The sequence below is a fragment of the Strix aluco genome, chromosome 10 (genome assembly GCF_031877795.1).
Source record: "Strix aluco isolate bStrAlu1 chromosome 10, bStrAlu1.hap1, whole genome shotgun sequence".
NCBI classification, from domain to species: Eukaryota; Metazoa; Chordata; class Aves; order Strigiformes; family Strigidae; genus Strix; species Strix aluco.
This window is the reverse complement of record NC_133940.1, coordinates 4,853,593-4,992,469: the sequence shown is the minus strand read 5'-3', so window position 1 is coordinate 4,992,469 and position 138,877 is coordinate 4,853,593. Positions and strand designations below refer to the sequence as shown.

The window sequence follows — 138,877 nt, the reverse complement described above, 5'->3', positions numbered from 1 at the left end:
AGAGCCTACGCACAAGTTGCAGTTGACATAACCTGACCCTTGCTGGATGTGCAAAATGTTGAAGCGTGTGATTCATCCCCCCTCACTCAGCTCAGTGCTGGGTGAAGCACTTTGCTCTCCTTGCTATGAATCCGGGCTGCGTGTATGGGAAAGGGACACGAGGAGGAGCTCTGCAGGCAGGACCTGGGTTGTGTTAAGGCAGTTGTACCGAAGGACAACGGCACAAAAGCAGCAGGTGCTGCAGGTCGAGGCAGAGCTGTGTGAGGTGTGTTGACAGAACTGAGGAGCGGTTCTTGGCTTGGGCACAACCTGCTGGAGTCAAATGTAGCCAGCCCCACAGCTCCCTGCTGCAAACAGGGCTGGTTATGAAGGAATGAGCCAATTCAGAAAAAGTCAGAATCAGTCAGAATTTCAGCCTTTCCCAAGGCCTGAAATGTCTCTTTCTGCTTCCTGATGTGTGTCTCTGTGTCCCAGATGAGCACTAAAGAAGTTTTTGAGATCCAGTCCAGGGCAACAGTGACACAGACAACACAGGAACGCCCTTAGCTTTGCAGTATTTCTCTCAATCCATTGGGCTCTTTGACCACTTCAAGCTTACTCATCTCAAGGTCTCCTTTTCATCTCTTTTCTCTGTCTTCACACACTCATTTCTGAAGAGAAGATCATAGGAAGTTGCCAGCATGGCAACGGACACTGTACACTGACAATCCTTAGAGACCATCTCTCTTTAATTGTGAGCCTCCTTTGGGTATCCCAGCAGCCTGGCAGCTGACTTCTGATGCTGATTAACATTTTTTTCATCCACACTATTTTAACTTGGTGGTATCACAACCCAGCAAAAACTGCCAAGGCAGCTAGGTTGTATTTACCTAAACAATTCTATGATTCTGTTTGGCAGCCTGTCTCCTGCAGCTGCTCAGCAGAGAAGAAAAGAGCTATAGACCCTTTCTGGAAAATTCTTTTCCTGTTGGAAAGCTGCACAAAAAAGAAGATAGGGATGAGATGGACAAAGCTGATTTTGTTAACTCATAAGGAGATGATGTGGGCAAGCCAGACATTTGCCAGACAGCAGCAGACTAGGAACTGTAGCAGATGTAAGCATCAATGCTTGAACTTAAGGATGCTGTGAGCTTTGGGTGAGTTCCACCCCTCATATATGCTTAAGTAATGAGCATCTACCACCCCCAGGGTTTTCTCTGGCTGGGGACCCAGGTGATGGGACCTCCTGACCAATAATTTTCTGTCTGGAGGACTCAAATTCCTGTAGCTATATCCCTGAACAGAGCCTTGGCTGGCACTGTGGCAAGATGGCAAGTATATAGAGGGGAACAAGGGGTTGACTTCACCTGAGATAGTCAGCTCTACCTTGTCTTACCTGAGCCAGTCCCAGCCACCTGGGAGCCAGAGGGCTCCACCCAGGAGGAGTTAAATGCTTGCAGAGCAGCACTGAGAGAAGCTAAGCAAGCTGGGGAGCTAGCAGGGATGGTATATGCTATGTTCATAGTATTTCTGGGGTGGGGAGGGAGAGGAGGGAAAGTTGCATGACCACTGTACAAGAAAACAGTAAGGTAGCTGGAAGATGCATTACTTGTTTTGGCTTTGGGACTATCTGTGCAGTGCATGGGACATTCAAGAGGCAATTGATGGATGTGGAAATCTCCCACAAGGTGAGAAATGTTTCAGATTTTGTTCTGGGTTACAGGCACTGTGTGAAGGCTGGAGTGTCAGTGTGGCTTCAGCTAAGCTCTTGGCCAGCAGCAGCTCTTAGAACTGTAACAAGCTTTGGGGGGAATCTGAGGTGCTGAGAGGAGCTACAGGAGGTCACAGGAAAGCACTGAAAATGCCACCCTGGCCCCAAGTACAACTTGCATCATGATTTGCCTTTGGTAACTTGCTGCCTGGGTGATGGTATATCTATGGGGCTGCTTGGAGGCCAATGACTAATGTGGGTGAAGGTGTTGTTGGCTCTTGCTGATGTGTGTGGTGGAGAGCTGAGCCCTGAGCCTTTGTACGGAGAGCACGAGTGGCGCGGGAGGGCACAGGCAGAGCTATATGGGAATTCAGGGGTGTAGGGGGTCACAGAGGACTGGAGCTGTGTTGTAAGGCAGCAAGCACCAGGCTAAATGGTGTGTGTGGTGATGGAGTGAGACGGTGAAAGTGGGGGAGTGATGTGCATTGGGCAAACGCACAACTGGGAGGAGAAAGACCTTATCAAATTTTCTTTAAAACCACTGTGCTGAAGGGAAAGGTCAGAGCAGATGGTTGATCACCCTGAGCTCAGGAAGATGATACCTTTGTTAGAACATGACCAGCACTGGAAATGCTGTGCCAAAAGAAGCTGTGGGAAGGGGACTGTGCCTGGAATAGCTATGAGGCCTCCAAGAGGACCTGAGTGCTAAGGTCATGTAGATCTATAGAGCTGGGAACCCTGTCTCACTTCCAGGGGTCAGCCCAAGGGGGTGCGTGGCAATTACTTCTATCAACAGTGGATGAAAGGGGCATGGGTGTGGGAGGAGTGGGAAATGTGACTGCAGTTCACGAGCCCTCTCAAACGCTTACAACAGCCTGACTCTGCGTTGTCCTGGCTGCACCCGTTTCTGGGTAAACAGTGTGTGAAGTGCCTGGGTGACAGATTGTTGTGCCCTGGCCTGGAACAGTGGATGTCACATCTAGTTTTAGGCCCACACACATATGCCTTCTTGCCTCTATCCTTTTTGCTATTTAGAGCAGACTTTTTTTATTTAAAAAAAAAAAAGGAAAACAAGCCTTTGCTCTGAGAACAGTAGGTAAATGAAGGGAATAGAGTTGTTTTTATTCTGCAGCAAGGTGCTACCTTCAGATCAGGGGCAGGGCATCTGTCGGATGAAGAGAACAGTTTCATCATCTAGAAAGATCCCACAAGGTTGTCCTGAACCAGTGCTCAGATAAGAGAGATGAAGGTGATCAACTGTTTGCTGTGATACAGGTTTGAATGAAGAGAATAGCTGAAGTAATACAAAACACCGTTTCTGTTGTTCTCTTTAACCATGAATTCCCCAGTTTATGCTCTGTGACTTTATTTAAATTGGACCTCTGCTTCTATTTGGAAGTAATTTTTTTGTTTTTCTTGAATAAAACTTCTTTTCCAATGCTGTTGTCCCTCCCCAAGTCACAATCAAGCAGCATCTCAGCCTAGTTCCTTAAATCAAGAGAATTGTTTATGTCCTTGGAGGCTGGAAAAATAACATCTGAGGAAAACCATGAGACACAGCAGGAATTCATTTGTAAGTTAATGAAGGCTGTGTAGTGCAGCGTAAGGATGATCGGGGCTGTTCCTGGGCAGCAGTTACCAAGCTAGATTTCCTTCTGTTGGAATTGTTCTCCCTGGAAGCATCATGCACCGGCTTAAACACCACTTACATTGAGTTTATTATGGTATTTCTTGGTACAAAGACATCCACTGTGTTACAGAGCAGTGTACATGACAAAAATAAGAGAAAGTGTGATATGGATCAAAAGAGAGAATCTACTTGCTTATATGCCCTACCAAAGGAGGGGGGGCAGGGGGGACACAAAACAGAAAAAAAACCCAACACATCTGAATCTGGGTAGTGGGGGTTTTTATGTAATAATTTGTTCCCTGGAAGCAAACTAATGCTTTGGTATTCACTGGAGGGGCTAAGACAGAAGTGGAGATGGGGCTGACCCGTGCACTGTGTTTTAGGCATTAGCCTGCTCTGTGAAGTCCAGAACGACTTGGAGGAAAATGTGTGTGATCTGCATGGGACTGAAATCGCAGCACCTCTGGGGTGAACTGCTGAGCAGGACGGGGTGGTGGGCTGCAGGAAGCAAACTGCTGAGCAGCTCTTCCCACTTGGAGCTTGGTTTGGAGGAGTGGAGCACAGGTCTTACAAGGAGCAGCTGAGGGAACTGGGGGGGGTTTAGTCTGGTGAAGAGGAGGCTGAGAGGAGACCTCCTGGCCCTCTACAACTCCCTGAAAGGAGGGTGCAGAGAGGGGGGATGAGTCTCTTGAACCAAGGAACCAGCGCCAGGACAAGAGGGAATGGCCTCAAGCTGCGCCAGGGCAGGGTCAGACTGGCTCTTAGGAAGGATTTCTTTGCAGAAGGGGCTGTTGGGCGTTGGAATGGGCTGCCCAGGGCAGGGGGGGAGTCCCCATCCCTGGAGGGGTTGAAGAGTCGGGTTGACCCAGCGCTGAGGGATCTGGTGGAGTTGGGAACGGTCAGTGTGAGGTTCATGGCTGAACTGGAGGAGTTTCAAGGGCTTTTCCAACCTAGGGGATTCTGGGATTCTGTGAGTGCTGGTGGGCTCTGGCCTTGTTCCTCAACTGAAGGGCGTGCAGGTCCCTGGGGTGGAGGGTGGCAGTTTAAAGCCCTGACCCTGCATTCACTCCCTTGCTGGTTGCCACAGCCTTGGCAGTGCTCTCTCTGTGCCACGTCTGCATTTGCTATTGGAGGTGCTCTAACTTGCAGGACTCTGCTGCCCAGTTACTTCTTGTATGTTGTACCTCAGGCACAGAAGTGGTAAGGGCCATGTCTTCCCTCAGAGGGATGCTGCCAAGAGATTGATGGAGAAAGCTGCTTCTGTGTTAGGCATTACATGCTGTGGGCACTTGAGCCGGTGGAACTTAAGGCCTCTAAGTACAGAGAATAATGTTGAGAATGAGTTAACTCGGAGGCCTACTGTGCACCGTGCCATTCAGCCCCCACCAACCAACAGCCCTGCAGTGCTGTTTTGAACTTTATGAAATAAATGTTGTCAAACTGGAGAGGACAAAAGGGTGTACTCTCAACCTTTAACACAGTACGACACTGGGACGTACGGCACGGAAATCGTTGTCCCCTGCTTTGACGCAGCCCGTGTGATCGGCTTGCTTAGTGCCAGGAGTTGGAGAAACTTAATTCCAGATTTGTGGCCACAGAGGCAGGAGATACCACTGCAGAGGACAGGAGAGCAAGTTCCCTGCCTTAGAGGTGGCAGAGCGTCCAAGGGCTGCTGGGTGACAGCTTCTCCCTCTCCAGGCAGAGCGTGCGATGCTCGGTGAAATGAAAGTTGGCGTACTGCATCACACCACCAGAGAGAGCCACGTTGCTCGGTCTCTCCCAAACCTTTCCTGCTAGACACGCAGGCATCGCTTTCTTCTGTGTAGTGGAGATTTTACTATTGGAAGGTGCAGAACAGTGGAAGTTCTGTCTTTGGGCTGGGGAGAACAACTTCCCCAAGACTCTAGAACGGGTCTGCACCAAAGCCAAAAGCAGCAGCCCACTGATCTGGAGGGGTTCTCAGAGGGATGGTGAGCAGCTTATTCCTCAGCACACAGCTGGCTTCTGGCACTTGCTGTTGATGCTGACAGGTGACAACGGTTGTGGCTTTCGGGTTCTGGATACCTTCACAAGTGCAAACGGGCTGTTCACTGGCTGATACAAAACAAGTCATCAGATAGTAAATTGGGCTTTGCAAATAATTATTTCCTACCCCCCACCCTTCAAGAGTAGTGGCACAACTGGAAAACTCGACTTAGATCAAAGTGTGTGTGTGGGAAGATTATGACTTCCTCTTTCCTTGCCAAAATAAACTTTCTGTTGTTGTTTCCCAGAACTTGAAATCCTTCTTTTCATCTGAAGGAAAATCGGCTGGTTTGGGGTTTTCTCAAGGAAAGCAAGGGAATTTGGAGGCTGGGCTCCTGAGACTGGTAGCGACTACTTTTCCACCAGCTAATGTGCAACAGGGTCGTCAGAGGGATGGGCGATGTATGCGCACTGTCACCCACTAATGTAGAGCTGCATGTTTCACATGTACCTGTACACACAGACAACAGCACTCTCTTTGCTCATTCTTTTATTTAAAAAAAAAAAAAAAGTTCCTGTGTCTATCTACCCACTTTCTGAGCAAGCATATTAACTACGGACTACTGGCAGAAACAGGGGGTAATGGCAACTGCATTCCCACCTACAGGAGCCAGAATGCAGCTTTCAAACCCCAGAACACACTTTTCCAGCAAACATGCAGTATGCTGAGACAGTGCAGCTCTTGTTTGCATTCAGTGAGTTTAGGAATCAGCCACTGCAGTACACGGCTCTCAGTGAGGATCAGCTCGGGACCTTCCTTGCTGCCCCCCAAGTCTAGGGCAGGGTTCATCAAACCTACAGAGATTTTTTCCAATGTTCATTGGCAGTATCAGTCAGCTCAGGTGACCTGCCTCTGTGTAAAACAGTGCCACCGCAGGGATTTTGCTGCTTTTGTTGTTAATGCAGTTCCTGCTTTTAAAGGAGCGTGCAGAGAGCGCTTCTTGGGTTTCTCTTACGATGATTGCACTGTGCATGTTTCTGGGCTTATTGGAGTTGCACATCAGGATTTTCTGGAGCACACTAATGCTAGTTGTTCTTGCTCAAACACCTGATAAAACCAAAGCACACAGAAAGCCAAGCACAGCTGAGGAAACACTGGTAATATTTTCCTGAGAGAACTGGGAATGAGTTTGTGTGCAAGATCTTAATTGGAAGACAAGCTGCCACAGTGAGCAAGGATAACTCTCCCCCTAGATTTGGGATTGGTCTTGTGGTGGGAAAATGGGATCCTAGAGTAAATATGGACATGAATGCTAAAGCTCTACCTTAGTGCTCGAATGGACAGAGCAGGCCAGTGGTGGTGTATTACAGCATCACCTGGGCTATGAGTCAGATCCCGACTCGTCACCATCATGCGGCTTTCCAGTCACAAGGACGTGTTTGTCCCCTCTCATACTTGCGTTGCTGCGTGCCTTGAAGGAAAAGGAGCCAGAACTCGGTTCTGTGGCTTACTCTGCCAATGGTCTGCATGCCCAAAGGAACAGACCTGCTTCTGTTTTCGCTTTCCGCAAACCCAAGTGGCAGTGTGGAGACTGAGATGCAGGCAGCCCGTGGCCAGCTGCCCTCTGAGTCAGAGGCTGGAAGAGGCCCTGGCGTTGTTAGCAGTGCTCTCCCACCCAGAGAGGGTCCCGTGCTGCTTCCTGGCTATGGGTGCCTGGGAAAAGGCCTTCAAAATGTACTTTAGGTACGGTTGAACTGAGTCAACTTGGCATGTTTGGACAACTTGCCTCAAATGAGAACAATAAGCTGAGCTAACAAAGCCTGATTTCTATGGATTTGTCTTGCAGTGGACATGGGAGAACCTAATACAGACCTTGGTGATCACAGCTCTCTTGCAGAGCAGAATGTGCCTGTCATCCACATGGATTCAGTTGCCTGACAGAGCTTGAATCAGCACACTGGTTTCCCAACAGTGGGAGCATCAGTAGGTTTGTTTTCCATCTAGTTGCTTGTTGATATGCAGGGTGTAAAAAACATCATTCCGGCTAACACTGATAGAGGCGTAGAGGTCTCATAGTAATTAACCAGCAAGCTCAGAAGTTGCTGAGAGTGGGAGGGGAGAGGAGCTGCGAACAGCACAATAGTATCAGCTGCCTCTTTCTTAAAAAAATAAAATAAAAAATTTAAATCTGCCAAACAAATTTACATTGCTTAGAGAGCTCTGAGAGTGGGGAAGCAAAACTGAAATTGCTTGGGAGAGGAAGAGAAGCAGAGCTGTGGTACTGTAACGGAGCTGCGGAGAACCCGGGTCAGAGTAGCTGGAGGTGACGTACATCGTGCCTGCGGTGACTTCACAGACTTTGTCCTGGGTTTGGCTGGGACACGGTTAATTTTCACCAGAAGATGGGAGGGGGCACAGCCGGGACAGGTGACCCGAACCAGCCCAGGGGACATTCGCCACCATGCTGACGTCATGCCCAGTATATAACTGGGGGAGCTGGCTGGGGCTGGGGGGTGACTGAAGGGGCTGAGCCTGGGGTACTGTGGGGGGGTGAGCAATTGCCTTGCGTGTCACTCGCTTTATATATTCGTTCTAATGGTAGTATTGTCATTATTGTTTTATTCTCCTCTTGTGTTGTTTTATTAAACTGTCATTAGCTCAGCCCACAAGGTTTTACTTTCGTTTTCCTCCCGATTCTCCTCCCCATCCCACCACGGGGAGGAGTGAGCGATCAGTCGCCTGGTGCTTTTGTTGCCGTCTGGGCCTAAACCACGACAGTGCTGGAGGTGTTAACCGTGCTGGTAACCTTTCCATTCCCAGCACCTTAGTCTACACGATAAAGTTGGATTCCCAGGAAACACCCACATCTCCAAATACAAGCAAGGAAGCCCTAAACTGCAGCTCCTCTTTGGTTAGAAGCAGCTAATCCTTGAAAACCCAAACTGCCAAGGCTGGAGCCTCAAGGGAAAGGCAACCCCCCAGCACCTGAAGCCCCTGTACTAACAGGTAAATAGGAGATACCAGCTTTTACATTCACTGCAATACCACTTTTTTTTTGAGGGGGGAAAAAGAGTTAGTGAATTTGCTTGGGTCAAACTTGACAGATAGTGGGGCAGCCAGTTTGGACACCTCCCCAGAACTGGGCTGTGAGGCAAGTGGTGGTAGCATGGGTGGTAATTTAACTGCCATCTTCACTGACCCAGAGCATCCTCAGTGATCTCTGTCCTGCAGACTCTCACGATGCAGCTACACCTAGCACAACAAGTGAGGCATCCTAACGGAATGGTTTCTTTTTCTGTTTTACCTTACTGAGCTCTGGTCTCCTGACTTCTGGCCTGACACTTGCTGCAGGCTCATTCAGGTTGCTAAGGGAGGCAGAAATTCCTCCCAAAGTCTTAGCTCCCCGTTTGCTGCTGCTGTCTGAACTCTGAAGCAGCATTCGATTAAGATAACTGACTAGCTGGGCAGGGACCACGGCTGCCCTCTTGTTGATGCAAAGCCAAGCGGGCTGTGAGCTTTCAATAAAAAGTAATTAATGGTAAAGCAGACTCCTGCAGTCCTGCAGAGTCTCTTCTATTTCTGTTACTTAGGCTTTTAAAGGCAACAGGATTACAGCGGCTTGACTTTCTTCTCTAGCCAAAAAAGGAAGAGCACTTAATCTAGTGACCTCGCATTTATCTTCTGCCCTTCATTAGCACCATCTGTCTCCCTCTGCCCATTGAAAAGCGACTGTGCCTCTCCTCATTGCTGGGACAATACAAATATTGCTCAATTACAGCAATGCTCTGAATGCAATTACTCAATTGCAATGTTAATTTAATTATTTGAGTTTAATTATTGCCTTAGGAATTCTGTCAGTACAGCCCAAGTTGCTTGCTTTCTCTCTGGGCTAGTGGCACAATGCAGCATCTGGCCACACAGGGAAGGGCTGGTTTGACTCAGACTCAGCCAGCCCTAATTAGGCTGGGGAAAGTCTGGCACTGTTCAGAAAAGGTGCTCTGGAGTTCAGGAACAGGTGTCGAGGCTGCAGGGACCTTTCCTTCAGTCAACAAGTTTCCAGGCACAAAAATACTTGTAAGCAGAGGACCGTGACTATTTACGCAGAAATAATTTTGCAGGAGAGCTAGTGTCAAAAATATTTGTGAGGGTTTTGTGAGTGAAGGAATCCATCCTAAAAGATAGTTGGCAGAAACCAAAAGGACCAGTTGCCTGACATGAGGCTGTAGTTAAGACAACATACAGTCAGTGAGACAGTTGCTAAGGGCTGCTCACAGGCTACGTAGGGGCTGAGGCAGGACTGCAGAGCAAAGCTGAGTAGCTCTTGTGGTAAATGCACCTGGGTAAACAGAAGAGCTGTTTGGGGTTTTTTTTTCCTGATTAATTCCTAGTAGAAGCAGGATGAAAAGAGTTAGGATCGGGGAGACATGGACCTGTATGCCCCTAACCCCCTTTGAAATTCCCAAGCGTTATGCATGCAAGGAAAGGACAGCTGCTGCCTCTGTCCAGGGAAGCCTGGACCTCCTATCCCAGTATCCTGCCACTATCACTGTTTTTTTCTCACTCTCAACACCACCAGGAGCCCTTGTCTCTTGGCTCATGGGGCACACTGATTAAGAAGGGTACTTAAATCTTCCCCTCCCTTCAACCATATGAACTCCCTCGGTTGATGTAAGACCTCCTCGTGCTTTGAGCCCAGAGGGCAACTGAGCACCACTCAGCTGTTCACTTGCCCCTTTCCCCCCAGTGCTGGGAAGGAGAAAGATGAATCAAAAGGCTCAGGAATGGAGATAAGAACTGAGAGGAATGGCTCACCCATTAGCAGTCACAGGCAAAACACAAGGCTCGTTAGGGGAAGAAATCACATCACCTTATTTCAAAACGCCAACACTTAACAGAGTGGGACAGTGGGAAGCCTTGTTACCGTATCTTAAACCTACCTCCCCTGACTCCTCCCTTCCTCCCAGGCTCAGTCTTGCTCCCAATTATCTCTACCTCCTCTCCCAGCAGCACAGGGGATGGGGGGTGCAGTCAGTTCATGCTTCCTCCAAGGTGGGGGAAGCACTCCTCTGCATCCTTCCCCTGCTCCCCGGGGCGTCCCTCTCACGGCAGACGGTCCTCCACCAACTCTCTCCGCGGTGCATCCTCCCCACGGGATGCAGCTTCTCCAGATGCTCTGGCGTGGGTCACCCCCACGTGTGGCACCTCCCAGTGTGGAGCTACAACAGCGGGGGTTCTTCTTCCCACAGAGTCCTGGGGGTCCTCCCCAGGCTGCAGGTGAATCTCTGCTCCTCTGTGACCTCCATGGGTGCAGGGGGTGGCCCTGCCGTCTGACCATGGGATACAGGGGGGCTCTGCTCCGGCACACCTCCCCCCTTCCTCCTCCTTCCTCCCACTGACCTTGGTGTTTGCAGAGGTGTCCTCCTCACAACTCCTCTTCACAACCCCAACTCCTCCTCCCAGCTTCCTCTTCTCAAATACATTATCACAGAGGTGCAGCCACCATCACTAATTGCCCCGGCCTTGGTGCAAAGGCAGGTCTGACTTGGGGCCGGGGGAGCTTTGAGAAGCTTCTCAGAGGGGCCATCCCTGTAGCCCCCTCCCCTGCTATCAAAAACCTCATCACTCAAACCCAGCACAAACGTGCAGCACCAGTTTAGAGCTGTGACAGGCGGACTGGAAATAGCCCTGCCTGTCCTATCCCAGTAGGAGCTCTTCACCCACAGCCTCTTCTCCTGTTAGCAGACCCCAGGCCATAATGTCTCTGTTCTGCAGTACCCCAGGACTCTACCACAGACAGCCTTGGGCTTTGTACTTAACATCTACGCTGCACTTTGTAAATGTCTTAACATCTGCGCTGTGTTAAAGCCCCTGCCTGTGCTGCTCAGAGCAGTAGCTCCTGAGGTTTGCAGGTTGGGATACCGCCCTTCCAAGGGACAGTGGCATGCAAGGCAGAGATCTCCAAGGGGGGGAGGTGGGTTTCTTGGTGTCATGCATCAGATGGACCTTTCCTGCTGGGATAGCACCCCTGGCACTGTGGAACCCTGTAGAGTCCAAGTTGCTGAGACAGTAGTTGCTCAGTCTTTGGTGGCTGGTGATCCTAGGGACTCCTTTCGTCCGCTTGGCCCCCTGCATCCCTCCCTGTGCCTGCCCTCTCTCACTCAACTCTCTGCTACAGTGCTAGTGCTGCATGGTAGGTTTTATGGACTGATCGGGCCTGGGAGAGGAAGTAGAGGTCAGGGTTTGGGTGTGAAATGGAAATTTCATGATGACTTCAGGTAAAGTGCTCTGACCTAAGAGACTAGGAGAATCAAGGGATCTTAGCTCAACACAGATGTAGGAGGATTAAGCGGTGAAATAGCTGTGCTTTAAATAATTTTTGCAAACATGGCCTTCATCTGCCATGTTCCTCGCTAACAGAATAGAGATGTTGGCACTTTCATCCTGGCTGGTGTGTTGGGAGCAGCTGGAGTTTGAAGGTGGCTGGACCTCCTGTGGTTGTCCCTTCTTGGTCCCCCTTTGCAAACATCCCTCCCTCCCCTTCTGAAGGAGAGGCGTTTCCTTTACAGCACACCAGATCTCACCCAGCTTTGAGCACTGGCTCCACAGACCCTCCCGGTGAGGTTCAAGCCCTTTGAGGTTGGGGTGTTCGGCTGCAGGCACAGATGTGCCTTTGTGTGGCTCAGCTCAGGACTTCCCCGGCCCCACGAGAGCACTGAGGGAGCTGGGGCCAAGCAGCCATGCTGGCCTGGGAGGCTGCAGTGCCAGGGGAGGCAGCTTCACGTGGCGCTCAGGGGCACGCCGAGCGCTGTACCCAGCCAAAACACCCAGGAGGCTTCACAGAGCAGGCTGCAATGACAGCTCCTGCCTCTCTGCCAGGATGCTGATGGATAACGGCTCCATGCTCCCGCTGTAACAGCATGACAGGGGGGTTATTGTGAATAACAGCACTGCAGGATGGGACTGGTGGGACAGTGCTGGAGCAGCTGCTGCAGGGCTGGTGCAGCTGGTGTACGGAGGAGCGCAGCTCGCTCCCGCCCTCACCCACTGGGATGAGATGGGAGACCTGCCTCTTGGTCTCCTTGGACTCTGCTGCTGCGAGGAGCTGGCTGAAGATCTGAGGCCAGGAAACCTCCTGACGGCTGTGTGATCCAGGCCTCTGTCCTCCACCTCAAACAAATGGAGAGGTTATGCCAAGAGAAGAGGATGAGCCTCTCTGGGGAAGGGCAGGGTCTGAACATCCTGCAAAATAACTGCATAGAATTGCAAAATAGCTCCTAAAAAGCCTCACAAGCTGAGCGATCCTAACGGCTGCTCCTGATGTCTTGGGTGTCACATCTCCCTGGCATAGCTGCAGAGCACTCAGGAGCTTCCTGCTCAAGATACATTTAGCCCATTGCGTGGCACTGGTTATTTGAATTTCCCAGGCTGTTTTCTGTGTTAATTTCCATATTTTCCAGTATTACACTTATGGCCTCTCTCAATCATCTTCCTCTACATGCCCATGTGTACACACACGAATGCCTTTCTGCATCTCCAACCTGCAGCCTCATCTCCATTTGAGAGATGTTGTCCTATAAGCATTATCTCAAAGCCCTGCCTTTTTCCAATTTACAAGGAATTAGATTTCCATGCCTGCAGTATCTCAGCATCTCCCCACTCTGTACCTGTTCTGTTTTCCTGCATTCTCTCCAGGATGTCTCTGCCGTTCTGGCAGAGGCCCCTTACTTCATTTCTGGCAGATCAGGTCTGTGAAGCTCAATCTTGCAAACCTGCTTTGGTGCCAACGGATGTACCAAGGCACTGAGAGGGGCTTTTCACAAGCACCTACAGCAGCCTCCTGCTGAGGCTTGCTGGCTATTCCTGTGGAAAATGGGGTGGACTCATGGGAAAAAAGATAGCCTGGAACTGGGGAGCCTTCATTCATCACCCTCCTCTGCCTCAGGCCCTGTGGGGAATTCTGAGCCCTGAAAGCCAAGTCCTACCTCCTGTTTGAAATGGGAGGGAGCTGGGGGGGCTCTGAGCATCCCTGGGGACCTGACGTTAGCAAGGGGCGGTGCAGCAGCACATGGTGCAGGGGCTGGAGTTTGTGGAGACGCACCCTCCTCCGGCAGGCATGAGATGCGGGCTCTCAGGGACCGAGCAGGAGCCACCTCCCATTCCCTGCCAGCGCTGGCGCCTGTGCTGGGGCAGGTTTGCTATAAATCCATACCCGTTTACGTCACAGGCAGCCAGAGCCAAACCCTGAGGGTATTGGAAAGCGGCCTTCAGATGTGTAATTTTGTTCTTTTGACTCTAACGCCTCATTTAATATTTCACAATCTTGGCAATGCATTACTGTGCTAGAGACACCCACAAAGGCCGGCTGGAGGTTCAGCAGCTGACATTTACATTATTAGGCTGGGGCTCCGGAGCTCACGCTCAGCCAGGTGAACAGGGCTCTTCCTTAGCTCTTAGCTGGCAATACGGGGTTTGCAAAAGCTTTCGGCACTGACTTTTAGCGCTGATCCAGCTGATGGTTATGGATGACGGACAGGAGTCAGGACAATGCTGCTTTTGGAAAACTTGTCCAAGCTTTTCTTTAGACAGAAAGACTGGACTAGGGTGAAACCATCAAGAATTGTGTTGGGCCCTTGATAAACACGATTCTGAGTCAGAAGCTGTTCCCCAGTGCTCCTGTTCTGAACTGCTTCCAGATCCTCTAAAGACACAGGTTTAAATAATTGCCCTTCAGTATGGAAATACTTGATCTTCTCTTGTATCAAATAACACCTAATGTCACTGTTGCTGAAAGCAAGCAGGGTAAAATTGCCTGCCTTATTTTTCCCAGCGTATTGGCTTTATGCATTTGGCAGCATTCGGAGTCAAATCAATCTTACTTTCTTCTCCTGGACAAGTACTTAGTTTTGTTGGTGTCAGGGTACAGCTTTCATTCAGGGAGAGGAGGCAAACCATGTGTCATGGTGTGAGCCCAGAGGGCAACTGAGCACCAGGTAGCCATTCACTCACCCCTTCCCCCTCAGGGATGGGAAGAAAAAATAAAGTAAAAGGCTCAGGAATTGAGATAAGGACAGGGAGAGATGACTCACTCATTACGGTCACAGGCAAAACACAGACTCCTAAGGGGAAGAAAAAGAACATCAGTTTAATTCAAACACCCCCACCACCACCACTTAACAGACAGAGTAGGACAGTGAGAAGTATAATCACATCTTAAAAACACCTTCTCCTCACTCCTCCCTTCTTTCCAGGCTCAGCTTTGCTCCCGATTTCTCTCCCTCCTTCCCCACAGTGGTACAGGGCGGCAGGGATGGGAGTTGTGGTCAGTTCACCACCCGTTATTTCTGCTGCTCCTTCCTCCTCAGGGGAGGACTCCTCAAACTCTTGCCCTGCTCCAGGATGGGCTCCCTTCCATGGGAGACAGTCCTTCATGAACTTCTCCCATGTGAGTCCTTCCCACAGGCTGCAGTTCTTCCCAAACTGCTCCAGCGTGGGTCCCCACTGTGTGTTGCAGTCCTCCCAGCACCAAACCACAACAGCGGGGGCTTTCCACAGAGTCCTGCCCTTTGGGCATAGCCCCCTGCTCTGCTGTGGGGTCCCCCACAGGCTGCAGGTCAGCATCTGCTCCCCTAGTGAACCCCATGGGTGCAGGGCACAGCCTGCCCTCTCCCCACGGGCCAAGGGGAGTCTCTGCTTCGGTGCATCAACCCCCCCACCCCACCCTTCTCCTCCTTTCTGACCTCGGTGTCTGCAGAGGTGTCCTCCTTGCAACTCCTCCTCCTTCTCCCAGCTTCCCCATCTTAAATACGTTATCACAGAGGCACAGCCACCATCACTAATTGGCTCAGCCTTGGCCAGAGGTGGGTCCGACTTGGAGCCAGAGGAGCTTCTAGAAGCTTCTCAGAGGGGCCACTGCTGTAGCCCCCTCCCCTGCTACCAAAACCCCCCCACACAAACCCAACACATGGCTGTGTACACGGGGAAGGGGGTTGCAAAGCCCCACGGGCTGGGAGGGAAGCTCGAGGCATGCATCTGGGATTTGTTATATCTGTCTCCAGCTCCTGCCTTGGCTGCGAGCTTCCCCTGAGCAAGCTGCTCTGTTCAAGCTGCTCATACGCTCTAAGACCCCAATCCAGTTCAGATTCTCAAGGGGGCTTTCAGCAAGCCAGTTTCAAATTTTCAAGGGGATGTAGATGCCTAGAGAAGTACCTACCTGCTATCCAGGCTCTGTGGTATCTGCTCTGGCTTTCAAATTCTTTCAGCCTCTTTGTGTATCTTGGGATGGGAGGGACTGAGGTGATGTTTGTGTTTGAAAATCCCTGTGGGCCAGGGGTCTTTCCTGTTCTCCAAGGCAGCAACTTAACACCCTGTATGGCCAGAGCACCAAGGCAATGCCCCCTCCCCTGGAGAGCCCAGCGAGGGGAGTAGGGCTGAGGTGAGAAAATGCTGGTGGCTGGAGGTTGCTGCTTCCCTGTGGTGGGTGGGTGGGAGCTAGGCATGCTGCAGCAGCCCCAGCCGTGCTCACACTGGCTCCTCTCCCCCAGGCTCTGCTTGGCAGCAGGTCACGGCCACTGCTGGAAGCATAACGCAGCCCCCCAGCAGCACGCTCAGAGCCCGCGCACGCCACAGCCACACCGGAGCTGCGGGCTGTGGGTGCCCGCTGGGAGCACCCCTGCTGCTGTAACTGCCTTCGTGTGTTTTGTCCCTTTGCTGCTCTGGGCTCCTTTGATCTCACTTTTGAGGTTTTCTTTTGTTTTGTGTTTTTTTTTTTTTTTTTTAAACCCTGGTGCTGTTCTGTGCCTCAGTTTCCCCAGCTGTGAAGCAGGGACAACACTGCTACCTTCTGCAGAAGAGGGCTAGCAGTTTTGTGAGTACTGAGGTCCTGTCACGCTTGGGGACGTGTACCCACTGCAACCGATGAGGCGTTTCTCACCCCGTGCGAAGAAGCAATCCCTATGTCAAAGCTGACTGGCTTGCAAGTAAAGGCCACCAGAAGTCCTGAAGAGGAGTTGCAAGGGACAAGTCTCCTCACTCAAGTACCTTAGGACCTGTGTGGACTCCGGACCTGCGGATGGGGTGGAAGATCATCTCTGAAGGAGGCTAACATCGCAGGTGGATGCGCTGCGCTTGCGTCAAGCTGCGGGAGAAGCACTGCTGCCGGCACAACTCTGGCATGTGAGACACGTGCACAGCATCTCCTGTGCTGCGAGTGTCTGGCTAGCACTGCTGCTCACTGCTGTCAGAGCTCCCCTTCCCTTACCCGTCCAGGAGCTGGCTCTGCTCTCCATCGCTGTAGATGATGCCTTTCATTCTCTTAAAGAGGCCTCCTGCTGCCTCTTAAATCATTTCAGTTCGCCTCATTTAAATACTGCAGCCCACTCCAAAACCTGATAAGGCTGAGTGAGCGCAGTGAAGATTACGTCTTCAAGAAACCATTTTCATCTCGGCCAAGAAGCTGGGGATCGCTCTCCGTGGAGGGGCTGGGACTGGTGAAGGGCAGGTGGGTGGCAGCTGGATGGTGCTGCTGCCCATCGACTGGGATCCTGCCACGGCACTTGGGATGGCCAGGGAATGACCTCCCAGCACACACAGATCCCCAGGAGGCCTCCGTGTTGTTCAGTGGGTGCTGATGTGAGGTTTTTTCATCCTTTGGGGCAAAAATGGTTTTCTCTGGGTGGCACACTGCAGGTGTGGGTGAGGCTACCAGCACTGGATTTCTGGTGGTCTTCCAGCTGCAGCATCTGTGTTTCTTCCCTCCTCCTGCGTGGCTGCTCCGCAGGCTGCTCACTGTCCTGTAAACAATGATGGAGAGAAATCTTCCTCTCCAATTAGTGCTTCCAGTGCAACTGCAGACAGGTACTCTCTCAGATGCCCAGCTGCCAAAGAGTGCTGGTTTTACAGTTGTACTGGGGGGAGCTGTACTGGGTCTGGCTGAGATGGAGCTGATTTTCCCCACGGGACCCTCACAGCGCTGTGCTTTGTGCTGTCACTAGAAAGGTGCTGATAACACCCTCGTGTTGTGACTGCTGCTGAGCAGTGCCCCCAGCACCAAGGCTGTCCCGCCAACATCCCCCCTCACCAGTAGGCTGGGGGTGGGCAAGATCTGGGGAGGGGACACAGCCAGGACAGCTGACCCAAACTGACCTAAGGGGTATTCCAGACCGTATGAGGTGTGCTCAGCGATAAAAGCTAAGGGAAAGGAGCGGGGGAGGCATTCGTTATTACGACATTTGTGTTCCGGAGCAACCGCTGCACCTACTGAAGCTCTGCTTCCCGGGAAGTGGCTGGGCATCACCTGCTGATGGGAAGTAGAGAATAAATCTTCTGTTTTCCTTTGCTTCCACACGTAGCCTTGCTTTTGCTTTATTAAACTGCCTTTATCTTGACCCACAAGTTTTTTTTTTTTCCATCTTATTTTCTCCCCATCCTGCCAAGGGCAGTGATAGAGCGGCTTGGTGAGCACATGGCATCCAGCCAAGGCCAACCCACCACAGGAGTGTAACCTCCATTCATTGCTTTATTAGTGCTGTAACTGCTTTGGGCTACAGTTACCATTAATTACTGGCTCTGCTGGGGCTGGTTGTGCCTCTTCCAGAGAACACTCTGGAGGTCCTTGATCCCAAACAATGAAGCCACTTGTCACCACTTACCTTTTAAATCAGAGTTTATATTAAGCTGGTACCTTCCGTTCAGTCTGCTTCCCAACACCTGCATGGAGAAAAGCCGTACAATCATGCTGTTCACAGAAGGATTTGAAAGCCATCCTGCAGTCCTGCTGCTGCAGCTGAGCTGGGACACCATGTCAAGGAGAACGTCATATTCCATAGCATGTGCCTTGCTGTTCTGCTCGGTTATGACACTTCCTTCACTTTGTGCATCATTATAGAGTGAAAAAGTCTTCCAAGCACATACAAAGTCATTAAGATGCACATAACCACTGAGCAGAGGAGGGACCAGCCGAGGGTCCCCCGTACTCTGTGAGTGTGAGATGAGCTCTGCATCTCTCTTTCATGAGGGGTGAAAGGCAGAGCTCAGTGAGGGGAGAAAGTGTCTGCTCAGGATCCCAAAGAGCTGGAGTCTGCTTCTGAAAATGAGTGCTGTAAACCAGGAAATGGGATTGTTTGCTCTGAAAGCATTATTCCTTGGATTTAACACCAGCTAAAAGGAACTGGGAGCAACCCCAGCATGTCCCAGCCTGTCGTTTCTCTTTCCATGCAGTCTCAGGAACAGAAACCGCTGCAACAAGTTGTCTTCAGCGAACACTGGCTCTGCCACCAAGAGCTGTGCTCTCACCAGCACCAGAGAAATGAGACAGCGGGTAGGGAAGTTGTCCTTCCCGCTCATCCCCTCCCAGTGACCGTGGCTTTGGGACAGCCATCCGAAGGGGTAGTGTTTGGAGGACACAATGCCTTAAAACAAGACACAGCACCATCACCCCCAGTCGCTGTTTTGACCCTGAGGGACCTGCATCCCCCGTGGCAAGCCTAGCCATGCTGCATCATGTTGGAGCTGGCGGGTGACTGAAGCCATTTCACACCATTTCCCACGCAGGAGGAGCGTTTTGGGCAGCAGAAGGAGAGCATGTGTCCAGAAGATGCTCTGCAGCCGACTGCCCGGCGTGACCAGCTGGGTCAGCAGAGGACCACATGCTGTGCCGTCTGCCTGAGCATTCTCTGTGTAGAATGAGATGCTGGTGAGAGGGCAAAGTGCCCTCGTCTAATTATTGCTGCTATATTTATACATGAGATAGGGGAAGTGAGCAAGAGACACTGGTGCTGGGAACTCGACGGCCTTAGGTGGGCGAACTGAGAGACAGGACACTCCAGTTGAGTTCTTTCCTTTTGCACATAATTACTATCCTTTCCCTGGCCTGCCTGCGGGGGCTGGACCGCCTGCAGGGCTCCCGGTGGCTGGAGGCGGCTGTGGGGGAGCAGGGGCATTCGCCCCTGGGCAGGGAGCAGGAGGGACCCACTGTGATACAGGAGGGGTGCAGGGACGGGCAAGCAGGGGCAGGCAGCAGTGGGGACAGCCCATCCCACCACGGGGTTTTATAATAACGCCCTTCTGACGCTTGCCGTGCACGGAATGAAATGAAATGCACCGTTCTCTTGACCGGGGTTTCAAAATGCCGTTGAGGGATCAGAGTGTGCTCCAGCCCTGTGTGCTGGCAGCAGGCAGGAGAATGAAATAATTGATTGCTTTCTCCCTGCGATCCAAAATGGTTTCGATGTCAGGCCATTCATTGCGGTAGCTGGAATACTAACACAATTCATTTGAGCTGCAGCCCTGCAAATGGGTGGCTTTACTAATGGCTAATCCGGGATGATGGATGAGCTGGGGAGGGGATGCTGCTGCTGAGTAAGGAGAAGACAGTGAGAGGGAGGCAGCAACAGGCTGGGACCCAGCAGGCACCGTCCCAGCTGTCTCCCAGCCAGCGTGGGAGCTGGAGGGTGAGGCAGTGGGCAGGCAGGTTGGGCAAATATCTGTGTCCCTGTCCCCTCTGCTTGAGGTGGTCACACGAGAGGTGACATCAGAATTTAGCCACCTGGTTTTTGCCAGGTCTGGACTACAGATTAACAAAGAGATGAAAAAGTTTTCTCTCCATCCCTCCTGCAGCTCTTTTTAAAAATTAGATATATTTATTTATTTTAGATTAAAAGTTCCCTGGGTTTGCCAGCAAAGCTGAGAGGACAGCAAGAAATAATAAGATTAGCAATCCCAGGGGAAAGCAGTCGTGCTAATTAGCAGCAGGCAGGGGCTGGAGTGTTCACCAGCATGCCAGCCCAAGCTTCCCATGGATCCAGCGACTGGTCCCACCTCCCCAGGCAGAAGGACATCACTGCATTTTGGGAGCCTTGCTCCTGATTTACACTGGGCTGAGTGGGAAGAGAGGTGGTGACCATAGTCCCCCCCACCATGTTTCAAGGCAGGGGAAGGGGATGTGTACCAGGGAAGGTTTGACTGTATCTCACTCCCAAATCATGGCTCAGCTGAGGATTCAGCTCATGGCAAGGCTGGTGGCTCAGGGACAAGGGCTCCTGGGAAGAGGCCTGGGGCTTGTGAGACCCCTGGTTCTAGCTGCATGGAAGGGCCTGTGCTGGGCTCTCCCAACAGCATCTTTCCAACCAAAAATCAGCTTCCATGCCTGCATGCACGTGAACAGATTGACTTTAAATGATTGCAGATCAAGAAGGAGCCTGTCTTAGTTACTGATCACCTACTTCAACACTTGGTATTCGGCTTGTAAATAAGATTACAGGGTAAATCTAAAAAGGAAGCAGAGAGATGATAAGATTCTACTCATTTACAATAAGCTCAAAGAACTTTTCCCTCTCTGCTCCCCCTCCAGCTTAATTATGAAGTCCAATAAAATACCCTGGGGACAAGAAGGAAGAGAGAGGAGCGATTCAAAGGGAACATCAAAAGGCACCTCTAGCCATTTTAGCGTGTCAAGTAACAGGCACGGAGAGATGCTCCCAGCCAAACACGGTGGCTGCTCTGAGCACACCAGCCTGGTGACCTCCCTGCCACCCCCGGGTTGGCTCTGCTTGACCCAGGGCTTCACCTCCTCTGTGCTGGAAAGACAGACCCAACCCCATGAGTTTTTGTAAGATCTCAGATAAGTTTCTATTTTGATGGCAAGCATTTGAAGTGTTAGATGGGGAGTTCAAGGCAATAGGCTGTTCTCACTGTTTTCAGCCCATCTCTGCAAAAGAGCTAAAAACCAAATGCTATGCAGCTAAAAATAATGTATTCCTCTTCTTTCTCTGTGCTGCTGCAGTGCTCTGCTTTGGGCTCCAAGCAGTGCCAGGTGCCCTGGATCTACCAAGACAAGCTGAAGGAGACTGTGATTTAATGGCAGGACACTTAAGAACTATGCACACTTTTGCCAGCCCTGGAAGCATCAGTCTTGTGATATCAAGTGGCTGAAGTAAGCCCCAGCTCCTGGAGTCATGGGAATTATTGAGAATGTTTAAATCTGGAAGAAACATAGTCTCTTCCACTGGACAGCCATGGGACGTTTCTCCCAGCTCCATCCTCTGAGGGCAGGGAAAGCATCTCCCTCCTCTGAGAGCAGAAGCCAGGACATTGCCACAGGGAGCTGTGCAGGCACTGTCCAAAAAGTGAGGATCCTCTGGACCTTCCTTATGGCTGCCACTGTTTTAAGGAAGGGAACAATCTCCTTGTTTTGAGTTAATTTGGGACCTGGCACCATTCAGCTCCAGGTGCTCCAGCAACACGGGTCAGGAGTGGACTTCCCCCTTTGCAAAAGGATGGTTTGCTCCAGTTTTCCCGTGTGGGGTCTCAAGGAGACTTGAGAACATTTGGTCTAAATTTTGCTTTTCCCCACAAACGTTTGCAGCGATCCACCCTCGGCAGGAATTGTGCCAAGTTATTATCCTTCAGTGCCGTGTCAGGGAAAGCTGTAATCTCCACGCCAGCCCTCCCCTGGAAAGATTTGGGCCCCCCCGAGCTTACAGCAGCTCATGCCCTTGCTGCTGGCAGTGGGGCATCTGCACTGCACCCCTGCCGGGGTTTCACACCGTGTTCCAGCACCAACACCAAGTACAGAATGCTTTTGCGGCGAGCGGTGGTCCTTCAAGAATCAGGATCTTAAATATAGCAGGATTGACTTGAAAACCCTGATTCATTAATTTTTAAATACCAGCTCTTGGATTCTTATCCTCTGCTTATAGGTGTGTATCCCCAAGACTCCCTGCGTGTTCATGAGATCTTGCAATTTAATCCTTAAAGAACACATTAAAAATTCAGTTCCTCATGCAGTCCTGTGAATTTGGAGGCTGAGGTCTGAAGGAAAAATCAAACATCATGAGACGCATGGTGAGACAGTGAGAACCGGCAGCGTTTTGTGCCAGTGGGATTGGGACATCAGGAGCCTCATGCTGATCCATCTGGGGCAGTGACAGCCTGCGCCAGCCTGGGGCATTTATAATGTTGATTGAAGAGCACGATGCTGAGTGGTTTTGCTGCAGGAGGAGGCAAGGCTGCAGCTCTGGGGTGGGCACAGGGTCACTGCTGGGTGGGAGCGGGGCTGGGGCTCAGGGTTGGCACCCTACTGCCTGCCCTGGCAGGGCAAAGCCAGCCTCGGCGGCAGCCACTGTGCTCTAGCAACCCTGCTCAAGCTCTGGTCTCAGCCTCTAGGCATTACAGACTGCCACAAGCCCTGAAGCACAGGGTGTGGGGTCCCCTTGGCTTTCAGGACCTGTTATCAGTGACATTAGTGCACACGTATGTCCTTGCTTGGGACCTACAGTAGTGCCAGCCAGGTGCTTCCCGCAAACCCCACCCTTTCCACTGCATGAACTGATGTACCTTGTGCTTTCATGGCCTTTGAGTGGCTACTGACATTTCCCTTTTTCCCATGTTAAGAGGAGGCGTCCACTTTCTTCAGGGCAAGGACTTCTGCTTGTGATCCACAGATCTGGGACATCCACGGATTACTGCTTAGGGTAAGGAAAAGGATAAATTTTCTGAAGTCTGTACAAGGGTAGGGTGAATTTCTGGAGGGGATTGTGCCTCCTGGGGAAAATTCAAAGGCATCTACAAAGCCTCTGATGCATGGTTTCCGGCTGCCAAGGGATGGGGCAGCCCCTGAGCCATGGAATCATTGGCATGAAGCTTCCAGATATTTGCAAGCCCAGCTGAAGCTCCCTTCTGCCTTCGTACATTTTCATGGCCTCATCCAGCTGCTGGGGAATCTGCGGGTTTTCAGCAGACCACCCAAAAGCCCACCCGCAGAATACTCATCACACCTCACAGCCCCGCTGCCTGCTGCTGCTGGGCTGGAGTGATTGGGGAGGAGAGCCTGAAGTTGCATGTTCCCAGCGAGAAAAGTCACAGAATCATTCAGGTTGGAAAAGACCCTCGGGATCATCAAGTCCAACCATCAGCCCTACAAAGTTCTCCCCTACACCACATCCCCCAACAGCTCATCCAAACGACCCTTAAACACACCCAGGGATGGGGACTCCACCCCCTCCCTGGGCAGCCTATTCCACTCTCTGACCACTCTTTCTGTGAAACATTTGTTCCTCATGTCCAGTCTGAACCTCCCCTGTTGCAGTTTAAAGCCGTTCCCTCTTGTTCTGTCACTAATCACCTGTGAGAAGAGACCAGCACCAGCCTCTCTACAATGTCCTTTCAGGGAGCTGTAGAGAGTGATGAGGTCTCCCCTCACCTTCTCCTCCTCACACTGAACAGTCCCAGCTCCTTCAATCTCTCCTCACAGGATTTATTCTCCAGGCCCTTCCCCAGCCTCGTTGCCCTCCTCTGCACTCGCTCCAGCCCCTCGAGATCTCTCTCGTATTGAGGTGCCCAAAACTGGACACAACACTCAAGGTCCTCTCCAGCCTTCAAAAAAAGGCATGAACTGCCCACAAGAATCCATACCCATGCTGAGAAAAAAATGCCACCTCCTATCCAAAAAGGTGAAAAGACGGGAAAAAGTTACAAACAACTTTGAAAATGAATGCTGAGTATAGAAATACGTGTGTAACCATGGCTTCCTCTCAGCAGTGCACGCCTGAAATGCAGATGCCTGCTGCTGGCCCTGCTGTACTGGAGCTGGAGCCTGGGAAATGTCCCAGGAAAATGCTCCTGGGGCTGGGGATGGTGCTGGGGCTGGTGCTGGGGATGGCAGCATCCTCAGCCCAGGGTGGGAGTGCCTGTGCCAAAAGCGGGGAGTGCTTGAGCGAGGGGCAGAGAGGCAAAAATCCCAGGAACACTAAAACACCCCCATCCCAGAAATGCTGGCATGAGCTCAAGCCTCTCCTGGGGTCTGCCAGAGCCAGCCCCCTCCCCTGTCCTCAGTGAAGGGGCCTTCCTGGGTGATGTTACTCCCTCCAGGCCCCTGGAAACACAGCTGTAGTCCCCTTGGGACAGGCAAAGGCCACTTCTGACCCCGGATACATCCCTCCTTCCAGCCTGCTGCCTGTCAGGTGCCCTTTGATGGCAGAGAGTGCCCGGGACTAGAGGCTCATTGCACATACCAGACCCACGCGTCCTGCTGCCCCCAGCGCTCCCACCCCTGCAGGGTCCCCACCACGGAGGGATTTGTGATGTAGGCAGGAAACTGGGGCACGAACGCACGCCAAGACTGAGCATGCCAGTATCTGAATGCCTTCAGTTCCTTCCTCCAAATAAATCACCACATGACTCTAATTATTGCGCTTGCCCTGGGTACACACCGGCTTAATACTGAAAATGAGTGCGGAGGATTTATTACTGCTGATCCTTGATCTTTCATTTCTGATATTAAAACATGTTTAATTCATTGCAACATAGATTAAAATAAGGAAGGCCACAGGCAGCCTCTGGTTTCACTTGCGGAGAATTTGGTTGCCAGGGCTCCGGCGGTGCTGCCTGCGTGGGACCCGGACTGTGCTGGCTCCTGTGCCCGTCCACGCCACTGCAAGTCCAGGTCTGGCTGAATTGTGTTTGATTTCACCACCACGCTTTTTCTGGCTGTGGATTTGTGGTGGTTTGGACACCGACGCTAGAGAGACAGTGTTATAAATGTGTTATTTTCCCTGGACAGGCAGGTTACAGCAGAGTTTATAATCCCATTAGATGCAACAGGAGTGAGAGGTTTCTGAGGTTTTCAGCTTTCCTAAACAAACGGCCTCTCTGCCGGTATGAGTCAGCTTTTGCTTTCAGAAAATGTCTTTTTTATGCTACAAGAGCCTTTGGCCTTCAGTGCCCAGTTTGCATTGAATCTTCAACTATCGTGAAAGCATTTCTCGCACAGCCTGGGAGCATGTTGCAGAGCCAAAACCTTTTTTGCCCATTTTGCTTTTAGAACAGCAGCACGGTACGGCTTCTGCAGGGCGATGGCAGCCTGGCCGTTTACGCAAGTCCTCGGCAGCTGCTCTGGTGTGAGCGGGATGCTCGGCGGGCGCAGGAGCCAAGCGTCTACGTCAGAGACACGCAGGTGCATCCGCATTCACCGTGAGGGCAAAGACACATCCAAAGTGGGGGAGCACACACACCTGAACACCTGGACTGTCAGTGCACATGTATCCCGGCAGAACATCTCCCAGGAGCGCTGCAGCCCTCGGCCGTGGGGTCCCAAAGGGATGCATGGGGCAGGGGAGGGAGCAGAGAGCATCCAGGGATGAGAAGACACGGAGCAGGCGCATGTCCACTGCACTTATGGTGCCCCCAGCAAGGGTAGCACAGGCCAGATGGGGAAAAGGCTGAGGATAGAGGAAGGCAAAACTGAGGCAAGGAAGCCCCAGGCAAGAGGGCTCCCTGGCTGCACTGGTCTGTCCCACGCAGCACTGCCCTGGGCCAGGCAGCCTGGCTTCTCGCACACACACCTTCCATGACCACACCACATCGGGCACGGGGGGTGAACGAGGCGTACACTGGCAGCATCTGCTCCTCCGGTGTTACAGGAGTGATCCACATCAGCTCCTTCCATCCATCAAAGTGCTTTTCCCATTTCCCGTGATGTGAAGGTGCAGATTACATCCCTGGCTGCTGCTCAGGTATACATGAAGCGCAGCTCATGGGGAGCGAGGCAACCGGGAGGCATCAGCTACGCTGAATAAATCATCACCCCCGGGAGCCCAGTGTCCCCCTCCCCTGAGCGAGCGGTGCACCATGTCACTATAGCCCAGGGCTATAGATGTCACCTCAGGTTGTATGTTGCCCCTGCCTCTGGCTGGGGGAGGAAGGAGGGTCTGTCTGCACTGCCTGCTTCACCAGGGCGTCTCCAGCCCTGTGGCATCGGGTCACCCCTCCCTGGGCAGCTGCGTGCAGCTCCGAGGTCGGACACCTGTGAAACACAGAGGATGGGATCCATTCCTCTGCATCTGGCCAGGACACGTCTGGATTTTGGGGCACGTGAGGAGGAGGGACTCCTGGAAGAAACCCTCTTTGTTAACTGGCTGGAGGGAGAAAGCCCAGGCAGGCCAGCAGTAGCCCAGCTGCTCTCTCTTCCATCCGATGGATCGCCTCTCACTTCCTCCCCTCTCAGCTCAAACAGAAACTGCGCTGGTGCACGAGAGCTTTTTGTCTTCCTGGGCCCCAACCGCAGCTCTGCAAATCCTGCTCTCCTCCTGGTGATGCTGATGCACATCTGATGGGAGCGGAGCTGGTCCAGCCACAGGGCTGGGAAGGGAAAGAAAAGGGAAGAAAAAAACACAGAAAAGAAAGGAAGGGAAAGGGAGAGAAATCATTTGGCTCACCCCAGCACCTCCTTCAGCCCCTCTCCAGCTCCAGCAGCTCCCTGACCCAGGAGCGAGGCCAGCCAGTGCTGAGCCCTCACGTGCAGCTGTGCTGGCAGGATGGAGGACGCAGGATGAGCCCCAGGGGTATGTGACGGGAGGCACGCCAAGCCCCAAACCTGCCCCAGGGGAAACCTGCTGCCCGGGCACCGTGCTGTCCCACAGCGGGGACAGGGATGGGGAGGTGGCAGTGCATCACCATGGCAACCAGTGGAGGACGGAGGACGGCTCCACCACGCGCATCCTGTATCTCAAGGATGAGCCTTGGCAAATCAATAATCCCAGCAGGGCCGGTGATGAGCTGAGACAGTGTTGGGCTGGGGGTCCCATCCTGCAGGGTTGGGGACAGCGTTGTCTCTGCCCTCTGAGCACCAATTTGCTGATCCGTTTGGGAGCAGTTTTCCCCGTACTGAAGAGCTGAGCCAGAGGTGCTGTTTCTGTGCCACAGTGGCCCAGCCCCGATGGGGGCACCAGTGTTTCTCTGCAGCTGTATTTCTTCCCTGACTCTACTGGGAAGTTTCTCTCCTGATGAAGCTCTCGGTGGAGCCTTGGTTAGCGCACAGTAATTGAGAGACTGCATCGTACCGACCTGATGGGGAGCTGGCATCCCCCACGCTGACGGAGCTGGCTGATTAGGAAAATGCTCTCGCATGTCTAACACTGCAGAAGTTTGGGCCAAGAAGCTTCTCGGAGGAAATCAGCAGCCTCGAGATGTTCTTGCAAAACACAGCATTTCTGCCCCGGTGGGCAGCTCCGCCGGGACGTGCTCCCATCCTCACACAGTGGTGTGACACTGCCTGTGGTGCCTGGCAGTGACTCAGTGTCGCTGTGCACGTCTGCTCTCCCCTCTCATCGGCGTGGCCCTGTGTGGAACCAGAGCGTGGTGGGAGCGTGGGGCTGCCCGGCTTTGCCCCGGCCTTTTCTGAAGCCACAGATCTGTTTGCACCTCCCGGAAAAGAAGGCTTCGATGAGGCCCATTCTGGGAGAAAGCCCTGGGGCTGGGTACAGGCAGTGCTGGCTGTTGGGCTTCCCACCCTCCTGGCACTTGCCCAGGGTGAGGTCCTGGTGGCCAGCCCTGCCCAGCCCCAGGGAGCCACTCTGCCCCAACACGTCCCTGGGACATGCTGCACATCCCAGGGCGTCCCAGCTGCCTGATGTGGACACAGTGCTGGGCCTGAGGCTTCCCCAAAGTATGGCCAGTGGTGAGCCCATGTGTGATGAGTCTGTGTGTGCTCAGCATAGGGCAGTGCCCCCCATCCCTGCTGGTGTCTGCCAATGGGTGTCCTTCAGTCATGGCTGAACCATGGGACCATTTAAAATATGGATGAACGTGACGCCATTCCCCAGCAGCAGCTGAAGCGTGTGGCCACCCTGCTGAGCTCGCTGTTCCTTGCTCAGGGCCAGACCTTCACCCGCGGCTGCCGGCCACCCCTGCCCTCCCCTTCCCCAGCTCTGCCCCAGCCACCACTTACAGCCTTGCCCCGACACCCACGTTTATTTGGGGTTGATTTGTGCTGTGGCAGAAAAAACATTAAGGTGCTCTTGCTAGTACAGAAGGAAAGAGATCTGCTGTGTGCCCATGGCCACTTTAGAAAGCCAGGATGAGGGCAGTAAATAAGGTTTCACTCTATTAGGACGATTGGAAAGTCTTGAACGAGAGCAGCGGGCTGGCAGAGCCACAGAGAAGGTGTCCTCCACGGGGCAGCTGCCGAGCAGCAGCCTGCCAGCATGGCACTTTGCTCTCCGTTTATCTTTCTGCTGAGCCAGAGATGGTTTCAAGCTCCCTGTGCTGCCCAGGGTGTCTGAAGCAGCCACAGATGCCCCTGGAGTCCTCCTGTGGGACAGGGTGGGGTGGAGGTCTCCTCCAGCAGCAGAAGTCTGGCATTTGGCTGGGTTATGGGCAGCAAATCTGCTTCCCAGGGATCACGAAGCAAACATGGGAAGGGTCTGTCCTGCCCTGGGACGTGGCGCCAGAGCAGCAGCTGTACCCCAGCTGGTATCCAGAGGGTGGTGGAGGTCTCCACTCCCTCCCTGACCTCAGCACCTCTGCGTGCCAGCTTCATCTCCAGTGCAACAGCAGCTCAGCTTCCCTCTCCTTGCTGGGTGTTGGGACACTTAATTCATTAGCGGTAATGAAGCATGCCTGGCTCTGCTGCAGGGGCGCAGTGGTACGGCTCAGCTGAAGGTGTCTCCAGCCCCAGGGAGCTCCTTGACAGAAGGGATGTGTTATCAGCACTGGGTGGCTATAGCCCTCGATTTTCCCTGCTGCTGAGTCACAGCCAGGCTCAGACACAAAACAGGCTGTAAAGTCACTGTTTAGGGTTTATGGGGTCCCCGGTCTGTTACAGCATGTCTGAGCAGCTCCAGTGCCCCTGCCACAGGCCAGGCAGGTAGCCAGGGCTGATCTCAGCAGGGTGCTGCCTCAGCCCCAGAGACACAGGCTCTCCTAGAGCATTAGGAAAGGAGCACTGCGCACCAAAGCCCTTGCAGTTCTTAATTCATCACCCTGAAGGGCAATGCCAGGTGCCTAAAATTAGACTCCCACCTCCTAATTTAGGTACTTCAATAAACAGACTGATTGGCCTCTTCCTTTCTCCTCCCTGGCCTATACAGCATCCAGAGGCTTTCAGGGAGGTGCTCTGTTCTTGGGCATGTTGGAGCAATCCAGCAGCACTAGGTTTAAGAAGCTCAACTCCTCCTATATCCCTGACTTACCCCGGGTTGAAGTCAGGGCCTGGAAAAAGAGGAGCTGCAGCTGCTCCCCCATCTCTGGAGGGGAGAGCCCTCCTGGTGCTGCAGGGGTCTGCTGGCACCAGCAACTATTAATTAGCATTATCAACAAGCAACCTGGTACCTGCCCTCAGCATCCCCAGGGTGGGTTGGGGGACGCACCTCAGCCTGGTTATGCCCCAGGGGGTTTCTGATACCCCAGAGTAGTGCCCCTGTCGCACATCCCTGCTGCGTGTGGTCTCCCCTGCCACCAGGAGGGACCAAAGTGGTTTGAGCCCTCTCAGTCCCATGACAGGTAACTGATGCAGTAGGAGCAGGCTGGACGCAGCCAGCAGCATGGACACCTAGCTGGGGCTACAGCCCTGCAGAAAGGGAGCCACGGGGGCAAAGCGATGCCATCCTGGTCCATGCCCAGGGGTGCTCACTGCAACGGGACCCGCTGCTCCCTCCCCGTGCCTGGAGAGACGGGCAGCTCCCCGCGTGAGCCTGCGGCTGGAGCCATCTGCCTACGCACGTTTCATAGTACACGTGTCCCATTAAGAAAAAGATCAGAGCTCCTGGGAGCTAAAAATAACACCAGGCAGCGGAGTTTGGCCAGGAGACGGTAAGGGAATGCGGGGGTGTGGAGCAGAAGGTGTAATTTCACTGCCGGCTCCTCCAGTAACAGGGCACGGGGAGAAGGGTAATGAATCGAGCCTGCCACCGGGGAGGTAAAGCGCTGCTGAATGAACAGCGTGCTTGCCGTGGTAATTCAGCCCCACGCTGCGTCGCCCCTTGTCTGACCCATGGAGGGTGCTGGGGGGGAGCACAGCCGGGTCCCAGGGGTGCCCTGGGGCCGTGCCGGGGTGCAGCAGGGAAGGGGCAGAGCTGCCTGGCCGCGGGAGGCTGTGTGCTGCCAGGATGCCTCCCAGCAGCCAGTGGTGTTGAGATGCTGGGGCAGCCGTGTCTCAGCGAGATGGGGTGTGAGCTGTAGGGCCCTGTAATCTAGTAGTGACAGGGCTGCTTTCGAGTATGGCAACCTCTGGTGCTAAATGAAAGAGTGAGTGCAAACACAGACTCTAATTACCACAGCTCCTCCAGAGCCAGCTCTGCCTGCTCTCCCCAAGCTGTCAGATGCTCTCTAGCAAATGCCTCCATCTCCTCTCCGGGGCCAAATCAAAGCTATTTATTCTCTCCTCAAGATCCAGCCGCTTCTGTTTTCTCACTAGTTGAAGAGCAGGGAGAAAGAGCAGGAGGAGCAAGGAGGGGAGAAGCCCCTCTAGCTCCTTGTAGCAGGATCAGGAGTGCTGTGAGGTCCAAGCCTCGTGTGATATGGAGGGGAGAGAGGCTGCTAACCCTCCCTGCCAAGGGAGCACTTGGCCCACAGCGAGCCTTGCTGGGGGAATGACCTTCATTCCCTGTCAGTGGCATAGGGAGAGGGATGGGCAAAGGAATTTGCCCATCAGGTCTTGCCCTCCAGGTCTTGCATCCCAGCATGGGTGAGAGCACCTGGCAGGTCCCTGATAACCCCAGCAGGTTCCTACCACAGCCTGGAAGGAAAACAACAACAAGCCATGGTAACAGGTCCAATTAGCAAAGGCATTTAGCTTCCCAGCACTGCTGCCCATTGCTGCTGGCTTTTGGAAGGGGCTGGGCGAGATGACTGGCAGCCCCAGCAGCTTTGTGCAGGTGGACCAGTCTAGTCAGGTGAGGAGCTGGAGAGCTGCCTCCTCCCCGGCCAGCTCTGCTTTTTCTCGGCTCTTTAATTGCTGCTGCAGGTGGGAGCGGAGGGCTCATGTCCATCTCCTCTCCTGCACCCAGCCTGATCCTGCCAGGCCCTCCCAGTGGGGCAGCACCCATGGCAGCACCATGGAGGTGCTGTTCCCTGGGTGCTGGGCGCTTGCTGGGGCTGGGCCTGGAGCCCTGCCCCAGGGCTTTGGGCTGTGAGTGCTCCTGGCTTTGGTAGTCCCTGGCTTTGGTAGTTCCTGCTCTCTCAGCCTGGCTTCCCTGGGTGGCTGTGCTGCCTGTGCATGCTTGGCCCCCTGGCCTGCCCTCAGCTTTGGGGTGAAACCACGTTAAATCTGAGATCCCAAAGATGATATCTGACAGATTTCTTGAAAATCAGCAACTGAGTGGAAGACAGAAATCCCTTTTCCTGCCTTCCATGGTGGGGAAAAAAATCTGCTGTGTAAGATAATGACTCCTTAATAACACCAGACAGGAGACTTTGAGTGTCCCCTTCTAAATAAGCTTCACTTCAGGCTGACATCTTCAAGGGAGGCTGATTGCAGGTCCGAGAGACAAACCTGCAGGGGAATGGCCTTCCTCAGTACCTGTCAAAGCCCTGTCTTTCTACTCTGTTCATTTGGTCCAGACATAAGTCACTGCAGCACCCCTGCCCGTCCTGCCACCCCTGCCAGAGCATCCCTGTCCTGGGAGGACAGGGCTGTCCCAGACTGTCCGGAGCAGAAAGGCTCCCTAGCACACCTATAGCAATAGCACCGAGCTGACAACTGCTGTGTAGACCCAGCCAAAGAATTCCACCTTGCTGTGATGTCCAGAAGTGAGCGCCCATTGCCTTGCACCCAAAGCTGTGCCACAGTCCCATGCAAAGGCAGCCTTGTGGCACCTGTGTGGCAGTGCCTGGGCTGTTCTAGGTGCTCCAGCTCCTGGGGCAGGAGTCAGCCCCCGGCTGGACTGCAGCCTTGCCAAACAGGAAAACATCTCTTTACAGACAAAATCACCCATCTTCTGCCAAAAACATGGGGCTTTGCCTCCAGTGAGCTCCGTGGACATGTAAACTTGCACTCATCTAGCTATATTGCAGTGTGAACAACACTCTTTTTTTCCAGTTTGAGAGGTTGTTTTGATATAATTGGAATGCATTTCTAATTGTGTGTTTAATTGAGGCCTTCGGGGACTGAAGAGGAAGAGGCTGGGCTGAGGAATGTGTTGTGGAAGATGGGCTTTGGGCAGGCAGAGAGACAAATCCGGGAGAGGCAGGAAAACAATGACCCGGAGGCTGGTGGTCCCTATGCCATGGCTGCTGTTGGACTTTCCTCCCCAGCGCGGGGCACCTCACTCCTGTGAGCGGCACAGATGCTGCTACCGCACATCCCCGTGACTCTTCAGGAGTCACTGTGTCACCCTGGGGACTCCTGGTCGCCAGCTGGTGCAGGATGCCTGTGCCTGCCTTGCTGGTGCCTTCAGCCTGGCTGTGTGCGTGCCCCAGGTTCCCTGGCTGTGAAAGCTGAGGACTGTGTGGATGGAAAGCTTCACACCCTCACTGCCTGCCAGTGACCCTGGGCAGAGGGAAGGAGAAGGGAGAAGCCTCCTCAGAGCTGCAGCTTTGAAATTGCCAGTTCTGGGTTGCCTGGGGCTTGCTGCTCTCCTCTGCATCCCATGCAAAGGAGCATCTCCATAGTCCCCTGAAATAATTGCAGGTGCTAGTGTGCCCTGCCTGCTGGTGACAAACCCTTTGGAAAAGGCAATGGTCTCCCCCCGCTCCTAGCTCTGCTCCCTTGTGCTGCTGCTCTTCTCTCAGCTGCTAAGCCTGTTGCTTATATAAACTGCTCTCTCTCAAGCACTGATAGAGCTGTTTGCTTCCCACCCCACTGGGCTCTGCAAGCTCACTTTATTTTTTCTTGGCTTAAGGGGATGTTTACTCCACAGCAGCCTTCCCTCAACACCCAGCAGGAGGGGCGCTGAACCATCACCCCAACTTTCCCATTGAGGTGGGAGCAGACGTGAAATCCCTCCCTGCCACAGCTCCCAGTGCTGCTGGTGTTGAATGCTGGTCCCCGAATCACCTCGAGAGGGCTTGTGCCCGGCTGAGCTCATTTCTGCCCAGAAGCTTGGTTTGGAGTCTGAGGGCTCTTCAGCCTTTTCCAGGTAGGGCTGAGCCTGGGACGTGCACCAAGTCCTGCCATGTCGTGACAGTGCAGCTAGAACCAGGCGACAAGGATCTGGCTTGACAACTGCCAGGCTTGTTTCACGACAACTGCCAAACAGCCATCAGGTAGTCGTGATTTCTCCTACTCGCTCTGGCTTGGAGAGAGGGACAGAGTAGGAGGGGGCTGCTCTGCTTTTCTTGTAGGAGAGAGAAAATCCAGGTATGCACAGATCCCTTCTTCATCTGTCCCCCTTACACGAGTGTGACACTTGCTGTGCTCCCCACCTTCCATCCTCATCTGATCCCCGCTGTGTGCTGCTCCCGGGGCAGGGAGGGTTGTACCAGGGCAAGTGTTCTTGCAAGAGCAATCACACCACCAGCGTCACTGGTGTGATCAGTGGCTGCGCACACTGCCTCCACAATACCTCTGCCACATGCTGGTGTCCTCCTGCTCTACCCAAGCCTCCACCGCTGGGGTAGCTGTGCCAGCCAGTATGCAGAACAAGAGTCCCCTTGAAGTCTGCTTCTTGCTTTCCATGAGCTCTCCAGTGTACATTTGTTGTCTTGGTCTCACCTCCATTCTGCTGTTCTTTCTGACCATCAAAAGCTCCAGCAGTACCATCTGAGGTTCCTCCAGTATTATGCCGGGCAGTGAAACCCCTTGTCTTGTCATCACAGGCAGCAAGAGTCCCTTGGGGGGAGGGCAATAAAGCAGCTAATTAACGAGAGGCTAATCCAGCACCAAGCAGAAGCATGGAAGAGCGGCGTTGCAGGGTGAACCCAGCAGTCTTTGTCTCATCCTGCAGCACAGAGCTGGGGCTGTGCAGCGTGGGGTGCTGTACCGGCACTGCCGGTGAGCCCACAGCATGCGTGGGAAGCACGGGGTAAGAAATGGATAACGGGGTGGTGCCCGTGTGTGAGATGAGGAAGTGCCAGAGGAGGGTCTCTGAATTAACTGTACCTGGCAATGAGCCTCAGAATGTTTCAAGAGGGCAGAGAGTACCCCTGGAGCAATTATTGAGGCACCCAAGGGAGAGAAAAAACTTTGTGTGTCACTCCCGGGCAGTGCAGGGCAGGGAGCGAGTTGCACGTGCTGTAGTTTCCTGCTGCTTGCCAACTCTCAGCAGCACCAATGGCAGAACAGCCTGCTGGAAAACAAGCTGTGCAAAAACAAGGAAACTTGGCCAAAGAAGCAGCTGAAAGAGTAAAATTCTCACAGATGAAACTGCTGCTCTGAGGCACTCAGCTCCTGCTTTTAAGCAGGCTCTATAGCAGCATCCAAACTGGAAGAAGAAGTGACAGGTGTATATAACCGGTGGGTGCAAACAAACCAATCCTACTACTCTGCGATGAACAGCTTGTATTTTTTGAAGGATGTCTTCACTACAGTCAGCCAGAGACAGGGGCATGGTTTTTAATTCTGATATTAAAATGTAGAAAACCATTTGAGCTTTGTCATATCTTCTTCTCAATCTTCATTCTGGAAATATTTTTTAAAGTATATAGCCATGTGTTGTGGTTTGAGCCCAGAGGGCAACTGAGCACCATTCACTCGCCCCTTTCCCCCCAGTGCTGGGAAGGAGAAAAATGAATCAAAAGGCTCAGGAATGGAGATGAGGACAGAGAGGGGTGCCTCACCCATTAACGGTCACAGGCAAAACACAAGGCTCGTTAGGGGAAGAAAAAAAAGGTTGTCACTTTAATTCAAAAACACTGACGATAACAACACTTAACAGAGTGGGACAGTGGGAAGCCTTGTTACCGTATCTTAAACCTACCTCCCCTGACTCCTCCCTTCCTCCCAGGCTCGGTTTTGTTCCCGATTTTCTCTACCTCCTCTCCCAGCAGCACAGGGGATGGGGGGTGCAGTCAGTTCACGCTTCCTCCAAGGTGGGGGAAGCACTCCTCTGCATCCTTCCCCTGCTCCCCGGGGCGTCCCTCTCACGGCAGACGGTCCTCCACCAACTCTCTCCGCGGTGCATCCTCCCCACGGGATGCAGCTTCTCCAGATGCTCTGGCGTGGGTCACCCCCACGTGTGGCACCTCCCAGTGTGGAGCTACAACAGCGGGGGTTCTTCTTCCCACAGAGTCCTGGGGGTCCTCCCCAGGCTGCAGGTGAATCTCTGCTCCTCTGTGACCTCCATGGGTGCAGGGGGTGGCCCTGCCGTCTGACCATGGGATACAGGGGGGCTCTGCTCCGGCACATCTCCCCCCTTCCTCCTCCTTCCTCCCACTGACCTCGGTGTTTGCAGAGGTGTCCTCCTCACAACTCCTCCTTAAAGTCCCCCCTCGGCCCCAGCCTCCCCTTCTTAAATATGTTATCACAGCGGTGCAGCCACCGTCGCTAATTGTCTTGGCCTTGGCCAGAGGCGGGTCCGACTTGGGGCCAGGGGAGCTTTGAGAAGCTTCTCAGAGGGGCCATCCCTGTAGCCCCCTCCCCTGCTACCAAAACCCTGCCACACAAACCAAACACCATGTAAATAAAAATACACGTAAAGGAGACAATTAGATGTCAACAGACGGCCTTCAGAAAGTGCATGTTGTGTTCAAACAAGGAAAACAGGACATAAGGTTGGGTGAGGTAAATGTAAACCTCCAGGATGAGACAAGTTTTAAGGTGGGACATGCTGAAGGCATAAAAACATGTAATGAAGACTGTGCCAACATCATTAGAAGGAAGGCAGTTGGTGATGCGCTGGCTTGTTCCGTTTCTGTGGCGGCAAAAAGCTCTGAGATAAGGGCATCACATAAAAGAAAAATTGATTTCTTTACATCGGTATCTGCCACGGAGGATGTTGGAAAATTCACATACTGTGCCCTTTCCTGTGGCAGAAAAATCTGAAGAACTTTCTCAATCGGAAATGTCAAAAGAGGTTTCGGAAAATATTGATGAAATGGAGAGCAAGGGATTGCCAGGATCAGTCAGGATTTCCCTGAGGGCTCTGGAGGAAGAGCAGCATGGAGGTACTGAGCCACCAAGGGGGCCGGGTACCCTGCGGTGAGGTGAGCGCGGGCCCCGTGCAGAGGAGAGGCTGCGAGGGCGATTGCAAGTTCTGTAAAAGCTTAGAGCCGGGAAACTATAGAGAAGTCCAACTTCTGTACAGAGCAAGTGAGTTGCTTGAAGCTCTGATAGAGAACAGAGCAGGGAGATTTGGAAAATGGTATAATGGAAGTCGGTCCCATTTTCAAAGGAGGAATTAATGCCTTGCAAATCTATTAACATTCTTTCTTGAGGATGTTAGCCAGCTAATAGTGTACTTCCCCAACTCCATGGTAACCTCCCTCCCAGCCCTCTTTTCCCAATGTTTTCATGAGAAATGCACACAAACATCCTTTTATGCACTGATAACGTAGTTTCCTCAAGAGCTTTTGTTTTTTGGATGGTTTTTTGTCGTTTTTTGGTTTTTCTCAGATCGGGGGGGAGGTTGCCATGGAGTTACCTATGGATGGGCGAACAGACAATCCCACGCGTTTGGAAAAGGGGGTGAAAGCACGGTGTCAATGTTGGCACGTCAGACACAATGTCTGAAGGTAGTACTACTACTAATAATAAAAACATAAAAAGCTGATGGAGCACTGCAGAAGGGTTTCATGATGCTGGGGGAGCAGATGCCAAGATGGCAAGCGGCGTTCAAGGAGAAGTGCCCCCGGCAGAGGGTCTTGCCGGTGGAGCCGGGCAGGCCCCGCGCTGGCCCCCGGGGGCTCGGGGCGGGCCGGCAGCGGGGGGACCGGCTCCCGGGCGGTTTGCGGGGGCCGCCGGCGCCCTGCCCGGGCTGGCTGCGGCGGTGCGGGGCCGGCGGCACCGGGGGGAGGCCGCGGCCGGAGCTGGCGGCGGGCAGGAGCGCGGGGGGGGGGGCTCCTCCGGTGGCGGCTGATGGAGCCCCAGCCCTCCGGTGCCCACCGCAGGTGACCGTCCAGGCGCGTCCGGGAGGGAAAGGGGTGGGGTGGGGACGGGGCGGGGGGGGGACACGCCGAACGCCCGCCGGCTGCCCGGCCGGGGAGGGCGCACCCCGCAGCCCCCCTTCGGGGGGTCCGCCCGCCTCCGCCCGCCCCCCGCCCCGCCCCGCGCCGCCGCCGCCCGCCCCCGCCCCGCAGAGCCGCGCACAGCGCCCGCCGCCGCCGGCCGGCCGGGGAGGGGGACGGGGAGCACCGGGCCGGGCCGGCATGGCGGGGGCGGGCGCTGCAGGGCGGCGGCGGCGGCGGCAGGCCCCGGCTGAGCGCTGAGCGCGGCGGCGGGCCATGGGGGCGGCGGCGGCGGGGGGCTGCCGGTGCCCTGCCCTGCCCGCCCGCCGCGCCGCGCCGCCCGCCGCGCCGCCCGCCTGAGCCTCCGGGGGGCTGCGGAGGGAGCGGCGGAACCCAGGTGAGCCCTTGGCCCCGGGGGGGGGGGGGGGGGGGTGCGGCGGCGGGGAGAGCCGTCGGTCTGGCGCTCCGTCCGGGGTGCTGCCGCTTCCCGGGAGCCAGGCGGCTTCCCCCGGGGGTGCGCGGGCTGGAGCGAGGGGATCGCGGGGCGGGGGGGGCGGCCGGCCTGCCGTGTCCTCCCCGGCGCCTGCGGACGCCCGGGCGGCACCGTGTTTCGCACGGCGGGGCGGGAGGGATGCCCGGCTCCCCCGGCTCTGGGTGCCCCGAAGCCGCCGGTGGCGCGGAGGTGCTGGAGCGGGGCTCTGCCTCGTCCTGCTGCTTGAGCCAGGGCCGCAGGGCCAGCTGGAGCCGTGCTGGCCTTCTGCAGGGGCCAGGGGGCGAGGGGTTATCCCCTCCCCGGCCATCCCGTCGCCCTGTCGCAGCCCCGGTGGCCCCGGACGGTGGATCTGCGGGAGGTGCTCACCACGGTGCGTGGGGAGGAGGAGGAGGAACAACCCGGGCCGAGGGGCTCGCGTGCTCTGAATCGGATCAGTGCTGCTGAGCACCGCTCTCACCGCACCGCTCTCCCCATCCCACAGCCCCTGGGCAGGGCAAGGCTGGACGGAGAAGGGGGGGCGCAGGGCAGGGAGCGCTGCCACCGCCCCCCAGGTCACCTTGGCATGCTCCCGGGCGGCGACGTTCTCGGTGTTAGTCCGGTATCGTGGCAGTTGCTGTCACGGATCGTGACTGATTGAGCTGGAAGAACAGAGATGAATGCACTTGGCTCCTGGCTTGGGGCTCGTTTGGGGGTTTTTTTCCCTCATTTCCCTGTTCTAGAGCAGTTTGGATGGGATGAGTTTTCCTCCTTGTCAGCAGGAGGACCGGTAGAGAGACGTGCCTTGCTTTTGAGTAACAGCGATGTGAAAATGTTCGCGTCTTCCTCTTCTCTCATGACAACCAGTGCGCCGCCTTCCACTTTCCCGTGCCTCAGTTTCCCCACGCCTACAAGGGAGGGGTGGAGGAGAGGAAGGCTGGTTCGCACCAGGACGGGCCAGGATGCTGCTGTCCTGCGCGGGAGCCTCACCTGGCACGAGACTGCCTCGAGGGCAAGAGCAGCTCTGGGCCAGGCCCAAGGGAGGCTGAGCCTGTGCCGGGGCTCTGGGTGCTGAGGGCAGGCGCTGAGGGCAGGGGAGGGCTGGCGCTGCCTCCCTGCTGGGCAGAGCCCTGGGCAGGGTGCTTCCCCCTCATACTCATCCATGCCCCTGCGTGAGCTGCTTGCATCCATGTTGTCCTGCAGCGAGGACATGCCGCACCTGAGCAGCAAACAGAAAAAACATGTTTTCTTTTTGTTATAATCTTCTTTTTCTTTTTTTTTTTTTTTAAAGAAGGGAGTGCTCTGACCTCCCCTCTGCTCATCTCCTGCCCCCATGGTGCCCACCCTCTCCCTGTGCCTTTGAGTAGCAGCGTGGGGCTGAGCCTGCAGCCTCCTGCTCTGGCTGCTCGCTGAGGACCTGCTGCCGTGCTCACCCCCCCGCGATGCTGAACTTTCCCTTGCGTTTACTGACGTGCTCTCTGCCTCCTGCCCAAGTGGCCATCGCCAAGCAGCCGCCCGAGCAGTGGGGATGTGCCAGCGATCCTGTCTGTAAACACCTGCTGGCTGGAGCTGGGGTGCAACGGTGCAGGGCTGTGGTGGGGTGGGGAGCGGGCTCCGGGGGTGCCGTGGGGTGGGGAGCAGGCTCCGGGGGTACATGCACCGAGGAGTGCCCAGTGCTTGGTGAGGGCATCAGCTGGGAGCAGTGGAGCTCCTCGGGTTGTGCGATGCTGCTGCAGGAGCCCATGGGGGAGAGCAGCCCCCCACCCCGGGGGCACCCTGGCGTGGCTGCTGTCCTGCTTTGGCAGTTCAATGTGCTGCAGCACCGCTTCAAAGCCCCAGCTTGTGCATCGTTGCAGGCAGTTTCTGCGGGACCCGTGCATGAAGGGGGCACAGGGTGCTGCTGGCTGGGTGCTCCAGCATGGGTAGCACCTAACTGCTGGCACCCCGCGGTCAGAGGGTGTCTGCCTCTTCCCAGGGCTTCGGCACCGCTGGCACCAAGGGCTGTCCCTGCAGCAGTCCTGCTGTGAAGTCCCTGATCCTGTCCCAGGGGCCAATGCTGCTGGCTGCCAGCAGCTGACTCGGCTTCCTGGGAGGATTTCCCAGTGCGGGGGAATTGGGATCACTTGTTAGGGAAGGGCATGTGCAGCAGATGCAAAACCACATCCTCTTTGTACAGCGATGCGTAGGGGAGCACACTGGGGATGCAACTGAAACGGACTCGGGCTTGGTCCCTCTCTGTAAGCCAAGGAGCAGAGTGCTGGAGATAAGGCTGGCGAAGGGAGGAGGTGCCACCTGACGAGTTAGGGTGAACAGGGACCCGCTGGCCTCAAGCTTGCTGAGGCAGGAGGGCAGCCTCACGCTTGCAGTGAACAACGGCGTGCTTGCAGCGAGCTCTGGAGCTTATTTCTGTCTTGAAGTGAGCTAGTTCGAGCTTTGAACTGAAGCCTAAAAGCATAAAGCCCGGTCTAGCACAGGAGAAGTCATCAAGCGGGAGCAGTCGGGAGATAAGGCGTTGTTTGCACCAGCCGCCTTCATGTTTTGCTTCACCGCCTGAGCTCGTGGGAGCTGACCTGCGCGCTGGGGGCGAGCAGGAAGCAGGGTCTGCAGAACCCGGGTTTTGCCTCCAATTGCAGCCCCATGATACAAGGAAGATGCTTTTATGGTTTGCTTGGCAGCTGCTCCCTGGCACTGAAGGACAAAGCCTCAAGTCCTCAGCACTGGTCCTTCCCCTCCCTCTCTCCTGATTCGTACCCATGAGTGAGGTGTCATTCGCCAGGGCAGCTCCAGCCCATGGGCACCACATTTCTGTAGTGAAGAAAGTGTTTATATAATGATCGAGTTGGCTGCTGCCTTGAGGAGCCTCCAGCCTGGATCTGAACAAAGCTCAGATCATCTGGGGGTCTTCCACCAAATAAGCCCCCCACCATTGCCAGGGCCTGGGGCAGCAGGACTGCTCCCATTTCTCCTGCTGTGGGGCAGAAAGCAGCCCGAATCTCCAGGGGCTGAGATGCTTTTCGATGCCACCTTCCCCTCCCAGGGCTCAGCTCTGGCATCGCTGGGTGATGCCTCAGAGCCTGCGACAGGACGGGGGGAGATGAACTGATATAGTGGGGCCTTTTGCTCCCTGGCAGAGCTGGTCTTGTTTTGACACGCTCTCTCCCACCCAGCACCCATCTGCAGCACCTGTGCTGTTGGGTTGCTCTGGCTTTGAAATTAGAGGACAGAGCCAGGGATCCACATCAGCTGGGGAGAAACGCTTGGGAACGTGAAAGGAAATGTGGTACCATCCATCCTCAAGCCGTGCAGCTCAGGGAAGTGGTGGCCTTGGACACTGTGGGCTGGAAGATGCCTCTGAGTTGTTGAATTGTTTTCCAATTGATCCAGCCTACCTAAACTAGAGTCTTTTCTCCTTCTGTGGCTCCTGCTGGGAATGTTTAGATCCTTGCTGCTTGGAGGGCTGGTAATCTCTGATCTGGCTGAATATTATCTCTGTGGCAGTCTGTTGGCGTGGCAGTACTGTCCTTTGGGTTCAGCAGTGCTTTCCCTTCTGTCGTTCACCCTCAGATGGTTGTGAGGGATGGCTCTCCTCCTTAGGGTGGAGAAGGATGGCTCCTTCACAGCCTTCCGGGGTGAGCTCTGCTCATCCTCTGCTCTGACCTGTTCTGGTGGGAGTTGTCCTTTCCCAAAAATATTGGGGGAGGCCCTACATGCACCACAGCAGAGACTTCTGCAGCCAGGACAGACATGGTGGCCAGGAGCTGCCCTTGAGGGCTTGGCAGCCAACAAGCCCCTTTGACCCACTCAAAGTGATGATCAAAGCACCAGGGCTGGGTGTGGGATGGTAGAGGTGCCACAGCTGGACTCAGGGAGCACAATGTCCGGTTTTAATTTGTCCGTGGCACAGCAAGTGCTCTCACGCGTTCACAGATGGACCTTTTCTTCCACAAGGGTGCACGGATCCTCAGCTGTGTAAACATCAGCATGTCTCTGCGTAGCCATACCTTGTGGTCCCTGCTGGCTTTAAAGAGACTCAGGGCTCTGGTCCCGGGTCACAGAGTTGTTTGGTGGTGGAGCTGCATCCCCCTTAGAAGCTGGGTTCCTGCACAGCCCTGTCCCGTTGTAACTCGGAGACAGATGGCCCACTCCATCCCCGACCCAATCCATCCCCACGTGCACAGCCTGAGCACGCAGGACTGATGCCCAGTGACGTTGGCAACACTTCCGAGCTCCTTTGCTGTTCTCTCTCTCTCTTTTAAATTAATCGGGAACTGGCCTCAGCAGCCAATCAATAGTGAGATTTATCTCTTAAATAGCATTATTGATTGCCTAGGAAGCCTGGTTTTGTATTGATAGATACATACACATGCAGACAAGCCCCGTGCCAGGTCCCGGTGGTGAAAGGCACAGTGTAACGTGTGGAGGTGGCTTGTCACCGGTGGGGGCACACGTGTGTGTGTCCACATGAGGGACATGCAGCTCCCTATCAGAGATCAAGGTGATGCACCCCAGGGTCTTTGGGTACAAACCCTTTTGCGACTGTCCAGCGTTATTGTGCTGCCTTGACCACTCTTGAGTTTCTAGTCCTTTCTTCCTAATACGTGACGTTGCGATGCAAACACCACTGCCAGCTTGCACTGCCTCTTCGTTCGCGGGTAGGGTGCTGTATCCTTCCGTAGGAGAAGACGTGCAGATGTCTGCCCACAAATTGTGTGGTCTCCTCAAAGGTCACTGACCACGCAGGGATTCCTCATGTGGAAGACTTGGGCTAGATGTGCAAAACAACGTCTGCTTAGCATTGCTCGGAGGGGCAGGTTGGAGAGCGGGATGGACGAGATGGGCTGGACCTGTCCTACCAGGGAGGGTTTTTCTTTGTGCCGCTCCCCGGGCTGGCAGTGTGGGCTGTGAGCCGACGCATGCGGGAAGCGCGGTGGGACCTGGCTCAGCTCCGAGCAGGTGGAGCCGTGGGAGTGTGACGGGAGACGGCTCGCTGCCGTGTCTGCTTGGGGAAAGGCAAAGTGTGCTGCCACTCTCGAGCCGTCTCCCTCCAGGTAACGGGGAGCGGGGTGGAGGAGGGCTCCCGTGGGCTGTGGGGGCTTCACCGGCTCTGTGTCCTCGGGGCTCGGAGTGGCTCCTGTCCCTCGGAGGTGGCAGAGGGCTTGCAGCAGCTGGAGTCGTGGCACTCTGCTCAAGGTCCCCGTTGCCTAGCTGCCTGCACTGCGCGCGCCTTCGTAGCGCAGGATGCACAGTGTGGAGGCAGCCCCTGGTGCGGGGGGGAGCCGCTGTTGGTAGCACTGTAAGAGAGGGGCTGGGGGCTGGAGCTGAGCGTGAACCAAGCTGTTGTCCTTTTAGTTTTGGGCAGTGCCACTAACCTCCCCCTGAAGCAGCACCGTGTGCTGGGAGCCTGGCTGCTCTGTCCTCCAGGGTCGTGGAGCACAGCCAAGGTGCAGTGATGCTCGTGAGAGGAATTGCAAAACCTCTTGCCAGGTTTGCCATAGCAAAGTTCAGGCTGTGGCCATTTTGCGTTGGTGCTGCAGAGCCACGCTGCCCAGCCTTGCCCAGGGCTGGGAGCCTCACGGCCGCCGCCGCAGCAAGCCTTGCTCGCCTCACCACGTGTGCGAACTCACGCTCGCTCCGCGCGGCACGACAGAGCGTGGCCCCGTGTCCCGTACCTTGCGTCCTGCCTTGCTTTGGACTGTGCTGTCTGGTGCTCTGCTCTCTCCGGGGATTAGCTACGGCTGAGAAAAGTGTCAGCGGCGCTGGCACAGGCAGCTCAAGTGGCACAGATGATCCGTAGAGTCGGATCGCTGAAGCCCAGCAGGTCGGGGCTTGGAAGACCCGTGTGTGAGTGTGTGTCACTGTTTAGCTAATCAACAGGCATGGGAAGTTCTTGGGCGCTGCCGTGCCTGTGTGTACGTGCATATGTATATGTGTCTGTGTGTGTATATGTATAGCTGTGTAGTACTATAGCATCTTGCTACTGTTTGGACCCCGTTTTTCTAGACAACGCCTGCCCGCAGCGAGCACCCGGTCGCCTGATCTTAGCAAGCCAATCTGTGCAGGGATCTCTGGAAAGAACAGTTGGGGTTTTATGAAGCTGGCATAATTTACAGCTAAAATAGCACACCAGAAATATGTCCAATCCAATCTCCTTTGTAATCTTGTTTTCATTTAAGCCTCCAGGGTGGTGATGGGGGAAGTAAGGAAAGCAAACTGCGAAGGGAGTTTATTACCCGTGCCGGGGAGATTTGCGTGGTGCTCTGTGCTGAATGACCTCAGTGTACAGAGGTTAAAGCCGGCTGTGGTGCTCCCCAGCTTACAGGGGTGTCTCCTGCCTATACTGGGGGCCTTGGCTGCAAATCCTTTTGCAGATGGCTGCATGGTGTGCTCAGGACCATCCACGCCCCGGAGCCATCCCAATGCCTGCTCCCACGATGGGGCAGAAAGAGCGATGGTGATGCATCAGTGACCATCGTGTTTGTGTCGGCCTGGCTTGCTCACCAGGAAAAGGAATGAAATTATCTCGCTGCCGCTGCCTTTGCGGGTTGCGTTTCTCTTTAGTTTTCAAACCACATATTGTCCCAGATCTCCTGCCAATAGCAGGGAGCGAACTGATAATGCAGCTGCTATTAATAAAGCAGCGTTGTTACATATTCATATCAATCAGACTTCTAATTCCACAATATTTAAAAAAAAAAAAAAAAGGCAGTGCTTCACCAGGGTGATGGCGGGAGGTGTCAGGTGGGATGGCGTTGAAGATGTATTTCACTAGAGTTGGCAGAACCTGCTCCCCTCACATTTCTTCTCTTGGGGATTCCTGTGCTGATCTGGGCCTGGGGTCCTCACCCACCTTCCCCTTGGCCTTCCTTTGCCCCAGCAGCACTGAGCTAAAAGGTGGGATCCCAAAGGCAGTTGTGGGATCCCCTGAGCACCGGCACTGTGGGGAAACAGGACCGGTGCGAGACGAGGGAGCGCTGAATTCAGGCGGGTGGGTTGGCAGGAATGGCTCAGTGCTCTTCTCCATTTTATATAGAAATTTTCACATATTATGTAAATTAAAAAGCAAAGTATGGAAAATCTGGGTATAAATCTGGGATGTATATATGTTTGTACAGCCATTAGGGAGGAAAGTATACCACAGAATCCTGGCCAATGGATAAATATACTTACACTGCCATTCCTGCAATAAAATACGCTTTTTGTCATTGCTACAGTATAAAAAAAAGTACTGTCTCCAAAACTATAGCAGCATTTTATGGTAAGCCATAAATTGGAAGAGATACCTAATTATTCATAGAGTATTACGGAGGTGTTGGTAAATGACTTCACCATTAAAGCCGCACCGAGACTTGTCCATAAAGCAAAACCCTCTCTCTTCTTAATGATTGAATTCACTGTCCAGATTTGGCCAAATAAATCTTGCGAAGACGAGCACGTTTTCCGTGAACGCGGGTCTGGAAACTCGCCCTTACCCTCTGGCCAGGAACATTTTCAAACACAGCCGTGGGATCTCCGAGTCCTCCGCCAGGCCCCGCAGTCCCCGAGCCCTGTCCCCGGTGCGTGTCGGAGCTGCTCCCAGCTCATCTCTGCTTCCTCCGGCTCCCAGCGCCCGGAGAGCGGTGGTTCTGCTGGGCTCCCAGCGCTGGCAGCCCCGGGAAGCGGGGTTGGCGTCGAGCCCTCCCGACAGCGGCTTTCGGTTGCTGCAGCAAACAGTTTCCAAGCAACTCGGAGGCTGCTGGTCTAAAAGGACTCTCGATAGAGGCATGTAATATTAACTGGAGTTATTAAAAGGAGCAACGCTAAAAAGGATGCGGGAAGGGCAGCCGATGTGGTGTAGCCAATATCCTTCTGCCATCACTCATATCGTAAGTGCTTTGACAAATCTGGACTCGTGTCTCCGCTGAAATGCCTGTAGAGGCCTGGCAGGGCTGCAGGCAGCTCTGGTTCCCAGCCTGCTCCTACGAGTGCTGTGGGCAGGCTAGGTACAGGGCATTGCTGTCCTGCCAGCTGGGCACGGGGACGCATGCAGGGGATGCAAAAGATGCGGTTCCTGCCCCAGAGAACTTGTGTCTTAGGCCTCCACCCAGGGTTGAGACCTTTTTTGAGCAGGTCTGTTCCCTGGTGTTGCTCATACAGTGAGTTCCCTGCTCGTCTGGGAACAGGCAGGAGAAAGCCGCGGGGTGGATCAGGCGTGTCCGTCTCCCTGTGCGGGTATCCAGCCTCCGGCCCTGCCCTGCATTTCCTCTCTGGAGCTTTCACGGCTTCTTTCAGGTCATATTTCCTTGCTCTGCTTCTCTTTATTTCCACTGTTCCGATGCTCCCTTGCATCCACTGTCCGCAGCTACCGTTGAGCATCCATCCCCCTCTTCTCCTCTTTGTTGTTCCTTGCTGTCATCAGCTTTGGGCTGCCGTGGGGGGCCTTGCCCGTGCGAAGACCGTGGACTGCTCAGTACTGAGAATGACCACGCAGTGCTGCGTTCAGGTGGAGAGAGCAGCAGGGAGGCACTGTCCGCGGGCACTGGAAGCAATCTGTCCCTCCACGGGGAGCAGTCTGGAGGTTGCTCCCTCCATTCCTTTACAAGCACGAGCTGGAAATGCTCCTCCTGCTGCTGCCCACAGTCCCGGGAGGCTGACGCGGTGCTGGTGGGAGGTGGGCAAGGAGGTCGGCAGGAACATGCTGCCATCAGCGTGTACAGCCAGCTTGCCTTGGCTGTCACATCCCTTCTCCCAGCTGCTGGGGTTGGACCAGGTCTCTCTGGGGAAGACTTGAGATGGTGTCTGGGTGGTATCTATCAGGGCTGGCTGCTCTCCAGCCTTGTTGCAATCTCCAGTCCCATCCCAGGGGCAAACAGAGATCCCAGTGTTGTGCTCCGGCCAAGGACTGGGAGTGATCTAGTGGCTCTTTGTCATATGAGGCTGGATATCTGCACAGGGAGAGGGACACACCTGATCCACCCAGTGGCCTTCTCCCGCCTGTTCCCAGATGAGCAGATGGGTGTCTGTCAGTGGGCTGGCCGCAAACATCCCCAAACATCTCCAGAGGACCACGATGGTGTCTGGAAAAGTTCAGATACAACCAAGGGGGACCTTACTGCCTGGGTGCCTGAACTTTTTTCCTGAGGGCAGTGAAAACACAGGCTGCAGCTTGCTGGCCTGGGGAGATGGGTGGTATGTGGGCAGCTGAGGGGTTTCTGTGTCTACAGAAAGCCCCTGTAGCATTACTGTGTGTTCACAGGAGGAGGCACAGCAGGATCCCTGCCTTCATCCCCTTCAGCATGGGGAGGAGTGCTGGGATGCTTCCCTGTGGCCAGCTGGTGGCAGTGGGAGAGGCCAGCGGCATCAGCAGGGCTCCTTCCAGGTCTTCGGAGCTTCCAGGAGCCTGAGCCCAAAGGAGAGAGACCCCATGGCAGGGCTTACCGAGATACGAGCTCTGATCCCACAGCTAAGCCCTTTCTTTGTCAGAATGAGTGAATGTGGCTGAGAGGCAGCCGGGAACACGTCCACCGTGTCCATGCCAGAGGCTGGAGCTCCGATCGCACCAGGCAGACCTCCACGCTCCTCCAGAAGCCATCTCTGGTGTGAAGCCATGCCGTGCCAGTGTGCTGGAACAGCGTCCTGCTCTCACAGCACCAGCAGCGCTGCGAGGGGGTCTGCTGCCCTCCCTGCCTCCAGCTGCCCACAGTTGGGGTGTTAAGACTCTGCTCCTCAGCTCCTCAAACCCATCCCTTGGGTTGGATGCAGGGCTGAGGGGGTGGCCTAGTGGGGTTGCTGGGGGGAAGGAGGGTGGTGGAGCAGCTTGTGGGATGCTGAAGCAAGCAGGAGTGGGGTGCTGGATGGGAGGGAGGAGGGACCAGGTGCTGCCACCCAATCACTTGGTGTCCACCATCATGTAGCAGTTGAGGCCAGGCTTGTTCCACCTCAAGTGGGGAGAAACTGAGGTTAGTCCTGCTGGGTGGACTGGCACCTCCAGCAAGTCCCTTGCTCCCCCAGCAGAGCACAGGATGATTGATTTTGGGAAAGAGTAAGAGAGTTAGAGCTAATTGAGAGAAGTCAGGAGCTGTATCAGAAGCAGGTAGGATTACTGGTGTCACAGGTGATCTGCAAAGTGCCTGCACTGTTTGCTGTGGCTGTGCATAGCAGGAGGCATCTGGCTTTTCTCACCTTGTCCACTTTCTGTCTCTCCTGAGGTAATGTGAGCTCAGGAAGGGGGGTAGATATGGAGGAGGTGTGTTTTTGCTGATCAAAAGCAAATCCAACACATATGTTGTTGTGAGCAAACACTGGCATTGCAGGAGTGCCAAGGGCCAAACAGGGCTTTCTGTGGTGGAGGGACCTGCCTGAGGGCAAGGCAGAGTTGGGAAGGGGCTGGGCAGCTGGGCAGGGGCTTGTGGAGCAGCTGGGGGTGAGATCCATCTCTCCCTGGGTGTGGGAAGAAACTCCTGGATTCTGGAAATACCACTAGGGCACTCAAATCCAGAGATGGATTTGAAGAGGCAGCTGCTGTCATGGTCTGAGCGGGCAAAGTCCTGGTCCTCAAGCAGGCATTTCACCCTGGAAATGGAAAAGGCTCAGCTGACTTTGCAGCTCTTCCCAATGCTGGTTTGGGCTGGGCTCTGTCCTGCTGCCCCCACGGTGGCCACCTGCACCAGGGTGGCAGCCGGAGGAGCCACCACGTACCTCCTGGGCAAGCGATGCCGCCGCTCTACACGTGGCACTGCCTACGTGTGCGATAGCTGCACCGGGCGGTTCGCAAACAGGCTGCGCTGGAAAGGTGCCCAAGGAGGGGCTGTGACAAGAGGAGGGAGGGCAGGCTCTCCCCGCAGGACCAGAAGCATGCAGGGCTGCCATGCAGCACGGGGTCCCACTGCCAGCACAGCCGGGCCATCGGGAGCAGGCGAGCAGTGGGGCTGGCTGGCTGCTGCTGTCCAGCATCTCCTCCGGTGTTCCAGGACAGGTGAGCACCTAGATTTTGCAAAGTCCACTTTGTGGCAGTGGGAGGGTGTCACCAGTGGTGCCCACAGAGACACTTGCACTGGGGACTTGCTCCTGCCGCTGGCTGCAGGAGAGGATGCTGGGCTGCTGGGCCTGCACGTTAGTGCTGTGCTGCTACCGTAAATCTGCCCGGCATCGGTGCATGAGGACAATGCATAGAGCATTCCAGCTGATTTATGGCTTCTCTGCTCCACGGGGATAGGAGACAGCATTGCACGGCTAGCTCTGCTGGCATTTACTGCGTCATGAGTTGTCCTTCCTCCTCATGCGACGTCAGTGGGACTCAGTGAGTGACTGCTGCCAGGCAGGCGAGTGTGCGCAGGGCAGGAACTGGTGTGCCGGGAGCTCAGACCCGTGTGAGGGTCTGGTGGCTCCAGTGATGTTGTGAGAAGTGGTTGTTCCCGCTCAGGGATGCTGCGTGGTTATGGCACGGCGGTATCGTATCAGCTGGCCCTGTCAGACCCACCTTGCACTGGGGGAAGTGTGGTGGCCAGGTGTGAAATGGTGCCACCACTGCTGCCTGATGGCCCTTGTCTCATGCGTGTCACCCTCCATCCTTCCAAATCAGCACCTGATCTTCCCGAAGCTGCCTTGCTTGCAAGGCTGAAACAACTGTCAGGGTCCTCCACTGCCACCGAGGATGGTACCACGCTTGTGGCCCCCTCTGCTCTCAGCAGCAGGGTAGCCATGCTCACCCCTGTGGCTCTGGCACCAGCTGTGCAGCCCGCCCGAGGTCTTGGGCTTGCAAAGCTGATGCACCGTGGCAGCAGATGAGGCTGGAAAAACCCCAGAGCAGAGGAGCACGGCCAGGCCTGCGCAGCGGTGGGTGGCGTGCTGAGCCCCGCTCTCTCGAGCCTTGGGAACGCCATTGCCTCCATGCCAGGGGCCCGCACCGAGGCGGGGCAGTCCCTGCCTGTTGAATCAAGACTCACACGTCTCTCCTTCGCCCTCCCCTAACCAGCCTCCTGCCTGCCGCGGTGGCTGCTGCCATCCCAACCCATCCCGAGTAGCCCACATAGTTTTCTTCCCCAACCCCACGCTCTCGTTGCCTCTCTCCACACCTCTGCTCCACACGAAGCCGACTCCACCAAGTCTGACCCATCAGGCCGGCGCAGCAAACACCAGCTGCCCGGCAGCGCCACGGGGGAATGGGAAGCAGTGCCGTGCCCCGCTCTGTGCCCCTCTTGGGGCATCCCAGCAGCAGCACCTCAACCTCTTCTCTGTCTCCACACGCTGGGTCGCGGTGGCCAAGTGCCTCCTCCTTCAGTGCCTCAGTCTCCTCATTCTGCCAAGGGGAGCGATAACAGCCCTGAAGGGCTTTGGGAGGAAAGGGAAACGCCGAGCGCCGGCTCTGGCCCTGGTGTGACGGGCTGTGGTGGCCTCCTAAAGCCCCCCTGCCCGAGGACGCCCCTCTCCACCTCTGGTGCTTTGAATGAAGAGATGTGATGCAGCTCTTGGCTAAACGAATCTTTTCTTTCCTACTCAGCATTCAGGGAGCATCGTTTTGGTAACCAAGGTATTTGCATAATCTCTATTTTGTGGTAATTGCTCCCTTTCAGAAGAGGTGCTTATCATCCCATTGGTTTTTGGGGGGGTGTGCTATCTTTGAGGCCAGGTGAAGAGGTGATCCCTAAAGGGGGGTGGCTGGGCTGCTGCTCTGTGGCTCCAGGGATGCCTGCCCCGGGGCAAAGAGGCCCAGGGGAGCCTTTTTGTTCATGAGCTTCTGCACCATCAGTGATCTCCTGCTGCAAGTCCCTTCCTTGCCCCGTGCCTCAGTTTCCCCTTGGCTCCAGAGTCTCCGAGCTGGGGACAGGAGGATTTTCTCATGCCATGTGCCTCCGTGCGGCAGGACATGGGGTCTCCGTCTCTGCAGGAGCTGCCTTCCCAGGGTTGCTCCCTCTCTCCCTGATGTCGTGGCGTAGAAAAGCAGCCGCTGGGAAGCGTTCTGTGGCGCTTTAGCAGCTACCAGAGCAGCAGAGCGGGGCGGGAGGCGTGGGGCTGTCACCCAGCCACAGGAGATGCTGCTCCATGGGGACACCCCAGCTTTCTGCCCCGGGCCACTGTGGCATGGCACCCGGGGGAGCGGGGGGTCTCGGGGGGCGAGCGGTGGCCAGTGCCTGGCATGCCCACGTTGCCGCCCTCACCCGCCTGGCAGTGTGACTCACTCCCCGAGCAGCAGCTCCCACGCGGCAGCGTTTCCAAGAGACTGAGGAGATGTCTCTAAATGGCAATGGCTGAAAGGGGAGCCCAGACCCTTGTCCGCAGGGCCTGGGTAGGGCGCGTGTGCTCCCCCCGGCCCGCCGAGGAGAGCTGGGAAGTGGCCAGCTGGGGGGCAGGACCCCCGCGCCTGGGGCAGCCTGCATTGGGGTGGAAAGCAGCAAAGCCTGGTCTTGCCCAGCGTTGGCAAAGGTTAGAAAAGCCATGAGGAGGCAGCTGGGATGTGGCGGCGAGCAAGGGAAATGCCCAGCTCCGAGGGCTCAGCCTTCCACGGCCCCGGAGAAGGAGAGGCAGGCAGCCAGCTCTCCACAGGCTTGCAGACTGGCTCTTGGGTTTGCTGCCCATTAAGCATGGGGAAGCAGAGCCTGTTCTGGTCTTGAATTATTTTGGTGTCTTGCTCTCGCGAAGCTCACATGTGCTGTCTGCAGGTCCTGGGGTGCCTCTGGGTCTGGGACAGGCAGCAATGCAGAAACCAGCCTGGCCCGGTGCAGAGGTTAAACCATCCCTGTGCTCTCTGACTGCAAGAGAAAAAAACAGCGCGTCCTTTTCCAGGCACCCGGGTGGCGTTGGTGCTGCCTGACCTGACTGCTAAGTAGGGGCTGAGGTTTCTCACAGCACAGATCTCCGTGCGTGCCAAGCCGCACTGTTCCCCCATCCTTCTCTGGGCGGGAGCGGGGTGCTGCGTCTCTCCCTGCTCTCCTGCACCGGCGTGGCTCCCGGTGTGCCTCTGCCATGCAAACTTGGCTCCTCTTTATTGCCTGTTCTACCCTCCAGGCCTTGCTTCTGTGCTGCCGTCAGCCAGATAGCAGAGGCTGCTCCTGCTCCAGCACCGATCGTCTCCCCGGCTGCATTAAGTCTCAGTTTATCTGTATAAAATCTCATGTCATTTATCTTCCTAAAGGCTGGCAGGTAATTCTGTAATCGCCGTCCCTCCTACAGTGCTGGCCTCTTCTCTCTCCTTGCTAGTTTAATTCCCCAGGAGTTTACATTGTCTTTGCAATCCCCAAGGAACGATGCTGCTAAATCCAGATCCCAGTGCCAGTCTCTCTGGGAAGCCCTTAATTCCCTTCGCCATTAGCGGGATGCCTGGTTAACAACCCCTCGTGGCTCCTCTCCAGGTCCTTCTCTCCGTGGAAGTGCTCTGGCCGCAGGGGTGCAGGGGCTTGGCTGCAGTGGGGTCCATGCCCTCTCCTCCCAGCAGCTCTCACTTGGCCCCAGTGCCCAGCTCTGGCGGAGGGTGCCCCCCATTGCCAGGCAGCCAAACCGGGGCTGGTCGAGCCTGGGGCACTGGGATGCTGTGACAGTGTTTGCCCCACACCCTGCAGACCCCCCAGCTTGGATTCCTTCCAGGGGGAGGCAGGTGGTACCTCCCACACGAGGTAGGGCACCCAACACCTTGCCTCAGAGACCCCATGGAAGTTTCTCTCTGCACCCCCCCAGGAGGCAGCTCGTTACCATCTCCCAAGCAGGGTAGGTGGTGGGACACGGGGTGGGGGAGCATCTCCCAGGCTGCGGGCTCTCGCTGGCAGAGGAAATTTTCTTCAGGTTAGACAGAGGATGCTTTGAAGTGGTTCAGTTCTCTGTTGGTTTTTGTGCTTTGCTTTTTTTTTTCCCCTCCCTTTAATGCGAATTGTATTCTGTGCGTGGAGCAGCTGGCAATTCTCCTCCTGGCTGCTGCCGCGTCACCTCCGAGCAGCTCTTTTAAGACTTCTCTTTTCACTGGCTGTACAGAGAACTCGCGCAGGAGAGCCTTGGGTCTGCTTCTGCTGTAACCCTGCTAATTAGAGAGACATTTCTGAGAAGGTGTTAGATACCTGGTCCTGCCTGGGGTGGGGACATAGAGAAGAGACCTTGGGAGCAGCATCCCCAGCCCATTAGCTGTGGTCATCAGCCTGAAGGTCTGTACAGCCACAGCCAGCATAACCCAGTGTGTGCCTCAGTGATGCTTAACAGCAATAAAATGCTGATTTAAAAAAAAAAAATTCCTTTCCTCAGCCAAAATCCTCTAGTCCCTGAGGGAGCCCAGGCCTGAGCCGGGCGAAGGAAGGGAGTGTTCCCTGGAGAGCTGGGGCCCTCCTTGAAGCTGTGGGTTCCTGCCCAGAGAGAGAAGGACCTTGTGACTGTGGGAGAGAAGCTGGATGCTCCAGTCTCAGCTCCCATCCCTTGGCTCTGTAAGAGGAGGATGCCAGGGTTTGCTTTGTCTCAGCTCTTCTGAGGAGATCTTTTTATGGCAATGCCTTCCTTTGCTACCTGTTCATGCAGGATGAGATCCAAGTTAGATAGTCTCCGTGAATGCTGATACTAATAACTTGCCTGTGTTTACCTGCCCCCGGCACTATTCTTTGCAAATGAGGTGTCAGCAGGGATGCTGGCGCATGCGAGCCGCTGCGTGTGGGTTTTACAGGACCAATAAAGCAAGGCTGAGGCACGTGGTCAGGAGGAATCACGCTGGCATCCAGCCGGAGAGCCAGTGGCATGTGGGGAAGGTCCGTCTCCCAGGCTGGTTTGAGATGACAGCATCTCATCGCCTGCTCCTTCACCTGGCACTTGTTCAACAGAGGGTCCTCGTGGAAACAGCTTGATTTAATGTGTGCTCCTCTGCTGAGAAGGTGGCAGTTTGTTACCCAAGCTTCAGTGCAGGCTGATTCCACAGGCATCGCTCTGCTGGGCCCGAAGAGCAAAGGCCAGGTGTAACACCTGTGGGTCTCCCCGGTCCCTGTGTGATTTGGCTGCAGAGCCCTGCTCCTGCCTGGCTGTGAAGGAGCTAGGCCAGGTAAGTCTGTGATCTCTGAGTCCTGCAGCGGCTGTAAGCGGTGTCCCCAGCCACAGCTCCGAGCAGACTGGGAAGCACGTCTCAGTTAATAACACCGCATCTCTGCCTCGCCAGCCCTAGACATGATTTGGAAACTGCCCCTAAACCCTGAGCCTCTTATTGCCTGTAACCTCTGATACTCCTCGACCTCTGCGTGTACAGCCGCAGGACTGGTGGGGCTGTGAGAAGGTGCCCAGGGACTTGGGAGCATCTCCTCTGTCCTGCAAATCTGGGTACCACCTGTGGTTACGGTGAGCGCCGCCGTGTAACCCATCCCCAGCGTGTGAACGGGCCGGGGGGGAGCTGTGCCTCTGGGAGATCTGCCCCTCCTTCCTCTGCCCCGGCCGCTGGTTCCAGGATTTGCAGATGCTCTGGGTCAGAGGGTTTTGTCTCTCTTCCTTTCTAATTGCAACGAGGATAATTGGTATTGTGGTTGAGCACAAGCGCGGGAAGCCTGTGAGCTCTCCTTCCTCCCCAGCCCCCGTGCAGCTCCCTGCCAGCGGCCAGGCGTGACTGGAGGCTCCTCTTGGAGGAGCTGACTGGCTGAGTGCCGAGAGGGTGCCAGAGCATCCCAGCATGTTCAGCGCAGAGGGGTCTGTGCTAGCCACCTTCCCCGGGAGCCAGGCAGGCTGCCTGCTCTCCTCCAACCTCATTGCGACCCCTTCCCACGCAGGGAGCCCGTTATCATGCCCGGTTAACAGGGAAGGGGGAGGCTGCTTTGTATGGGTTTAGCACTGAGACAGCGGGCCTGGAGCCCAGCTCCTCTTTCCTGAAGTCTTTCACACCTCCCTCCAAGGGTGCCTCTGCCCACTGGGTGCCTTTCTGAGTCAGAAGAGTCTGGGGGGCTGTGACTGACCTCCTCCCAGGGTGCCCTTTGGGTTGGTGGCCTTCCACTCATCCTGGTGGCCTTCCATCCTTCATGCTTCACTGCGTAGGGCTGTTAGGAAAAACATTCCCCTCCCGTGAGGGGTTGGCCACTGCTGCAGTCATCACTGAACCCCAGTGCTGGAGGGGAACCCCCAACCTGTCTTTTCCCACTCCTTGCCCCAGGAGCCCCCCAGTTTTCCCAGATGGATGTCTATCCTAGCCCCAGGACAGAGCTTGTAGCTCCCATCTCTCCGTGACAACGAGCTGCTGGCAGCCAGGAGGTATTAAGAACCAACTGGCTCATCTGCTGAAAGCGTTTGATTGTTGTTGTTATCATTTTGATTACCTTTTTTATAGGCTAGCAGAAGGATTTTAATCTGGACAGTGAAGTAGGAAATGGGAGAAGCTGTGCCCAGAGCTTGCCAGCGAGGCGGTGAGGGCTGCTGGATCTCTGTCCACATCTCTGGGAGGTGATTTGGATGCTCTTGGCCAAACTAGGAGTGTCAGGGAGAGGTGTTCCTGGCCCAGTCTCACGGGACTGCAGCTGCCCCTTGTGTTATCCACGGCTCAGCTGGTGCCCAAACAGCCAGTGATGCTTAACCCCAGCCTCACAGCTGCCCGGAGCTGCTCACTGCCTCAAAGCATCAATCTGAGCAGGCAGAGGAAGGGGTGGCGAGCTCCCAAGGCCAAGCTTCAGCTCTCCCTCTGGCTTCTTGTGACTCAGGACAAAGTCATCTGATGCGTTCCCGCCAGCGGCTATGACTTGTCATTCACCAAAAGTGCCAAGGTGACAGCTGTGGCGACCACGGGCAGTGGTTTCACTTGCAGATGAGGAGCAGCGTAGATCCTGGCTCTGCGATGCTCTCCGCATGGTAACATGGCCGGTGTGAAGGGGCATGGCAGTTTAGGGAGCCACTGCTGCCGTGCTGGGCTGTGCCACCTCTCCCCCAAGGCTCAGCCACTGCCCACCAGCGGTTTCAACCTGCTGCCAGATGGGTTTGTTTCAGTGCCCTTGGCGAAAGCAAAGTAGCGGTGCTGCAGTGTCTCAGGAACACAGACAGGGGCAGATAGCATGTGGCAGGGGAGGGGATGGCGATGGGGAGGGGGGCTGCGTCCTAGGGGACTGGTGTGGGGAGGTGTCTTGCACCATCCCAAGCTCTCAGTGCCACCACCAGCTTCCTCACTGGGGACGTGTTTCTGGAGGGCTGTTGCAGTGTGGGTGTGAGGTGGCCCAGGGCTGTCACACGGGACCTCCATCACTCCCCCCGCCATACCCATAACCCCAGCCCCCTGCCCGCTGTGCCAGCCCCAGTTCCAGGTGCTCAAACAGCAGCCAGTTGGTTGTTTCAGCCCGATCCCATTGGTCCATCGTGGCCTGCGAAGCCTGTGGGCAGCACACAGTGGGTGTCCTGCTGCAGAAGAGATGCAAGGACCCAGGTGACAAAGGCGGTGGCCAGCACCCCTTGGCGAGGGGGCTGCCCAGAGGGGTAGTGGAGGGGAGGCAGCGCTCCCACACACTGGGGCTCGGGGTGCTGCAGCCCCGTGGCGGTGCGGGTTGCAGGGCGCCGTGCGGTAATGTGTCGCAGCTAATGCTGCGTGACAGTTTGACAGGTCCTCCCGGGACAGCCGGAGCTGACATGCCATCTTCAGAGCTGTCACTCCTTGGCTTCTGCACTACGGTGTTTATCATAAACAGGCAGCATGGGTAACTCTTTTCCCCAGTGTCTAAGGAGTGAGAAGGGCTGTGGTTTTATTTGCATGTCCTCCAGGAGATAATCAGCACTGGGCTGTGTTCTCCAGACCGATGGAGCTGGCTGGCGGGAGGGCAGGGAGAAGGGGGGTCTAACACGCCCCTGGTCGGAGGAGGTGATGCTGACCACCTCCCTTAGAAGATTGAGGGCTCTGGCAGGAGCATTGCCGTGCCCTGCTCCAGGGCTCGCCCCCATCCAGCCCCAGTGAGGAGTTTTGCACCCACTTGGGCGAGCTGCGGCTGCCGCAGCATACAGTACTCACAGTGCCCTGGCTGGGGCGTGGCTGGGGGTGGCATCGGCTCCTTGGGGCTGGGGTAGCCACTGACCTCTGCCAGGCTCAAGGAGCCATTTTAAGGAAGGAAGGGGCTAGAGATGCTCATGTGGGGCTCATCCAGAGAAGGCACTTGAGGCAGTTCCTGCCCAGCCCCATGGTTAACCCTAGAGCTGGATGTGAAGTTGGAAAACACAGGAGCAGAAGCTGCCCTCCCCAGCCCCCTGAACTTGACCCAGGATATGAGGTCCTGTATGGACCACCGTCCCCTTGGCAGGAGCTCTGGGGTGTGAGGTGCCGTGATGGACCACCGCAGGGGGATGCTTGCAGTCCCATTTCTCTGTGTCGCTGGGTGCTCTTGATGCTCTTCAAGAGCAGTGAGGCTCCCAGTGCTCAAACCCTTTCACTCTCACAGAGAAACAAACCAGGAACACGCACGGTGAAGCAGAATTACCAGCGTGTCTGGAGAGGCAGGGAGCTGGAACAAGACAGGCTCTGACAGCTGCTTTCAGGAGGTCTGTGACAGACCGAGCAACATGTCAGCCACGCACAGCTCGACCTGCAGAGCATCAACCCCTGTTTTGCCTGGCTGCCTTTCGGCACCCACAGCCTGTTCACATCTCAGGAGCTGCCTGGCTCTACCTGTCCTGGCCATGAAATGCATTTGGGGTGGGCGCTGGGGCGGCAGCCATGGGCTGCTCACTTGTGGGACAGCTGAGTGAGTGATGGGGACACGCCGGTGCTGGCGGTGGGGCTGGGAAGCAGCATGTGTTTCCAGGCTGAGTCATGCTGAGGATTGTGTCTTGTTCCTTGTTAAAGAGTCCAGATACAATATTCGCTTGGCAGAAATCAGCTCATCATCCACCTCTCCTCACCTGTCTCTCTGTCCATCCATCCCTCCCAGCTCCTTCACATACCATTAGAGTTGCATCTGTAGGGGAAAAAAGAATCTCTGCTGGAAGATTTGGGTTGCTCTGCTGGGCTGTAAGGTCAGGAAAGCAAAAGCTGGTGCTTGGTATGCAGCGCACGGAACCGACGTGCTGGGCAAGCAGGTACTTACTCAGCTGCAGCAGCGAGGGTCAGCTTTGCACTGGGTTCGGGGCTTGCGTCCATGGGAGGGGGGAAATGATGCCACCAGGACCAGAAGGGGATGGTAGGTGAGCAGGGGAGAATGAGACACACTGAGCTCCTGGGTGAGGTCTTTGTCCCCCACGCCAGCCAGCCAGGCAATTGTTTCTACAGAGGGGGACAGGGCACCCATGCTGCTGTCCGTCCTCACCGAGGTGTCTTTGCTCAGCTGCTCTGTGCCTAGGTTATTTTAGCTTTGATTCAGCTCCGAAATTGCCTTGGCTGAAACTCTGTCTCTATTGTTCTCAGTCTGCAGGAGCATCATTGAATGTGTCAAAAAGATAAATTGGAGAAAAGGAGAGGGAAAAAAAAAGAAAAGAGGAGAGCAGTGCGGTTGGTGGGGGGAGCTGTGCCGGTTGTGGTCTCCCAGGGCTGCTTCAAGCACACATTCCCTTCCAGCTCCCTCCTCACTGCCCTGTCCCCTTCTCTGCAGCGCTGAGACACCCTTCCAGACATCCCCCTTCCCTTCTCCCCTCGGCAAAGCTCATTTAGGCTTAGCACCTGCCCTGCATGAGCCTGGTCTGGGAGCACTGGGAGCACAGACTCCAAGACCTGCTCTCTGTACCTGTCCTGGCTGGGGCTGAGATCACAGAATCACAGAATCATTCAGGTTTGAAAAAGACCCTCGGGATCATCGAGTCCAACCATCAGCCCTACGCTACAAAGTTCTCCCCTACCCCACATCCCCCAACAGCTCATCCAAACGACCCTTAAACACACCCAGGGATGGGGACTCCACCCCCTCCCTGGGCAGCCTATTCCACTCTCTGACCACTCTTTCTGTGAAACATTTGTTCCTCATGTCCAGTCTGAACCTCCCCTGTTGCAGTTTCAAGCCGTTCCCTCTTGTTCTGTCACTAATCCCCTGTGAGAAGAGACCAGCACCAACCTCTCTACAATGTCCTTTCAGGGAGCTGTAGAGAGTGATGAGGTCTCCCCTCACCTTCTCCTCCTCACACTGAACAGTCCCAGCTCCTTCAATCTCTCCTCACAGGATTTATTCTCCAGGCCCTTCCCCAGCCTCGTTGCCCTCCTCTGCCCTCGCTCCAGCCCCTCGAGATCTCTCTCGTATTGAGGTGCCCAAAACTGGACACATGCTGAGTCCAGCCTGGTGGATGGTGAGCTAAAGCTCCTGCAGATCAGCCAGGAGCACTGTAGCAGGGCTCTGGAGGCAAACAGAAAAGAGATAGGAGGGAGCAAGACAAACCCAAGCAGGACAGACAGCGAGAGAGGTCCTGGACAGGGGCTTGGAGCAGATCCATGTGCATCCCCAGGGCTCTCACTCGCTGGTGGGCTTGTGCACATCTTGGGGTACAGCACGCCGAAATGCCTGGTCCAGAGTCCATGGAGCTGGGGAAGGTTTGTGCAGTGCAGACCCAGTCTGCATCAGCTGTCTTGGGCTCCAGCCCAGCCTCTCTAGGAAGTCCAGGGGGCCTCTGTCCCAGTGGTTCGAGGAGGGTTCAGGCTTCTGCATCCCTGGAAGGATCAGGCCTGTGGGATGAGGTTTGGGGGTTACCTGTCCATTTGGGGTTATCAGTTGGTGCTGGAAGACATGGCACCGTCCAAGGGCTCCTGGAGGCAGTGCTGGGGATGCAGCATTGACTGCAGCAGGGCAGGTTCCTGTTGTAACACCTTCACCACTGCTAACTCGATCAGCCCCCTCCAGGACACAGCTATCAGGGTGTCGTGGTTTAACCCCAGCCAGCGACTAAGCACCACAGAGCCGCTCACTCACTCCCCCCACCCGGTGGGATGGTGGAGAGAATTGAAAAAAAGGAAAACTTGTGGGTTCAGATAAAGACAGTTTAATAGGTAAAGCAAAAGCTGCATATGCGAGCAAAGCAAAACAAGGAATGCATTGGCCACTTCCCATCTGCAGGCAGGTGCTCAGCCATCCCCAGGAGAGCAGGGCTCCATCACGCGTAACGGTGACTTGGGAAGACAAACGCCATCACTCTGAACACCCCCCCCTCCCTTTTAACAGCAGAGTGTGATGTCATATGACATGGAATATCCCTTGGGTCAGTTGGTCAGCTGTCCCAGCTCTGTCCCCTCTCAGTTTCTTGTGCACCCCCAGCCACTCACTGGTGGGGTGGGGTGAGGAGCAGAAGAGGCCTTGACTGTGTAAGTGCTGCTCAGCAATAACAGAAACATCCCTGTGCTGTCAGTGCTGTTTTCAGCACAAATCCAAGACACAGTCCCATGCTAGCTACTATGAAGAAAATTAACCCTACCCCAGCCAAACCAGCACATTCTCTACCCCTTATTCCATACCATTTATGTCATGCTCAGGTACCACGCTACCAAATACAACCTCATTAACCACCACTCCTCTTCCATCCTTTGATACAATACACAGATGTATTTTCCTTAGTCTAGGGACCACCCCTGTAAAATGTCTTTAAAATGTCCACAAATATCCACTGAGACCTCATCACCCTCTACAACTCCCTGAAAGGAAGCTGCAGAGAGGTGGGGATGAGTCTCTTTAACGAAGTAACAAAAGACAGGACAAGAGGGAATGGCCCCAAGCTGCACCAGGGCAGGGTCAGACTGGCTCTTAGGAAGGATTTCTTTGCAGAAGGGGTTGTTGGGCGTTGGAATGGGCTGCCCAGGGCAGGGGGGGAGTCCCCATCCCTGGAGGGGTTGAAGAGTCGGGTTGACCCAGCGCTGAGGGATCTGGTGGAGTTGGGAACAGTCAGGGTGAGGTTCATGGCTGGACTGGAGGAGCTTCAAGGGCTTTTCCAACTGAGATGATTCTGGGATTCTGTGAGTTCATTTAGTCCATAACTTCAGGCTCCATCTGTTATGGTGGTCACTCAGGACAGCAGAGCTCGTGTGTTGTGTGGTTACTGGGCACCAAAGCCAGCTCAGGTTGGGTCACTGCTGCACTTGCACTGCTTCTTGCAAGGCTCGTCCTCCACTGGTTCAGGCAGTTCCTGCTATAGAGATTCCTGTAACATGCTACTCAAATCATGGGTGACAACAACTTAAAGCTCTTTCCATTACAGTCTCCACCCCTGGTCCCTTTGGACCAGACCATCGGGTTTAACATTGCCGTGAACTCCTGCCCTTGCCCCTGCTCTGGCTCAGACTTTTCCATGGATCGCAGTCCCTCGGGGTTGTACCTGCTCCAGGTGGAGCCTTATCTACGCACCACAGTCTCTCCAGGGCTGTACCTGCTGCGGCACAGACTCATCCACAGCCACAGTCGCTTTGAGGTGCGCCTGTCCCAGCGTGGCCTTACCCATGGCCACAGTCCCTTCAGGAGTGAACCTGCTCCAGCGTGGCCTTACCCACGGCCACAGTCCCTTCAGGAGTGAACCTGCTCCAGCGTGGCCTTACCCATGGCCACAGACCCTTCGGGGTGTGCTGCTCCCGCGTGGACTCACCCACAGGTCACAGCCCCTTCGCTCGAGTTCCCGTGGAGCTCCAGCCTGTCCGGCGCAGCAGCACAGGAACAGCAGTGGTGCCCTGGCCACCGGCCAGCCCAGGCGCATCGCCATGGCTGGTATCAGAATGTTCCCAGGCACAGCAGAGTAAGATGATAAGCAGTACAGCCAGCAACAAAAGCAAAAAGCAGCCACTAACGAGCACTAGACTAATATACAGTGAGGCGAGCAAGACCCGTGGCAAGCACAGGAGCCTCTCGGTTAATAGCTAAACAGCAATTACAGCTGTAAATTCCATCAAGCACATTCCAGTTGAATCTGTCATTATTGTGAACCCTCCAAGCCCCACGTTGGGTGCCAAAAAGAACTGTCATGGTTTAACTCCAGCCAGCAACTAAGCACCAAGCCGCAGTGGGATGGGGGAGCGAATTGAAAAAAAAGGTAAAACTCATGGGTTGAGATAAAGACAGTTCAATAGGTAAAGCAAAGGCTGCACATGCAAGCAAAGCAAAACAAGGAATTCATTCACCACTTCCCATCTGCAGGCAGGTGCTCAGCCATCCCCAGGAGAGCAGGGCTCCATCACGTGTAACGGTGATGGGAAGACAAACACCATCATTCCGAACATCCCTCCCTTCCTCCTTCTCCCCCCAGCTCTATACACTGACCATGATGCCATATGGTCTGGGAAATCCCTTGGGTCAGTTGGGGTCAGCTGTCCCAGCTCTGTCCCCTCTCAGTTTCTTGTGCACCCCCAGCCTGCTCACTGGTGGGGTGGGGTGAGGAGCAGAAGAGGCCCTGGCTGTGTAAGTGCTGCTCAGCAATAACAGAAACATCCCTGTACGCTATTTTCAGCACAAATCCAAAACACAGTCCCACGCTAGCTACTATGAAGAAGATTAACTCTACCCCAGCCAAAGCCAGCACACAGGGGAACCCCTTCCCCTTCTGCCAGGCAGAGAATGGGCATTCTCCAAGGGGAACCAGAGGGTTAAATCCCACTGAGGTGCTGGGACCCCTGCTTTGACTCCCAGCATACGAGTTACAGGAGGCTGAAGAGATGGTTGTTGCTGCTGCTGGGGATGCTGGGGCAAATGAGTAGCCTATTAAATAAAATGTCATCCGGAAACGGATGAGAACTGGCATGGCTTTTTCAGCTTGCACTTTACAAAATGAACCTCCTTGTATGTGGTTGATTTGCATATTCACAATAGGCCACTGTGGAGGGGCTCTCCTTCTGTACCCCCTGCACAAGGGCTAGAGGGTATCAATTCAGTTATCCGAATGCTCCTCTAAATGACTGCAACGATCTCATGACATAATCCATTGCCAGAGGAGGTGGGTTTTCAGAGCCTAAGCCCCTTTGTTTCTGTAAATGACATCAACTTGGGTGTGATAAATGAAGCTGAGAAATTGCTGGTGAGTGCCAAGTGCCAGGCTGGGTCCCATGCTGGAGCAGGTGAAACCATTCCCTGCCCCAGTTGCTTTTCACACCTGAAATGGGGAGGACTGATCTGCGTGAAAACTTCAGGGGGCAAATACTGAGCGGATCCCATTAAATAAGGCTGGTTTCAAATAGAAACTGATTTGCATGGGCTGATCAGGCTAATTACTACAGCAGGAACTTGGAAAATCATCAGATTCTTATGCAGCAGGAGTGCTGAGGTCTGCTGCTATGAAGCTGCATCTCCACGGGGAGCCGTGCGCAGGACGTGGCCGGCATGCCGGCTCTCTTTGAGGTGGTCGTTGCTCGCCTGCCAGCAGCAGCCTGAGATGTCGCCCCCCCTCATCTGACAGGAGAGGCAAACTCATGACACTGATAATGTATAAATCATTTAGTCTGGTTTAGAAACCCATCAGGGTGATTCTCTGCATTCCCGACGCTTTCCAAACCCCGTTCGGAGCGCGACGGCCTGGCAGCACGGCGCCTGCCGGCACGGGAACAGCCAAGCTGCCAGCAGAGGAGGGCACCCACACAGCATGTGGGGGATGAGCATCTCACTCTTGCTGGTAATCTGGTCCCATCTGGTACGCCAGGGACCGAGAGGCTGCACCGGTATCTGTGCTCTTTCTTCTGCCACAAGGGCAAGTGCGACCTTGGGTGCTGCCTGGGAGCCCTGGCACGTGCCAGCAGGCAGGCAGCCTCGTGGGTCACTGGCAGGGATTTGTGCCACGGGCAGGCAGTAGCTCTTGGGTGGCATTTGGCCTTGTGGTCCCTTGGGTGTTCCCAGCACCCCTGCCTGTGTCTCACAGGGGACCACATGTGCCTGCATCCCACAGGGAAGCGTGCTTGCATGCATCCCACGGGGACCCCGAGACACACGTGTCAGGTCGTGCCACCGCAGGAGCAGCTCTGTGTCCCCATGCCCGTGCCATTTCCTTCAGGCGAGTTCCTTCAGGTGGCTGGTGGGCAAGGAGGCACGCGGCTGGTGAGAGGCATGAGTCTCCTGTCAACAAACAGAGAGACGCCGTCTCCCGAGGCTGCTGGTTCAATGCAACGTTTGTACACACACACACACACACGTAGGAAACAGAGTACGCGTGGGCAGGTGTGCCTCTAAATATAGGCCTGGCTACCTGGGAAGCATGCTGCACTCACAAGCCCACTCACTGCAGCTTGCAGAGTCCCCCTCCTCGCCCTGCGCCCCCGGGAGCACGCTGGCACAGGCAGCAGAGCTCAGAGCAGGTTATAAAGAGATTATAAAGAAGTATAAATTAAGCCTCTCCGCTAGAAATGCCAGCAGCCCCAGGCTCCCCCTGCTCCTTTGCTTTTTTCTTTTTTAATGGTTTTGCCTTTATCTGGTATCAGCTCAAAAGCTTCACTGAGCCTCGGAGCCTGGAAAGGGGTCCCAGAAAAGGCCAGGGGTGGAGCGGGAGCCAGAGATGCCTGTGTAGCCCTGTTCGAGGCTGGTGACAGTACCAGGGGTTTGGTGGGACAGTCCCCACTGTCACGCAGGCAAGCTCATCACCAGCTCTGTCATGGCTTGGGGGACCCTCTCGCCAATGTTGCGCTCCCAGAAATGCTCCAGGGTTTGCCACCTCTATGTCAAGGGGAGCTCTCACCCTGGATGGAGTGGTAGGGCTGAGCCATGGGTCACCAGACCACACTGGGAGGTGCTGGGTGAGTTCACTGGGTCCAACTCATGCTCCCTCTGCACCCGGGGGCTGTCACAGAGACGTCTGTGCTGGGGATGCTGCTGTCGCTTCTGTGGTCCTGCCTCTGTTGGCATCCCTTCCCCCAGGCCCCTTCCCTGCTCCGCGCTGAGTGGAGATAGCAGTCCCAAAAACCTCCAGCAAGTCATCAGCTGAGCAAATTGCTCTCTGTAAATCCAGAGTGAAAGTCTGGGGATTCGTGAGAGCCCAAAGGGAAAGTGCTTGATTGGATTTTCAAGCCTCTTTCTGCGGCGCTGGGAGAGAGGGGCTGACAGCCTCCCTGAATCTTCCTCACTAGCACCAGGGAGGGGATGCAGGCTGTGCCCTCTTGGTAATGGGAAGTAAAGGATCCTTAACTCTCCCCCCTTTCTTTAACTCCTCTCTGGACTTTGTACGCAGCAATAAATTTCTCCTCTTGCAAATCCTTTGGAGCAAGGCAGGCCGCTACGGTGTCCCTCCCCTGGTACCTGGGCAGGCGTGGAGGGAGCTGTGCTCCTGCTGCCTCGCTGCCAGAGAGGAGCCGCCGCGGTGAGCAGCAGCCAGAGCCTGTCCCTGAGGAGTGCGAGGCTCTGGGGACACACGGTGTGCGTTTGGGGTCTCTTGCAGGACCGGCTCAGTTGGGGTTCAAGCTGCCTGTGTCAGCATGAGAGGGGCAGGAGAGCCTGGGGCTGGCACCCATCGCTCGGTGTAAGCCCCCTCCTCCCCATGGGGCTGAGAGTGTTTGTCTCCAGTACTGCCAGAAAGCAAAGTTAATAACAACGTGAAGGTCTCCTGGGTTAAATTCGGGAAACAGAGGAGCTGAGCAGTTCAATCAGCAGCAGTAACTGAATGGCAGAGCGGCCAGGCTGAGGTGGGGAATTGGTGTCGCTCCAAGCCCCCATCACACAACTGAAGTGTCATGCAAATAAGGGAGAAAAGTGCTGCAAATTTTATTCCACTCCTTATCTCTGATTAATCCTCTTATGTGTTCATTTCATTTTAGCCCAGTGTTGACTGTCTGTTTACTGTATTCCTATAGTCCCCGCAGAGATAAAAATCCCTCCGAGTCTGTAACATCTTCCCCAACCCTGCCCTGGCTGGGCAAGGGGGGCTCCTGCCCACTGACACCGGTGGAGCACCGCGGAGGAGGGGACCAAGGTAACGTGCCTGTTGTCACCACGGCAGATGACAGCAGAGGAGGTGCTGGAAACCAGTTTCTCCCAGGCCCTAGATTAGTGCCCAAATGCTTGGGCATCCCTGAAAGGGAAGAAAAATACCCTAAAGAAACTGTCGCACGGTGTGGCTTTGCAGCCCACGCTCAGGGGAGGTGCTCAGTGCACTAGAGAGGAGACAGGCTTTCCTCTCACCAGCCCTTGCTCGTTGCAGCCCTGCGAGGGAAGCCCTGCCTGTCCCCAGGCCCTCTCCTCCAGCCCAGGCTCTCCAGCTCAGCTCAGTTTTGCCAGCAGCCCCGGGGTGGTGGCTCCCCTGCCTGCAGGGTGAGGCAGGAACACGAGCCTTCTGGGCCTGACCTTGTTGCTAAAGGATTTTGCTTTGATCCTGTTCTCAGCAAGGTGCTTCTCCAGCTGGGGAGAAGAAAAGTCCCTTAAACACCCAAAAATTGTAGGGAAAATTGCAGGAAAAAATGGTGGGACCCCCCAGGTAAAAATAATTCACATTTATAGGAGAATGGTGCCTGTAACAGTGTGGAAACCCGCACAAATGAGGCAACCCGCTGCCTTTGGGGGCATTCAGACAGGTTGCACAGAACCCCAGCCTGTCCCCAGTTCGTGCAGGCACGGCCAGGCTGCGTGTGCGAACACCCTGGAGGTCTTCATCATCTCACACTCAGCATCCTTCGCTCCGCAGGTACCTGATGTCCCACAGCGCGGCTGCTGAGCGCCTGCCCCGGAGCCCTGCTGCCTCCTGAAGGCACCTGGCAGCACACTCAGGCGTGTGCAAGCGGGGTCCCAGCTCTGCCACGCTCACGCATGCCTCAGGGAGCCCGTGCCAGTGACCTGATGCACACAGGTGGGTACACACCCCATCCGTGTGCCGGAGAGGTGGGCTCGGGTCCTCTCTCCTGCTGTGTATTGAGGGAGAGGACTCATCCCAGTCAGACTCTTCTCGGTGTAAATTCTCTCAGGATTTGGCAAGCGATAACATGGGAATTTTGGAGGCCTCTGGCTTCAGGAGCTGGAAATTGCTTTTCAAAGCCAGTTGAATTTACAGCCTCCCCAGCATTCTGTGGCAGCAAGCTCCAGGGATTGATTGGCTCTTGGGTGGCAAAGTTCTGCCTTTTCCACGTGTTAAACCTCCTCCCACAGGTGCCCTCCAGTTCTCATGAGGTGCTGGCTCCCCGCCCCATGTCAGGCTGGTTTTGAAGGCCCCATCATGGTACTTCTTCCTCCTCTCCTTTCCAGGCTGGAGAGCCCGAGTCTTAGATGGGGAAGACGGTGTTTGTAAGTGTTTGTCTGTGGAAGGTGCAATCCAGGCTGTGCTTCAGATTCTCAGTGGTGCTTCTGGCCATGTCTCACAGGGCTTGTTTCAGGACAGTCTCTCCCGGCGCAGAAGCTGTTTGTTCTGTAGACCTGAGGGTGTCTGGAGGTTGGGGGGCAGGGTCTTTGTTAGCCATGCTCACACTGTATTTCCTGATCATAAGCAGCATTACTTCGGGAATGGCCCCACTTGCCCTCCACAATGCAGCTCTGAGCGCCAGGTCGGTCCAGTCCCACACCCTGCCGGGGGAGGGACTGAGCCCCTCTCCATCCCTCCCTGCCACCCCCAGGGTATCACAGGTCCTGGAATTTCCACCTGGCCCCCATCCCTCCCTGCCCCTCTGCCTGTGTTTATCTCTAGCTGAGATGCCAGGACTGTTTAAAAAGCTGCAGGCTGAGCAGCAGAGCTGCGGCTGCTGCCTGGAGCCAGGCTGCGGCTGCTGCTTCATTATTTACAGCTGCCTTTGGCCGCTTGCTGGCTTCTCCAGCAGCTCAGCTCCGGCTGTGCTGGGGGACGCTGCTCGCCGTCTGCTTGTTCCTGCGCTGAAAGCCCGAGTATTTTTGCCCTTGAACAGTTGCCATCTGGCACCCGACCTCTGTACCAGCAGCGTACCTGGCGTACCTGCCAGCTCAGGACAGATCCAGCACCAAAGGTAAAGCTAACCCTTGCTAACACTTTTCAAGAGCTCTACTGATTTTAAATTGCTTCCTAATATTGACAGCAAATCCATGCTGGAGCACAGGGGGTAAAATCCTGGGCTGTATGGCAGAGCCATACACAGGCTGCAGTTCTCCAGGCTGGGTCCATGAAGGACTTCAGCTGTGAAGGCCTGGGTCATTCTGCTGCCTTTAACGCTGGTCTCAGCCAGGCTGGCACCCCTCGGTCCCACCTGCCTCGCTTCAGCCAGCTGCCAAAGCAAGGGCAGCCATTACCGGGCCATCAAATGCCACCTCCGTGTGCACTGCGTGTCTGAGTGGCCTCACGATGGTCTGGAAGTAGAGCATCTGTCTGCCCTCGCTGGGAACAGCTGACGTATTTATGTGGTCCAAATGGCATCTTCCAAGGTGACCAGATGCTTGCTGGGTGCAGATGTGCAGGGATGATGGAGCACAGACGCGTGTCGCGGTGTCAGCCAGCTCTGTCCGCTCTGCTCTTGTCCCCATAGTCGGTCCCCGTGTGCCCTGGCAGCCCTGTGGGCTGCGCCTGCGATGGAGACCAGCGCGCGAGGCTGGAGGTGCCATATGCTCCCCATAAAAACACTTCTTGGCCCGTTCCCCAGCATTTCCTGCCGCTGCCACACGTGCTCAGGATCCCACATGCCTCGCAAGCCGTTCACCAACTGCAGCCCAGCAGATGGAGGAGCTGGGCATGGTTTTGCAGCAGGAGAGGCAGGAATCCATAGGCTCTGTTTGTTCTCAGGGTGTTCACGGCAGCAGAGAAAGGGGGAGGAGAGCTGGCACCCACCCCTGCAGCACCGTCTGTGCAAAGTGCCCCTCTGCAAAAGGCTCGAGACCTTTCCATACCCACTCCCCGGCCTGGGGCTCAGCCGTAAGCCCTTCTTCAGCTGCAGAAAGTGTTTACATCTGTCCTGTTTAAAGGTGCTTAGAGATGGTGCGAGTGTCCTGGGTAGATGGAGACCATCGCTCCTCCCAGGCAGGTGATACTGGTTTGTTCTGGTGGCTCTTCCCGCTAGCAGAGATGGTCAGTCAGCACTATGAGCAAAGGGAGAAAACCAGTCCTCAGAGGGAGCGGAGATTTATTGCAGTAGGAAATTAAAAATGTACACGTCAGCTTTTGGAGTAACTCTTGCTCTGCCTTTATCTGTCTGGAGGGGAATGAGGGCTCTGGAGTCAGCCCTGCTCTGTAGCACGGAGGTCTGAAGGTGCTCAGGAGGCTGAAGGCACATCCTTGGCGGCATATCGTGGTGGGGAGTGACCGGACGGAGCTGATGTCTCTCTTACCTTGGGCAGCAGAGCGTGACCGGATCGGTGTCTGAGCTCTAAGCACAGAAGATAAGTGTCCAAGCCCCAGGAGAGGGGATAGCTTCATGCCGTGTCAGTCGAGACACCGTGAAGAGCCGGGTGAGGGGCAGACATCCTCCCACAGGGACACGTCCGTGGGGGGCTCCTGCTGCTGATGGGCACAGGGGGGGTTTCCCCTGGTGAGTCCTTTTACCTTGTGCTGAGCTGTTTTCCAACGACCTTGTGTCTCAGTGGCATTGTGGTGGTCCCCTGGAATGCGAGGGGATGCAGAGCAGCCTCTCAGGCTGGGGACAGGCAGCAGGCAGGCAGGGACGTGGGCAGGGTGGGGACACGGACGTGAACAGCCATCTTCTCCCTGTGGTGGGATGGGGTCAGCGCTGGTCTGTGCCCACCAAGGAGGGCGGTGGGTGTTTCCAAGCAGTGTGGCCCAGGTCACCGGCCGCTGAGCCTGGGATAGGACTGGGTTTGGGTGCTGCTGACGGGGCAGAGCTGCTGAGCTCCAGGGGTTGTTTTATAGCCCCAGCTTCCTGCTGTGTGAGTGAGGCTGAGAGATTTGCAGCCCAGCACACTTCTTTGCTTGGGAATTAGAAGAAGAAACAAAAAATAGACTTCAGGAAAACGATGGCTCCTGTGGTCCTGGGGTGGAGCCAAGCTGTAATTACCAGTGTTACCCACTGCTGCTGCTGCTTTTCTCCAACCTCTTGCCCTGGTCCAGGGCAAGCACATGTTGTGCCCCAAGCCCAGCGTGGAGACCTGCCCCGAGAAGGATGTTCAGAGCCGCAGCCCGGGGAAGGCATGTCGTACCTGCTGCTGAGCACATTAGTGCTTCTCCAGGAGTGGATAAGTCCTGCTTACGAGGACACTGGCCCTCTTTTATTTAATTTCCTGGTAATGCTTCTGCAGCGTCAAAGTCTTATCAGGAGAGGAGCAGCTTAAGAGCCTGGTAAGGGAGTTTTATTGTCAGTATCCAGGTCTTTATTACCATCTTCCCTTTAATGCTGGATGGCAGACTGGTTGTGGCTGAAATGAGGTGTGCTTTCTTTTCCTTTTGTCCATTTAAGCTGCAAAGATTTCCCCACTAACCTTTTCTGATGGTAATTCAGCTGCGTGAGAGGCTGCTGTTCCTGGGTGGTCATCAGAGGGCTGTGGCTCGGCCACAGGCTCCATGGGGAGGAGCGGGGTAAGACCCACTCCCAAATTGCACACAGAAGGACAGATCTGGGGACGTAACAGCTTTAAGTGGGCAGCTGTAGTCTGGGACTTGTCATCCACTTGGCTGTGGCTTGGTGAGCAAACCCCTGCCTCGGTTTCCCCAGAGCAGTCACACCAAGCTCAGCCACATCTCTGAGGCATCCCAATCCCTGCACTGGATCCTCACACTCAGGGGCTGCAGGGGCTTGCTGGATGGGGGTGCCAGAGTTGCTGTGGGCAGTTTAGGTGGGATGAGAGGGGGGGTATCTCCCCTGGGAAGCCAACAGCTCGGCGGCTCTGCATCTCTTGGGAGCCAGCTCCATCCCACAAGCAGCAGGCGTTCACCCCCGCCATGCCAGGCGTGCGGACACGCGGTGCTACATTCAGTCCCCTTTTCAGCCGCAGACAATGGCTTTGGATAATGTTCGTTTGAGAAAATTGGTTGAATTGTGTTGGTTTTTTGTTGTCGTCGTTGCTGTTGTTCTTTTAAATGCTCATGGGAGTAGCAGAGCAGCTAATGAGGCGGCGTGTAGCCAGTCGCAGGGGAGACGGTCTCGCCTGCGCCTCCCCGCAGCTGCGCTCTCCTGGCGATGGAGCTGGCCCTGCACCCCGTGCCGGCGGGTGCTGCAGCCCCGCTGGGACTGATGATGGGTGCGAGACTCCCCCTTGCCCCGGGAGATGCCTGCACCCTTCTGTTCCTCAGCAGTTCCCTTCCCCAAGTCTTACTGTTTTGCTTCTCCAGCCATGTGCTGCCGCGTGAGGGAGGGGAAATCCATGGGTACCCGTCCAGCTGGGCACTGGGGATGGCTCAGGGTGGAGCTGGCAGTGGTGGCATCCCAGCACCATGGAGCGTGGCTCATCCACAGCCTGTGTCCCACTGCTCAGAGCCCTCCTGGCTCCCATGGGAGACACGGCAGCAGGGACAGGCCCAGACCCCGCTCCCTTAAAGGACGTCGGGACAGGTCACCTGGGGATCAGGGCTGGCACAGGGCTGGCTTTCCTGGCAGCGATATGGTCAAGCCCGAAGCTGTGTGAGTGCTGTTGCAGAGCTGCAAGAAGCTGCCGTCCTCTTTCGGCCTGGCGTGCCGTTCCGCTTCACTCTGCAGCAGGTGCCAACATGCGGCGTGGGGAGCGGGCAGGGGGTGTCGGAAATGCAGACAGATTGCATTAGATGGAGGATGCGTCAAATCCTAAACTGATAAGAGACAGAACAATTGATGTGTTGCCAAAAGGCCAGGAAGGATCTCTTTTAAGCAGGCTAAATAGTCTGGACAGGAACAAGCAATGAGCAGCACAGAAACAATGACGCGTTCCTCACTTTATTTTTCTGGTCGCAGCCGTGCCTGTTGCCATCTGTCTGTGCTGCGCTCCACCGCCATCCGGACACTGCTAGGATTGCTCCCTGATAGCAGGCTACAGCCCTGCCGAGCAGCCTGGAGCCAAGCCTGGCATCGCTCTGGGATGCCAAGGGCAAGTTTGGCGTGACCTTGCCCTGCGCTGGGTCTTCCTGTCTTCTGGCCCTCAGTGCTTTGAGGAGTCCCGAGGCTGGCAGCGGAGTCTTGATTGTAGTGCCAGTGGCCATGGCTGAGCCTGCCTTAATCCCAGTTTTTAGACTGGCTGAACTTGTTTCCACTTATCTCTGATATTGTACAGCCATGTTACACGGTGTGAAAAAGCCAGCCCTTGAGTTTACTCTTGAACCTCTGCAGAACGGGCAGAGAGACAGCCCTCCAGCCGTGCCAGGGCTGCCTTCTCCTCTGAACCTCGTGGCAGTGGCACCCCTCAGGTAATGGCCAGAGTCACACCACCGGGAGTTTTCCCCGCACAGGCCTCCCATCTAATGAAGTGAGATGCTGGGACAGGGATGGGACAGAGATGCTGGGAGAGGATGGTGTGATTTACCCTTGGGTAAATGAGCGTCCCCCTGCCCGAGCTGCTGGTGCTGTGGCAAGGACGGGCACTGAGCAGCGCTGCTCTGCGAGGGAGGCTGGGGAGGGCTGTGGATGCCCTGGCAAGCTGCTGGGACCCGCAGTGCCGGCAGCGATGCAGGAGGCAGGTGGAGCGTGGCTGCCCTCCAGGTCACAGAGGGCTTGGGGTGAGCGGGGAGGGCTGCCGTGATGGGGGGGGTGCCTTACAGCCTGCCCCTCCGCTCCGCAGCGCAGCCATGTGATGCCGGAGGAGCGCGGTGGCGATGATATGGAATGTGGGCAGCTGCCTTCGGACACGCTCCGACAGGTGACGGTCCAGCGCCACCCCCACTACGGATTCGGCTTCGTGGCCGGCAGTGAGAGGCCAGTGGTGGTGCGCTCGGTGGCAGCAGGTAGGGTGTGTGGTGGGGGGGTCCCTGGACACGGCCGCAGGGTGCCAGGAAGCACAGCGGCACCTTCACCTGGTGGGACCCCCTCGCTGGGCTCCTGTCCTCTCCTGTCCCCTCCAGTGGGCCTGCGGGGTGCTCTGCACAGCCACATACACAGGCAAACGCTTTGGGGGTGCTTGGGACCCTCCTGCTTCCCCCCCACCCCACAGCCCTGGGATGCCTGGGCTGGCCTTGACCCTCTGTCCCTACAGGCGGCCCCTCTGAGGATAAACTCCTGCCAGGAGACCAGATCTTGGCCATCAATGATGAGGATGTGAGTGAAGCCCCCAGAGAGAGATTCATTGAGCTTGTCAGGTGAGGACAACACTTGTCCCTCGTCACCTTTGGGGAGGAGCTCATGCCAGGCTGCTGTGCCCTGACCAGAGCCTTGGGGTGTTGATGCACACCCTCAGGCTCTGCTGTCACCAGTGGTCACTGCTGGTGTGGGGAGGCCTCAACCTGAGCAGGAGGAGTGCCTTGGAACAAGTGCCGTACCCATTCCTTGCTGGCCAAGGGGTGGGCAGCACTGGGAGGGCACCCACAGCCGTATTACCAAGCACCCCAAGATGCCCATGAAGGTCCCGGCCACCATCGGGCTGGGGAAGGTGGGATGTGCTCTCTCAATAGCCAAATGCACGTGCTGAGGTCCACCCCCATGAGGTCCCATCCACCTTCATTTCTCCTTTCTGTCACAGGAAGGCCAAGGACTTCATCATCCTCACGGTCCTGCACACCCACCAGGTGAGACCAGCGGGGCCATGGCCAGCCCTGGGGGAGCCAGGACAGGGGTTAGGAGCCCTTTGGGAGACTGAGGTGGGGTCCCTGGAGGCCCCAGGAGACCACTTGGGCAGCTCTGCTGAGGCGTTGGACTGGTGTCCCACCACCCTGAGACTCTTCCAAGCTGTCGGGTCTGAGAGCTGCCACAGCCCGGCAGGGTCAGTGTGGGCACACAGCCACCTCCCTGTCCTTGTCACTACCTGGTGACAAGGGAGGAAGGAAAAATATCCCCAAACCCCTATGGTTTGCTGAGGGCATCGGGCGTGTCTGATGAAGTGACCAGAGACGCGGGGAGGGATGTACCATCGTGTTCCTGGCAGGCCCAGGCAGGGCGTCCCGGGGTGACGGGAGTGCCAGCTGCGGGGCCCAGGCAGTGCCGCTGGCAGGGGTCCTGGCACCGGGTGGCCCGTGGTGCCAGAGCAGATTGAACTGTCATGCTGGTGGTGACAAGGCATAATTTCTGCTTTACTGAGCCCTTTGATGTCGGTAAAGGAGATAAATGTGAGAGCTCCCCTGCACTCCCCTCCTCTCTGGGAAGGAGATGCCACTGCTCAGCGCTGCTCCATCAGGAGCGGGGCATGTGCCAGGCTCCAAAAAAGTTTTTTTATTCCCGTCCCTGGATGGCCGCCAGCCAGGACAGGCTGCTCGTCTGACACCGGCGCCCTCAGCCACACACAGCTCTGCAGCATCGCCGCCTCCGTGCCAGCGTGTGTGCAGGCAGAGCCTCCTCGGCACCCGGCACCCGGCACCCACCCGCAGGGCTTCCCCGGGGTCTCGCCATCCCCTGGCTCCCAGCCACCTGGCTCCTCCTCACAGCTGCAGACCCACATCCGAGGGGCTTGTCTCTGCCATGGGACCAGTGGCCGTGGCTCCGAGCAAGCCCTGGCTCATGTCTGCGGGAGCTCATCTTGAACAGAGGGTGCCGGGCACGTGTGTGCCGGCTGGGGGTGCAGCCTCCCCCGAAACGCTGAGGGTGCTGGTGTGACTTCAGGGGCTGCTGCTCATCATTCTGGCCCTGCCTACAGCACTGTATAACCGCAGAGAAGGGGACTTGCTTTCCACCCACTCCCTTTTCATGGTTCACTGCCCACTCCCCATCGTCATGCTGGCTTTGGAGAGGCTTTCCCAGGGCCCCGTGTCTGGCTTTCCCCACACCACGGCTCCAAGGGCAGGCAGGTGATTTACCCGGTGCTCTCTTTCCAGTCTCCCAAATCTGCTTTCATCAGTGCAGCCAAGAAGGCGAAGCTAAGGTCCAACCCGGCGAAGGTCCGATTTTCAGAGCAGGTGACAGTCGGCGAGACGGACCCAGTAAGTCCTGCCCCGCCTTCCTCTGTGATTCACACCCCTGAAGCATCCCTGGGGCCATGGGGTGTGAGGTGGCCAGGGGCCACAGGGCTCCTCTCTGCTGATTTGGGTGAGAGCAGCCCTCTGGCTTGGGGAGCCCCGCAGGGCAGATGTCCTTGGGCACACTCAAGGTGTTGGGTCAGTGCTGGGGGGACACGCCATGGTCCTCCCCTGTCCCACCGTCAGGATGGAGCCCCAGAAACTGTCCTTGGAAACCTGGTCCCACCTGAGTTCTCCTGGGCACCTAAGGGTGACATCTGGGCCAGTGCCTGCCCCAGAGAAGGTCTGTGGCTTCCAACCCGGTGCCAAAGGCTTCGCAGGAGCGCCCAGGCTTAGGGCAGGGTGACCAGGGCACTGCTGCCTGGCACTGGAAGCTGTTATGCTGCAGTAGCGTTCCAGCCCAGTGCCATTAGCGCTTAATTACAGAAAGGTTTTATTAAGCAGCATATAAAAAAAAATCCAAAACAAAACCGAAAAAAAACCCCTGTAAAGCGCTTCTAGCAAATTCTATTTTTAAGCAAAATCAATTAAGTAATTATCTGATCGAAACACTTCTTGCTAAGTAAAATCAGCCTTCACCCAACTTCCTGCACGGGGCATAGGCAAGGTGGAGGTGGGCTAGGCTTGGGTTAAGGGTCAGGACTGGGGGATCGGCTCTGAGCCACCCCGGCCGTTGTCACCCCGCTGGGACACCAGCTGGGGAGGGGGACAGGCTGCCAGGCATGGGCACGGCTCGGGGACGTGCTGGGCAGAGTGGGATGCTCCGTTCCCGCTGCAGCTGCTGGGAGCCGGGGAGGTGAATCTGTCAGGCAGCTCTGAATTGCTCCAGCTCTGCGCTTCTCGATGGCTCAGCAGAGACGCTGGATTTTCAAGGGAAATGTGCCTCTTAGTGCCTAAGCCCAGAGAAGCTGAGGATGCCGTAACCACTTCATCACTGACACTCATTCTCTCTCCCCACCCTCCCTCTGTCTCTCCGTGCCCCCCACCCTCCTCGCCTCCCCCGTTGCCGGCCCCGTGTGCCAGGACATGTTCAAGAAAGAAGCTCTCCTCCTCATTCCCAACGTGCTGAAGGTTTTCCTGGAGAACGGGCAGATCAAATCCTTCACGTTTGATGGCCGAACCACCGTGAAGGTGGGCCCCTCCGCTCCCCCCATGGCACCGTGACACTCCTCCCGCCCGCCTGATCCATTTTTCCTTGTCTCCTGCTTCCGTGCACAAACACCGCAGCGGCGCTTGGCTGGCTGCGAACTGCCACTGCATGATAGATAGCCCCTCCGCCTCCCCAGGCGACACGCTTTGCAGCTGCCAGGGATGGGGTTTTGCTGTCTTTCTCCCACTCCTAACTTTTCTCCTTGCTGTGAGCCTGCCCTCCAGCCAGGATGGGTGCTCCTGCGAGTCCCCCTGCCAGGGGCCAAGCTCCCTGCAGCCCCCTCCGGAACGCCGCAGTGTTACCCGAGGTGCTGGGGTCCTGGCTGCTGCAAGGTCACTTTGCCCAGCAGTGGCTGGGTACCATCCCACTCTCAGCAGTGCAGGGCCTCATCCTGCACTGGCACGGCCTCAGTTCGAGGGAGGAGGGGGCTCTCAGCGGGGTGCCAGCTCCCACCCTGGGAGGGAGCCGGTGCCTTGCACCCAAGCCTGTCCGTGGTGTTTGCAGGACGTGATGGTGACGTTGCAGGACCGCCTGTCCCTGAGGCACATCGAGCACTTTGCCCTGGTCCTGGAGTATTCCAGCCCAGAGCAGAGCCACCGGTTCCTGCTGCTCCAGGACAAGCAGCCACTGGCCCATGTAAGCCACTGGGTGTGGGAGGGCAGGGGGACAGCCGTGGCTGGGCACAGGGAGGCTCTTCTCCCACCAGCATGGGGCTTGGCCAGGGTTGTGTCCTGGGTGGTGTAAGCTCTCCTTGCCTCCGGCAAGGTCCTGTGGGCTCAGGGGTGAAAAGGGTGGCCAACGAGGGAGATGATCAGGGTTCTACCCATCCCACCCTGGCAGCACCGTGAAGATGCTCTGTGCTCCAGCCCGCGCAGCTGCAGACAGCATTCATGAACATCCTTGGCCTACCCAGGAGAGCCAGGAAGCTGGTGCTGCACGGGACCAGGGATAAAATGGGGATCGTGGAGGAAGCGGTAGCCTTGGTTGCATAAACCCCAGCAGCACCAGGCAAAGCTGTCACACCAAGGAAGGCTGGGCTGTTCCCGGGATGAAAGGATCAGGTGGTGCATGGAGGAGAGAAATCAGCCCCTCACAGGGGAGAGGAGAGGGGGTCTCCTGCTCTGCAGGCAAATATATGTGTCTCCTGGGCTCATCACTTTCCTCTGCTCCTGCAACAGGTTGTGCAGAGGACACACTACCATGGCATGAGATGCCTCTTCCGTGTGAGCTTCTTCCCCAAGGACCCGGTGGAGCTGCTGCGCCGTGATCCTGCAGCATTTGAGTACCTGTACATCCAGGTAAGGGGACTCGCCCCGAGGAGCTGGGCGCTGATGGTGCTCGTGGCCCACACAGCTGCCCCGGCTGGGCCCTGTGGAGGCATCGCTCAGGTGCCCCGTCCCCATGGCTGTCTGCAGACACCTCTCCTTCCTCCTGCAGAGCCGCAACGATGTCATCAGAGAGCGCTTCGGCACAGACCCGAAGCCAGAGATGCTGCTGGGGCTGGCTGCCCTCCACATCTACATCACTGTCTCAGCCACCCGCCCCAGCCAGAAGGTCTCCCTCAAGAATGTGGAGTGAGTCTTCCTCCCTCTGCGCACACTGCTGCACAGCCCTCCCCTGTGTCCCCTCCCTGCAATCCTGCTCACAGCCCCTGAGTAACTGGGGTGCTCTGAGCAACCTTTTGGGGTGCTGAGTGTGAGATGCCCTGGGAGCCCCCCCTGGAGCTTGGCATGCAGCCCCTGGTGCCACCATGGGGCCATGTAAGACCCCCACACGCTGACATCCAGCCACCTACAGCAGCCTCGCCAGGGCTCGCGGGGATATTTGCTGCGAGCCAGGGATCATTTCCATGGGAACCCAGGCTGATTTTCCACCTGGCATCCAAGGCAAGGAGAAGGCACTGTGGCTGCATAATCTCAGCCCGTCACCAAGCCGCGCAGCCCTGGCTCAACCCTCCTGTGGCTCCCGGTGGTCTTAAATCCATACAGAGTCCATCTGTGCAGGCTGGCCTTGCCCAGCGTGCATGAGGAGGAAAGGGGGAGATGGCACCCCGGGAGGACCCCAAAAAAGGTTTGGGGATTTGCCCTGCACCCCTTAACCTTACATGAAGGTGAGTGGGAGCTGGGCTCCCACGTCTCCATCAGAGGCATCTCCACCCCTCACCCAAGCCACCTCACCTGCAGAGCCTGGCACCGTGGTGTTCCCCAGCCCTCTACTAGTGGCCGTGACACCAGCCGGGGGTCCCATCCCGTTGGGGACCCAGGCTGGGGGCTGCCACTGCTCTGGTGTAGCTCCAGCTCCCTCTTGATGGCAAGAGGATGCTCTCAAGCAGTATCCCTGGTTTCTGACCCTCTCTGCCCATCAGTGGGGTCTCTGGCCTGGTGGCTCAAGCAGGCTTCCCTCCCCACAGGAAGGAGTGGGGCCTGGAGCCCTTCCTGCCCCCCTCGCTCCTGCAGCTCATCAAAGAGAAGAGCCTCCGGAAAGCCCTGTCGCAGCAACTCAAAGCCCACCAGAACCAGCCTGGCGGCACCAAGGTGAGCCCAACCCGCACGGCCGCGGCTCAGGGCTGGTGGGGTGGCAGCGTGCCCTCCGCCCCAGCCATCCTGTTGTCCCCAGCTACTTGGGTACTCCTGTTTCTGCTGCTTAAGTCCCCTTGCACGGGAGATAAATCCCAGGGTGACAGCCAGGCAAGCCACTCTCTCTCCTGAATCCACTTCTGAGAGCTGATTTGGATTTCGGGGACTGCACTGAGGATCAGTGGGGTGAGATCAGCCGAGAGCTGGCTCTCAGCTTGGCTGAAGCAGCACATATCAGTTAAGCCTGTCTTTATCGTTATCTCTGTTTCTGGGCTTGGAAAGCTGTGGAGGAGGCTGCTGAGCCACTACCTTGGTCCCTGCAGCTGTCAGAGCTCCCCAAGGAGGGTATATATCCCCCAGGAGAGTTATACATCTCGGGGGGGATTATACGTCCCCTGGAGGGGGGGGAATACATCAAGCGTCTGGGTCCTCCCTGGCTGTGCCTCTGCTCTGAGTTACCTCCCAGCATCTGCCCAGGACAGGAGGGGAGCGGAGACCCCCTCCACCCCATGTCAAGCCCCCAGTCTCGCTGTCAGCACAGCCCATGCCCCGAGCTGCCTGCGCACCCCTGCTTGGGAGCGCCAAGTTTGCGCCAGCCGCTTGCATTTCTTCCCCCTTGTGCTGGTGGTGATCACCCGTGTGATGTGTTTTGTCAGGTCTCCACGGCCCAGGCGAAGCTGCAGTACCTGAGGATCCTGAACGAGCTTCCCACCTTTGCCGGGGTCCTCTTCAACACAGTGGGACTGGTACGGTAATTCAGGATGGGCTGGGAGGTGCTTGCACTGGTCCTGAGTGTGTGCTGGAGGGGAGAGCCAGGGGAGATGTGGCTCCCACAGAAATTACTTCCCTCAGGCTCTTGCTCTGCCCCACTAGGGTCCAAGCCCATCCAGAAAAACCTTCAGAGCATCTGCTGGCAGTAGGTCAGATCTTCAGCTCTGCAGGGCCAGGGTCGGCTCTGTTCTTGCCAGCCTTTTGGGCAACAAGATGACCAGCTCAGCAAAGTCGGAGTAGATTCAGACACATGCTTATAGCTCAGTCCTGCCCTGGCAACATCCTGCCGTCCGTCTCACAGGAGGCCACCCTTGGCAAAGGCCACCACGTCCCCTGCTTGTCCACGCAGGGAATAGCCTGGCTGGCCTTACTGTCTCCATCAGCAGTGGTCCAGCCCGACCACTGCTTGGCAGCTCTCAGGAAGCTGCCACCACCATGGCCCTCTCCTCCCTCGTCTCCCTCAGAGGCATCTCCACCCCTCACCCAAGCCACCTCACTTCTTCCACTGCAGGAGGAAAGGCACCAAGCCAAACAGGAGAATGGTGGACCTGCTGCCTGGCTCATCTCTCCATCCCTCTTTCTCCACCTCCCATCCAGGGGGCCCCATGTAGGTGTCACCTCCCTGCCATCCTTCCCTTTACCCCCACCCAAGGTCTCAGCACTTCCCTGGCTTCCCTTGCTTTGCCTCCTGGGTTCCACCCACCTCTTGCAGCCTTTGATCTGCTTTGCTTCCACCATGCCTTGGAGCTCCTCAGCTGCAGCTCGGGGGGCTGCCTGTAGGAAATCAAGGAAGGCAGAGCCATGGGGTGTCTGGTTGGTGCTGTAGCTGAGCAGTCGAAGCCTGCCGCCGGCACTGCCTGGGCGTGCAATGTTGGGCAACTCACCTCTGGTGTGGGTGCCCTGCCTTTTTATTTTCATCTCTGACACCAAAGCAATGACTCTGAGCCAGCGTAGGAGTTGAACCACCTGTAAGTGATAAAAAGTATTCCTTTATTCTCTTCTGCACGGGCCTGCCCAGCTCCTCTTCAGCTCCAGGTCTGGCTTGAAGCATCCTTCCTGGGCAGACCAGAGCAAGAAAGAGCTGTATTTTCAGTCAAGGCTTTAGTCTTTCTTCTTTTCTAAAATGCATTCACTCCCTCCTCTGCTTCCTTCTCTCAGAGGCAATGTCAGATCAGGCAGATTTGTAACGTGCTCTTACTTTTCTGTAGTGACACCAGCAGGCCTGAATATTTCATGTGGACAGTCAGTTCAGTGCTTTATTTTTAAATAGCCTTGGCACCCTGCACACCAGGACGCATTCCCAGCTCTGCAGAGATGCTGGGGGTGGTGGTTCATGGCACCAGCCTCACCTGCTGCTCTACAAAAGCCATCTGGGACCCGCCTGATCTGCTGACACTGAGGCTTGGCTCCTCGGAGAGAGCCGGGCGCAGCCTGTGCAGCCCCAGGGTACGTTCATTCACCCCCCTCCATCTGTCTCTCTTTCTCCATGTGCTCGTGCTACCAGGATGAGAAGCAGCCAGCCACCACGCTTCTGGTGGGACCCCGGCACGGCATCAGCCACGTCATTGACCTGAAGACCAACCTCACCACCGTGCTGTCAGAGTTCAGCAAGGTCAGCAAGATCCAGCTGTTCAGGGAGAACCAGGGGGTGGCCCGGGTGGAGACCAGCATCCTGGATGCCAAGGTAGGCATGGGTGCCGCAGAGGCAGGCACCAGGGAGAGGGGCTGCGCTTGGGTGTTGGGTGTGAGGGGGTTCAGGACACACGTGCATGTTGCAGCATCTGCTTGGAGATTTCTGGAGACTCAGAAGCCCCTTTCGCATTGCGGGCACAGGGCGCAAGGTCTGTGACATCTCCCCTGCCTCTCTGTGCCGTAGGGGCAGGGACTCACACCAGGGGGGTGTGGTACAGGCACGGTGGTGTTCTGGCCACAACCCAAACGCCTACCCAAGGGTGCAAGCAGCGTCCTTGAGGCAGATGGGGGTGACGCAGGCCGGGCAGGTAGCAGGGCGCTTTGGAGCCAGGACAGAGCCTCGCCTCTGCTCAGGGCTGGAGAGGAGCGGTCTGTGGCCATACCTGGGCTGGATGCAGGTACTGGAGAGAACTGGTGGTGGTTTGTGCGTTAGCAGCGCTCAAGGACCTTGGCAAGCCACGCAGGGTCATTGAGTGAACTGGAAATAATGGGATGGGGGTGTGTCAGGCTCAGAGGGCGAGAAGAGATCACTGGGCATCCCTGGCCATGGGTGTCTCTGGCTCCAGTAAGCCACCCCCTGGGAACCTTGCCAGCTGCCTCCATTATCCTTTAGCCCACAGAGCAGTCTTTCCACTCCTTGGCATACACGCCCTCCTGAGCCCTGTGTGTTATCATCCTGCCATCCCCTGCTAGTTGGTGCAGTGCTGATTCTGGTAGTCGATCCCCACGGCCAGGCCCCATCACCCCTCCTCACCCCTCACGGTCTCCTGTCTCTCCTGGGTCCCAAACCCTTCAGAAGGACTGTCAGCAATACAGTAAGAGCTTCACTGCCTTCTTTGGTGTCTGGTCCAGCAACCACAAGATCCAGAGGACATCTTCCATTGGCCTTTGCTCAGGTTTTTAATAAGCTAGGACACTCCTCCAGCAGACTCGCAGGCAGGTAGCTCTGTGCCTGCTCCAGGGCATCCTCAGGTTTCACTGCCACCCTGCACCCAGCTCTTCCCTGCCCTGTGGGGAAGGACAGAGCTGAAGTGACCTGACAGATGATTGCCAAGCCTCATCCTCTCCTCTCCTCTCCTCCCACTTTCAAATCAACAGGACAGAGTTAAGATCAAGTTTGGGCTAAATTAGACAGGAGCAGTGCTTGGCAGAGGCCGTCCCATGCCATGCCACCTGGCACGGTGGAGCTGTGACCGCTGTGGGCCATGGAGATGCTGCTGTGCAGCAGACAGGGTGTATCTGCACAAGCCCTCCAAGCCTTTGGCTGTAGGTCAGTTTTGCTGCTCCCACATCGATCCCTTTTCCCCCTGAGGCTGATGCAGCTGAGCTGCTTTGCTGGCTGCCTCTGTGTTTCCCCATGTCCTGCGAGGTCTCTCATCCTCAGCCCTCTCTGCAGCCCCTTCCTTGCGCTCTCAGCCATAGCCTCGCAGATGTAATCAGGGTGGATTTGTTTAGGATTCTCCTGCTGCCTCCTCTCCTGGTGGATTTTAGCACTTCCTCCTACCAGGCTCATTAATTCCTCCAAGTCTGTTTTCCTGCTGCCGCTGTGCCTGGTCCAGTAGCTCTGCTGAACTGCAGTAACACCCCAGTAGCCTCTGCGCTCATCCTCATCCCCTCTGCCTTGGTTGTCCCTTCCAACAGCCCAATCAGTGAAGCCCTTTTTTTGCATTTGTAATTCAGTGAGTATTTGGTCAGCTGTAATATTCCCTCTCCTGCATCCCACCGAGGTCAGTCGTTGCCCAGGTGAAGTGCCAGAGTTCTGCTGTGCCTGTCCCTACCCTTCAAAACCCTCAAACCTCCCTCCTGCAGCCCGGGCTGTGCAGGAGCCCATCGGGTCTCCTCCCTCCTGCCTGCGGAGCAGGTATAACGGAGGGATATCATCTGCACCATGAGTAACCCTTCTGGTTCCTCCTGGTGCCTGTGCCCCTCCTATGTGTGTATAAATCATGATATTAATAATAGGCTGCTCACGACCCCGTGACTGGCTGCTCACGGCTCACGCTGGGAGCTCGGCATGTTCCCGAGTACTGTGCAGGGAGACACGCGGCGTTAGCTCTGCTCCCCGAGGCGCTGCTCAGCCCCAGCACCTCATCGAGGTCACGGTGGGGTGCACAGGCCCCCCTGGTGCCGCCGGCCCCTCCCTGGCGTGGCAGAGGGCAGCCGTCCCCCCCAGCACCGTCCGGTGCGTGGCTCAGACTGGCTGCAGGAGCGGCAGATGTGCTGGGGGCTGAGGTGATGGTGACGTCCATCTGCTGTAAATTAGGTGGCAATTCCCACCAGGCTTCTCCAGAGATCCTGCAGTGCCTCTCCCCTCAGCTACGCTCTGCGGCAGTAATTAACTCCCTAACACCACCAGCCCTGTCCTGCTGTAGGAGTAGACTTTCTCCCATATCCCCTCCATCCAGCCTCCAAATTGCTGGAGAAAAGGCAGCTCCCATACAACTTCCACAAGCACGTACACGTGCACAGCAGCTTTATCTCCCTGAGAAATCCCAGGCAGCTGCCTACAGCCACCGAGAGCCCTTCAGCCTGCCTGCCCATTTGTGAATCTCAGCAGGCTCAACAGCACCCCACCAGTGCAGAGGCTGCTGATATCTGTATCTGTCTTCATTTAACCATTATCCAAAGGGCTGGGTTTTGAAGCCAGAATGTCTGCTCCGAAGTGAGGCATATGCTAATGCTGTGCAGGACAGCCACGGGTGAGGCAGGCTAAGAAAAGCAGGCAAAAAGATCGCAGTGCTAATCTGCGTTCTGCAGTTATTCTATTGCACTGATGGGGTCTCTGGGTAAAGCTCCGGGTTGCAAATAAATCTGCTTCCACCATGAGTCGTAAGCCATTAGAGGGTTGTGCTCAAAGTAGTGTCCTGACTGCTTCGGGGACCTGTGCTCAACTCCGTATCAGCCCCAGAAGCCTGTCAGAACCCTGCAGGCTGCAGAGCAGAGCGGGGGCCGTTGCACTGTGATTCCTGGTGCTGCACTGTGGGGTGCTGGTGCTAGGGCAGCTCTGGTACCCCCAGGTAACAGCAGGGATGTGGGTGAGCCGGCCTGAGTCGGCGGGGTGGTGGCGGCCTGTGGCAGCTGCTGGGTTACTGTGGAAACGGCAGATGGTCAGTGACGGTGAAGGGATTTGTGCAGAAAGGCCATTTTGAATTTCTAAGTGCCAGGTTTATTGATGTGTAGTTGATCCTAAGGGTTAAAAAAAGGGCTCAGGTCACGGAGCAGTCATCAGCCGAGAGGTCTGCACTCCCCGACCGCACCAGCCAGCGCCACCCAAACGTCCTTAGCTGCTCCTTGCCGGCAACCACAGCCCAGACATACCTGCTGGGAAGGAGCAGGGGAAGATTTTCAGGTAACAAGCAGGCTTGAGGAGATCATAAACCATTTGCATTTAATTCAGGAGGAAAAGAAATAGTGTTTGTCTTATAAATTATTCACTGGGTAGGTAATTGGTTTGTTTTGGACCTTTTCCATCCTGGGCTTCGGTTTCTGTTTAAAACAGCCCATGTAGGATACAAGCCCAGGGCTGGTGCCTCTGCTTTGCTTTCTTCAGCTGTTTGCCACTGCAGGTGTGGCAAGGGGGGTGCAAATGCTGGTGGGACCCCTTGTAGAAGAGCTGCGCAACCTCAGGACAGAGGAACAAAAGCCTCCAGGACGCTGCTACTGGGTCCAAGAAGGATTTTTATTCCCTGCGATGTCCAAGGGAGCTGCTGGGAGGAGAGGAGCAGGCGTCGCCTCAACAGCCACAGAGGGAGTGGGGCAGGTTTGCTTGGAAACGCTGAGAAAATTCACAGCATGCAGCTGGGGGCAGGACGGTGCGAGCCCAGCTGCGCTGCAGCGGTGCGGGCATTTTGCAGGATCGTGTGGTCATTCCCACCTGGCAAAGTCCCCTCTGTGCTGGGGCTGTCATTTCTCCTTGGGGCTTCCCCCTCCAGCTGCCCAGCAGTGCTGGGCCCGGCACTGAAGAGCAATCAGTGCTTCAGATCTGGGCTTCCAGGCACGCATCTCCACGCCTCCCCGGCACAGGACTGCGCAGTCCTCTTCTACCTCGCGGCATCCCAGGAAGGGCAGCGTCAGCATCTCCGGCCCAGCATCCAGACAAGCCCAGCAGCGCTGATGGGGTGCAGGAGGCGTGGGGAGAACTGCTCAGCCCCGTGGACACAGCGGAGCCGGCTGCTGCCGTTCAGCTGGGTGGCTCCACCACACCGCACCCTTGGCTGTGCGGCTCCGCAGCTCCTGCAGAAGCGAAGGTTTTGTTCTTGCTGAAATGCCTTTTCAAATGCAGCATTTCTCCTTTCTGATTTACACAGCTACACGCCGCTGGGCTTCTTATTATTAACAGTCTTGACATTGGCAAAAAAGCTGCTGAGTGGGAACGGAAGAGGAGCGCTCGGGGGGCAGCCGGATTGCCTGAGCCCAAACAAGCGTCTGCAGTTGAACAGAGGAGCTGTCCCGGGCTGCACCTTGTCCCCGCGCCGGGCTGCGGGGCAGGAGCCCACAGCAGCTGGCCGCTCACCAAACACAATTCAATCAAAGGTATCAGGGTAATTGACTTCATGTCTCCCAGCAGGGCCAGCAGCCAACCGGCGCTTTAGCCGAGATCAAGACTCAACAGAGGAAAACAAAGGAAAAATTAATTCAGAAAGATCGCCGGCTGCTGCTGTGCCTGGAATCTGACTATTGATGTCGGTGTCCCAGGGGCCCCACATGCTTCCAGCCTGCCAGGGAAATAAAAGCTGCCGTGCGTGGCCGGGGTGCAGCCTTCTTCTCTCCCCTGGAAGGAGCCAAGTCCTGTCCACCAGCCACCCCTCCCTCTCACTGGCGGTGGGACGGTGACCCCTGTGCCTCCCAGCCTCCGCTGCCCGCGGGGCCGCAGCTGACCCCAGCCCCAGTGGTGCTTCCCCCAGCCAAGCGCGGGAGGGACGCGCTGTGGGTGCCGAGGCCGGTGCTATGTGTGTTTGCCAAACTGTAATCTGGAAATGGTGGGGAGCCCCATCAAACTGACGAGGGCAGGCGACGCCAGCATTATTCCCACTCCTGCGAGCCATGATTGAAGCCCGTCGGATTTCTCCTACACAAAGAGCGAGGCTTTGGAGTGATGATGGACCTAAAGGCTCTGCTTCCCTAAGCTGAATTCTTCTTTATTTGCATTAAGCCATTCTGAAACACTGTCATCTCGCAGGAGAGAGGGAGGAATTGAGATTTCCTTTGGCTCAGTACCTGGGGTGGGAGGGGTGGATGCAGTTTCCTGCCTCGCAGAGCCTTTCTAGTGGGATATAAAGCAAAGCATGTACCAGCATGTGGTGCCAGCCCCGGTGCCACCCATAGCGCTGCCCACGGGCACCCAGGACAGGAGCCAGCCAGAAACATGGGAGCCTGCCAGAAACAGAAGAGCCAGACGACATGTGGAGAGGATGAGTTTCCAAGCCTGCAAAGCCAAATTTGATTTGTTTATTTAAAAAAAAAGAAAAAAGAAAAAACCGAACAAGCAGACCTCAGGTGTCCAGCGCTGAGGGCGTGAGTGCAGCCCGATGGTGCTGCAATCCTGGGAGTCCTGAGAACTCGCTTCAGCAAATAGGAAACGTGGGGTATGCCAAAAGTGCCAGCAGGCTGTGGTTATTAGAAAACCCACAGGGAAGAGCACAAGCCCTTTGAGTAGCTGGGGAGGAGATGAAAGCCAGCCAGGGTGGCAGCTGCAGCTTGATGCGAGGGTGTAGGCTGGACCTGTGCCTCCCTGGAACACAGCAGCACTGCCAGGGGACACAGCCCCACCATCGAAGTGGAGAGAAGGAGGCACCTACAGGTTTGCAGTCGATAGAGGTTCCTCTTCATCCGCTGTGACGTGTGGTAGGACCGTGCAGGGAACGAGGAGGGTGTTTATCTGGCAGAGGTGGTGGCTGCTCAGACCCTAAGGAAGGAGACGCTGCTGCTAACAAAGGCAGGAGCTTTATTGATCAACAAATGGGAAATAATGGTCCTAATCACAAGCAGCCTGGTATCGATAGAGCTGAGTTAATAATGCTTAAAGGGAGGGAAGGAAAGGTCAATGTACAAGTGAAAAATTGACTGATGTCTTGTTAGGCCCGGATGCCTATATTATTAAATATAAACTTGGCAGTGCACCTCAAGTAAACCAGGGTACATAAATTATGTAAATTCATCTCCCACCTTTCTACTGCACTACATTAAAGGAAGCAGGGTAAGACCCAAAGTACGTGATAAAGGGGGGAGATTAAAAGGCAATGCACATAAGCTTAAGGGTTATAGCATGCATAGATTGGGTCATAAATTAATTTAAATATGAGGACTGTTAAGATCCTCTAGCATAACCCTGGCCATAAAATTTCCTCCAGACGTTCTTCTGTGAAATCTTCACCTTTGTCTGAACAAGAGAATATCCTCCAGAAAGACATCAAGGTTTGATTTAAAGGCAGGGCATAATAGAAAAAGCACTATATCCTTAATAAACTAATGGAAAACTTACCTCTTATATCCAGATTAAATTTATTTTGTTTTACTTTCCAGAGAGACTGATTGCCAAGAAGGAAACTTTAAGTGACAAATGTGCTTTTCTCATTAGGACTAGAAAATCTAGAACACCAGTATGATTGAAAGATCAAAACATCAGTAATTTCAGGCTGCTATTCTGCATTTAGGTCTAGAAAGAGCATTCTCTTTAAAATTCGCTTCTTTTCATGTTGGCATATTACAGGTCAGAGATCAACTTTTACATGTTCATCCCACTAGGAATGTGATGTTTGGCATTTTTAGAGCAGTAGGATTATCCCAGTAAGTTTGTTTCTGTGTAAAACCAGCTTTCAGCCTAAAGGTGCTGCTGACCTGACAAAAATAAGACAAGCATTTCTGCTCTGGCATCCCATGGAAGCCAGAGCAGAAGCCAGAACCCTGGGGGCCACTGAGCTATGAGCTGCTGCCTCTGGCTCAGCGAGAACGTGGTGGGGAGGAGGAGGAAGAGGACGGGCTGGTTGGCATGAGACACACCATTGGTGCACGGCAGGAGGATAACCAGAGGGTTATACTAGTTAATAACTTGTTCCCCATCGGTGATTAACACCATCTCCTGATTAACAGCTGGGAAGGAGGTACTGCATTTTGTGGCCACTTCCAAAAAAGTCCGTGCTGATGGGGCAGGGAGTGGGTCTTAGAGGAATGACACCGTTTTGCTCCTGCTGCATCCTCCCCTGCCTTCCAGCTGCTCACCGAAGACTCTCTGCTCTACCACACCACCAGGTTTAGAAAACTTAATGAAGTTTCATGATCTTTCAGGTTGTTGCTTTTCTGTCAGGTCTGGTTGAGACTGAGCAGCAGGTTAAAAAAAATCGCAGGGGGAGGCAGGGACATTACCTGAGCCCCAGCCCTGTGGGGACCAGGCCAATATTGACCACAGGCGTGAGTCCTCACTGCTCCTTGCAGGATGTTTCCAAAGGGAAGGAGGTCAGTCCCGTTGGCCGTAAGACATGAGCATCACAAAGAAGCCCAAAGCACAAACTACAGTCCTGCGTTATTGTTACTTAGAGCAGCTCCCTGCAAAGCTGCCCTGAATTTACCATCTAAAGCCCTTAGCAACATTAGTTGGAAAATTTTCAGGCAACTGTTCAGAAAGTCAATGTTTGCTCAGCTCGCCTGTGCCTGGCTGCGTCCGCGCGATCTTATTTGCCTCGCCTGCGTGAACAGGGTGGCCAAGACTGCCGATGTCTAAAAATAACATCTCCGTTAGCTGCCATCCCTGACACCTCCTCTTTGTAGCCTGATTGCCCAAGGAAACAAGGCTGCTGCGATCGTGTTGCCTCTTTGCCTCTTGACCCCACCAATCACTTTCAGATCTGTTGGCCGCTTTCAGGGAGATGTGGCAGCAGGGTGGAAGTGTCGAAGGCAGCTGAGATGCTGCAATCTTGGCAAAATTACCTAAGTGGGTGGAAGAGAGAGATTCAATCTTGTAACCCCACGTGGGAAAGGGTGACAGCCAGCCCTCTGTTAGTGAGCATCAGAGAGGCCACCGAGGCCGGGAGAGACGCACAGCCCAACTGCAGCAGCTTTGCTCACATCTGATATCTTTTTAAACAGCCAATAATGCATCAGCAGGACACAGAGCCCCTGCAGCGTGGGCTCCCGGGTCATGGGGAGCTTGCTGGAGCACTGCCGGCAGCGCAGGTGCGCGGCTTCAAGCTGCCCCTGAAGTGACTTAATCCCTAATAACAATATTTGAATGCTTGACAACTAGAGAACTCTCACACCGCTTGCTTGCCAGGACGTGAGAATAATCATTTCTAAGACCCCTCGCTAAGCTGTAATGCTAATCAGTATTAAGATTCCTGTTTTTCAGAGCACAGTGCTACAATTAACCCCAGCATGCCATGCAGCAATTGCTGGAGGCCACTCTGGAGGCTGGGCTGGCTCGGGGAGCTGGCAGGGAGCTCGCAGCATCTTGGTGTGTTGCATGTGTTTCATTTGTAGGCAAGAAACACCAGCTGGGGTGGTTGTGTCTCAGTCCTGTCTCCCTTCAGGAGGACTGATCCAGGGGCTGCTTCTTGCCAGCGAGAACCTACAGTCCCATCTCTGGGTGGGTGGGAGCATCCTGAAGCAGAGGTATCTGAGCAAGGATGGAAATAGGGCTGGGTCTCAGAGGTGCTGGTACCCAGCTGGGGAAGCGGGACTGCCCCGCCGGCTGAACAGCGAGCGCTGACAAGGAGGCAATGACAGTTCATGACTCTGTGCCACTCAGCCTTGGTGTCCCCGAGAGCTAGCTGTGAATCTCTGGTGTGGTAGAAACTATGCCCCTGGTTTTCCTTTTGAAAGGGAATTCTTAACCCGCCTTGGCCCCTTCATTTAATCTCCCACTAGTGGATACTCATCAGCCATTGCTTTCCTCTCCTTGGCATTTGCTTCCTTTCTTGTTGCTAGTACTCAAACCCTCGCTGCTGCATAACAGAGGGGGGAAAAGGCACAAATGTCTCTTTATTCAACAGATGGCTTGATAAACCCAAGAAGGCTTAGCCCTGTGTAGAAGGCACTTGCTTTAAGGATGCTTCATACAGCAGAACTGGAACACATGGTTTCCTTTCATCACTTATGTCAAGACTGAAGCTGGGCTAAGAGGTGTCACCCCCCCTCACCACTGCATGCCTGCCTCCTTCAAGCTGCGTGGAGAATCTCTTCTCTCCTTTCTCTCTATCTTGATACTTTCCCTTTGATCTGTGTCATCTCAGGTTTATTTTTCCATGATGCAGAAAGAGCCTTATCAAGCAGGCAGGGGCAGAGCCTCTCAGCAGAGCATGTTCACTTATCGAGTTATTTCTCTTCCACATCGAGTTATTTATTCTCCTTTCTCTTCCTGCACAGCAGCCAAAGAGGGAACTTCTTTACCCTGGCCCTAGAAGAAATCAGCCCCTGCCAGGGGCTGGCATGACTTGGGGATCACACACAGCTCTGCCCAGGGCTGATGGCTTCACCCCCAGGTTTATTGTGTTGTATGATCCAGAGCGTGATGTGCTGTAAGGCTGGGTCTTCCTTTGCCAGAGTTGGCTTGGTGGCTTAAAAAAGCAAGTGTTGAGCAGAACACAGGACTGGCCAGTGGGTACCAGGAACCTCCTGTGGTTATAAAACAAGAAAAGCAAAATAGCTTTAATGCTTTTCACACTGCATAGGCTTAAGTGGTTTTTAAAACGGGCTTGGGCTGCCCTGGACGTGGTAAATAAGTTATTCTGAGTCCTGGAGGGCTGTCAGTGTGCAAGAGGCTGAGCATGGCAGGATGGGCAGCCCGAGCCACAGCAGTAGCTAATCATCCCCCATTTGCCCCAAATAGGCCCTGTACCTGGGTGCCAAGGTCCTTTAGGTAAGGGTGCTTTATGCAAGGGGTAGATGAGGGCTAGAGCTGCCATGCAAGAACTATTGAAAGCACTGTCAATTTTTTACCATCTCACGGGTCCACCTTGAGCAGTGCTGGGGGCTCAGACCGAGCATGGACAGCTCAACCCAGCTGTGCTGGCACAGGCTGCTCTGCCCAGCCAGGTCCCAGCAGCATACAGGACCTCACCGGGCAGGCAGGAGCAGATCCCACCCTGACAGCTTCCCCGGGCTCGCTAACCTTCTCCTTGGGACAAGCTGGGAGTTGGGGAGTCGCCGTGTCTGCCGCTAGATTGTGCAATGGTGTTATATGTGGCACACAGATCGTGTCTGATTTTTTCTTCTCTTTCAAGCAAAGACCTTTTTCAGTGTTCAAATAAATGCCCTCCTAAAAGAGAAGATGCCATCTGCTCCTAAGCACAAAGTCAGTTTTCCAAAGGGTTAGATTTAAATAAGATCCACAGGCTCAGAGTGGTGGCTGGAGGAGCCTATAATGGGGTTTTGCCCCTTCTGCATCTTGCTAGAAGCAGATGTCTTAGTTTGTGGGAGGGCGACATGGTGCCTGCAATGAAACAGGGGTTCTGGCAGCTGGAGATTCCACAAACTCCTTGAGCTCCCCAGGGCCTGAGGGTTACACTGGTGCTTGTAGGTGGGCTTAGAGCATTGACATGCAGACAATCAGGAGCCAGTTGCATGGGGGCCCAGCCTCAGCCCTGCGGGGCTCCACCTCCTTCCTCATCCTTAGGGGAGTCAGAGAGTGGCAATTACAGCTGCAGCGAGGCACTTTCTTGCGCACAGCGCTTTGTTGGGTGATCTGGTGTAAGGATGTGCACCCGGCTGGTTTTTCCTGTGTGGGTGCTAAAAGTGGCAGCCAGTTCACCAGTTGCACCAGTGCAGGGCCCCAGCACAGCCCCTTTGGAACACTGGTCCTGTGTCAGCGGAGCCGCGTGGCCCTCATGCACTTTGCCTCTCTTGCCTTCCAGCCACTGGTGTTGCTGATGGAGTGGCCTGAAGCCACCAACTTCGCCTGCCTGATCGCAGGCTACTGCCGTCTCCTGGTGGACTCCAAGAAGATGATATTCTCCAGGGCCCCCAGCCAGCCACCCCCACCTCAGATTATCAAGGCAGGTACGTTTCAGCCTCTGCTTTCTGTGCGAGCCCTTTCCCCAGCCTCCCTCTTCTCCTCCCTCAGCCCAGGGCTCTGCAAAACCAGCAGAGCCCCTTTGAACCAAAAAACAAGGAACAGGGAGACAAGTCCTCATTTTGGAAAAGCTCTGACTTGTGGTGTCAGCTTGGGCCCTGAAGACTCACTGCAAGTGTTGTTCTGGCAGCTCCTAGAGCAGATCCAGGAGGTGCCTCTGAAAAGACCTGTAATGCTGCCAGCTAAACGCTGGGTCCTCGCAGAACAGCCTGCGTGTTGCCACAGGGATGCAGCACACGCTCCTTGGCCGGCATCCCAGAGCCGGAGGCCACCGTGAGTGTATGCACTCAGCCAGGGACTGCGCTCCTGCTGCCTTCAGCAGTGGGGGTCTGGGCTGCTCTGCCAGCTCGGCTGCTCTGCTGATTTCCTAAATCAGGAAGGAAACTTTGGTGGCTCAGCTTTTCAGGTGCCCAGCCTGATGCAGGGAGCAGAGGGTGGGTCTGGGCACAGCGGGAGACCAGAACAGCTGAAGACAGGTTCTGTCCCACCAGGCACTGATGCTCTGTTCCTTGAGGATGGATTGCAGGTGTGAGTCACCCTCAAAATGATCAATGATTCTCAAGAGTGATTTCAAACAAGAGCCAGCCATGAGCTATGTGCTGTTGTTCCGTGCAGGTGTTCACATTGAGTATGTTTTGTATGGGGAAATATAAAATACAAGATCAGTGGCTGGAGATGGGCAAAATACCAACCCAGCTGACTCTGGAAGATTGCCCCCAGCCCTCCTGAGTGACACTGCAGCTCCAGAGAGCTGTGACAAGTCATCAGTGTAGCTGGCGGAGTGTCAAAACTGCCTCCTCGAGATGGGACTAGCTGGAGGAGGTGGGAGGATTGCTGAGAGCTAGCAGGGCCCTTGGGAAAGGACTCGGTGCCTCTGAGGTCTGAGGAAGGCGCCGGGACATGGACTTAGCACATGTGGGAGGACACACTCACAAGAGGCATCAGGAAAGCATCTGTGGCAACCTCAGTGAATCCAGGGAAGGACCTGGCAGGTGATGTTGGTGTAAGTATACACGCATGGTTTCCTTTTGTTTCTGCACCTGCAGCTCTTATTGACAGCTATCCCTGTGCCCTCTGCTCTGGGTGCCCTACAGAAACACATTTAGTCACATTTTGCTGTGAGTGGAGGGTGTTTCCAACTTAACTGGCTATCATCAGAGTGGTCCTTCCCTGGGTCACGTCACCCTTAGATGGGCTACAGGGACGCATGGCTGTGGGGAGTCAGAGGAATGTGGTACGAAGCAGAGAGCGTCCCAGAACATCCCCAGGGGCTTGAAGGGAGGCTGGCAGCGCCCACAGTTACTGGTCACTCAGGGGGTGTCTCAGCATGTGCAAGTGGTTCTTTTCCACACTCTAGCAACAGTGATAATAGCCAGGATTTTTCCTCAGGGAGATTTTGCTTCATGGGCGTGGTCCAAACCTGTGCTAAAAGGGGTAGTAGATCTTGACCTTTTCTTTACAGTCTCAAGAAACCAATATTACTCTGCAGGGGGCTGGAGTGAGTGTGAGGGGAAGTCACAGTGTGGGTAGGACAGCGATGGAGCAGTAGATCCATGGTCTTCATACCAAAGAGCTAGCCCCTCTCTGGATGGCCTGGTCTGTCCTCAGAGGTGCGATGAAAACCTCTCTGAGCAGTGGAGTGGAACAGTTTCCCTCCAGACCCAGTACATTCAGCCCAGCCGCTCAGGCATCCTTCAGGAGTGAGTTTAGTGTGTATTGAGTAAACAAAGTCTGCTCACAGTTCTGGTCTCTCTATGGCTGCAGGCTGAGCTGTCAGGAGCTAGGCAGATCACAGGGAGCAGGGACTGCTGATCATTAGCACATCTCTGCAGGAACGATAAGAAAGCCCCACTGGGATGAGTCAAGTTAGCCCAGGCTTTGACTTTCCAGGCTGCAGGCAGGCTGTGCCAGAATCTTAAATGTAAAATCAAGCCCTGGCCCATGCTTTTTGCCTAGAGGAGGAGCACATCTATCTTCTCTGAGGCCCATTAAAACCTCATGCTGAACTGCAGACATTTTTAGAAATGCCCGCTCTGTCCGGATGCTGCCAGTTAGATCCATGTCTCCGCATCTCCCTGCACAACCGTATGCCAGATCCTTGGCCTCTGCAGGACGGGTTGTGCCACGCCAGAGCTGCGCAGGCAACTCACCTCCCTGCCCCTTCCTCTCCCGGCTCCCACCAGCATCCATCGTCAGCCAGGCAGCTCCGTGCCCTTGGTTGTTCTCTCAGCTTTGTCAGGACCTTCCCCCCCAGAGCATCCAGCAGCTGGATTATGGATTTTAGAGTTTTGGCCCCATTCAGCAACAGGCGCTGGCTCAGCGCAGGCAGGCAGTGAGGCTGTCCGAGCAGGGCAGGCTGCTGGCGTGACCCGTCAGAGGGGTATGGCTTTGGGAAAGACTCTGCTTCGGTCCCCCACAGCCCTGCTGCCAGCCCGGCGCTGAACGCACGTCCCCAGCTGCGGAGCCTTGTGTTGACTCCCACAACTGTCAGTTCTGCAGACCACGATGTCCATAAACGAGAGAGATATTGTTTTGATTGGGATTTTGGCATTGCAGGTGATGAACAGTATAATACAAACATGTGTTTAGGGAGACAAATTGTCCAATTTTTTCAGCTAATGAATTTAATTAGGATTTATTTGATTTAATTTATACTTGGTAAGACAGAGCCTGCATCCCCCTGGCAGCCGTTCTCATCACAGCTGCACAATTCAACCTGTAATGCAGACAGATGCCCCTCCTGAGGGCTGGACCACTGGCCAGAAGTTCAAGCAATATTTCAGGCACGTGCCTCTCACAAGGGAGCAAGGGGAGGCTGTCACAGGGAAATGCAGGAGCAGAGGGCTCTTTTGGAGCTGGCCTGATCCGGTGGCTGTCAGCCAGACAGAAACAATGCATGGATCGTGGCCAGCAAGGGACGAGGGACTGGGGGTGTCTGTCACTTAAAAGTCAGCCAAGCTACGTTGGATGTGTCCCTGAAAGGCAATATTGTGCCACATTTAGCAGTCTCCTGAGGAAAACTGCTTGGTCTGGCCAACGTTATGCAAAAATGGTGACAACAATTCCTTCTTGCCATATAACGTGTGAACTGGCAGACTGAGGCTGAAGGTCCTGCGTGCAGCCAGGCTGCCCCCTTGCCCTCTGAATATGGCCAGTGACTCGGTGATGCAGCACCCGCATCCCTGTGTCTCAGTGCCCACTGTGCTGGCCAGACCTCTGGTTCTGCCCAGCTCTGCCTCCCAGCAAGCTACTGGGATCTTGCTTCCTCCCCCAGCTGCTGTCATGCAGAACAGAAACAAGACATTTCCCCAGGTAGCCGATGCGGATGGAGTCCAGCCCAGAGCAGCAAAAAACAGACCTGTCGGGAAAGGTTAAAGGAATTTGCTGTGGTTAGTCTAGAAAAGAGATGGGTGAGGAGATGGAGAGGGAGGAACAGGACAATATTTCTGATGTCTAAAGGTTGTTTGTAAAAGGGCACTGATCAGTTGTGCTGCTGGTCTGTGGTGTCATTGATCTAATTCCTCACAAAAACCAGCTTTAGGGTCAATACTTTCTTATCATAAATGTCATAACATTTAAATTTATAAGATTTAAATGATTAAACTCTATAGCAGGTAATCATTTTGGAGACAGTGGCGCAAACCACATGAGGAGGTGGCCTGCTCCATCAGTGTGTCACAAGGCTTTTGCTGGCTGGAGCTCAACTGATTCTAAACCCTGTCCAGCCACCCTCAAGGCTCTTCTGGCCTCCATCATTGCTATACCCCAGCCACACCTAAGGGCCTCACTAAAACACTTCCAACGACTCTTTGTTAATGGGAATCCAGATTTTATTGATTTAGGAAAAAAAGGCATGTCAGCATCTTCGATACCACATGGGCTTTTTTTGAACTGGCCATCTTCCACATCCACCATGTAAGTGTTTGTACATCCCTCTCCCTTCTGCCTCCTCCAGGTCATCCCTTCTCTCCTTATTGCAGGGAGGGGTTAATCTCTCAGAGCCAGAAGGTCTTCAGTGTCAGCAGTGCCCCCCTGCTCTTGGTGGCAACACACTGGTATCCCTCGGGGCTTAACCCTTTCCTCTAGAGAGACCCACGCACTCAGCAGGAGAGGCCAAGGCTTGGGTGGCACATACAAAGTCACCCATGGGCATGTGCTCCCCTCCATCACACAGATTACTTTAGTTACGGTTTTCCTGCCTCAGAGGTGGGGTACAGCCAAGCTGATCACCCAAAACCCCTTCCAGCCCATGATCTGTTCAAAGAGTCAGTCAATAGGACCCCCTGGGACACCGCCCTCAGGGACACGGGAGCAGAACAGAGCTGGCAGATCTTTAAGGACGCTTTCCATAGAGCGCAAGAGCTCTCGATCCCCAGGTGTAAGAAATCAGGAAAGGAAGGCAAGAGACTGGCATGGATGAGTCAAGACCTGACAGTCAAACTAAAACACAGGAATGAAATGGCCAGGAAGTGGAAGCAGGGACAGGTATCCTGGGAAGAGTACAGGGACACTGCCTGGTTGTGTAGGGATGGGGTCAGGAAGGCCAAGGTGCAGCTGGAGCTGAGCTTGGCAAGGGATGCAAAGAATAATAAGAAGGGCTTCTATAGATATGTCAGCCAGAAAAGGAAGGTCAAAGAAAGCAATACACTACCGATGAACACAACTGACGAACTGCCAACCACAGACGAGGAGAAGGCTGAGGTACTCAACAAGTTTTTTGCCTCAGTCTTCACTGGCAACCTCTGTTCCCACACCTTTCGAGTGGATGGGCCGTAAGACAGGGACTGGGGGAGCAAAGTCCCTCCCACTGTAAGAGAAGATCAGGTTCGTGACCACCTGGGGAACCTGAACATGTGTAAGTCTATGGGACCTGACAAGATGCATCCCAGAGTCCTGAGGGAATTGGCTGACGTAGTTATCAAGTCAGTCTCCGTGATACTTGAAAAGTCTTGGCAGCCAGGTAAACTACTGACTGGGAACTACCGACCTGTCAGCCTCACCTCTGTGCCTGGGGAGATCATGGAACAGATCCTCCTGGAAGGTATGGTAAGGCACATGGAGGACAGGGAGGTGATTCAAGACAGGCAGCATGGCTTCACCGAGGGCAAGTCCTGCCTTCTGTGATGGAGTGACTACCTCAGTGGACAAGGGGATTGCTGCAGATGTCATCTAGCTGGACTTCAGTAAGGCCTTTGACAAGGTCCCCCACAACATCCTTCTCTCTAAACTGGAGAGATACGGATTTGATGGCGGGCTGTTCGGTGGATCAGGAATTGGTTGGATGGTCGCATCCAGAGAGTGGTGGTCAACAGCTCAATGTCCAGATGGAGATCAGTGACGAGTGGTGTCCCTCAGGGGTCTGTATGGGGACCAGCACTGTTTAATATCTTCATCAGTGACACAGACAGTGTGATCGAGTGCACCCTCACTCAGCAAGTTTGCAGATGACACCCAGCTGAGTGGTGTGGTTGACACACCTGAGGGACGGGATGCCATCCAGAGGGACCTGGACAAGCTGGAGAAGTGGGCCCACATGAACCTCATGAGGTTCAGTAAGGCCAAGTGCAAGGTCCTGCACCTGGGTCGGCGCAACTCCCAGTATCAACACAGGCTGGGGGATGAAGGGACTGAGAACAGCCCTGTGGAGAGGGACTTGGGGGTACTGGTAGATGAAAAGCTGAACATGAGCTGGCAATGTGCACTCACAGCCCAGAAAGCCAACCATGTCCTGGGCTGCAGAAGGAGAGGCCAACAGGTCAAGGGAGGTGATTCTCCCCCTCTACTCTGCTCTGGTGAGACCCCACCTGCAGTGCTGTGTCCAGCTCTGGAGTCCTCAGTACAGGAAAGACATGGACCTGTTGGAGCTGGTCCAGAGGAGGCCACAAAAATCATCAGAGGGCTGGAACACCTCTCCTAGGAGGACAGCCTGGGAGAGTTGGAGCTGTTTAGCCTGGAGAAGAGAAGGTTCAGGGGACCTTTCAATACTTAAAGGGGGCTTATAAGAAAGATGGGGACAGACATCTTAGTAGAGTCTGTAGGGGTAGGACAAGGGGTAATGGTTTTAAACTAGAAGAGGGTAGATACAGACTAGGTATAAGGAAGAAATTTTTTATTATGAGGGTGGTGAAACATTGGAACAGGTTGCCCAGAGAGGTGGTAGATGCCCCATCCCTGAAAACGTTCAAGGCCAGGCTGGACAGGGCTCTGAGCAACTGGATCTAGTTGAAGATGTCCCTGCTCACGGCAGGGGGGTTGGGCTAGATGACCTTTAAAGGTGCCTTCAAACCCAAACCATTCGGTGACTATGATCTGCACGTGCAGGACATTTCTTCCTCCGCTCGTTACTGACAGATAGGCCCAGCGGGTTGCAGATGTTTTTTCAGAAGACCAGCCTGGTGGCCTGGCTGTGCTGCAGGGAGCACGCGTGTCCCACTGCAGTCCGGCATGCCGAGGGCTGGGGGGCAGAGAGCTGCTTCTCCAGGGTAAGCAGGAGCTTCCCCGTGCTGTTTTCCCTTCTCCCGGGTGCTGCCGCTAATATGCCTGTTGTGGTTTTGGTTTAGATTACATCAACGCACACAACCTCCACCGGCCTGCTGCGGCGGGGCACACAGGAAAGAAAGAGAGCGGGTTGGTGGGTGGCTCTGCCGCCGGCTCCGGAGCAGCTGGGGCTCCAGCCACCAGGGCTTCAGACTCGGAGCTCATCAGCTTTTGCTACCTGCACATGCGAGAGCAGAGGAAGGAAAGAGAGAGCAGGACGGATATCAATGAAAACCTGATTTTTTTTGAGGAAACTCGTCCCAGGACCAAATCTGACCCCACTTCCAAAAGCTCCGGCCAAGGCTACAATGGGGCAGCTAATGAGTACGACGTGGATGGCCTTGACCAAGACAGGCACGCGAGCAGGGCCAGGGCACACACCATAGACACCCACCTGCGGAGCGACGCCTCGCAATTCTACTGTGAGTCCTGCCAAGCCAAAATCAAGAGCCGCCTGGCCTCATGCAAGGCGGGCAAGCCTGGCAGCACCCGGGACAATATGGTGGACTTGATGTCGCTTCCCCCTCCCGGGAGCGATGAGGAAGAAGATGAGACGACATCCCTGCTCCCCGCCATTGCTGCCCCCCCTCCCGGCTTCCGAGACAACAGCTCGGACGAGGACGACCCCAAGCGCCGGGCAGCTGCCCAGAGCCAGGAGCAGGGCCGGCACCTCTGTGGCATCCTCTACGATGAGATCCCCGTCACGCTGATAGACAACGTGCAACCGCGGACAGTCCGAGACCATGCCCAAGAGCTGGATGATGCCCTGGTGTCCACCCTGCAGGCACTGGAAGCTCTGGCTGCTTCAGAGGATTGTCCGCATCCCCCACCACAGCAGACAGCAGGTATTTCAGTGGCTGTGACCTTCTTTGTTCCCTATAGCCTTTCTTTCCTATGGCACATCCTTCCCTTTAGTCTCCTTATCCTATCCTATATGTGATTGTGGAGCAGCTTCTAGTAAAAACTAAGTTGTGGCAACAGGCTCTAGGCAGGAGCAGCCAAGCTGCTGCTCAGAAGATTTCTAAGACGCTAAGGTGGGACTTCTCTCCCTGACAGTGGCTGCAGGAGTCTCTTGCTTATCCTGTATCTGCCATGATCCACATGCCACGATGCTGGGGTGAGGCACTAACAAACTGTGAGTTCCTCCCTGTTGTGACCCCACTCAGCTGGTACCTTCGGCCCGCAGTCTTCACAAGTTCCCACCCAGGTTTTGCAGTGTGTGAGCCTTTCACGGGGCAAACCTGCTGTCAGATGCCATGTCAGATGGTCTCTGGGACCAGCCTGCTGGTAGCACAGTCCTTTCTCCCTCTCCCCGCCTTGGTGGCCCTTCCCACTCTGGCAGAATAGCTGTTGCCTGATTTTCCTTCTTGCTCCAGACAAGTCCCTGTAGCTCTGCTGTCTCTAACACTGGAAGGTTTCCCAGGTCCTCCTCCTGGGCCAAGAGCTCTTGCTGAATTGAACTAGCAAGCCACATCAGTGCCGACAAGTGATGTCTCTTAAAAGCATTCACTCTTAGTTGCAGGAAGTCACTAAAGTTTCTCCAATGGGATGCTGTGTCCTGCGTTCCAGGGACCCTCCTGCTGCATGGAGTTCCCCTCTCCTCCGCATAGCAGTGTGGTGTGAGTGTTGTCTTGGAGTTTTCTTTGTGTCCTTCCTCAGGTCTTATTGTCCTGGCTGCCATCACTCCTGAGTCATCCTTGGATTCTGGCCATGAAACCAACTCGTCAGAGCTAACTGATGTCTCGGAGATGGTCTCTGCTATGAAGCAGCATCAGAACGCAGCCTACTTCCTCGCTCAACACATCAACAAGGAAAACCTCCTGGCCAGAAAGGACTTGCCTTTCCGAATCCAGAGCTGTGCTGCCCAGGCCGTTCTCACGTCACCCTATCCCCTCAGCCGCCAGGAGCCGAGCCCTTCATTGAAGCCAGCTTTCTCTCACCAAAGCCCCAGCCTTACCAACTGCAAGAGCAAACAGGAGCAGCAGCGTGCTGAGCAGAGCTACACCTTGGCTGTCCAGCCAGTGCTGAGTCCCCAGCTTAATGAGCAGAACAGGGGGGCTCCAGCGCTAGGCTCTGAATGCAAAGGTGCAGCCCACACAAAAGCTGCCTTTGAGGTATCTCTGCATGCCACAGCCACCCCGAGCAGGGAGCAGGCACAGGATCTACAAGAGAAGATGCCCAAAGAAGTCCAGCTGAGCTCCAAGCTCCTCCTGGATCAGAAAAGTGGTGTAACTCCAGCCATCATTTCAGCTGCTCTGCAGCAAGTGGCAAACGCAAAAGGCTCAGCTCCCCCAGTGCTAGCAGCCTCGAAAGAAGACAAGAACATGAATGGTACCGGCAGTTGTGCATCAGCCAGCAGCAAGTCTCTGAAACTTAAAGGAGGTCCACAAACTGCAGAGACCTTATGCAACTGTCAGCAGCAGCAGCAGCAGCTCTCTCCACAGCAGCACTGTGAAGTTTCTCCAAATCCTAAAGAAATTCATGGCAGTAAGGCTGAAGTTTTCCACCTTGCCTCAGCAGGTGAGGAAATGATGCCCGGTAAGACTTTTGCCTCTAAAAGCTACCAGCAAAAAGTGTGTAGAGATGCTCCAGGAAAAGCCACAGGCGGAGAGCCAGGTCAGAAGGCAGGTGGGGAAGCCACAGGCCTTGTCTTTCAGAAACACACAGCTCTGTCAAACCAAGGACAGAAAATGCAACAGGAAACTTCAGCCAAAAGCTTAAAAGCTGAGAGTAGCAATCTGCACTCTGCATTACCTGGTAGCACTCTGAGGACCACCAGTGAGGAACCCAAAGGGCCCATCCAGCTGGTGTCCAGATCTGAGAGCCTGCAGATCAGCACTGTGCCTTCCAAAAAAGTAGAAAAAGTCCTGGAGGTGACCCAACAAGATGCTGATGTCCCAGCTAAACCCAAAGCTCCAAAAGCTCCCTTCAGGTTGAGGAACCTGTTCTCTGCAACGTTTCCAACCCGGCTGAAGAAGGAGACGGATGAGCGGCAGGCCCAGCTGCAGAAGGTGAAGCAGTATGAGCTGGAATTCCTTGAAGAGCTGCTCAAGCCAAAAAGCAAAGGTGACCTCCCACCACAGGAGTATCTGCACCCTCCTGCCCCTGGGCGCTGTAGCTGCCAGCTAAGGAGCAGTCCTGTGCAAAAAGTCCCAGGGATGTCCAGGGAGCAAAGGCGCAGCTGCGACTGCAAGCGGATTTGCAGGGGGGTGAGGCCACCCCCTAACCAGTTGGTGATGCCAGAACTGGAGAGGCGAGGGAGGGATAAAGTTACTGATGACCAGAAGCAGTCAGAAGCCATTAGGTTAACAAGCATGAGCAGCCCTTCCAAAGGCAAGCGGATACGATCCACAAGTTTAGAGTCCAGAGACTACCGGTCAGATCCAGAGAACAGCGTGTCCTGTTTGACAACGTGCACTTCCCCGGGGGAGTGCATGGGTGCTCCACACTACAGGAAGCTCTTGCGTCGCTACAGTGTCAGTGAAATAGATAAGACTGATAGGACATCCCTGTCCTCTGACATCTACCAGAACATCTATACAACCAAGCAGAAAGGCCCCCAGAAAGAGCTGGAGCCCAGCATCCTTTGTCCTGTTCTGAAGAGCAAAATCCAGGAAGCCTCTGGAGTGGCTGACCCCTCTTACGTCCAGATAGCACAGGAGAAAAAGAACCAGAAGGGTTCAGCAGTGTTCTCTGTGCAGGAGGAGATGTATCCAAGTCCTGCTGAGCTACGGGATGAAGACATGGAGGATGAGAAGTGCTGCTCCATCCGGTACTGCTTCTACTACAGGAAATGTGATGTTGCAGATGATGGGAGCGAGAAGGATGAGCTGTCCTATTCCATCCCTATGCAGATACTCCCAGGAATGAAGCTGGACAATCAGATGGTCCCAGTCATGAGCAGGACTCTTCAGGTCCTAGATGCAACAGCCTGCAGCAGTCCCAATGAAAGTCAGACCCAGGAAATAGATTTAAGGACCTCTAGTTTTGAGGGGAGCTTGGCAAAGATCAACACCCTTCGCGGCCATGCCTACAGCTTTCCCAATGGGTTTCTGCAGGTGCAGCTGGACACAAATGAGCTCCTGACTATCCTGAGGCAGTGTGTGGTGAGCCCTGACATCCGGGACTGCAAACCCTACATCTCCCAGCTGGCTGAGTACAAGCAAGAGCTCGCCCTCAAGTTCAAGGAGTTCCGGGCATCCTGCCGCCGCGTGGCAGCCGTCGACAAGAGTCCTACCCACATGCTCTCCGCCATCACGAGCAGCTTCCAGGTGCTAAGCAGCCTCATAGAAACGTTTGTGAGGCTGGTGTATGTCGTGCGCTCAGAGTCCCAGCGCCAAGAGCTGCTGACGAAGGTGGAAGAAGTAGTGAGAAACTACACCTTCCTCCTGAAGGCTGCGGAGGAGTCCACAGCCAGAACGCTGAGCCACCAGCAGACGGTGGAGCAGCTTGCCCGCCAGTCAGCCACAGTTGCCACTGTCATGAGCACGCTCACACGCTCCCTAAAGACACTGATCAATAAGTAAGCCAGCTACGAAAACCAACAAGCCAGTGTGTGCTGGGCCATGTGCTAGTGGTTCTCAAATCGCATAGGTCTGGTGAGGATGCGTGTCTACAGGCCCACATCTACTGGGGTTTGCGGTAGCCAAGACGCTCTATTATCTCTGCAGAATGGATGGTTGTGTTGGTGGTGTTTTTGAAGGGTAAATTCATGCCCTGTCACAAGTTGTGCAACCAGCTCGTCAGGGGTCTCAAGCAGCTGTCCTGCTTGCTCTCCCATGTTGACTTGTCGGTGACGGTACTTGGGGGGCACATCACCCCGTCTCCACGTTAGTTTGGTTTCATGGGGTTCTGGGCCTCACTTATGCAAAGACCTCTGTCACGGTGTGTGGTGGGCCAGTGAGTTAGCAGGAACTGAGCTGAGATCTCCTGGCTTCACTTGGGCAGTTTGGAGCCAAACTTGCCACGTAAACAGCTCTTCTGCCTCCAGGATCTTCCTGGCCCACAAATGCAACAAAATTAGCAGCAAAAGGGATCTCTGGGGTGCAAGTCCCTGCTGCTATGCTAGGGCTTGGGAAGTAGTCCTAGCACAGGCAGGATGCCATAATCCTGGGGCAGAGCTAGGTTACCCTAGCAGGCTCTAATTTCACAGCTTAGGCATCAGTGCCCTAGTCCTGAGCACAGGTACTACCTGTGCAACAGGCAAGGACTTAATGCATGCGAGTAGGGAGGATCCAGGGAACTACAGGCCTGTCAGTCTGACCTCAGTGCCAGGGAAGGTTATGGAGAAGACCATTCTGAGTGCCATCACACGGCACGTGCAGGACAGCAGGACAGCACGATCAGGTCCAGTCAGCATGGGTTTATGAAAGGCAGGTCCTGCTTGACTAACCTGATCTTCTACGACAAGGTGACCCACTTTAGTAGATGAGGGAGAAGCTGTGGATGATGTCTGCCTAGAACTTAGTAAAGCTTTTGACACCGTTTCCCACAGCATTCTCCCAGAGAAACTGCTCCTGGCTTGGACGAGCGTACTCTTCACTGGGTAAAAAACTGGCTGATGGCCAGGCCCAAAGAGTTGCAGTGGGAGTGTTGATCTGCTGGACGGTAGGAAGGCTCTGCAGAGGGATCTGGACAGGCCGAGGCCAATTGCATGAGGTTCAACAAGGCTCAGTGCTGGGTCCTGCACTTGGGGCACAACAACCCCCTGCAACACCACAGGCTTGGGGAAGAGTGGCTGGAAAGCTGCCTGGTGGGAAAGGACCTGGTGGTGCTGGTCGGCAGCCGGCTGAATGTGAGCCAGCAGTGTGCCCAGGTGGCCAAGAAGGCCAACGGCATCCTGGCTTGTATCAGCAATAGTGTGGCCAGCAGAGACAGGGAAGGGGTTGTCCCCTTGTACTTGGCACTGGTGAGGCCGCACCTTGAATACTGGGTTTAGTTTTGGGCCCCTCACTACAAGAAGGACATTGAGGTGCTGGAGCGTGTCCAAAGAAGAGCAGTGGAGCTGGTGAAGGTTCTGGAGCACAAGTCTTATGAGAGGCAGCTGAGGGAACTGGGGGTGTTTAGCCTGGAGAAAAGGACGCCCAGGGGAGACTTTATCACTCTCTACAACTACCCCAGAGGAGGTTGTAGCAAGGTGGGTGTCAGTCTCTTCTCCCAAGTAACAAGTGATAGGACAAGAGGAAAGAGCCTCAAGTTGCACCAGAGGAGGTTTAGATTGGATATTGGGAAAAATTTCTTCACTGAAAGTGTTGTCAAGCATTGGGACAGGCTGCCCAGGGAAGTGGTTGAGTCACCATCCCTGGAGGTATTTAAAAGATGTGTAGACGTGGTGCTTAGGGACATGGTTTAGTGGTGGACTTGGCAGTGTTAGGTTAACAGTTGGACCTGATAATCTTAAGGGTCTTTTCCAACCTGTATGATTCTGTGATTCTGTGTTCCCCTTCCTCTGCTGGATGGCTGTGTCCATGCTAGAGAGCCTGCAAGGAACCCAGATAGATCTTTGACCATTACAAGCCAGAAGCTGGGCTAGCAGCTGAGAGGAGACTTCTTTCACACCATTCTCCAGAGGCCAGGTCCGTGCCTCCAAGGCTCAGCCCAAACCCTCTCCTATTTCCTTTCACCACGCCCATTAGAGAGGAGCCCCAGATCAGCTTTGGGAGCCACGACTTGCCCCCGAGCCAGGCAGTGCTACTGCCATCGGCCAAATGAGCTGCCCTCCTTGCCAGGGCATCGGAGTCCTTTTCCTGTCTCCACCAGACTGACTGCCATAAGAAGCATTCTTTAGTACTGTGTGGTGGTTATTTATTTGGAGTTGGCGTTTTTGGTTTGTTTTTTTTCACTCCCAGGTGAATGGTAAAATGATTCCTAACTGCTTCCCTTTGCACCCCAAGGTTCCCCTCCTCCTCCTGGTCTAGCTTCTAGACATAACCAATCAGACAGCCTTAACTGGTGCTTCACTGCAGTCACCCACCCTCCAAAACAGAGCGAGGAGAAAAATGCAAGGTTACGCATTGCATCGCCCTTACCCTGCCACCACTGCACTTCACGCGTGCGTGGGGAGAGCGGCTCCTCCCGGGGTCCCTGTGCCTCTCCCCACCGCACCCACCTCTGGCTGCAAAGGGAGATCATGGCATCGGCCTCATGGCACCAGGAGTGAGACCCGTTGTCCAACCCAGCCAGCTTGCCCCAGCGCTTGGGGATGATCAGGGATCTCCGTACGATCAATCGCTTCCCATCTCTATTATTTTTTTATAAATACGAACATTCAGAATCTCTCGTTCTTCCATAGGAGTTATGGAAATGCACAATGTGCTTTTAACATGCGCATCCTCTGCCGAGTGCAATAACCTCCCCTGGCCCACGGCTGTCCCGGACTTTGGCCATTGCTGTCAGCAAGGCAGAGAGGATCCTGCTGTGGGGACAGCCTCCTGCTTTCAAGAACCATGTAGCAAATATACAGTGGAAGAGCCAATTCGGATTTCAGTCCATGGTGGGCAAAGCCTGTTATAATGCTGAAAGCCGAGAGGGAGCCGTGGTTTTTCTTTACCCCGTGAATTATCTATTACGAAACTCTGAGTTTCTTCGAGCTCCCCATTATGCCTATATCATCCCTCCATAAATCTCTCAATCTACTACAGAGGAAAATTTTTTTATTGTCTGTATATAGTATATATAAATAAAAATATATAAATTATATATATACACAAATTTATGTCTTGTTTTACAAACAAGAAAGATTAAATATATTAATCTTAATATCCAAACTAGCATTTTTGTCTTTTTTTAAGAACTTGGTGGAAGTGTGGCTATTCTTTGCCATACAAAACACTGTTCATAAGCAAAACCCCCTCTTTTTGTTGCTATAGAAATGCATGTGTCTCCGTACTGAAAGGGCACGGCTTAAGGACTCTACAATGTCACTGGACTCCGCAGCAGTTGAGTACCAGCTATGAAGGAAGCTATGAAGCAGCAAAGATGCAGGTTTGAGATTAACTGACTTGGCACAGTTTTCTGTTGTTAATGGGCATTTTGGCTTAATTCCCCTCTGGGAGGGGAACGCCCCAGCAGCACTCACCCCGTCACCGCTGGTGCTGGGCACTGCAGCCATGTGTGCGGGGGAAAGCGTGGTCCTGGTGCTGCAGGACACCTCCTGCCCCTACAGCAGGGGAGAGCCCAGACATGCTTTAACCCCTCCTCTGTTAGCAAACTCCTGCCTGTTCCCTTTCGGATGAGCCAAGCTGAGCACCCACTGACCACATCCAGTGCGTGTTTCCAGCCAAGTCGCAGCCTCTGCCTGGCATTTGTGCTTCTGCCTGGGCAGAGGTGATGGCGTGTGACCTGCTGCCGGTGGCCTGATGGTTCTGCTGCCCTGTGCGACTGCTCTGGTGTGTCTGCAGGGGAAAGCCCAGCAAAAGCATAATGCCAGTCCCAGGGAGAAATCTAAGCAAGGCAAACAGTTTCTTGGCTACAGATGATGTTTTCAACATCCCGTTCCCTCTGGGGACGCACTTTGCCTGGCACAATGAACTGCTCTCTGTTTATCAGGGAGGAAGGCATTGATGTGTGCCCTCTATGTCCCCCAAGGCCTCCAGGAACTATAAAAGCTAAGTCTGATAAAGATCCAACACAAAAAACTTAGGAACTGGGTCATTCTCTGTACGGGGGTTGAATGTGTTGTCTAAAGCAAAGGCAGCAGCAGTTGAGACTCACACACATTCTGTGTGCCTCCAGGCTTGTTATTTTAATCTGCATCACACCATTTCCCATGGTGAACCAACTAACGATGACACTGTATGGGACAAACCCTACCTATTTATAAAGCTGGGTATGGATCAAAAAAATGGAAAAGCCAAGAGGTTTTCTAACAACCCCCAGAGCCTGAAAGTATTATTGACAGCAGGCAGTTTAATCAGGTTCAGAGTCGATGCTTAGTACCATCTAGTGGGCAATCAGCACCTCGTCAGAAAGGAATTATTTCTTCACAGCACACTTATTATTTGTACAGCGGTGGCATAGGTGCTCCAGGATCAGTCAAATGTCCCTGTGTGAAGGGGGGAGCTATATGAGTGGTACCCAAGAAGGATGATGAAGCCCTGCCTTTACTATTGCTGTACTCGTCTTTTAGGTGCTGTCCTTGCGGCCTCACTCTGTTGGGCACTTGTAAATACTCTTAAATGATCCAGGTAAAACGTTGTTGTTAATGTTTTTGAATCACAGATTTTTAAAAAAAACCCCTGCATCTCAGTTACACAGCGCAGAGAATTAAAAGCAAATATTCTTTTTTCAAATCTAGTTCCCATTTCACTGTCCATCTAGTTTGTCTACCTGCGGACTGCCTTGTTCTCATTTAGCATCAGCATCTCTTCAGAGCAAAGCGACTGTTCCCCAGCAAGTTAAAGCAAAGTATATGGTTCTCAGAAAAGGACAATATTGTTCTTCAGGACAAATCAATTTTTCTCCATCCCCTGCCTCCAGAGCAACCTGCCAGAGCGTGGCAGGTTGTGTTCGCCTGTCCTTTAGCACCCTCTCAGAGCAGTGCCAGCTGTGTCTGCCCTTCCCATACTGCCTTCACCCTGAGATTTCTGCTGTAGCGTTACAGCTGGTGCAGATTTCCTCCATGGCCTTCATGGCTCCCATGAGCATTGCTCAGCCACAACACACATTCGGGACCATACGATGTTGTTGCACTCCCATAGTCTGCTCCCTCCCTTAATTTTCTCTAAATTATGTCTACTCCCAAGGAGTCCTCATCAGGGCTCTATCTATATGGATAGAAAAGGATCAAAAATTGGGCCATCGCTGGTCCCTCTAATACATGTGAGAAAAACAGAAGACCTGGCTTTCAGGGGTTAAAATGTCAAAAGCAGGAGCTGGAAAATTAGCAGACCTCAAGCAGTAGTCCCAAGATAGGTTTGGATAAAATTGCTTGTGTCTCTGTGGACTTTGCTGGTCATTGTCAGCTGGAGACAACAACTGGGCACCATGGTTTAAAGCACTTTGAACTCTAATCCCCATGGCGTAGCAGCCGCATTCTCCTGTCGGGATTTCCATCCTCTCCAAGGTCCTGGCAACACTACACAGGAATCGCAGCAGCCCCAGATACAACAGCAGGGTGAGCTGAATAGCTGGGACCCACTGCTGCTTTCATCACGCCCAAGGGAGCTGACAGTCGAATAGAAATGAGTAATGTCTAAATTTTATCCTCATTTAAAGCACAGTGTCTGGATTCCTGTGTAAAACATCCTAACAAATTCCTCGCTTAGGCAGACACTGTGGAGCTGGCTGGGACACCCATGGCTTTAGTTGGACACGGGAGAAGTCTGCCAGGGAAGACAGGTATCTCAGCTTATTTCTATTGCCCAACCTTATTTAATATATATGAAAACAGTCTGAACGCATGATAGGAAACTATTCCAAAGGTTTTTGTGTCAGGCTATGTAATTCCACGTCAGGACATGAGCAGATGAGGAACCTGCCCATGCCTCGTCCCACCGCAGCTGCCACAACAACCTTCCACCCCGCTGAGATTGGTGGCCCTTGCTGTTACCTGACCCCCAGCTACAGAGTGAAGAGGAAGGGTGTTTTCTGCAGCTGGACTCTAAAGCCATTAAAAAGCAAACACGCTGTGTTCAAAGCGGCAGAAATCCCAGTGCTGCCTCTCTGAGGTTTGTTGCACATGCCAAGGGCTGGGGAGAGAGATGAAAGGGCTGGGAACGTGCACCAGGTCTACACACACAGTCCAGGGCGCTTCATAACGCTCCACTAAATCCCACTTTCGAAAAGCACTTTGGAAATGCTCCTGAATCTAATGAATGTTCACATCGAGCTAGAGCAACAGGACTCCATCCTCGTAACTGGGATCCTTAGAAAGGGACAGTAAAAATGCTGAGTAGAAAGATGAGGAACACAAAGGGACCCGTCAGGATCCCTTCAAGAGCTTTTCATCCCTAAGTCTGTATTGTTTCTAGTGGATACTTGAAAATACCATTTATTTCCCAAAGTTTTCTTCTTTTCCTGACAAATGGTGTGCTTTTTCCTGGTGGATTTGCTCTGGTTCGGCTATGTCCTGTGTAACTCTGGCAGCATTTACAGTGCCACGGGTGAGCTTCATTCCTCAACACAATTCATGGACCCAGTGAGATACCTGTGATCAAGTGATGCTCTCTACGGAGGAGAGACTAGGGGGTTCTGGCAGAGTCAGTAAAAATTCAAACCAAGACGCTTCTTACTGCATCCAAGTGGCTTTCAGTAGCAGAGAGAGGATTTATCTAAAAATTAGCTCTGCAAAACAAACGATAGAGGCAGAGAAGGGGGCAGAAAGGAGCAGCCAGTAGAACTGCTCCCACAGTGACAGCTGTTTTTTCTACTCGCCCACAGAAAAGCCTCAGGCCTCTGAAGCGTTCAGTGAGAGTCAGGGGAGGAGAGTGAGATCCAGAAGGGCCCATGGCATGCAGCCCTCCTCCACCTCACACCCCTTTTCAGCCTCTCACCCCTCTGACGCCTTAAATTCGACTGACCCCTACTTCCCTTTGGGCCTCCCCCCTCTTGTTGCCCTCACACTCCCTTTTGCCCTCACACCTCTCCGAAGCCTCCCACCCCTCTTTGGCTTCGACTTTCCTTTGGGCCGCGGGCGCTCTGACCAATCGCAGGCCGGGTGATCAGACACTGACCAATCGCAGGCCTCCCCCTGCCCTATGCCCCACCCCCTGGCGGGGCTCGCGAGAGGGCCATTGTTGCAGCGGCCTGCGGGGCAGGCGGAGACACCCTCTGGCCACGCCCACCACCCTTCGCGCCATTGGGGGCGGGCAGGGCCCCGCCCCCGGCCGCCACGAAGCCAATGGGAAGCGCCCAGAGGCGTGTCCGTGGGCGCGAGAAGCCTATAAAGGGCCCACGCGGCGTAAGATGGCAGAGTAGGGGCTGCTTGGTGCGGCACTGCTCGCGCACCCCTTCTCGGCATCCCACCCCTTTTTGACGTCTGTTTTTCTTCCAGCTCTGTTTTTCCTTTGGCCTTCCCCCCGCCCCCCCCCCCCCCCCTTTTCGGGCTTAACTTAAACTCAGCCTCTACTTTCCTATTCATCCTCCCACCCCTTCTCCACTTCAGCGTTTCTTTCTGCCTCCCACCCCTTTTTAGCCTCCACTTTTTTTTCTGGCTTACACTTTTCTTCCAGTCGCCAAGGCAAAGGGCAGAGCCTTGTGTTACTCCTATCAAATGCCATTCATTAACAGAACTGGCGGCGAGGCAATGCAGTCACAGGGCAACAGACAGAAAAAACAACCCTCAGCTTTTCTGCATGGAAACGTGTCCTTGATTAAGTGGCCGGTGGCAATTGTACGCAGGAATGTGCCAGGAGAGGGACAAGGGCTACTTGGCTTGATTGACACCACCGTGAAATTTGATGGTGTTAATGCACTGCTTAAAACTTCCTGGAAAATACATTCTCAGGCCATGAAACACAAAGGTATTTCTGATTAAATGCATCACCATAGAATCGGGTAAATAAAATTAATTTCTTGTCGTTTGTGTGCTTTCAGGTTCTCCTTAGTTTGACGGTAATTTACATCACAATTTCCAAAACAGGAGGGAACACGACAGCTCTGGCTATGATCAGTTCCTGCTTGTCTGCATCAGATTGGAGGTAGATAATGTATTACGTTTTGCTTTCAGAATGAAGCAAGCTAACTGGAACGAGGTGCTTTAATTCTGGATACGGGTGTCCACGCAAGAATTGAGATACTCCAATGCACTTTCACATCCAAACTTCACTTTGGCTGCGATCGTTTTGCTGAGTGTCCTTTGACAGACCACCTGACTCACAGGCCAGTGGTTTTCAAGCACACAGTCTCTCCTTTCATCCCATTTAGGCCAAGAACCAGATAAACATTTTCCTCGTCAAAGCTGGTTCTCCGTGTCCCTTCAGTTAATGGCAATGCAAGCTGCTAAGAGACAAGCCATGGCTGGGGAACCTCATGAGCAAGCTTTTTGGCTTTGTTTAACTAAGACTTTGGTGCATTAAGAGCTTCTCAATCAAATCTCTGAGATTATCGTGTTCTAAGAGCTTGGCTAGCGACAGTGATAAATCGTTAAGGGAGGTGGACTTTTGTCCTCATAACCAAAGTGCTGTCTCACCTACAAAGACGCTGTGGTAGCTGAAACACTGCAAGGTAGCAGGGATTTCTCTTCGATGGCTCTTGTGGCCGTTGAACGCTGCTGTGAGCAGTACAAGGCAGCAAGCCAGAGCTGGAGAGGCTGAGCAGCCACAGCACCCAGCCCCTGGCTCTGTTTGCCTTGGAGGAAAAAGTGTCATCCACCAGCAGCTCCGCAAAATCTTCCCTCCTGGGAGGCAGCTTCTGCCGGCTCACTGGGGCTCCTGAAAGCAGAAAGTCAAAAAAAGTCTTTGATTTTATACACGAAAGGTTGCCAGTCCCCGGTTTACAGGATTAAGGATCAAATTTGATCTTTTGTCAGATTGGTCACTCCTGCAAATCCCATCTCTGTGATCCTGGGAATCTGATAGAATCTGAGGAAACTGATAGACATGCTACTTCAAAAGTCCTGTGTCGGGGAAACTCGTAGTTCATCAACGAGAGGCATAATTTGCATGTTTTAATACACCTTCTGCTGCCTTCAGCCTCAGGTTCCCAGTGCCTGGTTCATGAAAAACTGGGAGGGGACAGGGACGTTGGAGCACAGAAGACACTCATTCTGCATTCAAGAGCAGGGGGGAAAAAACTGAATTTAAACCAAGACTGAAGCAAATGGTTCAAAACTAGAAACAAATATTTTGGGGACTGGAAAGAAGTTATTATCCATCTGCCAAATTCTTCAAACTGCAATAGAAGCAACAAACCTTCTGTAGCCTGTGTTTTGCAGGGAGAGGAGGCCTTGAAGTTATTTTTAGACTACATAGCTTTATCACTGAGAAATATGTACAGAACAGCCGTTGCAAACTTCCAATTATCCCGAACTATTATTTGAAAAAAAACTGTGTGAACTGTGAAAGGCCAACAAAATTGCCGTATTTTTTTAGGTGTCCTCCAGACAAAAGTACAGCAGTCATTATTAGAGTATGGTTACAGTGATGTGGATTTGGTGCAAGAATATGGCTGCTAGAAATTTGGGAGTTATCCACAAATCCCATCACTTGAACCGCCAGGTAGCCATCTGGCCCTGAAGTTTACTTGTGTTATTAAGATGAGCAATGTTTAGCAACAAAGTAGAAGCAAAGGGCTGTATTCTTCCTTTCCCATTCCTTGGATTTGCTGCATGTCACAGCATTTCACAAGCTGCTACAGTTACACCAAAAAAGTGGAAATTACCATATATTGGTATTCCAGTTCCCATCAGTGATAAGCATGGGAATGAATATCTATTTTAATCCAGATGAATTCCAAATTTAATGACACCGTACAAAGGGTTATAGTAAACCTCCTCAATTTTGTCATCATTAGTTTACTGGCCTTTGGGCATAGTGACAGCAACACTTTGGGCCAGGATAGTTGCAAGAGGAAATAAATAAAATGTGGTGAGCCTCTGTGAATTGTGGACTATTTCTTCTGGTTGAATTCTCAAGGACTCAAAGCAAATTCATTGCAGAAAATTGGTATCTATGACACAGTCAAGTAAAACAAGTAGGAATTACACTACTGCATGCAAATTTTGAAGAATGTGTTTGTGGCTTGTTTTGTATATTTAAAAACCTTTAAACACAATGTTTATATTTGCAAAAGCTAAATTAATCTGCATAATATAATCACATACAGGCTGAAAGTTCACAGGAGACTAATTGCAGAGTTAGGTACAAAACCCTGATTATAAATGTAAAAAACCCTCAGAAATTAAACTAAATGGCCTGCTAAAATAGTACCCACACGGGTTTTAACAATGATCCAGAAAAAAACACCTCTGTATTTGCAGTTCAGTATCCACCACAATTATGTTTTTTTTAATCTCAAAACATGGCCAAAGGCTACCTCCAACATAAAAATGAATAGCAAAGTATTGCCGCAAATTGTGAGGATGAGTGCAGAAAATGCTGATTACGGCTATCATGTTATTTTTTCTCATCGAGTTTGCAGTGAGACCAGTCGTAGTGGCTATATATTCGAGAAGTCAATGCCTCTTTGCACATAAAACCCGCTACCATCCTTTCACTTTTGAAATGGATCAATTCACGATTCAGCCAAAGGGAAAGGGCCTGAGCACTGCATACAAAGAAAATTAGTATTTTTGTAGACTATAAGTTTGCAAGGCAAAAAAGCAAAAAGTTTACCTTCAGGTGAAGAAGGACTATCCTTCAAAACTTAAAACCTTTCTCCAACTTGATAATATCGACACATCGTCCCACCCAACCTTTGCAGCGACTATCTGGGGAGCAGCCCCAACTGCTGGGCTTGGCGCGGCCAGTCTGGGCACGGCTGATCAGGCAGCAGAGCTCCCGTTTCCCCTCCTGACCTTGACTCTGCGCAGCCTTCAGCTGAGGCGCCCGGGCTTCTGTTTGTGCTGGGAAAGCTACAGTTTCCCTCACTGAGAACCTATTCGCTGTGAAAATCAGAGAGAAACGTGAAATGGTGCGGGCCCAGCCCGCGGCAGGGCATTGCTGCGCCTGGCGCTCCGCAGGCCGTCACCTCACAAGTCGGGGCTTTGCTTGCGGGTAGGTAGAGCCCAGCGTGAGGAAGGTGACCCCCGTGCAGCCCGCCGCCGGGGTGCTGCGGGCCGCCGCGGTACTGCAGCCCGCCGAGGTGACGCCTGCTTAGCGCAGGGCAGGCCCCGGCAGCCCGCGGCGGCGGAGGACGGAGGCAGCGGGGGCAGGCACACCGGCATGCTGAGGTAACCCCCGCCCCGCTGCTGCGGGGCTCCTCACCCACCGGGGGCGGAGACCGGCGGGGGACACGGGCGCGGGGCCCTGCGGCGAGAACGGGGCCATTTTTCTCTCCCCCGCCCTGCCCCTTCCCGGGGCCCCCTGAGGGAGCGGAGCCATCATGGCGGCCGGGGGAGGGGGCGAGTGCCAATCACGCGGCCAACAAACCCTGTCCATTCCCCCCCCCCCACCCCGCCCCGGGCCACGTGGGGTAGCGCCGTCGGCCAGCTTCGGCCGCGGGTGCTCTCACCAATCGCAGGCCAGGCGGTCAGACACTGACCAATCGCAGGCCTCCTCCTGCCCTATGCTCCACCCCGTGGCGGGGCTCGCGAGCGGGCCATTGTTGCGGCGGCCGGCGGGGCAGGCGGAGACACGTCCTGGCCACGCCCGCCACCCTTCGCGCCATTGGGGGGCGGGCAGGGCCCCGCCCCCGGCCGCCACGGAGCCAATGGGAAGCGCCAAGAGGCGTGTCCGTGGGCGCGAGAAGCCTATAAAGGGCCCGCGCGGCGGGCGGGAAGGGGTAAGATGGCGGAGTAGGGGCGGGTCGGCGTGGCTCGCGCTCGCTGTGCCGCGTCCCCGCGCAGGAGGCGGGCGGGTCCCCGCGCGGCAGCCGGTCGCGCTGCGAGGCGGAGCGAGGAGGAGGAGGGGAGCGCCGCCATCATGCCCAACATCAAGATCTTCAGCGGGAGCTCGCACCAGGACCTGTCCCAGAAGATCGCCGACCGCCTCGGCCTGGAGCTGGGCAAGGTGGTCACGAAGAAGTTCAGCAACCAGGAGACATGGTGAGGCGGGGCCGGGGCCGCACTACAGCTCCCGGCGGGCCGCGGGGCGCTGTGGCGCTGGGCTCCGCGCGGCCGCCGCGCAGGGGCTGCTGGGACTTGTAGTGCGGGGCGCGGGGTGGGCCCTGCGGCCCGGTTCAAGCCCGGGGGAGGGAGCGGCGGCTCGAGCTGGGCCGCGCTCGGAGACCTCCGCTGGGCGCCGGCACTCCTGGCCTGGGCCCTGCCGGGCAGGGGGTGTCCAGCGCGTCCCGCCCCTCCACTGCGGCCGGTCGTTTCGCAGCCCCCGGGCAGGGCTGCGGCCGGGGCCCGGTCTCCCGTGGGCGCCCTTCAGCCAGGGGGCCGCCGTGCAGCGCCGCTGCCTCCGCTTGAGCAGCTCCCTGCCCGGAGCCCCTTAACGTGCGGCCAGCGCGGTGATGGTGCCGCTGGGCGCCGGGCCGGGGTTTACCGAGTGCGGGGTGAGAGGGAGCGTAAACAGCCGGCCCGGTAACGCGTGACGCCCCGGGGGGGGGTGGCCTTTCGGATGGGGGGCGGCCGGAGTTGCGGTGCTCTCCGGGGAGCTCCCGGCGGCCGTGAGCCACGGCCCGGGCGGCCGCACGGCCCCGGCAATGCCTCTAGCGGCCTCCGCGGAAAGGCGCCTGTCTCCCACGCGGGCTGTGCCTCCGACGGGCCGTTAGTATGGCTTCACCGCGCCCGGGGCTGCGGGGCTCCCACACGTGGAGGAGAGGGTTTGTGTTACCCTGCCGCTAGGGCACAGGTTGGAGCGGCGCCGCCCCCCCACCCCCCCCCAAAAAAAGCGAGGAGCTGCTGATGGGAATGCACCTCCCGGGGCATCACCCCCATGGATTAGCCTCTTCCATGCTTGGTCTAGACTGTGATGACTTGAGGCTTGACAGTGCTTAGGGTGTAGCTGGTGCCTTTAAACTACCCTGAAGAGCATCAGAGTCTTAATGGCATAGATAAAATTACTCAGGAAAGACCAGAGGCTGACACCACCTTGCAGTGATGCAGTTGCAGTCTGTGTTCCCTACCAAGCTCTAACACCTAAGATTTGTCTTGTTTTCTGTCTCTGTGCTTTATAAGTCTTGCTGCCATCCTACTTGAAGAAGCTAAAAGGAAGGAGAGGTTAGAAATTCCTCAGAGCTCTTAAAGCTTGCCTTAGAGGAGTACACTAAGCATGTATACACCACACAGTATAATACAAAGAACCTTGAATGATTGCTCCAACCCACTCCTGTCATCTGGTGACAGTGATTTTTTCCAGGAAAATCCAGGATGTACACGTGACTTTGAATATTATGTTTGTATTGCATGGGTATTGATTGTAACTGAAAACTTAAGAGGTAGTACAAAGTGTTGTAGAGGAGAGTTGTAAAAAGAATCTGTTTGATTTACAGCTGTTGCCATAGCACTGTTCTCATTGCTGTTTAACTGCTCTTATCCATCCAGTTGGCTAGCCAGCAGGTTCTTATGTCAACAGGTAATGTGACTTTAAGACCTAATAGACATCTTCTTTACCCTAATAAACTGAGAGCAGATGCTTCCCAGAAAAAGTAAGATTAACAGCATAGGTAATTCATCCTTTTGTACAAAATATGTCTTGCATCAGCCTAGTATTAGACTGTTAGTTAGTACAGCTGGAGATGACACTTGTATGCTAACTACTGTGAGTTCAGACACCTAGCAAAAAGTTCTCATGCTGGCTGAAATCCTTCATGAGAGATTGGTGTATGCTGTAAGTCAGTGTGCAGTGAAGCTGACAGCAGTTTGCTGATGGATGTTGAGCAGTAAGACTGTACCTAGCGGTCATCAAAAACATGTTGAAGAAGAGGGGAGGAAGATCAGAGAATGAAATATTAAAATTAGAAATCTACCCTAAGGTGCTCTGTAAATGGAGCCATTAGGAGTGGGTTGGATGATTGCTTGTCTTTCTACTTGTTGTTAGAGTTTGTGGCAGCAGTCTGCAGAGTGGGTGAGTGTCTCCAGTGCAAGAAGAAGGAAACTGTGGAAGAGTGTTGTCCTCATAGACTGACTTCTGGTTCCTTCCAAATCTGTGGCAGACTTCTCTAAACTGAAATGTTGGAAGTACTTAGTAGTTAATCCGTTCCTACAAAAGACCTTAGGCAGCGTTGCTCTGTGTGAAACCTCAAACCTAAGACTACTGCCTTCTTTCCAACTCTGCCTCTGGTGCAGGTGTCTTGGTACATGTGCTGAAGCTGGCAGTTTGTTGCTGGCAAACAGGACCTTTGGCTTGTGTTCAGTCTCTTCATCAGCAGGGATTAGTGTGCATTACATCCAGGAGGAAATTAACCCCAAAAGCCTTTCCGAAGTGAAATGCTGGAGGGCTTCTCTGTTCAAGCCAGTGAATAGCTGTTATGACTCTAAATAACCAGCTGCAGCATAGCTTCTGGTGGAAGTTTGGCTCGGCTTCCTTTGTACACTGCTGCTTTTAGCTGAGGGGTTGTACTTCTGATTCAGGGGGAACAAGGCCTGTTGTGGGATGTTATCGTGCTCAGCTTGGGTTGAAATCGAGAATACACGCTGAATGCGTTGAGCCTTACTGACAGAACCATTAAATTTGATCAGTGAGCGATGTAAAATAGTGACTGAGCAAATAAGCAACAGTGTGCCAGCTCAACACCCTTGATTATAGGACACTGTCACCCACAGGCCCTTGGGAATGCAATCCCTTGGTTGCTCTGCAGGCATATGTAATGGCTGCATTTAAATTTGTATTTGGATACAACTCTCCTTTCCTCCTGTGTTCCCAGTGTGGAAATAGGTGAAAGTGTACGTGGGGAGGATGTCTACATTGTGCAGAGTGGCTGTGGTGAAATCAATGACAATCTGATGGAGCTCCTTATCATGATTAATGCCTGTAAGATTGCCTCAGCCAGCAGAGTCACAGCTGTCATACCCTGCTTCCCCTATGCTCGGCAGGACAAAAAGGACAAGGTAAGGGATGTGGTAAAGGTTTCTGCTGGGAAGGTGAATGCGCACCTTGAAAGTCCTGACTGCTGGACAGGGATTAGATGAAGTTGAATATGTAGAGAAGGAGATAAAACTTATTTTAATTTCTTTAAACCTCAGGGCATTGGACTGCATATTCATCTTTTCATAAAGATCTAGTTCTTCCTGAAAATACACCAAGCTGTAATCACCAGCTGATGAAAAGATGCAATGTTAATGAGTACTCCTTTTAGTAACTGCTTGTGAATCATTGCCTAGAAGTGGAAGACTGACATCTTGATGAAGGAGTTGAACTTGTCTTAAATACTGTTTTTTCCTGTACTAGAGTCGAGCTCCAATCTCTGCCAAGCTGGTTGCAAACATGCTGTCTGTGGCAGGTGCAGATCATATAATCACCATGGACCTGCATGCATCTCAGATTCAGGTAGGAGCTAAAACTGGGGAAGTACCTGCTCCCATCTGGGCCTCTTCACTGCCTTGCGGGCTTTCCAGTGATCTGCTTTTTTCAGACACAGCAGTGATCAGGGCTTGGGAACGTGGGAGTACAAGGGACTTGTAGAATCAGTCAGAAGAGGATGGGGAGATGGGTAACAGGTTTATCTGTAAATGAAATTATAGCTGTTCTTGGTCAGACTAAGCACACGGAGTCCTGTGTAAATGAATGTTGGACTAGTAAATGATCCGTGCAACTTTATTGCCACACAGTGACACTGTGTGTTCCTAACTGGTCCTTTGAGGAATTTGAGATGGAGAATGGCTTTATCAAGAGTGTTCTTAAATATTGAGTACAGCTTTCTGATATTTACTGAATTGTCAGGGAGAAGAGAGCAGTGCTCTGTTTGACACAGTGGCTGATAATCCTGCTGCCCTGAGGTTAGCTCTGCCTCCAGATGTAGCAGCACAGCTGCTTGTGTGGGTTCAGCTGCCAGGACAGTGATCTGTGCTCAGTGATAGCTTGCTGCAGACAAGATGGGCAATCCCACTCGTTTTCTCGTTTTCATTTACAATTTGGTACCACCCTTCCACATAAGTTGGCTTTGGTTCTCTCCCAGGCTGCTGGTGAATTGAAAGTTATTCTTGGGTTTTGCTGTCTTACTGAACAGATTAGTCTCACAAAACATCTTGACCAGAGCAGTGTAAGAGAAGTGGCAAGAGTGTATACCAGGGAGAGGAGGGACAGAAAGCTGTTAAATGATTAGTCTTGTTTCTTTTCACCTTGAGCAAGTGTTCTGAGATCAAGAAACCCAATTCAGTGCAACTGAGAGGAGTGTGGCAGAGGGGAGGTTGTCTGTTGTATTGCTGCAAGCACTTTGAATTTGAAGGGTAAGATACCTACTGCCTGGTGAAGTAGGTGGGTTGGCTGTCATTTTAACAGTTGAAAATGCAGCCATTCACACTTCCATATAATTTCTTCCAGTTTAATTCGCCCAAAAATACTTTCTCGGATGGACAAAATCTAGGGGGGCACAGCTGAGAAGACTTTCGGAAAGATCACGAAATAAAAGAACAGAGCCCAAGGGGTATATCTCTTCCCTAAGAGGCTTGAAGTTGTGATGTGCCGTAGGGTTGACCCTTCACCAACAGCAATGGTGAGATTCAACTGAATAGTTGGACTTGTGTATATAAGCTTCCAGCACCTGGCTGGTTTCAGCCTGGCTCTTGTAGTTGCTGGGTTGCTGAGTGCAGAAGGAACGATGGTGGGAAGGATCTGCCACCCCTATACTTTGAAACATTCCTCTAGAGTAGTTGCCCCCACTCTCCTGTGTATTACTGCCCAACCAGAATTAACTTCTGGCTTTTAGTGGTTGTTGAGGTTTACCTGGAGGAATCTGCTGGGTCAGTGTAAAGCTGTGGAACCAGCTGCATTAGTTTAAAAACAAATGTTATTCAGGCCTTTTTCATAGGTTTCCTGTAGATGCAAACAGTGTAGGTAATGAGCTTTAAAGATTGGCTATGTAAACGGGCAGGTAGCTGCTTTGAAAATGAGTGTTTGATGTTGGTTTTCTGCACCCCCTTAGGATAGAACTAGTTCCATGTTGTGAAGGTGTCAGATGTGAAGTGTTACTTATGGTACTAAACTATTTCTGACTCTGGAGACTTCTTACGTTACTATTCTGTGTATCCCAAAGGCTACTGCCCTTGCATTAAGGAAAGTAGAAAGGAAAGCTGAAAGCTGTGGAAAGGCGGTGGCTGCATGCCTGATCATATAGAAGGCTTCTTCCAACTGTTCTTGGAATGTGACCTTCAGCTACATCTGTTCCTGTCGTCTTCCTTGCAGGGTTTTTTTGATATCCCTGTTGATAACTTATATGCTGAGCCTGCCGTACTGAAATGGATCAAAGAGAATATTGCAGAGTGGAAGAACTGCACCATTGTTTCACCAGATGCTGGTGGAGCCAAGAGGTAAGCTGTCAGACAGCTAGCTTGAGGTGGTGCTTCTACAGCTACTTGAATTCCTGAGACTGCTTGTGACCTTATTCTTAAGACACACGTTCCCCCTGCCAGCCTGCCTTCTGTAAGGCAGTCTGTGGCACTTAGTGAAGAGTGGTCAGGTATTCTTCCTAGGGAATGTTTAGAAGGTTTCTTGGGCTACGTGGAGGATTAAATAGCTTCTGGAGCCACAGCTGCATAGGTAGGAATTGCACAATTACTACATCCCTTGGACTAGAACAACTTTTTGTAGAAGGGTGATTACACAGGCTGAGGGAGGGAATCATGCAGGTTGTACCCTTATGCCGAGACAAGGTTACCACTGCTGGTTAGTGATACATTTTTATCCAGACTGTTTTCTTTGCAGTATTAGGGTTAGTCTATTGATGCATTTTCTTATTTTATTACTCTTGATTTGAATGCCTAGCTGGGACTTAAGCCTGCTGCTACTCTTCCTCTTCCCTGAGAGCAAGGAAGATAGATGGTTCCTTTCCAAAACGCAGCAGCATATGTTATAGCACATTTCCACTTTGATAGTCTGACAATCTCCCATCTTTCTGCAGATAAACATGCCAGTTTGTGGGTAGTTCAGAATGTTCTCAGGTGCTTATTAGGGGAAACCAGGCTGTTCCTTGATGCTTCTGTAGAAGGGCTACATGTGAACAGCAAAGGGAGGCAGATGTATTCTTTAATCCAGGACTGTCAGACCAGAATGTTGGGGTGTGCTGACCTGATTCACATACTTTAGAGTGCCTAAGCAATCTGTGAGAAACAGTCAAGAGATATTACTGCTGTAGGTCACTGCATGTCTTCCTGTAGCTTTGTTGGACAAGACCTTTTGTACATTCAGGTACTTCTGTAGCTTGTTGCATAATGCAGTATACGAAATGCCAAGGCAGCTAGCTATGATCTGACTCCTGAAAAAAAAAATCTTCAAAAGCCACTTAATACTGAAATGTGTTGATCTCAACTGGTGCAGTATTTTATGGAGATACCGCAGAACGAAATACTTCAGTAAACAGATGAGTTTAACAATCTTGTGTAGGATCCCCAAGGTGATGCTAGGAGGCTAGGAGCCTACTCATCTCAAGTGCAGAATTTTAGGGGCATGTGTATTTTGCTCCTTCTCACTCTTAATGCAAGTTTAGGTCCCCCTAGTAAGGTGGTTCTGTGGTCACTTTAACCAAGGTAAATGTGAGGTGGTGGACTTGCATTTCTTGGATGTGTACTCCTGCCATGGTCATTGTGCCAGCACTTGTACAATGGAATGTTTATATGAGTTCAGGTAGATTCCTATTGTAGCACAACTTAAGCCTTTCCAGTGTAGTGTTAGAAAGATTACAACTTCCCACTTGAAGTTTGCCAAACTTGCTGGTTAAGGTTTGTTTTGAGCTTAAGTACAAATTAATTTACAGCAGTCAGGATGAAAGACTGTTTTATCTTAATCTAATTGCTGTCATCAGGAGAGATTAGATCAGAGATTGCAGTTTAAGTGCTTGAAGGGAAACTAAGGTAGCAGAGTGTCTTCTATTAATTGCTTGGGAGCAGTAACAGATGTAGTGACAGCTTCTCTTACTGCAGCGGCAGTTTGCACTTAATGGTTTTAAGAGATTTGATTGAAGCTGCTGTGTGGAGTTAAGAGTTGTTTGGAAACTGTTCTCTCTTCAGGGTGACCTCCATTGCAGATCGATTGAATGTAGACTTCGCCCTCATTCATAAAGAGCGCAAGAAGGCCAACGAAGTGGATCGCATGGTGCTGGTGGGTGATGTGAAGGACAGAGTGGCCATTCTGGTAGATGACATGGCAGACACATGTGGTACCATCTGTCATGCTGCGGACAAGTGAGTAGGGCTGACTGATTCTTTCCTAAATCAGAAACCTACTGTTAGTGAACACTGTGTAACGAGTTAATCAGATGATTTGCATGTCAGGTTTCACAAAGTAACATAGAGTTTCTTGATTATTTATCTTGTGTCATATAAAATAAGTAAAAAGCCTAGTTAAAGTTCTCACAGTGGGAATAGCTAGAAGACTGTAGTGTGTGTCTGAAAAATACTTGTGTTGAAAGTATATCTTCCATTAGACCATCACTGACTATGCTGTCTGGTCATACATCTGAATTTCTATTAAAATAAACTTTTCAAGCTTTGATATCTTTCAAGCCTTCTACACTAGAAACGCCAGCATACGCAACACTCAGTGTTAAATATCTGCCACTTTGTGTTGGCAGAAGTCACAGAAGGCGATTTGTATTATCTAATCCAAATGTCCCAGGGCTAAGAACAATATTTTTTTTCAATGTATGCTTTGCCTGTGGCGGATTTAATGGTACTTGTTAAACTCTTTTCTTCTCCCAAATCATAGTGGACTGGAAGGGGGGATCAAAGGTAGCCTGTCCCCTAAGCATATGGTATTGTCTCCTTTCATGCGTACCATGTGCCCTGCATTAACATCACTTTAATACTTGCTAAGAATTTCTCATCCTTCTCCATTCTCCCCCCTTGTAGGCTTGTGTCAGCTGGAGCCACCAAAGTTTATGCCATCTTAACTCACGGGATCTTTTCTGGGCCAGCAATTTCTCGGATCAACAATGCCTGTTTTGAGGCAGTTGTAGTCACAAACACAATACCCCAGGAGGACAAGATGAAGCAGTGCCCTAAAATCCAGGTGAGCATCTACTTTCCCTTCTGTCACTCCTGGGGGCAGCAGCACTTGTCTGTCCTTCTGTTGGTGGGAAAACCCCATAATACTGTCTAGTGCTTACAGCAGTTTAATGGGTACTGGAATCACCGGTGGTGTTGACTAGTTCTCTTGTTCCTATCGCTGTGGGAGAGCAGACCTGTTACACTGATAAAATGCAGCTTCTAATCTAGCTCACCTTAGTTAATTTCAGTAAACTTTTTTCAGGGCTTGTTTTACTTAGATCAGATCACTGACCTAGTGGGGCCATGATGTAAGCAAGCAGTTGTGCCTACACTTTGGAGGAGCAATATGCTGATGGCGTGTAATACTGAGGCAGAAGTAGGTGGGAATTCTGAAGTTGGTAATGCCAGCTTCAGTTGTGTATCTATCACCTAATGCCCAGCCCTTGAGGCAGAGTGTCCCCTCCTTCTGTGAAGCAAAGCAGGCCTGGTCTGGTGAAGGTGAACGCTTCATATCTGGTCATAATAGCAGTGCAGGTGAGCTGCAGAGGGAGTGCAGTCTTGTCCCATGGACATGTCTTGCTGGTTTGACAAAGAGCAGTTGACACAGCTCCACAGCACCATGTTCAGATACTTGCCAAATATAAACAAAAACACTTTGCTGTCCACGTGACAGCTAAAAGCTGATCTCTTCATGCTCGCTCTGTCTTGGTTTTTCCATTTGGGAAAAGTACTGTGACGTTTTGTTTCCCAAGCTGAGGATGACTTTCCTGGAAGAAAAAAAACTGGCTGTACAACTTGAGCTAGGCAGAGCTTGAGGATTTCCTCTGTTAATGGACAGCTGAAAGTTGCAGCTTTACCTGAGCATTCAGGCATAACAGGTCCATCAGAAGCTTCATGTACTGCTACAGCATACACACTGCCAAGGGCATCCTAAATACTAGCTTCACAGCACAGGTGTATGACACAGGCAGTTGGAGAAGTTCTGGAAAGTGAATGGCACTGTAAGACTCAGCTAGTGCTGTGGTGTAAGTGTAGCAGGTTTCCCAGTACTGGGGTTCTGGTGAAAAGGAAGTTCAACTGGTTGAAGCTGCAGTGAATTTTAAGCTGCTTTTGGAAGTAAGTTTTAAGCTGATTGCAAACGCTATTGGGTTGCGTTTTTTTAAAGCTAACTTCTGGATGATATTCCTGCAACTGAGTGCATCTAAAAGGTGTCTGATGCTTCCAGCTTCTTTCCAAGCTCCACACTACAAAATGTTACACTGGTAATCAGTATGTAAATAGCTGTAGCCAGAGATTGCAGTGGAGTAGTTTTTCGGGCTCTCACTTAACACCTCACTCTTTTACACTAACATCTGATGTTCAGTGTTGAGAAATACAGAACTAAAGGGTTTGTAAGTCTCATACTCTGTCTGCTCTGCAGCTCCTAAGTTGTTTTTCTTTCCTTAGGAGGCAAACTACCCAGAAGAAAAAAAAATGTTAAATTTGGATTTCACTTCGTTTTCTTAATGCCCCATGAACATGGTGCTTCTTACTGAGACGGCATATATCAAAATGCTCTAGCTCCTGGGATTCAGAGCTACAGTTTTACTGAGGCTTGATTTTTTTTTTTTTTTTTTTTTTTTTTTCCCCCCCTCCTGTTAAGTGGCTTACCCCACCAGGTGGAGCCAGCACAGTGACTCCTGCTGAGCTGCAGCACCGTAGCTTCATCTTTATTAGACTGCTGGCAGGGATGGTAAAGCCTCATGACTCAAGGGAGGTGATCTGATCTTGATTTAGACTCCCCTAACTTCTCTGCAACCTACACAAAGTGAATAAGATACTGCTAGGGTAAACAGTCTGAGCTGAGGGAGTCTCAGCAAAGAAAGATGACTGTCATCCTGACAAAGATCAACAGTGAAATAATTCCTGTAGTGCTATATGTAGAATATCTTCAGAATTATAAGTAATTAAATCCGAGTCCTGTGTAGAAGTCATTTGTCTGCATTTGGCATGTTATAAATTTGGGTGGTGAGTTTACCCTTTAAGTTCTTCCCAGCTTATCATCTGTTCCTCCAGGCTTGATATCTTTTCTCAGTGACGCTGATGCATCTTTCTTCCCCTCCAGGTGATCGACATCTCAATGATCCTTGCAGAGGCCATCAGGAGGACTCATAATGGGGAATCTGTCTCCTACCTATTCAGCCATGTCCCTTTATAACAGATGCCAGCTGCTGCTTGTATGGCTTTTTTTAAAACCAAAAGTTGTTCAGCTTGTTGTAAAGTTCAGTAGAAGACTCTGCTTGTTCCAGTGCAGTTCTCCACAGCTCCTCCTGCTTAAGTCAGGCTTACTGTCTCTAATCCCAGCACTGGGAGGCTGGCGGGGGAAGTTCATCTCTGTAACACTCCAACTCCACCAGCAACCCTGTGCATTGGGGCTCATCAGTAGTATTGACTCAGCTCTGCCGATCTGTGGAGAGCGGGACTGACACATGGCAAACTGCCACAATTATTTTGATGGGGGGTGGGGGGGTGGGAGAGGGATTGTCTGTGGGCAGGGTTAGATGATTTGGCATGTGCACCCTAAATTGTTTGGGAAGTAGAGCTCCCTAGGACGTGTTGTTCTGGATCTGCAGCAAGAGCCTGAGAGATTGCTGGCTGTCTTACCACTCTATACCTGACAGAAGCCCCTGAAGAGCGATGGGAAAGGCTTGTATCTTGGCCAAGCTTGACCCTCGGTGAAGCCCTGGCTGGGAGGTGGTTCTGCTACAGCTTCCTCCCATCAGAGGAGATCAGTGTAGCTTGCAAACTTGAATTCATCTTAATGACTGATGAAATTAAATGTCCTTTAGCATGCTACACAGCAAAGTGAAGGTGAGAGCATAGTCTGTGCAGTACCCCTTTGCTGTGTTAACTTAGTGGTGAAGGTGCACCCTGGACAAGCATTCTCCCTCTTATGTAGAGGACTCAGTGGTTGTGTGTTTTAGTTTCTAGTGTAGGCTGAAACCAGTTCCTCAATTTCACAGCTTAGTGTGTTAGCCTTGCTAGCGATTAGAGGACTGCTGCCATGTACTATAGCTGCACCTTGACTTGCTGTGCAAATCCCTGATCCTTTTTTTTACCAGTACACTAGTACTAGTAAACTGAGCCTCTTTATCCTGTAGTAGCTTGGTTGTTGCATCTAGCAAGTGCCTGCTCAGACGCTGGGGTGACATGATACACAACAGCTTTGTGTCCAGCTGTCTTAGCCTCTCGTTGCTTGCAATCCTGTTGTCCTGTAAGATACTGACATATTCTGGTTGCTTGTCCTGGTCAGTGTCTGCCTTGCCTTGAAAGCGTCTTAAAGGTCTTAAACCAAGGAGCACAGGAGGTTGCAGGACTACAAAACCTGAAGAAGCCCTTGGAGTGGGTTTGATGCTGCTAATGACTGCTTATGGCAATAGGTTGAAGAGGCTGGTGATACATAGTACTGGGAAAACTGTAGATCTAACACCAACCTGACAGGCAACAAAGTGCCTGAAAGAAAAATACCAAAACTAGAGCTGGCTGAGGCTCCTGGATGTAACAAGTATCATCTGAAACTTGAATACATAATAACTGTACCAGACAATCGTAAGGTAAACTGTTAAGTCTCTCCTGGACTCCTACGGGATTATAGACCAAACTGGTTTATGCTCTGGTTTTTATAAGCACTCCTCTTTTATTTGTTTTTTGAGCTGGAGGAAGGGAAAAAGGGAAAAGAAGGAACTTGAAATTACTTGCTAGAGTAACCAGCATGGCTTTGAGAGGCTGGGGGCTGGGGTGTAAGTGAAACTAACTGAAAAAAGACTTGGTTAAGATCTAGGGAAGTACTTCTTTAGCTGTGCCTTTTACTGAAGACTTCTCTCCCTTTCTAGAACTCCTGTCCTGTGGCAACGTTAACACTTCTATTACAGTGTAGGTCTCTTTCTTTTCGTATAAGAATTGGTGTTTGTCTGGAAAGTGTGTGTCTCTTGCTTCTTTGCTTTGCATCCTGCACTGAGCTCTCCCAAGAGTCTGATTCCTGCCTCCTGTATTGGAGCCCCTGCTGCTGCCCTGCCAATGCCCTGAGAGCCAAGAGCCAGGACATCGGAGCAGCGGCATGAGGATTTTCAGCAGCATTTGTGTTTAAACTTAAGACCTGATGAAGGAATTAAACTTTTATTTAAAAACCATGGCCTCTGCCTATAAATGCTTCTAAAAACCTTACCAAGGTGATGTGCATCTTCTGAGTTGAGTCACTTACAAGGTAGATCATGGAGTAATGTTATTTGGAAGGTCATCTGGTTTTAACCCTCTTGCAGCAGGGCTGACTGAGGTTCAGCTTGGCTGTGCTCACGTGGCATGGAAGAAAAAGCTTGGGACCAAGCTACTTCTCTTGGTGAGTAGTGGCTTTTGTCTGTATCCAATTTCCAGGACTTAACTGTTAGAGTTGGTAGTGCAGTTTCTCTTGTACAGTTTAATTATATATCTGAGCAGATCTGTTCACATAATGTTCAGGTAGGGGAAAACCTGAATAGTTTAGCAGGTATGAATGAGGAGTTGCTAAGTATCTTGCACAAATGATCAGAGGCAGCAGGATTATGTCCCGAGAAGCACTGGTTCTAACTAAACTGTGATCCTTTCCCATTGTTTGTTGTAGACTGAGAAAGAATAAATGAAGTCAGAAGGATGAGATAGCAGGTCTAGAGAAAGGTCTTTGGCCTTACAATAGACTTCCAGGCCTAGATTGAACATTGCTTGAAACATGACCATGGCCTCAGGTAGACTTCTGCTGAGGATGAGTACTGCCATTCGTCTGTTAAAATGTATTTCAGTTCTGGTCAATAAGTGAACTGGGTATTTTTTTCCTCAAATGGGGGGGTGATGTGGGTCTTGTCAGGATGTAGCAGACTTCACCTTCCTTAGAGAAGAAACATAACATGAGCTTTACAGACAAAAATTTGTACAACAGTGACCATTGCTCTTGGTGTGTAGATACTGTTTTCTTAACTTTAATAAAACCTGGGGGCTGGAGTGGGGGAGGGCACAGACTTATAATGCTGTATGACAGCACTGTAGCTCTTGAAAGGATGGGTGACACACAAGGTATGAGAACTGTCCCGAGGAGGTAAAGCTCTTCCGCTCTGGAAACCTCCTTCAGATCAGAAGGGCTGGACACTTTACCAAAGTCTCTTCCCTAAATTAAAAAAAACCCCTCTAATTACTGAACCTATTTGTAGGCAGGTTGTGACTGACTAGAAGTAACTGTTGTGCTATTAGAGCAAGTATGGCTGCCTGTAATGTGTGTGTAGTAGAATTAAAGCACTGTTCTCTCTGTCCCGGACAGTCATGGATGTAGTACCAGGCAGCCAGGGGAAGGGCATCCCTTCACTGCAGTGTGGGCTGGGAGGAAACCAGCCCCTGAGGGGTGAACGGCAGAGCACCAAGTTCCTCTGGTGACCTCCCAGGTTTGGGAGTGATGCAGGGATGCTCATCCCTTCGCCCAGGCAAGCTCAGCTCCAGCAGCATCAGCCATGCTGTGGAGCGCTTGTGCTATCTTGAGCTACCTGGTGGAGTGGAGGTGGTTCTCAGCCAGTCCTGGAGAGCTGCTGGAGTGGGTACGGAGCATTCCGGGTGCTCTGGAGTGGAATTGTGTGGTGTCCTCAGGCTTTCTTCACAGCTGCTGAAGAAATACCATAGAAAGCAAGTCATTACTTCCCCAGGAGGAAATCCCAAGTGAGCAACTTGCTGTGCTTTTGTAGTTGGAGAGCTGGAAGAGCAGGATGGCTACAGCAGCTTGCTGTGCCACAGTCGGCTGGAGCGTGGCTGCGGGTGTCCAGATGCTGCTACTGGTGCCAGTAGCTGTCTCATGTCTGCTGCCTGCTGTAAAAGCAGCAGAAAAGTCCCGCATTTTAGCCCAGCTCAGCGGCCTGGGTAGCTGAAGCGAATGCACAGGGTCGAATGCCTTAAGCCACTGTGAAAGCTGGGCTTACTTGTTTGTGCCTTGCAGGCAGCAGGACTCTCTGCTGTTTGGAGCAAGATGAGATACCTCTGGAACTGCTCTCACCAGTAGCTCCCTCCTGCTGCTTCTCTCTGTGCCTTACTAGTGTACAGTTGATTTCTCACCTCCTAGAGTCAGTGTTTCTGTGATACAGAGGAAGCAGCAGCTTGCCTTGCTGCTGTTGGGCAGTGGGAAAATAGTGAGGGGTAACAGCCCTTCTCTGAACTTCAAGGAGCAGCAAAATCCACTGGAGGAATGAGCCTGGGTGTAAGATACAACAGAGTTCTGGCTGCCTTCCTGGGGTGCTCTGCTTCTGCCCCGGTGGAAGGAAAAGGGCCGTGGCAGGGGTTAAAAATGAACAGGAAAATGTAAGCTGTGGCCCTGTGGAATAGCGACTGGCTCACAGCTGGGCAGCAGTGGCTGAAGGGGGCTCAGGTCCTGCCTGGCTGCCGTGGTGCCCTGCCTGTCCCTGCAGGCAGGAGGGGCAGTAGGCAGGAGGCTGAAAAAAAACCTCTCTGAGCAGATAGAGAAAACCTCCTGCCTCCTCCTTCCTGCAGAAGAGAATAAAGCGTTCCTGGAAATGGCCATCAGCAAGGCTGTGTCTGAGCCCTGCCAGCCTTGTGCTGGGGGAGATTTAAAACTCATCTAAAATGGTTGGCAGGCATTCCTTGCTATTTCAGGTCAGGGCTCTTTCTGCTTTTCCCCTATCTGTTGATGTCTCAGTTCTTTTGTTATAAATTATTGAAAGCAGAAATACTAAAATGCATGAGAAAAGCAGGCTCTGTGGTTACGGGAGGCTTTGCGAATTTGTCGGGGGGGGGGGGGAAAAGCTCTTGCAGGGATCTAGGCTCCTTGTTCTTTGTGCAAGATGGGTTTTCAGAGCTCCCCAGCAGCAGCCGCACACCCTGCCTGTGGGAAATCCAGAGGGTCGGCCTTGGGGCTGCGCCGGTGGTGGGCTGTAAGAGCGTGGTGGGTGCCTGCGTGGCCACAGCTGGCTCAGGGAAGAGGGAGCTCCCCTTCCCCTGCCTGCACGGCCACCGTGATGGCTGTGTGCCCAGACAAAGAGCCCGGCATTTCCCCAGCGCTGCGGTGTTGAGGAGATGCAACACGTCGCGCAGGGACTGTACCTCGGCTGGGGTGGGCGCAGGCGGTGCTGGAGAGGGGCTGCGCACGGGGAGGATGGGGACCAGGTCCTTTCGCACCCGCTGCCTGCTGGGGACAAAAGCTCTGCAGCATCCACAAAGGAGAAGCGTGTGGAGAGCAGGCAGGGAGAGAGGGGGAAGCTGCGGGGGGAGGCAGACACAGCTGGAGAGTAAACACATGGTAAAACACTTGTCTGGCTGTTTGCATAAAGGCAAAAAGGATTTCCTGCTTTCATTTTGAAACTGGGTGGGGTTTTTGTTTGCTTTTGGTTGTGCAGGAAAAATAAGCCTTTTCTCAGCTTGGGGTGGGCTTTCGTGGTGCTGGCTCTGCAGGGTGGGTTCGAAGGATGCTCGTGAAGCCGCTCCTGGCCATGGGGCACCCTCCCACCCTGGCCCTGCTGGGGAGCTGCAGCACAAACCAGAGCTGCTGGGGGAGCAGGCTGGCCTCTTCCTCTCCCTCCCTGGGGGCTGTTTGCCATCAGACTTCTCTGAGTAGCAACTCCATCTCAGGACTTGGCCTTAGCTGTTGGCCTTTGCCTTTTCTATGTACAGCAATCACGGCGTTTCTTTAATTCAGAGCCCCCTGGCTGGAGCGGGAAGGTGCCTCTGTCCCCTGGGCCCGCTGCAGACGGCCACCTCCAGTCGAGACCTGCTGGTGCTGGAGGACACCAAGCCCCCCTCCCAGGATGGCAGCCTTCTTGGGGAAAAAACAAAACAAATGTTTCTTCAGGTTTGCTGGGGATTCTCTCTGCAAAATCTCCAACACGAGCCTGGAGCGAAACCCAGAGGCTGGGGGGGCAGGAGGAGGTGGAGGCAGGGGTGAGGGCTGCTGCAGTGCAACTGCTACCCTGGCACTCTGCAGCACCCTGCTGGGGCACCGGGGGCTCTGCAAAATGGCTTTGGCAAGCTTGCCATGGGGGCCAGGATGCCTTATTTTTATTTTTTTTTTTCTTCATGCCCTTCAGCACCCACAGGACCCTACTGCGAGGCCTCTCAGGCATCCTGGCTCTCCACCCCCGCCCCCCCACTCTGGTGGCCAGCATGCCCCTGGACCACCACTACCCATCCTTGTCCCACCCCAGCAGGGAACAGACCGGCTGCCTCTGCTTACACTCAGCTTTTTCCCCCTCCCGAAGGTATTTTTCCCACACGCACCCCAGGCCTCTGCTGGCTGCCCCCCCCCGGAGCGTTCTCTGCTTCTTGCCCCGCCGTGCTGCTGCTGGACTGACCGGATCTGCCATGGAGCGCCGTGGCCGTGGGTTCCCATAGCGGATAACGCACTCAGACCCCCCCCGCCCCATCCCCGGCGGGTGTGTGTCGTGTGTCCCCCCCCCGCCTCCATCCCCGGCGGGTGTGTGTCGTGTGTCCCCCCCCCGCCTCCATCCCCGGCGGGTGTGTGTCGTGTGTCCCCCCCCCGCCTCCATCCCCGGCGGGTGTGTGTCGTGTGTCCCCCCCCCCCGCCTCCATCCCCGGCGGGTGTGTGTCGTGTGTCCCCCCCCCCGCCTCCATCCCCGGCGGGTGTGTGTCGTGTGTCCCCCCCCCCCACCTCCATTCCCGGCGGTCCCTCCCCCCCCATCCCCGCGGCCCCGCCCCTCGCCCCGCCGCGGGGCATGTCGGGAGCGGCAGTTCCCACCGGGGCCCGCGCGGCAGCGGCCGCCAGGGGCCGGACTACACTTCCCAGCAGGCTCAGCGGGCGGCGGGCAGCCAATGGGCGCGCGGGCTGGGCGGCGGCCGGGGTATATAAGGCGCCGCCCCACGCTGCCGCGCTCCAGCCTCACCTGGCAGCGGAGCGGCGCGGAGTGGCGGCGCGGAGCGGTACCGGCGGGCGCGGGCTGTGCCGCCGGGCGCGGCTGGGGCAGGGAGCGGCGCCCCGGGCGCGGGGAGCCCCGGGAGGGGCGGGCAGCGGGGGCGGGGAGGTCTCCCCGCGGTGCGCGGGCACCGGGGCGGGCTCCCGGGCGGTGCGGGGCTGCCCGGAGCCGTGCGGTGCCCGGGGCGGCGGCGCGCGCCCCGCCCTGCGCTATTGTCCGCGGCGGGAGCCGGGCGGGGGGCCGGGGTGGGCCGCCTTTGTCTGCCGATCCCCATCCCCGGGGACCTCGGCTGACCTCGGGGGGGGGGGGGCGGGTCTCGCAGGCAAAATGTGCGACAAGCCAGACCTCTCGGAGGTGGAGAAATTCGACAAGAAGAAGCTGAAGAAAACCAACACGGAGGAGAAGAACACGCTGCCCTCCAAGGAGAGTGAGTAGGGAGGGGCGGGCTGGGGCCCCGGGGTTCGGCCCCCGGGTGTCCCCGGGCGCGGATGGAGGCGTTCGGGGCGGCGGGTCTGAGCCCGAGCACCCCGCAGCCCGCGAGGGGTCGGGGTGCGGCCCTCGGGCTGTGCCCGCCCGCGGGGGGCTGTCGCCTCGGGGCGGGACGTGCCCCGGCACAGCTGGAGGCAGGTGCCCAACTCGCTGTCACCTCTGGGTGTCATCGCCCTCCGCCTTGAAGCGTCTTGTCTGCGCCCCTGGGGTCACGCGGTGAAACGGGGCGCCAGGGGCCGAGGGGTCGCTCTGCGCCTTCCCCGGGGGCTGTTCCCCAGAAAGCCCCCGCACTAACAGACCTCTGTTCTCTTGCAGCTATTGAGCAGGAGAAGGAATGCGTGAAGTCTTCCTAGAGTGAGATGACCTGACAGGAAGAGCTACCATTTGATTTTTTTTTTTGCTTTGAATTATTTTTTTTTTTTTAAATTTACATCATGTACATGTACAGAAAACAGCTGCATCACTTAACCCACTGTCCCACCTTGCTGGCAGCTTTGGCCCAGGGGGGCAACAAAGCGTGGCCCCCTCAGTACATCAGCAGCCTGAGCCTGCCCCAGCTCTGCGGCTCCCGCTGACGGTGCTGACCCCGCTCCAACGCCCGGGGAGGGGCGCGAGGGCTGCGGAGACCCCGGACACAGGCCCCGTCTGCCTGGGGGAGTGGGGATCCGGCCTGGCCCGGCCTCTGTCTCTCCCATACTCTTCACTGACAGTGTTCTGTATCCTCACTCACGGTTTTTTGTCTTCCTTGGGGGAAAAATGAGAAGTTTATTATAAAATAAAAAATGTAATGACTTACCTATGGCTTGTGGCTTCTTCCCTGGCAAAGGTTCAGGTTGCAGCCTGGCCTGCCCTGGGGGTGGGAGGGTCTCTGGTGGTGCTCAGAGGGATACGTGGGGGTGGTTCCCTGCAGGGCGAGTCCAGCTTGGGGTTTGTCTGGGGCTTTAGTTCCTGGTGGCCTGGGGGAGCCCGGAGCTGGGAGCGTTGCCAGTGTGGGGCTGGAGGCTGCGTTCCACCACCGATCCCACCGCCGTAGTGGTTTCTCGGTGCACCTTCACGCAGAGGCTAACCTGGGCCTTCCTGCCCGCCTGAAGGCTGAGCCTCCTGCCTCGGAGAGGTCGGTGTCTCCTGCCTAAAGCAGCGCTTGAGCTGGGCTGGCTCCTCACCTGCGGCGCTGGAGGTGCCTGTGCTGGCAACCTGGGTGCTGGCCCGGGTCCCGCTGGCGCTGTGGCCAGGCTGGCTCTGTCCGCCCAGTGCTCAGCAGAGCTCTGCCCTCGCTGCCTGGCACAGCCCTTCACCTTCAGTCAACCTCTGCCCCTGCCCGTGGCTGAAGGAGGTTTTTGCAGCCTTGTAAGGATGGATTCATGCAGTAAACTCCTCGGGCACCCTCTAGGCTGACCCCAGCCCTTCCTTGCGGGAGTGGGAATCCCTGTGTCCTGCAGCCAGCCTCCAGCACGGGGAGGGGGAGCTGGGGTCTGCTCGTGCTTCCAGGTCTAGGCTGAGGCCTCCTGGGTGCTGCCAGGGGTTCCTCCCCTCCACCTGCCCGGCGGGGTCACTGAAGGGGCTGTTTACAGAGGAGGTGGAGGCAGACTTGCCAACAGTTTTGGCCAGAGTCCCTAATGAGCCCGGTCAACTGGAAACAAACGTGGGGCTGTTGTGCCTGTGCGGACACAGTGCCTATCTGCCTTGCACCTCCACCCACGCTGCCTGCCAGGGGCTGGAAATAACACTGCTTGTGTGGTTGCAACTGCCTTCACCCCTTCAAAAGCAGAATTGAAAGAGCTGAAGGTAGGAGGTTGGTGTTTGTGTGCTGTCGGGGCAGCGCGTGGGGTTTTCCAGGGAGTGAGGTGCTGAGGCCCAGCTGGGTCTGCTGCTACACTGGGTTGATGCTGGCTGTGCCCCCTCAGGACCCTGATGTCCCCAGGACAGCACCCTATCCTGGACGTGGGAATCCTTTTCCCAGTGCCAATTGCTGGGGTGCCAGGCTGGCAGCAGCCACTCATTGCCCCAACAGGGCTTGTCCCTTCTTGGGGATGGTTTCTCTCACTGGGCAGGCTCAGCCCTGTGCTGGGGAGGGGGCAGGGGGCCCCTTCAGACCCTTCTGTGAGAGCAGAAGGTAGAAAGGGTCACATCAGCAAGAGCTGGTCTTGGGAGTGGCAGGCAGGGCTCACAGACCACTAAAGGTTAAGCCTAAGCACTTTCTTGCTGCTTCAGCATTCCCCCCGTCCTGCGGAGAGGCTTTGCAATCCTTGGAGCTTGATGCGCCCAGGCTGGGAGTCGGGTCAAACCCAGAGGCAAAGCCAGCCTGAGCCCTTTCCCCATCCCTGACAGCCAGAGCATGAGCTGAACCAAACGAAGCTTTTGGGATGGAAACAGAAAGTGGCAGAGCTGATCCCCTCTCCTCAGCGGGGCTTTTGGGCATAGGGAGGGCTTGGTGGCTGCTCCCGACACCGCCCGGTGCCTCTTAGTCATGTGGGCATGGAAAACCACTGCTCGACTTACCTCTTCCTGAGTCACTCGGACCTCTGCAAGGTCACGGCAGGAGTGTCCTGGCACCGCCGTGCTCACAAAAACCTCCCCCTCACGCTGCGTTGCACACGCAGGCAGCAGAGACTTTTCCCAGCCGTGTCTGCCCCCCGGGTCCCTGCCGACTCCGCACCCCCTTCCTATGGGGCCAACCGCCTTGCCGGCCGGCGCCAGCACTGCGGTTCCCCCGCGGTTGCCCCACACAGCAGGGTTGCCGGTGCCAGGAGCCGGTGGTGCTCCAGCGTTCTCTCCGAGCCTGTGGAACCCACCCGTGGGACACCCCGCTGCATCCCGGGCACCCGCGGGGTGAGGACAGGGTTCACTGGGGCCACCCCGAGGACGCAGTGATGCAGGTTTAGACATGGGGTTAAGTGCTGGCAGAGCTGGGCCTGTGCCCCGAGGAAGCCACCCCAGGGGCTGGCAGCCCCAGCCCAGCCCCGGGGACACGGGTTGGAGCCAGGGGCAGCTCCCCAGCCCCAGCGAACCCCTCTCGGTGGGTCGTATGGCCGATGTGGCTGTGTCCACCCAAAATGAGGGCAGCCCAGGGGCTTCTCCCACCCACATCCCTGCCAGAACAGGGACGTACCAGACACATTGCCCAAACGCTGTATGCTCAGGTCCGAGGATAAAGAGAAAGCCGTTTTGCAACCCGGTGCCAAAAATGTCCCTGTTGCCAGCAGAGGATTAGCCAGTAAGGGGAAAACCATTACAGAAAAGCCCTTTATAACAACACTTTCCCTCCCCCTCCTCTGCCCTGGACATTCCTGGACCTTTTTGGGTTGACCCAGCGCTGAGGGATCTGGTGGAGTTGGGAACGGTCAGGGTGAGGTTCATGGTTGGACTGGAGGAGCTTCAAGGGCTTTTCCAACCCAGATGATTCTGGGATTCTGTGACTCTGTGACCTTCCCTTTTTCATGGCAGTGGTGTGGGAGGCCAGGACGCCTGCCAGGCTGAGGTCTCTTAGAAAGAGTGGAGCCTTCAGTGGTATGGGCTGCCCCAGCAGCCACCCATGCACAGACGAGGCACTGGGCCTTCCTGGCAGGGCTCGATGCTCCTTCCCTCGCCTGGCGCCAGTAAGTTATATGTGTCAGCTTCTGCTGGTAATATCCATGCCTCTCCCCGGCCGGGGCTCACCCCGCTGCTCCCGGGGTGGTTTCCTTCCATCGCTGGATCAGGCAGTGAGCTGTGGCCAGCAGTGCAGGAGGGAGGAGGAGGCTGAGTCACAGGCAGGAGGAATTTGGGCAAATACCTGGTGATCAGCAGCGCAGGGTGAGTTCAGATCAGGGCTTGCAGCTGGGATGGGCATCTGCCCCCGCCGCTGCTCCATCCCCTCTGACTCAGCTGGGAGAGGATTTGTCCCCATGTGTGCTAGTGTGGAGGATCATAATCCCATCTCTGGCAGGAGGTGCCTGAGACAGCTTGTGCACGGCCCCACGCTGGGCACCCCGGTGTGCCCCTGCTCCTGGCTGGGCACCCACCCCGCCGGGCTGCAGCACCCTCCACACCCCCCGCAGCACCACGCTGGCTGGCAGCGCAGATCACCCAGTGCAAGGGAGGCTTTTGCGTGCCAGCGGCCGGGGCTTTCCCTTGGCCACTCTCCATCTGGCAGCCCCCGGAGCTGCAGCAGAAAGTGGTGAGAGCCAGGAGGTGGCTGTGACCAGGGTGTGGGGCAGCTCCGGGGCTTGGACGGCAGGAAATCACCAGCCCCAGCCCACACAGGAGCTGGTCCAAGCAAACACCCTCTTGGAAGGTGTGGGTTTATCAGCAGAGCAAACAGGATAAGGCGAAGCCAGGCTGAAACCCCGCGGTGGCAGTGGTGGAGAGGAGAGGCGAGGGCGCAGCGAGCATTTGCTGCCAGGGCAGACCTCTGCTGGGAGCTGTTGGGGAGGATACGTGTGTGCATGTCTGGCTGTAAAAGGAGAAGAGACTGAGCAGGAACGGAGAAATCAAAGTGTTGTGTGAGCTGGTGACCATGGTCCTTTGGGAATGGAGCTGCTGGGAGGCCACCACGGGGCGGGATAGTGTGTGTGATGTGGCACTGTAGGTCAGACCGTCCCCTGGGGACACTCGGGGGGGGATTAACAGGCAAGCTGTCCCCATCCTGTGGCGGGGAGCAGGGCCATGCCGGGGAGCCCCCATGGCCGTGGGGCAGGAAAGCCACTGTCCCTGAGCAGCGGGTGCGAAGGCACCAGCACAGCGAGCCGGGCGCCTCCGGACACCCACACTGGTGAACTCGCCCTCACGCTGCACAGGGGCCAGCAGAGCCAGGCGGCCACACTCAGCACATCCCAACACCTTCCCCAGCAGCAGAGAAGTTATTGCTGCGCTCAAAATAATGCCCGGGAGTCAGGTTTACCAGGAGGAGCTTACTCATCCCCTGCCAGCACGCGCTCAGCCCGTGTACTGATGAAGCAGGAGTGCTCAGAGCTTCCTGCCCTCTCCTCCAGAGCCCGGGCCATAACCCGGCTCCTGCCAGCACCCAGGTCTAAATAAAGCCAGGGAGTTACGCACCCAGCCACCCCACAACACACCCTGCTCCCCGCACTCGCTCGGGTTGTTCCCAGCGCAGGGTGCCGATGGGAGCAGCTTTGCCACGTGCCTTTGCCGAGCAGCGTGCACGTTGCTGGTGCCTGGGGGTGCCGAGCCCTTCGGTGGCTCACAGCCCACTCCCGAGAGCAGCCAGAATGAATTGCTCGTTTCTGGCCCCCCCCAGTTGCATTCTGCAGATTCCCGCAGGCCCGTGGGGCCCCGCTGGGAGCTGCAGGAGCACATGCTTCTGTGGAGATGCAGCTCTGGTGTCGTGTGGCAGCGTCCACACTTGTGCCCGAGCCGGGGCAGCTGATGGCGGAGAGGAGCGCTTTATTTTAGGAAGCAGCTGGCTCACACAGGAGACATTGTTTATCGGCTTTATTCTCCCTGGTGCTTTATTACAAAGGATTATGGCATGAAAAGCCATTTTGTTCCCCTGCTCCTGATGCATAGACCCCACTCTGTGATTTATTCCCCTCCACAGGCAGCAGCTGGGGTACGGCACCCTGAGGAGCTGGGGGGAGACAAGGTGGGGGCTCAAACCCATGGCAGTGGTGGCAGCAGGGGTGCATCCCGTGCCCAAGCTGCGGCACAGCCAGCCAGGGTTTGCCAGGGGTGCCTGAGGCTTCTAGCAACTGTGCAAACACCTGCATGATGTGAGGAAACCTCAAGGGGCGGAAAAACAAAACCCAAGCCTTTCCGTGGTGGGTGTCACCCGTGAGGTGATGTCGCCTCACTTTGTCCAGGCAAGGCAGAGGTCAGGGGCCTCTCCCCAGGGATATTGCTGTCCCCAGGCCTGGGTGTCCCCACACCATGTGGTATCACAGCCCCAAACCTGCCTGGATGAGCCTATGGGGAATGTCCCACTGACCACGGGGGACCGGGGCTGGGCTGGGTGCAGGGTACGAGCTGGGCACAGAGGGTGCGGTGCAGGGCACGAGCTGGGGATCAGCATGGGAAGACTTTGCTGCTTCCCCCAAAATCCCCTGTGGGCAGGGCAGAGGCACCTCCGAAGCAGTGGCAGGAACTTCTGCCCAGCCACTTTCCTTGCCAAGAGGCAGCCAGGATGCCACGTGCCCCTCTCTGTCCCTGCCACCACGAAGCCTGCTCTGCCACCGTGTGCCTTTGCTGTGAGTCCCCGAGCAGAGCCCACGGCAGCTGGGGCCAAGCTCCCCCTTGCAAGGCTGCAAGCCAGAGCCTGCCATCCGCCTCCGCAGCTTTCCAGGAACCAGCGCAGGAGCGATGGGCAGCGGATAAGCCTGTTGCAACAGATGCCTCGTGCTGCCTCCCACAGCCCCGGCCTGCCTGCGCACCTCCATCAGGGTAAAATTTTGGCTGGTGCTTCCTCCTGTGGTGCCACCTGCTCCACCACCCTGTCACCCAGCAGGTCCCTGATAACCAGCCAAGAGGCTCTGGGGAAGAGCTGGGGATGGGCAAAGAAGCAAGAGAAAGGCTGCGGCAGTGGCTCACAGCTCGGCTGCTGCCAGCCCCAGGGCTGTGGTGGAGCTGGGACAAGCCCCCACTTGCAGTGTGGTGTCTGGCAGAGGCGGCTCGGCAGCCCAGGCACGTTCCTCTCCTCGCTCCTCTCCCACGCCGCTCCCAGATCAGGAGGGAGGGACCTCACCGGGCGGCAGCTTTCGCAGGGTAGGCTCCAGCAGCACCTCTGG

The 138,877-nt window shown here is 54.6% G+C and overlaps 3 protein-coding genes and 1 long non-coding RNA gene across 6 annotated transcripts; 3 read left to right on the top strand and 1 right to left on the bottom strand.

Moving 5' to 3' along the window:
* Positions 1–37,389: 37,389 nt before the first annotated feature.
* On the top strand, positions 37,390–109,397 carry FRMPD3 (FERM and PDZ domain containing 3). Of its 3 annotated transcripts, none has more exons than XM_074835107.1 (15): positions 37,390–37,495; positions 71,953–72,115; positions 72,364–72,466; positions 72,847–72,892; positions 74,132–74,236; positions 75,296–75,403; positions 75,927–76,058; positions 76,601–76,720; positions 76,860–76,996; positions 77,833–77,956; positions 78,655–78,744; positions 80,274–80,453; positions 91,306–91,450; positions 98,084–98,905; positions 99,720–109,397. In XM_074835107.1, the coding sequence occupies exons 2-15, from the start codon at positions 71,965–71,967 to the stop codon at positions 102,584–102,586; spliced, it is 5,130 nt and encodes a 1,709-aa protein (XP_074691208.1). In that variant the 5' UTR covers positions 37,390–37,495; positions 71,953–71,964; the 3' UTR covers positions 102,587–109,397. The 3 variants fall into 3 exon arrangements, with proteins under 3 accessions (XP_074691208.1, XP_074691209.1, XP_074691210.1); XM_074835108.1 differs by lacking the exon at positions 37,390–37,495 and adding an exon at positions 66,095–66,154; XM_074835109.1 differs by lacking the exon at positions 37,390–37,495 and adding an exon at positions 71,527–71,581.
* A 1,112-nt stretch (positions 109,398–110,509) lies between these two features.
* Positions 110,510–114,311, bottom strand: LOC141927819 (uncharacterized). The gene is made up of 3 exons (XR_012624581.1): positions 113,928–114,311; positions 113,333–113,601; positions 110,510–111,430 (listed from the first exon to the last, which is right to left on the bottom strand). It is a non-coding gene; the product is annotated as an uncharacterized LOC141927819 (long non-coding RNA).
* Positions 114,312–114,360: 49 nt separating this feature from the next.
* PRPS1 (phosphoribosyl pyrophosphate synthetase 1) lies at positions 114,361–126,911 on the top strand. The gene is made up of 7 exons (XM_074835110.1): positions 114,361–114,702; positions 117,468–117,651; positions 117,992–118,090; positions 119,945–120,069; positions 121,765–121,938; positions 122,605–122,764; positions 124,847–126,911. Exons 1-7 carry the CDS (start codon positions 114,581–114,583, stop codon positions 124,937–124,939), a joined length of 957 nt encoding a protein of 318 aa, XP_074691211.1. The 5' UTR covers positions 114,361–114,580; the 3' UTR covers positions 124,940–126,911.
* Positions 126,912–131,595: 4,684 nt separating this feature from the next.
* On the top strand, positions 131,596–132,953 carry LOC141927716 (thymosin beta-15A homolog). Its single transcript, XM_074834967.1, has 3 exons — positions 131,596–131,676; positions 131,992–132,096; positions 132,474–132,953. Exons 2-3 carry the CDS (start codon positions 131,997–131,999, stop codon positions 132,509–132,511), a joined length of 138 nt encoding a protein of 45 aa, XP_074691068.1. The 5' UTR covers positions 131,596–131,676; positions 131,992–131,996; the 3' UTR covers positions 132,512–132,953.
* Positions 132,954–138,877: the final 5,924 nt, after the last annotated feature.

What these genes read in the sequence shown, in the direction of transcription:
- PRPS1 (XM_074835110.1), top strand. Translation starts at nt 114,581, where the DNA reads ATGCCCAACATCAAGATCTTCAGCGGGAGCTCGCACCAGGACCTGTCC. An exon ending in GGCAGGACAAAAAGGACAAG is followed by an intron (nt 117,652 to 117,991) that starts GTAAGGGATGTG and finishes TTCCTGTACTAG; the next exon opens with AGTCGAGCTCCAATCTCTGC. An exon ending in GATGCTGGTGGAGCCAAGAG is followed by an intron (nt 120,070 to 121,764) that starts GTAAGCTGTCAG and finishes TTCTCTCTTCAG; the next exon opens with GGTGACCTCCATTGCAGATC.
- FRMPD3 (XM_074835107.1), top strand. Translation starts at nt 71,965, where the DNA reads ATGCCGGAGGAGCGCGGTGGCGATGATATGGAATGTGGGCAGCTGCCT. An exon ending in AGATTCATTGAGCTTGTCAG is followed by an intron (nt 72,467 to 72,846) that starts GTGAGGACAACA and finishes TTTCTGTCACAG; the next exon opens with GAAGGCCAAGGACTTCATCA. An exon ending in TCTTCAACACAGTGGGACTG is followed by an intron (nt 78,745 to 80,273) that starts GTACGGTAATTC and finishes TCGTGCTACCAG; the next exon opens with GATGAGAAGCAGCCAGCCAC.
- LOC141927716 (XM_074834967.1), top strand. Translation starts at nt 131,997, where the DNA reads ATGTGCGACAAGCCAGACCTCTCGGAGGTGGAGAAATTCGACAAGAAG. An exon ending in CACGCTGCCCTCCAAGGAGA is followed by an intron (nt 132,097 to 132,473) that starts GTGAGTAGGGAG and finishes GTTCTCTTGCAG; the next exon opens with CTATTGAGCAGGAGAAGGAA.